Source organism: Hippocampus guttulatus, chromosome 12, assembly GCF_054856545.1.
Source record: "Hippocampus guttulatus isolate MCC_2025c chromosome 12, RoL_Hgut_1.0, whole genome shotgun sequence".
In the NCBI taxonomy this organism is placed as follows: domain Eukaryota; kingdom Metazoa; phylum Chordata; class Actinopteri; order Syngnathiformes; family Syngnathidae; genus Hippocampus; species Hippocampus guttulatus.
The window spans coordinates 5422771-5532498 of NC_141272.1; the positions used below are offsets into that span (position 1 = coordinate 5422771).

The following is a 109728-nucleotide window of genomic DNA, read 5'->3' on the forward strand; positions in this document are numbered from 1 at the left end:
GCGCTTCACAAAACAGTTAACATAAAGTAAAATAATAAACACAACACATAACATAAAACACGGACAGTCGTGCAGTCCTAACCACTTTTCCGTCACACGCTTTGTTGTTTGAAGCAGTTTCAGATGAAAGAGGAGAGAATCATGGGCATGTTACTCAAAATATATGCTGATTTATATAGCGCTTTCACAACAGCGACAGCTGTAACAAAGCGCTTCACAAAACAGTTAACATAAAGTAAAATAATAAACACAACACATAACATAAAACACGGACAGTCGTGCAGTCCTAACCACTTTTCCGTCACACGCTTTGTTGTTTGAAGCAGTTTCAGATGAAAGAGGAAAGAATCATGGGCATGTTACTCAAAACTCATGTATGCAGCTCCTATCAAACTCAAGACTAATGCACATCACTTAATCCGGAGTTGCTCATTTCGATCGGCAACTTTAGGCTACAAAAGTGAAGATAAATGTATTCATTATCATAATCTTTTACATGAACACAGCAGACAGACACTATTTTTCACACTGGCAGACAAATAGGTTGTAGCAGTAGTTCAGTCCTTAAGGAAATTTTGGACCAGAGGGTTGAATATTTGGGGAAAAAAACGACAATATGTACATTCGGATATGTTATTTGACAGAAAATCAGGCACACTAGCAGTTTGCTTCTTGGTCACCGTGTAGACAAAAAGGTAATCTGAGACTATGGGTATCCTATTTCTTGCCATATCATGTGGAAATGTGCATTGGGACGACAATAAAAATTCATTTCAGAATCCTTGAAAACTCAACTTTAAATATATATACTGTATATAAATATATGTATGTGTGTGTGTATATATATATATATATATATATATATACACACACACACACACACACACACACATCTAAGAACAACCAGAAAATAAGTTAACCAAAAGAAAAATTAAAAAAAAATTATTTTCCAAAGAATTGAAACTGAAACTTGAATGATGTGATTTTCTTTTTTTCTAGAAGAGACCAGCATGAGAACAGGATCCAAATAGGCTGCGGTGGTGGGATCGTAACCACTGTGGAATTCAGAACAGTTGTGATTGATTTATTATTTGATAGTGTGACAATGAAACTAACAGGTTCCATATTTTCAAAGCCTCGTTGGCTGTAGGATAAACAACACTTGGAATCCAGTAACTATGCATATCTTTGTTTTAAATTCAAAAACATCAATCATAGTATTTTCTCTGTGAAAGATTTTTGAAACACCAATGGCAAATTGCAGACTTGTCTGGGAATTCCAAGTATGATCATACATTGTTTGGGGGGGGGGTTGCTATGTTTTTTCTATCACAGTAATTTGTGACATACAGGAACATCAACTTTACCTTGCGTTTCAGGAGTTTAAATATCATATAAAAGGATCCCTTGTTGCACTTATTTACTGTGGTATGTCATTAGTTGCACCTCACAAAAGACCACAAACACAGCAGAGCACTCAGAAACTCTCTGTTAATTTGAATGGCCTGATCGGTGCGCACTTGGGTGTGGAAACTTTCACAAGGGGGCTTATATTAGTCATGGGAAAAGTGACACAAAGAGCTCCTAAAGTACCCGACCGACATTTACTGTGCAACATAGCCGGTCCTGTTATGCATAATGCAGGACAAACTTCAACCATTCCCGAGACTTCCGTGTTGCATCATAGTCGGTGAATTTGCTCATTTGTTGAGATAGTTTAATGTTTAATGACGTTATATATGTTGGTGTGTATTTTAGCAAGTGAAATCCTTCAGGTCCAACAGTAAGGGTTCTCACATTCGAGCCGAAGCTTTCTTAGCTACAGCTATTGATAAAAAAATCATGTGACACATTTTTAAGCCCTGTAGAGGTTTCAACAAGTTTAAAATGAGCATGTACATTTCTTATGACCTATACAAAGTCATACTGTAAAATATTGTATATTTTTACGGATACGATAGTGAACATTATTGTAGTTGGAAGTAGCGCTGAATGGATATAGAATATACAGGAATCAACACTCTTATAATGAGCCCATCAGTGCCTGGGGATTGTTTGCAAATTGTTGAAAATTAATACGAAGAACAAGGTCAAAGAATGCTCACAGGCTCCTTGGCCTTGGCACTCAGATATGGGTTTCCGTAATTAGGTTTATTTTATCACAGGTATCCTATTCCTCTGTTGAAATTGCATCTTTGAGCACTTTACTATGCGGTATTGGATACATATTTAGCAAATTTTTGGCATGTTGAAAATATCATGGTTGTACTGGTAGTGTGCTTCCATGTGACTCTAAAGTCGCTTCAAATATTCTCAGATTTCATTGTTGGACACAATAATTTCCTATGAAGCAGGCTCAAAGAAGAGCAGCTGTGAAAACAAAAGACATGAATCCTCCACTAATGCTCCCCAAAACCGCAAATGCCATTTATCAGTTTAGGACCCATGAGGATAAATCCTTCACCCAAGCCTCTCAAACTCCAATGTTAAATCTCATGCCAAATGACTCAAGCTGTGCAGACATCTTGAGTTTATGTTCACATGGAAATTCAAAATATCACCCTATTAAACAAGAGTTGTGGCTACAAATTGAGATTGAACACTGAAAAATCGGTGACATTTAAAGCGGTACCCATATTATCCTTATTGATAAAAGTACAACAGAATCTATTCGACTGTTGAGTAGGTCAAAATAGGCTGGTGGAAATTCTTCTTTTGTTACTATGGACACCCTTATCAGCAAACCTAGCAGTCACCCTGAGCTTTCGCTTATTAACTTTGGCTTTCCTGTGTATGTGGGATTTCAGAGCTCTCCAAGAAACACCGTTGAACTTGTGAGAAAACACTGCGTATTGTGTTATGAGTGTTGTGAGTCTCCACTCCCTAGTTTGTCTGGGCACCAGAGCGAGGAAATGCAGCACTGGTGCATAAAGTGGCACGAAAACATTTGTTTTAGTTGATAGAGCAGACTGAAATCCTGGAAACATTTCTGTTTATACTCGGATATAATAGTATAGATAAGAAATCGCTAATTACAGGAGCATGGCTGGGATTATGTTTTTTTTTAAGGGGGCGTGGGTTCATAGGAATGTGTCAATTGACAGATCGTCTGACTCTAATGGGGTGTAATGACAGTGAACACCACATCATTTAAAATCTGTAGTCCTTCGCTTGTTCTATTAATGGGACATTACCTCATGTTATTCGTAGCGTAGGGTTCCCGAGCTGACTTTTTGCAGTTCTGACGTCAGACCATGTACAGTGAATTCAGAGATTTATTTTCATATACATATATATACATATATACGCACAGTACAGTATATATATATACATATATATATATATATAAAAGGGCGGCCCGGTAGTCCAGTGGTTAAAATTTCTTGAGATTCAATGAAAAGAAGACAGAGGTGATATTGTTTGGTCCCAGTGGCCCTTGTACATTCCATCCTGTAGACTTGGGCCCCCTGTCTCCTTATCTTAAGTCAACAGTCTCAAACTTGGGCCTTAAACTGGACAGTGATTTCAAACTCGATCGGCAAATTGGTGCCGTTGTTAAATCCAGCTTCTTTCACCTTAGACAGCTGGCCAAAATAAAACCTCTCCTCTCACATGAACACTTTGAGATGGTAATTCATGCCTTTGTCACATCCCGGCTCGATTACTGCAATGCCCTTTTACTTTGGAGTCAGCCAGTCCTCCATTAAGCGCCTTCAGCTGGTCCAGAATGCCGCCGCTCGCCTCTTGACTGGTACTCGTAAGAGGGAGCACATAACTCTTACTCTGGCATCCCTTCACTGGCTCCCCATTCATTTTAGAGTTATTTTCAAGATCCTCTTATTTGTTTTCAAATCTCTGAATAATCTCGCGCCACCTTACCTCTCTGAGCTCATCCGCCCCTACACACCTGCCCGGCGCCTCAGGTCTGTGGACCAGACCTTATTAGAAGTACCAAGAACTAAACTGAGGCTCAGAGGGGATCGAGCCTTTTCTGTTGCTGGTCCCTCTCTCTGGAATGACCTCCCACTAAACATTCGGCAAGCCTCCTCGCTGCCCATCTTCAAAACCCTCCTCAAAACTCACTTGTATTCTTTGGCATTCGACTCAGCATGACTTAGATTTGTTCTTGGTTTTACTGTTTGGTGCTTTCTACCGCCTTTATTACCGATTTGTCTTACTGTTTATTGTGCATGTTAAATTGCTCCATGTACAGCACTTTGTATGCGGCGATGGCTGTTTGAAAGTGCTCTATAAATACTGTTGACTTGACTTGACTTGACTTAGCACGTCGGCTTCACAGTGCAGAGGCGTTTTTTGGTTTTGAACTGTCTTCAAGATTTGGATGGGCACATGCCTGGGCCCCAAATTGTCACCTACTAGGGGTGAGGCAAATCAAACAAGCATGCCCTTTATGTGGTTGCTGGCTTCCTCAAAATGCACTTGATTTAGAAATATCATGAAGAATGTACTGTGTGTGTGTGTGTGTGTGTGTGTGTATATATATATATATATATATATATATATATATATAGTATATACTGTATATATATAGCGGCCCGGTAGTCCAGTGGTTAGCACGTCGGCTTCACAGTGCAGAGGTACCGGGTTCGATTCCAGCTCCGGCCTCCCTGTGTGGAGTTTGCATGATCTCCCCGGGCCTGCGTGGGTTTTCTCCGGGTGCTCCGGTTTCCTCCCACATTCCAAAAACATGCATGGCAGGCTGATTGGACGCTCTAAATTGTCCCTAGGTGTGAGTGTGGGCGTGAATGGTTCGTCTCTGTGTGCCCTGCGATTGGCTGGCAACTGATTCAGGGTGTCCCCGCCTACTGCCCGAAGACAGCTGGGATAGGCTCCAGCACCCCCCGCGACCCTAGTGAGGATCAAGCGGTTCGGAAAATGGATGGATGGATATATATATATATATATATATATATATATATATATATATATATATATATATATATATATATATATATATATATATATATATATATATATATATATATATGATAAAAGACTGCAATTTAAAACCAACGTACTGCTGCAACAATAAATCTTAAAAACTCCAACAAAATCCTACTTTACAAGTTAGTAATAGTTATGGGGTAAGATAATTACACCTGCAACAGGTGTCTGCAACAGCTGCCTTTGGTTTTGTCCAAAAGAAAAAAAGCACAAATGGCCTTTAGGCAAAGTGTGAATTTTTCCCAGTGTTTCTTGTCGTTAATGCTTGAAAATATGAGTATATCTCACCATCTGTGATGCTGTAATGGAATAATTCATGGAATCTGTGGAATCTCAGCCCTGAGTTGAACATATGTTCCTGTATCAGGAGAAATGATTATTCTCCGCTCCGTGGATCTTCATGCAAAATCCCTGCAAATGAAATACGTCTATAAAGTTAATCACAGGAATATTAGCCAGAAATCTGCTGCTATATCTGCTGCCATAAAAGGAGAGCCATTCAGTGACTTGTCGTAAATAAACACCTTCTTTGCATTGTCTCTATGAGTTATAAAGACTTACTGTGGTGGTGTCAGCTGGGATATGTTCTAAGAACTAGTTGTTCAGGGTCACATGGACCTCGAGCCTATTCCAGCTGGTATAAAATGAACGGTTGGATTCCGCAGTGATGTCTTATCCCAAAATGCTGGATTGCAGTTACATATGGGAGCCAATAGGAGCCAAGCCCGCATGGAATTCATCAATCTGGTTGGTCTTTTTTTAATGAAAGATATGTCGATTTTTCTCATGTATTAAAAAATATTTGTCATATTAATGACACATATAAGAAATGCACTATTCACTTGAAGATGACATTTTGCAGCACTCCACCACCAAGACAGCAATGGATAAATGTACCCTGCCAGTGGTTCTTATTAGGCTCTTTGCATTTTGCTCAGAACATTTATTTTGAAAAATGAAAATGTACCTGTGTTCTTTAGCTCCATAGTGATTTAAATTGCTCCATTGATCGAGGCTGTCATAGTTGTTATTTGTAATAATTTGATCCCAGCCGAATTCAAGCAACACATTTTTGGAAGACCAACACAAACCAAATGGTGAAAGACAAAATTCAACTCAGTCATGGACATTCCACAAGAATGGTTCCAATCTCCAAGGATTTTTCGAATACTCATACTAACTAAAACATTATTAACAAAACATGTGCCTATCATTACAGCATATGTATAACAGTGTTTCTCTTTGCTTGTTCTGTATGTGTGTGGTATTTCTGGAAAAAAAAAATCATGGAATTGTAACCATAGCTGACACCTCAACTGTTGATACAACTCTAACTTCCTGTTCCATGTGGTTACTTGCAGTTGTAAAAATTAAAAAAGGAAAACAAGGGAATACATTGAAAAATTAGATGAACAAATATGAGTAAAATTGTTCATTGGATGGCTGCTATCAGTGCTGTGCCTTTTTAGGATAGACCTGTTACATTGTTCGACAGCCCACGCAATCTCATACTGATTCAAAATTATTTTGTCACAAACAACTGTGACTTCAGACTATCTATCTATCTAGTTGATAGGTGTCAAACTCCGGTCCTGGAGGTGCCACTGTCCTGCATGTTTTCTCCAAGTCTCCCTGTTGCAACACACCTGATTCAAGTGATCAGCTCATCAGCAACCTCTGCGCAAGCCTGACATTGGACTTGTTCATTCGAATCAGGTGTGTTGCATGTTTTCCAAGTCTCCCTGTTGCAACACACCTGATTCAAATGATCAGATCATCAGCAAGCGCTGCGCAAGCCTGACATTGAACCTGTTCATTTGAATCAGGTGTGTTGCAACAGGGAGACTTGGAAAACATGCAGAACAGCGGCCCTCCGGGACCTGAGTTTGACACCCCTGATCTAGTTAGTTCGTTAGTTCTTGAGTTAGTTCGTTAGCTCGCCATCCATCATTATTGCACCTAGATTCATTCACTGTGAAGTAAATATCTAATGGATATAACAAATGAGTACTACTTTGCAAAATGTGAGTCATTTAGTAGTCAACCATTACTTAAGAAGACCTCATTGGATGGCCTGTCGACATATTTAAGACACCATGTTATCTTTCTGTCGCCTGATTGTTTGCAGCAGTACTGTAAGTATGCTTTTCCTTAACACGGCCGCAAGACATCTGAATGTGATTACCTAGAAACACCGGTTCCATGAATGAAATTAAGATGTATAGGGAGGTTGCTCCGTTACAGACCTTTTGAATCCGCCAGCTTCAGCGAGTTGACTGATACGTCTGATGTCGTGACATGAAACACGAGGGTTTTTTTTGGGGTGGGGGAAAAAAAGGATTGATCCAATAGGCGCCACTGGGGAGCCTCATGCGCTCATGCAGTGTCAATCTGTGCGTCATGTTTTCTCCCAGTCGGCCCACATGTACTTTTCTTGAAACTTTCAAAACCTCGGCAAATGCCACCAGGTTCTTATGGCTGATTTGACTTTGGAGCCAGGTTGAAAAAGACCATCTTGATCTCTACAGTGATTGATTAGGGATAATGACATTTCCTTCTCCTGTGGAATTTAGCAGAGTGAAAGGATGGAACTGACTATCGCTGGAAGCATAATGTAATGAGTAGGTTGCACGTCAAACGTTCCATTACTGCTACACAGAATGGAGGAATGTGACAGCGTCCGTCTTTCTTTTGCTTTATTGATACCCCCCACCACAGTGCAGAATCTATCAACAAGACTATGAAGGCATTCTGGAGAAAAATGTGCACTCAGCCACAAGTCAAGGGTTGTCCAAAAGGCGGTAAAGCCAAATCACAAAGCTAAGTTTCATTAGATTTTCTTTTTAACATATGATTTAGATTGACCACACATTTCCAATTTAAAAAAAAAATAAAATGATTTTTACTTTTGTTGGTTTGAAATTATTTTGTGACCTATTGTGTTTTAAACAAAAGGGTCCAGTTTAGCCAACGTGCTGTGTGCATTCCGTAAATGAAGCAAAATAGAACGCCTCTCAGCACAACAAAATGAAGACTTTCAAGTTGTTAAGGTATCAATAATGCTCAAGAACGAGGGATGCTGTCACAGTTCTCCATTCCGTGTATCAGATAAAAAACAGATGGCTTTACTTGAAGAGGAAATCCCATCAGATTTATTTTTCTATGGCTTGTGCTTGTTCGATAAACTTCTCATGTTGCGTCATGTTTATTGTGCAGATACACGCATCTTTAGACCAACAAGGTTTTCCAATAAGGATGTGAAAGGTTCCTCCAACTGAGAAGATTGTGTCAATATCATGGCGGGGGAAAAAAAAATTCATCTGACAGACTGTGGCAAGTATCGCCACCATATGATAGTGATTTTCTTCTCAAGTCAGCAGCATCACAAATGGGGAAAGAGCTCAAATTGCACTAATTCATATTTTCTGTGTCTTTGCGTTTGAATGTAGATACACTCCATACAGTATGTCAAATAATTCCTGTACATCTGCCTGCAGGCGGCAATATAAACACTTTTTTTTTTTTTTTTTTTACATGAAATCTGAATAGTGAGTCAAACTTAGTGTTTCATGACTCTGCTCGCTGTATGTGTCCTGTTTTGTGTCGACCGTTTGTTCAAGAGCCTTGAACAGTGCAGGTCACAGTATCTTATGAAACTGTTCTAATTATTATCTGCAGTTGAACTACTTCCAACCTTTTCTTTTGATAATCTTAGGAGGCCGGTTTTCCCATTTGCAATTGTCAACCAATATTTTTGTGATTTAATCTTCCAGGTTAGTGTCGTCTCACAAAGCAAAAGCACTTAGAATGATATGCAGCATGTGCGTAATGGCTTCATCCGATTACGTGCTATATAAATCTGCAAAACTATTTCTTTGATGGTGATGATGTTGATGTCTGTTTTAAACTCTAGGGCTAAATATTGGGAATGAGACTGTCCTGGAACCCGTACCAATTTAATTTGTACCGGTAGTTGTTGTTCTATCTGAGCAGTTCTTGGGCAGAGAATTAAACAGCAAAGTTTTGTCTGTGAAGCCATTCCCAAAGTACACGGAATTGTGGCAGCTGCCGGATGATGTCTTTGTTTACCAAAATGGTCTCAGTGCTCAACTTTATAGTGTACAGTTTGTTTTCAGTCTAACTTGTAAAAAAAAAAAAAAAAAAAAAGCGTGGAACCTTTGATCATGGGACATGAGTCATCTTCAGATTTGTTTGCATTTTGATCAAAATGTTCACTTTTCTGTAACTTTCGTAGCAACAGTAAATGTGGTGAATTTTCAATGTGCGCCAATTTAACGAAAATAGTTTTTCCTCCTCTCATTCGTCTCTCATCAGCCAATGTTGAGACAAGTTCTTCATTTGAAATCGCGTTGTCAAAAAGAAAAGGCAACACGCAAATTAATACTTTGGTGGTTGTTGAAGTGAATTTTCATGAGATAAGTGGACAATAAAAGACCTGGAGTCTTGGGGAGTCATATTCCCCTCCATAAATTTGGTTGAATTCCAAATTTGACGAACTCAAGGATGATGACTGTTGGCAGCAAGGAGCAGTCATTTTACAAAACACTTGCCAGAGAATGTATGCTTAGACATTCTGTTTTCACTTGAGCGCCCATTAGAGTATCTAATTGGCATGTGCGATTTAATTGTACGCTCCTATTTATTTTGAACTGAAATGTTGAGCCATTGGACTCAAGTTTGTGAAAACATTCTTCAGGGATACAATTTCTGGATGTTTTCTGACCGTGAGGTGGGCATTTGTCTCTGCCAGCCTGCAATTGTAACATGGAAAAAGCCAAACGTTGAGTCAAATTCGGCGCTCTGTGGTCTACAACAACCATGAAATAAAAGAGCGAGTCTTCATTGTGACGCTACACAGATGGTGATCGTTTCTTTGTGTGTCTGTATTCCTATTTTCGCTGTTTTCTCTTGTAAATATTTACCATCATCAAGTTAGATGACGCATTAATGTCAGTGTTTATTTTCATTACATTTGACACGGACCTTTTATTCAGCTCATTTAACGAATGTAAATATTTTGTAAGGTATGCGCATATATTTATTCATTCCACCTTTAGCCTTGTAGCCAAACAACGGTAATATTACCGTAGGTATTGAATGTCGCGTTGTTTGGTAGATTGACTGCTGATTTGCAAACAATAAACAAAACAAATATATATATATACTGTATATTTTACATCACGATATACCGAATGCTGGATTTTGGCTTCATCATTTCATCTAATGAGTGATTAAAAACATAACCATAGCATGTAGTATGTGATGACAGCATGAGTCAACATTCCACTTGAGGAAGTCAGTCCAGAGAACATTTCTTTGCGCCATTGCAGTCAAATTGATAAAAATCATCCGACCATTTGGTGACATCATTCATCAGACAGTCGATCCTGTGCTTTTTTTTTTGTCCTTCAAATGAATTCTAATTAAGTAAGCAAATGATGTCAAGATACAAGCAATGAACTGCATATTCCAAAAGCGTATTTCTTTCATGTGTGTGTTTGGATTGTTTATTGGTATCCTCCCTGACATAAAAAAAAAAATTATAATGATAAAATAACAGCACTTGAGGTGTTTTGTGCCACTTGCTACGCCAATACTGGCCCTGCTGTGTGATGATTTAAGAGCGGAGGCATGAGCGGACACCAAGAGGTTTCCAAGTGATGATGTCAAGACAGGAAACAGGGGCCTTAAATTTGGCCACAAGCTTTCCACTGTTGTTTTGCACCTTGTTCACTGAGGTGACAGAACTCTGACAGTTTTTGCTTGTGCTAGCCAGGGACCTCCTTAGTCTGGCATTGGATTGCCAAAAGTAAACAGAGCACACATTTTGTGTCACGGTGGCTGGCAAAACATTTTAGCACCTCTGAACTTTGAAAAGACGGCTACGAACGCAAAACAGAATCGCAAATTTGTAACCCCCGTTATCAGTGCCCAGCATATGTCTTGAAGTCAATAGGCTAAAGACATGTTTTTCCTCCCTGTCAAATTTCATTTTCATTTTACTGACCAAGCTCATGATCAACAGGAGTTTCCAGAACAACAATTTAAATATCAATTCATTAATAAGAATTACATTAACCCGAGTGGACGAGTGGTTCGCTCACAGGCCTCACAGTTCCGAGCATGGGGGCTCTAGCGTTATGGTGTGGCATATGCAAGTTCTCCCCATGCTTGCGTGGGTTTTCTCTAGGGACTCTGGCATCGCCCCACATTCCAAACACATATTTCCGAGGCTAAATGACGATTCAAAGTTCTCTGTAGGCTTGAATATGAGTGTTAATGTTTTTTTTTGTTTTGCCTGTATGTACCCTGCTGGTGACCAGTCCAGGGTGTATCCCAAAGTCAGTTATAACTGGTCATTTGCTGAAATTTTAGCATGCGATGGTGATACAATGAAGCTAATTAGATCGTGTTAGTTCTATACATATACAGAGGAGAAAAAAACAGCATAAAATCTTTACAATTGTAGATTGATTGTCATTTCCACTGGATAATTTATTCATTTTGTCGATAGGTTTTTTCCGTTTTTTTAGTTTATATTTATTTTCTCTTAACTTGGCTTGTCTGCTCATATTTCCCTCTTTGTTGGAGCTGTAAAGCGTTTGAATAATGAAGCTATCTTTATTTTGAACATTTTTGCGTGTCATCATGACGAAAAATCTTTTTTGCAACATTTTCAAGTCCTGTATATCTCTCCTGCAATAGTTATTATTCTTTTATTTTTATCTCTTGTTGACAACTGCTTGAAAGAAAATGACGAAATGTGATCCAGATGAAACTCGGCCCACACTTTTCACAAGATTTATTTGGGTTACAAAACAGAAAAGTCCCTTTTCTGCTATAAAGATGAAAGCTGTTTTCTGAGTTCGACCTACTGAAACTAAGAAAACATCTTTTCGATGAAAGTTGATTCTTTTTGTTCCGAACATCCGTTTTCTAAACAAATGTCCCTCTTTAAATTGGCCAAAACTATCTCAAACTTTAACTTATTTATAGGATGGTCCCTATATGTGAAACATTAAATGAAACCCCTCAATACCTATAAAATTAAAGGGTGGACATCTGATTATACTCAATGTTTGGACATGCTGAGCAGACCAAAAAGAGCTGCGGAACGAGCGCTGTGTTGGGAAAACTGCGGTGTTTTCATTTCTCCAGTCACAACAATCTCACTTACATTAGACGTATTCGAGAACAATGATGCCAAACCCTTCCTGAACACTTTCATAGGACCGTTCACATACATGATGCAGTGGTTGTGTCTCATTCAACAGCCATATCTCCGTGCCAACATCCACATTCAGAAATGAACATGCCAACCCAAAGTTATCTGAATGTGTGAAAACAATGTAGCTAATAAAAGGTCCGGAAAGGCCTGCACAGCTGAGAAGTCCATGTATTTCATTGCCTTAAAAGTCACGCAAAATTTTGATGTATCGAGCACACAAGATGACAGGAGATGACTGATTTTGCTTTTTGCGATGCTTTTCCACTCCCCCCCCCCCCCCAAAAAAAAGGGACCAGCAGATCACCATTTTTGGGCTCAGCCTGGCATTAAGACAAATCCACCTTTCCTACCTAGTAATATTAATGTTACAATGCTTAACTTCTACCACAGTTGGGGATAATAATAACATTTTTAGGACGACAACGGTTTCAACCTGGAATCTTTGAGTTTGGATGATTTCCATCGGCGGCAGGCCGGCATCCAGCAACTGACCTGAGAGGTTCCGTGATATTCATACAATGCCATTACTTCATTTCTCACACTGAAAGCTAGGGCATTGGTTGTGTGATAAATTCCTCCTTCTATCGGCCCTAATAATTCCGTTCAGGGGCGGCATAAGGAAGTTTGAACAATGTCAAGGAAGTGTGTTTGTCTGCATGAGGGAAATGAGTGTAATGCTGCTCAAGCTTTGCCAAGAAGTGGATTCCACACTGCAGTCGAATGCTACACTGTCGTTTCCATATATATATATATATACCGGTATCCCCAATTGTGGTGGCTCAGGAAATTATACTAGTGTCCTCTGATGATAATGTCACTGTTTTAGAGGGGAAGTTTTCCCATGCCTTAAGTTACCCCACGATGCCTTGTCACCATCTCACTTAACGATTATGATATCTTTAGTGTGTCTTTCAGTGGACATCAAGTGACATGATGAAAAGCCACGTCGCCAGTGTCTACACTGCCTGAGAGTTCCTTTTCTCTCTCTCTCGCAGACGATCTTTGCAGTGTATCAAACATTCCTCCATGTGATTGCTGAACCAAAAGCCTGAGAACTGCGATAAGGCCAAAATTAAACCTTCGACAATTATAAAAACATCAGATGCCTATGGTATCACTGCCATTGCCTTTACAGTCTGCTTCATAGAGTCCAGTACATTTCAGCCATTTACTGTGCTGCATATTATTGCGGAGGGGAAACGGCAATGCTATAGTTAACAATTGGGAGCACTATGCACGAAGCAAGATGGCAATACATTTAAAAGGGCATATTTCAAACAAACACTCAGCCAATTAAACGCGAGTGAGAAAACATGCCTTTGTGATTACATTTAAAGGAAGATATTGTTGGATGTGACCAGAGCTCCAATGGCAAAAAGTTCCACAGTGTTGGACCATAATAATTAATAACTAAAAGCAACTTCAGCTTAATTTTGGGCGTATAAGAGGTATATTGAGGAGAGATTTAAAGGTGGATCTAAGGCACATGTGTCAAACTCAAGGCCCGGGGGCCAGATCTGGCCCCCCACATCATTTTATGTGGCCCGCGAAAGCAAATCAAAGAGGTCAACTTTCATGATGCTTCCTAAAATCGCTACCCAAATTTTAAATTCTCATTTGTAATAAATAAGAGTGATACCGTAAGCATTTTCTTGTTACCAAACCCCTCTTTACGGTAACTTAAATAGGTGATTCTTGACTTCATATTTTGGTGAAATTCTGAATTGAACTTAGACATTTGATTGTCCATCCGTCGATCCATTATGTGTTGCACGTATCGTGGTTGGTTAAGGAGGAGCTGGAGTCTATCTCGGATAATTCAGAGCATCAGGCAGATACAGAAAAGTTCTGTACAGTTAGTCACAAGGTGAATAGGGCAACAGATAACCACCCTCTCACATTTGCGCCAGCACTGAGTGGGACCTAAATCCAAGCTGCTCTGTCTGAAGTTAGGCGAATGTTCCACTACACTGTCACAGACGGGTTCCATTGTATGCAATCCAAACAATTTTGTATTTGCCATGAAAGCCCACATCACTTTTTACATACATATACAGTAGATATAATTACATTTATTTTATTATTATTATTTTTTTACATATCTCAAATATTCTAAACTTAACAGGACCGGTGACCAGCCAACAGCACCGCAAAAAGAAAAAAAAATCAAACAGCTTTTGTGGAGCTCAAAGTAGCAACTTCCAGGTTTGTACTTCAGTCATTTTAATCCTTATGTTTAATTTTCATGTGAGTAAACCCAAATATTTTGAAGTCCCCTTTTTGAAACCCATTTGTGAGTCATTAAATAATTAATAATAACCATTATGACGTGTGCACACATTCCTTGATTCCCTAAGTTCGTTTCTTTGGACACATATTAAATATAATCACATTCATTAAACAAGTTGAACCCTTAGAAACTTGGATGTTCTGCTCAATTGCACGCATGCCTTTCTTGCAGGTTGTTCTCGAAAATGTTAATGCCAAAATGAGTCACTCTATGGCCAAGTCTGGCCCTAACTGGGGCTCATCTGTTTTCCCCTGGCGCTTGATGTTCACGACCCCATCTGGAGCCTTGTTTGGGTGAGAATATCTCACTTTGAAAATGAGCCAGTCTGCTTGTCTGCAACTTCACCGGTCGTTAAAAGAAAGTCTCTTTGTATTGTGGTACCGCACTTGTCACGTGGAAGTATGCGCTTTTCCCAGCAAAGGTGTCTACCTGTTAAAGACCATGTCACTGCCTTATAAGTTTTGGACGAATGAAAGCAGCTTATAGGAATCGTTTTCACTCGATCAAAACACTGTATGGCTATGTGGGGATGCATATGTCCTTTTTCCAGAAAGTGGCACAATTTGATCTCCTTCATGGAGTTGTTGGTTTAAGTGTTAAACAGTAACGGTAGCAAAACGAGAGAGGTCAACGCAGATAGAGCTCATTCCATGGAATTGTCCACACCCAACTATCACAGTGGTATACCACATACTGTATGTACTGACTAACCGCTTGCCATATGCTTATAGTGTTGCCAATATAGTGGTACGTCTACTTACGAAATTAATTGGTTATGGAAGAAATTTCTTAACAAGAAAATGTTGTAAGTAGAGATGCGTTTTCCATGTAAATGCCCTAATTCGTTCCAAGCCCCCCCAAAATTCAGACATAAATGTTTTCTAAAGCATAAAAATGAATCAAAATATGTAAGAAATACATATTACAATTAGATTATTGCACAATAAATGAGTGTTGTGCATATTGTAAAAAACAAAGAATATAGAGTACCGGTCAAGAATAAAAATTATGATCATTTAACTCTTAACTGCGTCCTCGTTGTTTTTTGCCCTCTTTAATTCATGTTCTCTCTCAGAAGGGGATGTTGCCTGCCGTTTTGTCGAGAACTGATCCAAGGACGTTTGCTTTTGTCGGCTTTTAACAACCCTTCGAAAATGTCCAAGGTAAACATCAGCATAGTGAGCGATCGCCGGACTGGTGAACCCTTTTTCTGGGTGATACACATTGACGTAAAACTATCGGAACGTCTCATAGCCCTCTTAGCCAATGGGATGCCAGGAAGATGCCAGGTAATAGCCAATGGCAGAGCAGCTATAAGCTATAACTATGTTGCGTTCAGCAAACTCGGAGCTGCGAGTAGCAGACCAAGCTATATTCTTACCTTTCGTATCTTGAAATTTATTTCATAACAAGAGCCAATATTTTCCTGTTGAGGCGTTTCGTAACTTGAAAATTTCATATGAAGAGACGTTCGTCAGTAGACGTACCACTGCACCATCCAACCTGCACACCCTTTGGTAGAAAAGCAAGCCAGATCAGGGTTTACCATTCCAAACAGTATCATGGTGAACCAAATTCAAATGTACCACTTGGTGGAAACGTGACCAGGTTTAACTTTGGAGCTGTACAGCAGAGTGGGGCTAATGTCACTCTCTGATCATCAGCATGAAAGTTATCCAGTACAGCATTCAACAGGAAAATGCAAACACTCTACCAGTGAACAAGGGCTCATTGTATCACTAGTAACCCACATGTGAGTGTTCCACAACAATTTCCGACTAATGCTACAAGAAGTACACGGCACAAAGAAAGGAAACAAGACCAAAACAACACCATCTGTACAAGTGCACTTGTCATTCGAACATAGAACCAACACCAGCATGGAATTTTGATGTCTGTCGATGCTACCAATAAAGATAATGTGTTTCTGTTCAAGGAGCAGATGTTGGCTTCATCCCATATGACCTCATGTTCATGCATTATGCTTGTGTCAGAAAGAGAGAGTCTATTGAATGAAGAATGTTGTTTCGTGCTTGAAACACACGCAAAATAATGCATGGTCAATGTAAATACCGATATTCCATTACATCACATTACAGCAACACGATGGCCAGAAAGAAGGCCTAATTTACAGTGCCAAAAATTCCACTGTGACCTCCCCCCAATCCTTCGGTGTTCCGTTTAATCGGAGCCTTTTTGACAAAAAACAACATTCAAGTTTGCCTAACGGAAGGGGACCAGACTGAGCTTAAATAGGGAGCGAATGAAAGAGGACAAACACTTTTCTCGTCCAGAATACACTTGTGCTTCAACTCAGCTGGTGCAACTTGTCACAAATCAAACATGGAAAGAATGGTCACATGCAGACTACAACATTTGGTCAATGGCCTCCCTGTGTTTTCGTTTCTAATTCATGATTTAATGCAATCCTCTGAGCGTGTTATTTTATGCAATGTTTGTGTTCGGAATATCGTGCGGCACAAGTTGTGATTGGCTAAAAATGTGGTAACCTGCTGCAGTGGGACTTTGTGAGTAAAATGAGTTGAATTGTTTGATTAAATGTCATAAATTCTGTGAAGGTATATAACACTTCTGCAAAGTTAACAACCAAGTCTGCGCACGCTATTTTTATGTATTCACACAGCCACCTTATTTGCTTTTCATACAATTATGTCATGTGTAGTATGTTTAAGTGAGGTGTCATTTATGAATGTCTCACTTAAAAAAAGAAATTCTAACTGAAACAAATTACAGGGGGAAAATGCATGTATACATGTATTTATACTCAATACAATGACTGGATAGTGTTGAGGTAATATGTAATTATTTTACATCAAAATAGCATTTTCAGGCTACAGTGGCTTGTAATTAATGGAAGAATTTGCACGCTCTTGGAAAGTGACCCTGAATCACATTGATTAGGGGTTTGAAATACACGTGGACTTACCTGGAAAAACCTCGTAAGTTGCTTAAAGCACTCGTAATAGTAACAATGTGTAAATGCTTGGTGAAGCAACGATCCCGTTTCTGGCTTGGGAGTGACATACTTTCATTAACTTGTTCATCAGTCAGATCTCAGTGCTGTTGATGGAGATAACTCAAACATGGTGTAATACACAGGGTGAGTTTGAAACGAGCTCGTTTATTCTGAGAACAACCTTTCAAGGAAAAACAGTTGGGTCAAAGCAACACATAAAGTACAAGGGTATTGCAGCTTCATGTACCGATAATATTTCTGGATTCTGATTCAAAACAAAATCATCAAACAAGGTCATTGAAGTGAGCTTGGATAGATTTGGTTTCTTGTGGAGAGGAACGACATGAGTTCTCAACTCATAAAGAAGTACAACATACTGTGTATTTAGTCTGAACAGCAACCTTTTGGCCCAACGTTACATGAATCAGCATGAGGAAGTATGAACACGAACGGCGACAACTATGAGGAATGGTGTGTGTTTTGGAAAGCACATCCCATTCGATTTTGGACAACACGCAACGATTTGTGTCAGTTGGAGTCATGACACTGTCTGCAGCATTCACCAGAAAAAAAAAAGTACCTCTACTCTGTCTTTTCTATTTTAAGTCCCAAAACGATAACAAAAAGATGAACCGTGACAGTCTTGTCAGCACCGAGGTATTTCTTGACTAACGCAAGGACTTTGAATCTGTCATTGTGGTGTTCGGAGAGGATGTGCCAATGTTCTACTGTGACGCAACGGTGATGTATCAAGTGCAAATGGCATCTCAATCTTGGAGTGCACTGTACAATTTTAAAAATGTCATTTTAAAAATCCGCTTTACATGACTCTAGTTAATCGTCTATCACATGAAAATTCATTTATGTTTGGTTTCACTTCAATTTTATAGATGAGTAGAATGTAAATGTCATCCATTTTCCGATCCGCTTATCTTCACAAGGGCCGCGGGGCGTGCTAGAGCCTATCCCAGCCGTCTTCGGGCAGTAGGCGGGGGACACCCCGAACTGGTTGCTAGCCAATCGCAGGGCCCACAGAGACATACAACCATTTGCGCTCACACTCACAGCTCAGGGCAATTCAGGGCATCCATGTTTTTGGAATGTGGGAGGAAGCCGCAGTAGCCGGAGAAAACCCACATAGGCACAGGAAGAACATGCAAACTCCCCCCAGGAAGGCCAGAGCAAATCGAACCCTGCATCTCTGCACTGTGACTAACCAGTCGTCCACCGGGCCGCAATGTAAATTGCTACTGCAAGACGTGATATGGGCATGTGGTTCATTCAGCAATCAAGACCCATACACAAAAAAACCTCCAAAGAACATTAAAAAAAACAAAAAAAACCAGACACTTGTGGACTCGGCTATATGGAAGTTGGAATACTTGTTGGAAGATGCCGTATACCTTTCCAAATACTAAGTTCCCTTGAGAATCAAAAGCAAATTTATTGTCATTGCACATGTACCAGTGCAAATTCACAAGTTACAAACTGTCCAAGAGACAATGACCAACAGAGGGAGCCAGAATGAAGAATCCTTATAATTTGCCAAAACCTCCATTCATCCATTATCTAACCGCATTATCCTCACCAGGGTCGCAGGCGTGCTGGAGCCAATCCCAGCTGACTCTGGGCCGTAGGCGCAATCCACCCCGAACTGGCCGTCAGCCAATCGCAGGGCACACATAGACAAACGACTATTCACACACACAATTACATCTGCGGACAATTTAGAGTGTTCAATTCATCGACCGGCGATGTTTTTGGAATGTCGGAGCAAACTGGAGTATCCAGAGAAAATCCACACAGGCACGGAGTGAACATGCAAACTCCACAGAGGATGGTCAAGGCCCGGAATCGAACCCATGACCTCTGCACTGTGAGGCGGACTTAATAACCAGTTGTCCACCGTGCTGCTCATTGCCAAAACGGTTCCCCGGTTTTCCTAAATGAAAAAGAAAAACATGGCGAAGGGGGAATGTGGAGAAAAAAAAGGTACAACTTTTGCTCTTATGAGGGAGGGGCATAGTATGGGATTAGAAAAAAAAATTGTTGTATGAACAGCAGACATAAACAACAGCGATTCAAAAACGTGGGAGGGGATACTCAGGCGGGGGCAGACGTAACCGCCCAGACACACCGGGCAGTGACTGCACCCTTTCACAGCATGACACACCTTCGCAGCGCACCTGGACTATCAATGAGGGAAGTCGAGGGGTTCAGGAAAGCCGACGGAAGGCACTGAAAATGGGGTTGTGTTCAACATTGTGTGATCATGTGTGTGTGTGTGTGTGTGTAAATCTGTGTCCTTGGTCACCAGCTGACATGCCAAAACACATTGTCTAGTTGCCATGGAGATGACCTCACTGAGTCCCGAACAGCGACACGAAGTACAGGGGAATGAGGAGACGAGGGAGATAGAGAAGGCTCCAGCATCTTGCGGCATTGACATTCAGGAGATAAGGGTCCACGATTTGTTTTGGGAACAGGATGACAATAATTTTAATCAGACTTTCGCCCTTCACTGGAAATCTCATTTGGACGAATTGGCGATCCATTGTTCGAGGCGAGCTATAACCTTCTCCACGTTGGTATCTAATTTGTGCTCCACAGAAAGAATGGAAAGGCATCACATTTTCCACCTGCTCCAGGAATCCAAATTACATCCGGCCACAAACAATCCATCTGAACAAACAGCTTCCCCCTGGGAGTCAGTCTGAATGGGAGCAAGGCAGGAGTGGGAGTCATTTTTATCGGGAGCGAGACGGGACAGCATTTTTTTATTTTTATTTTTTATCATCTGGCACTGGGATGCCAAATGATTTTTTTTTTTTCTGTGGGAGTGGGATGAGATGGGAGATAAAATCAACTCCCGTGACACCCTCTAATGTACTGTACACTGTGATATGATTTTTTTTTAAATAAAGGTTTTGGAGAACATAAGGTGAAGATTAAGTGCACTCCATTTTTCATGACGATCAAATTGGACTTGTCATTTTGTAGATGTACGAGTCCAGGCACTTCTTAATAGGATTAATATTCTCATGGTAACAACCAAACGTGTGACAAGCAAACACAAAGCAGCCCCAGAGAGCGTGGCGACCAAGCCAATTGGAATTTCTTGCTAGCGCCAAGGCGAACAGTGTGACAGCTAGTTAGCTCGCTAATATCCAAAACGACAGGTTTTCCTTAGACACTTTTCAAGGGTTGTCTTGTTCCAAATCCATTTGCAAGAGCCTTGGAGGAACAGAATATTCACAATTAAAAACACAGAACGTCTTCCATCCGCAAGTTCAGCACTGATAATGCAGAGAAGACTATGTCGATGAGCCCCAATCCAATTTCCGTAAATTTCCCAACCACAATCTGAGAGACACCGCCCTCTGGTGTCCAGATGTAATGAGTGTGACAACGGAGTGAGATCCGAACAAACCACATTTTCCCCTACAGAAAGCAAGAGCGTAAAATATGGGGATCATTTGTAGACTATTGTTTTTTTCCTAATAGGGATTTAACTGTCCAACTCATTCACTTGTTTGGTCTCGTTGATACTGGAGGCTCCTGATCCTCACGCAGGTCATCATGTTCTGGCACCGCATTGCGCACTGTGCTTGAGAAATGATTCACAGGCACAATGTGTTTATGCTCTGCTCGGTTGTCAGACAGTCTCTCGAATCCTTTAAAATATCACAAAGCTCTGCTGCCTCATCTTACGATGCTTGTTATCAGATTGACAGTTGCCATTACTTTAACAAGATGACTCAGGATTACAGCATAAAATAGGCAGGTTGGGGTTTCATTCATTTTGGCATTCTTATCTGAATTTGATGCCAATAGTGTCCTCACCACCTCCAGGAAGGCTTTTCACATACGCACTGCCAGCCACTGTGTCCCTCTGATTGCTGCTTCTTCGTGCCGAATGTGACTTCATAAGGTCTTGTATTCAGTTACTTTTCCCTAGTAACAAACGTTATTGCGACAAATCAAAGCAGCTGAACACGTGAAGCCATTTCGAGAGGTACTTGTCAGGCTATGCGGCTCGCTGCTCCTCGGTCTGACTAGGTGACGCTCTCAGATAAGTATGCTTTGTATCTAAGAAGTGTTTGGCAAATAGTTCAATTCCTTCTTGATGGGGGACTTTCTCTCTCCTACAATATGTGTCTCTTGACCCCCACCCAGCCTTTCCCCCCCACCACCCCCCACCCCCCTGTCCTTGCTGGCAACAGCACTAGAACTCCTGGCAAGAGTGACCAGAATAAAAACAGCAACAACAGACAGGGTGGAGGGAAAAAGCAAAGTGAAGCATTGAAACTGGGCTTTTGTCGTCTCCTAATACCATATCGTTCTCCTTTCCCCCCCCCCCCTCACCACTCCTCAACTTGTGTTAATTAGGTAGCAGAGAATAAAACCAGCTCCTCTGGAGAGGGGTGGTGCATTTGGGAGCGAGATGGCTAACGGAAAGGTTCGGCTGCTCCTCCACGGACTCTTCCTCGTAGCAGCGATTCAGCCCACTCTGCAAGGAGGTAAGCATGTGTCACAGGTCAACGCAACTCTTAGCTGCACGTGGCTGTGTAAGAGCAGGTGCAAAGCTTATGATGTTTGCCCTCTTTAATATCAGAAAACAAGTTTTAATTGTTTTTAGGAGGGAAAAACTTTTGGGAGACATTTTCAATGACATTCCTAAATGGTATTCTCGTTTCGTAATTCGAACACAAATGCAAATAATTATGATCATATTCAGCACTTAAGCATATTGATGATTATTATTTTGGTCTTCCGTATCCTTGAAGGATCCCTGGATTGTTGTGAAACCGAACCTCATTTAAAAAACACATTCTTGTTAATACTTTCCTTCTTGGCAGCGTATCTTTATACACATCGCTAATAAGTCGAAGATGAAGGACAGAGGTTTCTTGGCCCACTTTTTTTGCTTTAATAGGTGTGCCGATTGATTTCCAAGCAAAGAAACGTTGACAAAAATCCAGAACTCTGCCTCGCTCTCACAAAGAGTTATCTCTGCATGCTTGCAAAGTGTGTCACACTGTTGACTTCAAGCGTGCTAGGTGAATTACAGCCGGATCCAGACGAAGAAGTCGCGGAAGACCCCCCCCCCCCCCCCCCATATCTTGTATAAAACATTTTTTTTGTCTCACTCACAACGAAAGTAAGTCAAAATCCAAACCCTTCTTATTCTATGTAAGGTGTCTCTCGAGTGAATAATTTCCCGCTTGACTTTTGGGGCATTACAGGTTAATGCTCCTCTGACTGGACATCCACTTTAACTACACCTGTACCCGAGCACAATATTCGATATACTTGCACAGGCAAATGAGTTGTATCAGAAGTACTGCCTTAGAACAAGTGAGGAATGCTTTTTTTTGACCGACAGTATTCGAGCGGTATTAATTTAACAGTGTGTTTATAGGTTGATGTTCACAGTCATACAGAGAGGTGTTTTTTTGTGGGGATGGGGCGGGGGGGGGGTTAAATTTTTAACGGTCGACGACAAAATTGGACTATTCTCCCACATTAACAAAAAACATTGTCGACAGTGTTCATCAAAATTCACATGCGCACTCACACCGCCACGGTCTTGTGTCGGATCTCATTTGATTGTGCAGGTGTACCAAAAAGGCTAATGTCCAAAGCAAATTTCACACCATGGTTCAAAAGAAAAAGGCCTCGGGCTGCTATATCTTATTTCTCTTGGTGCTCCCTCTATCACAACTACCAGCTGTCTCATTGACTGTTTTATCACCCATTTGATGTTAAACAGAAGCAACAGATGCTGTACATGCTGTTTTATGTGCAGTACTTTCTCCAGCAGTTACCGATAGTCTTGTTAAAATCCACGCTTTTCGCTGTAACCCAACGTCATTGTAGGTATTCACCTCAGACATACACACATGCAGTGTATGTCGGCCATGTGTGTCGCAAACACGTGGGTGAGACAACGTGGCCTTGGTGGGCTTCCAGCCAGATGCGCGCAGGTAGAATATCAGTTTGCTCATTGACAACTTGAATTCGCCAGGTCTACCCAGAATTAAAAATCGAAAATGAAACGTACACCTTTTTTAAAGGGCTCATTTCAAGAGCCGCTTATCTATTTCAGACGGAGAAAGGCATTGTGTATGCATGCCTTTCCTCCCACTCACACTCAGTCTGTGAGTTGACTTTTTCATCTCTTTTTACGCTACTTTAGTTTAGTTGAGCTTTCTTGTCTGTGTCAGCCCAGCACAAAAAAGCAGTCACATCAAAACTCCTTTTCTTAATATGAACACAAATGTTGTTGTATCTCAGCACTCTTTTTTTATTTTTTTTAAGCTGGATGTTTTTTTTCTCTCATCTCTGTGGAGGTATGAAACATGTGCCAAGAAAGGAACCATTACATTTGGAGCTCATCAATCATCAGGCATTTTTCACACAGAATTATGATGGTCCCTCCCTTTCCCAACAGAATTGTAAGGATTATGTGGAAACATAGCTTCCCAGGTTTGCGCTCTCTGAATGTTTGTTGTTTTTTTTTGGGGGGGGGGGCGCAAGTGGCAGCTCAGATGTAGAGAGATCAAATTGTTAGACTCGAAAAGAAAATGATTCATCCATATAAAGTCTCTTTTCCTGCAAGCTGGCTGCCTTGAATCCAGCGCAGGTTTCTCATCACATTATGTGTCAGGTTAAAGGGCAATAATGATCAGCATTGGCTGAACTCCGTTCAAAATCCTTATTACTCCACACATAACATCCGATGCTTCTCAAACCAACTCTATCTGTGTGTGCACTAAAACAAAAGTGGTGGTGGTGGGGGGTGGGGGGGGGGGGTGATCACTGAGCCTAGTTCTAGGGTCAAGTCTCTATGAATAACTTGAACATTATTAGCACTCCAATGGACTCGTTTCATGTGCTCAGAACACTTGCACTTGCTTGAATTATGATCGAGTCTGAATGTTTTCCATTGACAGGTGTAAATGATTTATGGACTCCGGGGAAACAACTGGGAAAGGGTTTGTTAATAAATATGTCCACTGTCTTGTTAGAAAACCATATGGTGGGACTGAGTGCAATATTTGTTTGGATCACAAATACAAAGTATCAGGTGGATTTGGAAGGACAATTACAAAAACAAATCTGCCAACATTTTTTTTAACATGTATAATTATTCCAGTCCAGATTTCAACAGAAAGTTGAACTATTGACATGGATGCCAAGAAACTGAGTTGCCTTATTGAAAAGTAAGCAACTCGCAATGTGTTATGCATTTGTAAAGAAAAACCATTAGAAGTCATTTTAAACTGCAGAGGCAAAAGTTATATTTGCTTTCAAATTGCTGCAACCTCTTGATTTAGTATGTGTCTACAGTGACATGGAATATTATTAATATTTCTACATTAATCATGACAATTTTAATAACTAATCAGTAGACTTATGCAAGCATCATGATCTCCATCTTTATCTTTAGAGCAGAGGTGCCAAACTCTTTCTTTGTCATTGCCATTCTGTTTTCCTTCAGAGCGCCGTTATTACCGTGAATCCAAATAAATTTATGATTACCTCATATTACATAGCACATAGAAATCGGTGAATAACTAGTTTTGGGTTCAGAAAACTGTTCAAATACTATTGCATTTATTTTAAAAAAAAACAGGAGATTGCTAAATGAAAAGAAAATGAAAACAATAAAAATGCTCACAATATTTCAACATTTTCAAATTGAAATGATGGTGTTAAAACATTGACCACGAGTTCACTGTTTGTGAATCTTGATCTGCAATATTAATTATTGCATTAATTATTGCCCCCTCTCCCTCCCTTGTGGAAGAAGTGTCCTTGGGTGTCTTGAAAGGCGCTTATAAATAAAATGTATTATTATTATTATATATACTCACATTCATATACATATACTGTACCGGTAAATATTTACATACATATACCTGTATACCAACAGTATATAGATATGTACATTTTTTTTTTGTAATATTTTCATTTCATTGAATAAATTATGGGCGGCCCGGTAGTCCAGTGGTTAGCACGTCGGCTTCACAGTGCAGAGGCACCGGGTTCGATTCCGGCTCCGGCCTCCCTGTGTGGAGTTTGCATGTTCTCCCCGGGCCTGCGTGGGTTTTCTCCGGGTGCTCCGGTTTCCTCCCACAAAAACATGCATGTCAGGCTGATTGGACGCTCTAAATTGTCCCTAGGTGTGAGTGTGGGCGTGGATGGTTGTTCGTCTCTGTGTGCCCTGCGATTGGCTGGCAACTGATTCAGGGTGTCCCCCGCCTACTGCCCGAAGACGGCTGGGATAGGCTCCAGCACCCCCCGCGACCCTAGTGAGGATAAAGCGCGACAGAAAATGGGTGGATGGATGGATGAATAAATTATTTTCATAATTCTATTGCTCTAGCATTTTTTTGCGTAGCTGTATATGTAGTAGATGGGTTTTTTTTCCATATTTGTGTACTTAAGTTTAATACATTCAGTTATACTAAATTTCGCATGTCAACATACATGTTACATATTTAGGCTTCAAGAAATCACATTTTGGACAATTTGGAACTGATTGAAGTTACAACATTAATGTCAAAACAATGAATCCCTTTTTGACTTAAGACTGCAACAAGTGAAACTAATTAGGGAGCTCTTGACCAGAATCTCATGACTTGTGCCTCGGTACATTGTCACTCCTCCACACAGATTTGCAGAATTCACTTGTGGCTTTTACCTCATCCAGCGGAATAATACACAAATGAACACACGCAAAATCGTTTCATAATGGATATGCTTGCCACAATTCAGTGGACAAAAGGGAAAATGAGAGTTTTGTGACTTCACCATCCTAATTGCAATTGGGCTCATTTCACACTACTGGAAGTTACTTCGGCTCATTTAAACCAATCAATGGAGATCGTACGGCATATCCTTGCGGTCCAAAAAAATGTGAGGGATTCCAACATTAGCTCAGGACTTCTGGTTGATTCCCAAATCTTGATTCCCAAAGTCAGCAGTGCTTCAGGCTTTATTGATAGAGACTTGTGCATCCAAGTCTCCATCCAATTTTGGATCGCGTGAGAGGCGACCACAATTTATTGGATTCGAGTGATGCACTGGGATCACAGTGCTCATCAGGTCAACTCTGCAATCAGAGAAACCTTCATCAGAAGTCATGATACGGGGTTTTCTCCGGTCTTCTAGTACCGCATTTACAAAGTCATTTCAGTTTGATGACACTTTCTGTGATTTCACTCCTCTGGCCGAGAGCTTGCTTAAAAGCCTTGAATGGTGAAAGAACGGTTATGAACATTTATGTCTGTCTGGCCCTAGTTCTGTGCTTCGTAAATCCTCGTAGATTTCACCATTTTATCCAAAGCATTCACTTTTACATTGAAGCTAATGTCCTCTGGCTGAAGTCTCGACAGCGGTAGCCAGAAGTCGTTAACATTTTGGCAAATAGTTTTTCCTACCGCCATGACTACTGTGAAAGGTGGCGCGGCGTTCAGACCGATGATTTGGACTGAGCTTCTTTTATAGTGCTTTACAGTTTGTAGTTGCACGGATCTATTTTCAGAGACAATGCACGTGTGCTCGGTGAAAAACCTGATGATACCGGTAAACATGTTGGACATGACCATTTGGCAACAGAAAGTAGGCTAGACTGTCGAGCATCGCGGACAAGTTGTGCAAGTTGCAGGTGGTGCAATACGGTTTCGGCGGATTTGATCGAGGCGCAGGCAGACGCACTGCGGTGGCGTGTTTGTTGCATGTCATCGTATTTCATTCAGAGATATGACAACAGCTTGCATTGAGCCCTCTGAATAATTGTAGAAATCATTTTCCTGAGCGCTTCATTGTCATCGTCATTTTTATATGTATTAAACCAGCCCCACGCAGCACTGCACACATAAACACGAAAGATCGGGGTGGAAAGTGGTCTCAAGTGTCTACTCCACAGCGGTGATCTATGATCAACTTCTTGGCCAACAAAGCGGAGGTTCCTTGTAAGCATTTTTGCATGCTTCGTTCTTCTGTCTGGACTCCAGCGAGTCAATTTCTGCTTTTACAATGTCCACGCTCAAAGACTGTGTGCGCTTTTATTGCGCTGACTTTAAAGGGAATCGGTGGAGCCGTTTTCATTGGCCGGAAAGTAAGTAGGCTGTGTTGAATCCCACAACGACGCACACGCCTCTTTCTTCCTGCGCCCATCTACGAAAATACCAAAAGAAAGAAATCTCTAACCGTGCGCACAGTCAAACTGCTTTTTGTGCTGGATTTGCACTGGGCATGAAAGTAGGGCCCAAATTGTCTCTTACCTTTGAAAATGGACTGCTTCTTTAAATGTTTGTTTTTTTTCATTCACATATACCGTATATACCACCAAAAAAAAAAGCATTCCCACACGATAGAACCATCTTCTAAAATCCTTATAGGTTTGTCACAAAGCCTTGGAGATTAAGAGCAATTCTGACCTTTTTTTTATATGGCACCAAATCATCACCATTCCCTAATAGCACAGAAAAAAAAGCATCTGTGTAGCTCTCATTCAAGATGGTGTTAAAAGCCCGATCTCTACAGATGTACAAAATTGCTTGCATTCTTTCATCAGCAGATGCCAAAATAAATGGAACAGTCTGATATTCTGCGGAACATTATAATCTGTAAATAAACACTCGTCCAAAAGTGTTCCAAATCACACAAACCGATATAATTTGTACAATCCACTTGGTTCAATGAATTTTACATGCTTGGTTCTAATCAATTGAACCATGTCTTATTCTCTTGCCATGTCCAACTAAACACAACAGTAATGATTAAATTCCCCACATTTAGTTTTCGGCTGCATTACATCAAGGTTCAAGTGAGACGGTTCCGATATGGCCCAGTTCAGATATGAGTAATGGCATTATGCGTTTGTAAATTCAACGCATGAAATTGTGTATCCTCAGATCCTAATTAGGTCTCGGTTGTATCAGATAAAAAACATTTGATATCTGCCAATGTGACCGCAGTGTAAGCAAAGAGATCAGATATACCTGCTGAACGTCATTGAAATGACATACGCGCAAGTCTCCCCAAAGATTACAGCAATGGGGAAAAAAGAAAAAATACAACAAAACTCTGCGGTGCATAGAGCATTAAATAGGGTGGACATCTGCATCCATTTGCAATGTTATGTTTTGTACTATTGTTGCTCAATGTTCCCCTTGTTTTCTGGACAAGTGTGTCGTTGCTTACTTGCTCATTGACCGCATATATGCATGCAGGATGTTTCTGCTTTTCAGGAAACATATAATGACTTACAAAACGTAGATGCGGTGATGGGAAATAACCAAGCACAAATACTCGACTGTACTTTTTACTTAAAAAAAAAAAAATCCTACAAAATAAATATTTCTTTCTTCTCAGTCCAAAAAGTTAATAAAACAGAAAATATTTTTTCTTTCTTCACATTATTGAAACAGGTGTTGTACAAAGTACATCATTGACAGTAAACATTTATTTTTACTTTTGTATTTTAATACATTTCAGATTTTATACTTTTTTTCAACCTAAATGTAATAGTAATTTCATTTTTGTCAGGCTTTTTTTTTTTTAACACACATGCACACATTCAAGTATATGTACTCCAAATTAAATTTAGAGTGCAAATGCTTTTGTCACCTCTGCATAGAAAGTCAAAGACAACAGGACACACAGTGGAATCCCAAAAGTAGGTTAAAATCCTTACATGTTTGCTGGTCAATCATTTGCATTTAGACAGTATTTCATTTCTCAAATGGTGGTCAACTCCAAAAGGGTAATAATACCTTTGGGACCTTTGAATGTGTAACATTGGTGCACTGTAGTCACTAAATTGGAATTGGATAATAAAGACCTACAGTGTAAACGAAGCCTTAAAAGTGTCCCCTTTCCGGTTCAATTAGGACAGAGTCAGCCAACACACATAATCACCTCAACACCACGATGACGTTTGTTTTTCCAGTGCATAGCTCACACCAATGCGCTGTCAGAATTTAGGGTCAGATCAGAGTGTCACGATAAGATGAGTGCGTACATTTTTTAAACATTACGTGTCCCCCATGCCATCGCTAGTCCTCTTTCAGCGGGCCTTGGAAGGAGTGACAAGATAGTAGGACAACTGGACAACTGTCACATGCTTGATATCATGAGGGTGCTCTGCTAAGAGAGATTTACCAAACATACTATCACCATTACGGGGCTGAGGTTCTGGATTTGTGTGAATATTGTTCTAAATCTGTACTTTTGTGGGTTAAACATTTTATTTTGAATCTTTAAACAGGCGGGATTGAGTAAGTGTCAGGTGTTACTTTTCCTAATGACGTGGACCTGAGGCTTAGTGATTAAGCATGGTTTGGCCGAAACAAATATTGTACAGAGAACGCTGTTATTAACTAGCGTGAGATCGCCCACGTGAGCAATGTGCATGTGTTTTGTGTGTGTGTGCAAACTGTTCCGTCAGCTCTTGAGCGATTTTAATACATGAGCGGTTATTGCACAACCGCCGCATTGGGTGGCAGAAATGGCCCATTAGTCACGAGTTTGTTTTTTAAATGAAGCAAAAACTGCACTCTTAAAGGTCACAGAGTGCAATTGTGAAAACTTTCATTAACATGGGAGGTACTGCGGGAAGTCTCCCCCCCCCCCCCAAAAAAAACCATCATCGCTATGACTTGATTTGGAAACAAAGCAGGTTGTGACTGAAATTTTCCGAACCCCTTTGCTCCTTAGTCCTCGTGCAGTATGTGGGTCCAATATGTACCTTATGTACCCATACCTGTCAACTTTTCGGAGCGCCAACCTGTATAAACTACCAAAAAAATCCTTATAAACAGCAAAAAATCCTTATAACATACCAAAGCATTTTATATGTCAAAATAACGGCAGAAAAAAACCCACGAAATTTTCAATGATATTTATTGTAGATCTCCATAATACACGTGATTTACTGGAAAGTTACCGGAAATGAAAGCATTCGAGTAGACTAGCACCATTCTGGACAAAAGCAAACGGAACTACCTGTTAGGGGGAAAAATTACCCCGGAAATGTTCACAATCCGTATGATTTGTGCGATACGGCCACATACGTAAGATTCACCACAAAATCCGTATGAACTATGGCTAAACCGTATGAGTTGACAGGTATGTGTACCTGCCACATCAAGTAAAACAATGTTTTCTCAATTAGTTATTCTCGCCTCATGTCAACTGTGATCGATACAAGCGCACCCAAATGAGGATAAGCATTATAGAAAATAGAATAGATACGCTGATGCCCGGATAGTAAATGTATGATACAGTTTGCAAAATGTTTGTTCATCTATCCATTCATTTTCTACAGCTGGAGCACTTTAAGCAGAGACCTGGGGTACACCTTAGATTGGTCGTGAGTCGTTGCAGGGCATACAGTCTATAGACAACCACCATCCACACTCACAATTTAGCGTCTTAACTTAGCATGTCTATTACAGTCGTACATAAGCAAACTCCTCACAAAGAGGTCTGAACAAGTATTCAAACCCAAAATTAGAGTTAGCAGACTATCTAAACACACTTTAAATAAGAACCATTAATTTTGTTGTTGTTATTGCACGTGTCATACAGTACATTGACAAGCAGTGAGGCTCGTTACTGGTGAGGCACCACGACCACTACAATATTATTAGGTTGAAAAAGAAATTACATCTAAAGCACGGACCAGAGAATTTAAAATATTTTAATGTAATCATAATTAGGTTATTGTTGTTGTTTTTTAACTCTTCACATTGCCTGCAAGCATTTTTTTTAACTATTCACATGTGTATGACCCAAAAGCACATTGGTAATACACATGGCCCTTACAACTCTAAAATAACATCCAGATAAGATCACTCGTTAGAATTTTGGCTTAAGTGGCTAAGTTATTTTCCCCCCAACATTATTCGGATAAGGATCCAAGTCAAGTGTTGAATAAATTCGTTGTGATGAAATTGATCTAATACATTCTGATGCAGATTAGGCTTGGTTGTAGACGGTGGACTTGATAACCTCTGTTAAAATGGTCCAGTAGCCCACAACCGGAGGAAAAGTGGGGCATATGCATTCCTTCTTGCCTCGCGAGCAAAGCCCAGACAGGAAATCCTTCTGATTGTGTGACGACGGAACAACTTCTCCACCCTGTCCGGGTGGTACCTGCACCTGACACATCTGTCACGGTGGCAGTGGCACTGACAAACTATAGACTAAGATTGGAACGCCTTAGATTGCAAAGGTGTGCCTGTAACCGTGTGTGATTGTTCAAATAAGTTCATTTTATCAAATTGGTCATAAAAGTACGAAACAATACAACAACAGTAATTTGAACTGAAGAAATATATTTCTCACTCATGCCAGGATCAAGTGTGTCCAAATATTTGTGGGCGTGCACTCAATTTGGTTCCTAGACAAAAATATAACGTCATTAAGTGTAACAAAAATATTGTTTTTAGCTTTGTAACAATGTCCAGTGTATATTGTGGTTTCTTCACGCCATAAACTTCTCACTCTGCTTTTAAGTTTGCCACTTCAATAGTTGCCTGCTTAAGTGTTGACATACATATTCATACTAACCTCAAACTGTGACAATAAAAATAATAATGCCGTTATTTGTGGCAGAAACATCAGATACTCCACAACTTATGAGTGAAAGCCCTCTGTAGTACCTTGGATCATGTTTACATTTTTGGGATTTCTCTTCTGGCACTTTTCAGTGGCTTATGTCATACATTTTCATTTTGCAGGTTCAGACACTAATGCCTTGTAATGTTCTTGCACTGCCCCCGGTGTCCATGCAGACAGAGCACAAAGCGCGGCGTTCACCAAGTATGCGTTAATAAACACACAAGCACCTTTGACATGTGCTTTTAATTCATTGGCCTCCTTGCGCATGTAAAAGACCAGTTAACAAAATCACTGTGTTTCCCTCGGCACAATTCTCTCCATTGTGGTGTGTTTGGGGAGATACAAACCAGCTTTCTTCCCGCAACATAGAATGTTGTAACATGGGTCTGAAGTCATGCACCAGTCACTTTGAATGTCATCCCTTGTTGTCCCATAACAAAGTCAATTTTTAAAAAAAGCATTTCCCCCATTCATTTATTCCTGTTGTTGTTCCCTGACGCCCTTAGGAATCGGATAAGATTGGAGACCAGGGGTGCTGCGGGAGGGGTGGGTTGAGAGGGTCCAGTGTGGAACTTTCTGAAATGACTCTTCCAAATTCAATACCTCATCTAAATGAAAGCTAAAACATTCTTTTCAACTTTGTCTCATTTTGAAGCAAACCTTTTTATCTTGATCCTCACAGGAGCTGTTCATTTTCAATGTAAGCCCGTCGCAGTCATGACCTGAGATAAACTTCATTTCTAATGTCCGGGTCAAAAAAGATAAATGGATTTGGGAATGTGTGTATAATAGATGGGGGTCATTGAATGGTCATCCGATATATTGTTCCCGGCTTTGTAATCAAATCTTTCAATCATTGCTCTCTAACTTTTGGGGGAATACATGCGGGTGACCAAGAATGACCTTTTGTTCTCCTACTGTGTGTTGCAGGCGTGTATGTACCACCTGGTGCGGGGATAGGCACTGGACCAGGAACTGGATTTTTTCCAGGTAACAAAGGCTTCTAGGTCCGCTGGGATAGTTTGGAATAATAAACTACCCAAGCCGCAACTCATTGCAGCTAAGCCATGCCGCTGTAGATCAGACATTTTACTATGCTGACGCATACACATTAAAAAAGAACTTAATAAAGCCTAAAAGTGAACCAGAACTTAAATTAAATGTAATGTAGAATTATAGTTTAATGGAAATGATTTGGCAATCGTAGCTATGGTCCTGCAAAGCCACAAAAACTCATTTTCCCCTTTCATGATCTACGGCGTACAATCAAACTATATACCAGCACACTTTCCAGGACTGATAACTGCATTGGCCACACATTGTGACATCTGTTTGCACTTGACATTCTCGCGCTACCCAACAGTAAAAGTTATATAGATGTACAAGTTTTGAAAGCCCCCCCAACGTGCAATCAGCAGTGTATGTTCTGACCAAAACCAGGCATTAGAAGACAATGAATCGCGACTTTATCGGGTGACTCAACAATTTTTTTCAAAGGATATTGTGATAGAACTGAACAATGGCACAACTACTACTCAATCTTAATTAATGAAGCCATACTGGATGTACAATTTTCTCAAAACTACAACTTAAGAATGACATGATGACAAACAATAATATTGTCTGCAATATGGATGATCACATATTGGTCGGTGTCTGTCCTTGTCATTAGGTGGTTATGGAGGTGGAGGCCAAGGCGGTGGACCAGGAGGTCTGGTGCCAGGAGGCGTTGGCCAGACTGGATTTGGTATTGGAGGCCTTGGAGCAGGTAGGAAAACTGTTCCTTAATCAGCGACAATTTACTACCAATGCGCATGAAAGTCAGTGTCAATACTATAAATCTTGAAGGCCAAACATGAAGTGAACTTGGCCAACCATCTTTATAGTCATACTTAGGGCTAAAACTATTTCAAGCATTCGTTAGTTGTTTTTTTTTTAACGCAACCCACCCAGGTTCATAGTTAGACCCATAGCAACGCGCCTAACAACGAAAATGATTTGTTCAGCAATCTTCGGTCAGCCATTGTAATGCATTATTGATTGACCTGTTAACTGCTCTTTGCCAAAGTTAGCGAGTTATTCGGCGAAATGCCTCTGCTTAGTTAATGTATTTTAATGAATTACTTTATTGTGACACAAAAATATTTCGTTTGGGATATTTTAAAATTACTTCACTCTTGACCTTTGAACTAATCTCATCGTTCGTGAGTTGTATTGTAAACCATAATGTAGGCCAAAATATAACCTTAAGGTTTGTTTTTTTAACTCACGCTAGGACAAGGAGGGAAAGGACCAAAGCCAGGTAAGATTATACAATTATAATTTGTTGAAACGGCCACAATAAGACTCAATACATTCTTACTGTGTTAAGAAATCTGACGTTTCTTCCTCCATCCATTTTCTGATCCGCTTATCCCCACAAGGGGCACTGGGAGCTTTCTTCCTACTTGTGATATTGTTTGATTTTCCCTTTCTTAGATTTTGTCTACCTCATTTATCTCCATGATGGATGTCAAACTATTAACATTTCCCTCATCATAAATAAAGATCTTTCCAAGAGTATCCATCAAAACTGAGCATTACTATCTGAACTCATTAAAATATGGTCGTACAGCTCATGTGTTTGGCTTTCATTAGATCATGCGGTGGTATTTATGTTGTTACTGGTTTATTTCAAAAGAACCTTGTCGTGGAATTTTAATATTTTTGGGCAATGACTGATCTGCATGTGGTGTTCTTCACTGACCATATAGCCGAGTCTAAAAGCTTTGTACTGATACGGTATTTTAGTTGGGTGGGAATTCCTGACCATTTACAGTGAATGCATCTATTGGATGGATAAAGCTGTATACCCTGATTTATGTTCTCACACTCATTTCCCAGCCACTAGACAAAAGTAAACATCCTTTCAAGGAGTTGTCACCAAGCTGCCCTTATCACCGTCTTGCCGCTTTACATTAGCTTGACCACTATATACATCTTGATTGCGTGAGCCTTTAGATAGCTTGTACTGCTCTACATCACTGTTGCATTAGTGTGTGATGATTAGTCAAGTTTAAGCGAACATCTACGCCTGCTGAACAATGGTGCCGGTGGACTGATGGTGTTTTTTTACCGTCGGACCCTCACAATATCTGGAAGCCTCCAAGTCGGGCCCTTTTCTCCAGCACTGTACAATAAATATTTTCCATTGCCGTATTTTTTTGGTCTACACTTCACCAGTAGCTTGAGCGACTTTTGTCGTTTAATTTCCGCAAGCACTTACTGATACAATCTGAGCATATGTGTTCGGATAGATAAGGAAGCAAACAAATGTCGTACCGACTCGATAACAGAATGGTCCCTCTGGAGTGCCACACCCCTGCCCTCAACCGAGATTGGCAGGGCAGCCACTTTTTGTAAATGAGTTCATGTCCAATGCTGTGTTCAGTGGAAGTTGATTTTGGCAATGATTAATTGTAAGGTGTTGACCGAGACTTTTCTCATACATGTAGGTCATGCTACTGTCGCTACAATGTGCATGACAATTCAAATGCAAATTCTCCTTATAAATTAAATTACCTTTCCAGCTTTTTTGGAACACTGTTGCCAGTGCTGTTCCATATTAGGAAGCATTTTGCTTTCTCGGGTTACCTCCTTCATTCCAAAAACAGCAGCGTCATCGAACACTCTAAATTGTCCATAGGCGTGAATGCTTGTTGACCTCTCTGTGCCTTGTGAAGGACTGGCAACTACCCCGAAGTTAGTTGGGAAAGGCTCCAGCTCATGTGTGACCCAAATGAGGATTACCGGTAAAGCAAATGGGTGGGTCATGGATGGAAACCGTCAGCACTGCAAATGCTTGCCATGGCAGGGTCGTAGTTGCTCTTAGTGTTTGGCAAGCAAAAGCAATTTTTCAACTCTGGCAATCCAAGTGGGGATCGTTATTTCTGGTTCTTTCATGAGTTGCCGGCTTCGTAGAAACATTTGCAATCAGTGATGATGCACTGACATACTGTACCTGTGCACACGGAGAAGCCCTCCAATCGTTCTTTTGTTGAAGCCCAGTAGTGACGCCGCATTCCTCTGGCAAGCTCCTTGTTTGACCTGGACTATTATGCAGGGCAACAGCTGGTGAAGTGAGTAGCGTGACTACAGTGAATTTTACCACAGCTCGTGCTAAACCTTGAAAATATCACGCTAATTGTGAAGTATCCAGTTTTTACAACGTACTGAACGCAGGAAAAAATCTTCTTTCGATGAGCGGCAACTGCAGGCCGTCATCTATTCTGTGTTCCTTCAAAGGTTGATTAATTCCTTAATGCTGTAATTGGCCAAAGTGTGGCATTTCCTACTCGCTGACAAGGCACGAGTCGAAGTAATAGGATTAACTTTTTGTGACCCTTATTCTGAAAGAAGGACTTTCAACAAGACATGCTCAGAGATGATTGAGAAAGGAGAAGAATATGCATCGGACATTGTGTGACGTAATCAGACTCACTTTCAATTCATTGTGCGTGCCCTGTGATTGGCTGGCAACCAGTTCAGGGTGCACCCCGCCTACTGTCCGAAGACAGCTGGGATAGGCTCCAGCACCCCCCACGACCCTTGTGAGGATAAAGCAGATTGGAGAATGGGTGGATGGATGGATGGATGGATGGATGGATGTACTAGGTTCATTGAAGATTCAATCATGTCAAATGTATCGACATTGTCCATGTCTGTAATTCCTGCAGGCAAATGCTCCAAGTCTACACCACCTAAACATGTGAAATGTTTTATTTAAAACTGTTTGCAACAGTGTGTAATGGCTAAATCATAAAGCTAGTCCCTATCCAAACCTTTGTGTAGATTCGCCATTTGTTAGCTCTCCAAAATCTGCACACAGTCAGCACACATACACAACAGCTTTTCCTTCTCACTGCAAAAATTGTTTCCTAAAAGGTTTTCTTGAATGATGTAAGCAGATTTTTTTTTCGCATCTCCATAATCTTAGCCAATATTCCCACGAAGTATTGTAATTGAAAAGCAATCAAAGTTAAGTTGTGGCTTTTATTAGTTTTTGTTTGTGTCTAATCAGTTTTGCATGCTACATGCCTGGGTCTCAGCCTGACATATTCTCTGTGTGAGTTGATGAGCCGTCCCTTGGCAAAGTCAAGCGAATCTTCCAGCTTTTGTTTTCCAGTAAGTCTGGAGTATGAACCGCTGTCCTTGTCCATCTGGCAGTATTGTCCCTGGGTTGTTTAGACACAGATGGAGTTTTCTCTCTCTCTTTCTCTCTCTCTCTCTCTCTCTCTCTCTCTCTCTCTCTCTCTCTCTCTCTCTCTCTCTCTCACTGTTGTTTCTTAAACTGAAAATTAAATCCCACAACCAGCTGAACCCCCCCCCCCCAGTCAAAACTATTGGACCTTTTGATTTTTGAATGAGTGTTGTGAACTACAACGGCAAAATGCACATTAACACAAATATTTGCCGTCAACAAAAACATACACAAATTCATCCGATTCTGGCCGAGGTTTACATTTTAGTGGAAATTTCCATTGTCCATAACAACACATAAAATAACGTAGTTGCATGGGCTTTGTTGGCCATGTTATTGCAACAGCTAAAACATGAATCCTATTACCGGTACTATAATTTGTAATTTGCACCAAAGTAATTTTTCAAATTGAGCAATTAGAATACCTGTTTGAACCTCTGGGCTATTATTTTATTCTTCTGCGAAGCAGAAGTGAGCCAAACGAGGCTAAGTACAGTTGAATGTTGTCCAATGTACATGCACAGGTTGGAAAAAAAAAACTTTCGACCACTATGATATAAATCAATATGTCCATTCTCTCACGTACTCACACGTGCACACAATTATATGGCCATGACGAGGACCATGGTTGTCATTTGTTTCTAAATTGCGCTCACCTTTCGCAGCCCCATCCCTTTGCTCACAGGAGGTTCTGGGCGGATAAAATGGCTACTCTCATACCTTCTCTCAGATTTTGACCTGAAACTCCCAGTGCCCACAATGGCCAATCAGATGTCTCCATAGATTCCTCAGATTGCGTGAAGGTCCACAATTAAACAGGCTGACAGGTTTAGGATCGTTTAACCTTCTGCATCCTATCAAGGTGTCCTGGTCTTTCAACACAAGAAGCCACTATTCTTCAGGGTTCCACTTGCTTGTTCTTTTATTTATTTTTGTTCTCCTTCCATAACATAATGTATGTTTTTTTAAATTCTTTCACTTTATATTCTCGTCCTAACGATTGGAGCGGTGACATGCAACAGATGGCTGCACTGTGTTTGCAACCATTCCTATGACGGAAGAACTTGGAAAACGCTATGGAGCCTTTGCGCCCAGCGTCACTGTTTCAATGTGCATGTTCGCAGCTGACCTGTCCAACATTGGTCTACTTCCTCAACCTTGACTCGTCAGAAAAGTATTCGGTGCAATGGCAGTCAGATGCACATGTGGACCATCTGGGAGAGGAAACACACTTGGCCCAAGTGTACATACCATGCCTCCGGGCTTCGCATTTTGACATGAGTTCTAACCCGATTCATAGTTTGAACAATTGATCTTTTCTGGGCTGGCTGCTCAGATCTGTGATCTTTTCTCCTCACATGTTCCATAATCTAATGCTTGCAACGTGTTTCTGCCTTGTCTGACTGCCTTTGTTGAACATGCTGCACGGTTGTGTGCCAAGCTCAAATGGTTGATGAGCACTGAATTGTCGATACTGCTCAGACATGTTCAGGGGCTGAGAGTTGGCAGAGCAGCTGGGACATTCCTTCAAAGTGGATAAAGAGTAGCAGATCCTCTCAATTCTAACAAAAACCAGGAAAGGGCCGAACTCTCTGGTGTGGTTGAAAGGCTTCGGTCTGCCGCTGTCGGCTTCATATGACTTGAAGTGTAAACAATGACATCACTGACTCAACGGATAATGGTGTAATGCGAGGTTTACAAATTAGTACAGTTTCAAATCCAAACAGGAACAACAACTGTCACCACAGCTGGAACGACAACACTGCTGAGTGGAAAAGTTCCTGTTCTGTAGACCGGTTTATGGACCCCGGACACCCATTTTATATTTGAAAAATCTCATAGCACACCACCAAAAATGTCACTCAAAGTATGAATACTGATAACGATGATCTCAATGGTCTCAATTTATTCCAAAATGGACTTCCTCGGTGTGTCATCTTGGCCTGCTTATTTCAATAAAAAACTATTCTGTTGTATGAATGCCAACAGGTGGATGCACATACTTTCCGCCATCTAATAGAAGCAGATTTACTTGCTCTTGCTCCTTCCGGCAGGATATGCCCAGAACAGCTCACCAGAGAGAGGTCGTGGAGTGCACCTTAGTCAAATACCCGAGCCACCTCATCTGGCTCCTCTCAATGAGGAGGAGTAGCTGATCAACTCTAAGTCCCTCCCAGATGACCGAGCTTCTCACTGTATTTCTAAGGGAGAAACCGGAAACCCTGTGGAGGAAGCTCATTTCGGCCACTTATATCCGGGATCTTGTTCAACCCACAGCTCGTGACCATAGGTGAGGGTAGGAACATACTGTAGATTGGCCTGTTAATCGAGAGATTCGTTTTTCTGGCTCAGCCCCTTCGCCCCAGCAGACTGAAGCAAAATCGTCATCACAGCTAATGATGCACTAATCCGCCTGCCCTTCTTCCGCTCTATTCGTCTTGAACAATAACCCAACATACTTGACCTCCTCCGCTTGGAGCACGATCTCATCCTTGACCCGGGGATGGCACTCCACTCCTTTCCAACTGAGGAACATGGTCTCAGATTTGGAGTTGCTGATATTCATCCCAATCGCTTCACACTTGGCCCCAGTGAGAGTTGGAGATCGCGGCTTGGTGAAGCCAACAGTACCACATTATCTCCAAAAAGCAGACCTACTGAGGCTCTTTTATCATGCCTTGCCAAACATGCTTTGAATGAATCATACACATTATTCCTGAATGAGTTATTGCTCAATTCACGTGTGTATGCGCAGTGTATGTGGCTCAGTCAAAGTGCGGATGTTTGTTGTGGGAAGTGAGTCTTTCCCAGTGTATGTGAGAAGTAGCAGCACTTAGCAATGACATCAAGTGTATTAGTCATATTATTCCCCCAGTTTGAATGTTTTGGCATGCGGGCCAACAGTTACCTTTGGAAGAGAACCGTTACCTTTGGAAGGTCTGCAGACAGAAGGACTAACAAACAACTCCACAGAATAAACCATTTAGCGGAGGTAATTAAAGCAGAGCAGGAATAGTTTTACATAAAGCTGTTTGCAGACTTATTACTCAGGCGAGGTCACACAACGGCGCAGTAGTACGGCGTGCAACTTGAAACTTTCACACTTACTGTTCATATAAAGCCATTGGAAAGTTTTGCTAAATCCCTGTATGAGTGAGATGCTCTTACTCACAGCCGGGTGATTTTTCTTTGTTTTACATGCATGTATGTGAATTATTGTCACACGTAGATGCTTGTCAATTCCATGACAGAAGAAGAGCTGAAAAAATGTTCATTGAATAGCAGTTGGAAGAGGAGTTCAATTACATTTATTCACTACCAGCGAACTTTGAGGAGAACTTTGCAGCATCAGAACCATTTCTCTCAGGAGGAACTCACTCAGGGCAACAAATCGTTTGACTGAGCACTTTTGGAAACCGTCACTGCTAGTGTCATGACTCGACGGAAAATTTTAATGAAAAACAATAGGAGGCATTCTGCCCAAGTCAGCAAGCTCACACCAGTGAGTTAAGAAGAGAAGTTATGTGCAGTAGAGTGTGAACATATAATTAATCCAACATGTACGCAACTTTGCATCTCACACTTGGATGCAGATAAGTGACAGCACAAGGAACCTGGAATTGACAAGGACAATTGGAGTTCACAGGAGAAGGGAGGAGAGGGAACGCAAGGAAAGCGTCAGTGTGTCCGCTTGTGTCTCACGCAATGTGGAATTACTACAGCACCTCACATTAGACTGCTTTTATCCAACTCACCCTGCATCACCTCACAAAAATGCTATCGATCCACCAACTTGGAAGTTGTACAGCGTGATAATTTGATACTGATAAAAATCGTGTGGGATGACTACAAAGGACATAATGAGGGGCTTAGCTTATAAAGTGAAAATGTATTTGGGACCACAGCCGAAGAATCGAACCCACTTGTCAATCAAAGGAAAATTGGCCAATTCTTTGAAGCTGAAGTTAGTGAGAAGATTTTCCATCACATTTCAGAAAAGGCAGCACTGTGCATTGCCAAAGCACGGCTCTGCATTCTGCACACCTTTTGGTGTGAATGATGTCATGGTTAGCAAGATACAGTATATGTCATTCTTCTCACATTTGTGCTTTAACACCGGACAGAATGAAAGGGGCATGAGTTGAAATGGTCTCCAGCTGCATTTCTGTAAGCTAACAGAAAAGAAAAAAAAAAAGAAGGGAAAAAAATGCAGCTAAAATATCTAGGAGACACTTCAGGGATCTGTCCTCCGCTCCGCTACCTTCAGTGGTTTTGAATGAAAGCCCAAAGTCGAGAGGCAAGAAGTGGTGAACGGAAGAGATGAGAAGCAGTGAATGAATTCATCCGTCACTCATGTTTGGCTCCCTCCTACTAATTAACGCCTTGTGTGTGCGCCGCGTAAGCTTGTAGGAAGTGTTGGAGGGGAGGGGGCATGAACAAGAATGGAGAAAAGCAAAGAACAAGTGAAGGGGGGGGGGGACAGTGAGAAGCGAAGACAGTCTTTTGATTAATGACTTTTGTATCCCTCGGTTCTCAAACGAGATTGTCTGACCAAGCCCCAATGGAGAATGAGCGAGGTGTTTGAGGGGTGAGATTGAAGCCAGATATTTCTGTTCACACTGGCTCATATCCATCACTTGGGCTGAGAACATGACCAGTGACTGAGACTCTCAGTCACATTGTCTGGCCAGTGTTAGTCTCATATCCCTGACAAAGATTTACATTTTCGTCTTACATGTGTTCATCTCAAATACTTCATTGTAACTTTTAGGGTGGAACAATGGCTTGTCCCAGCCATGGTACGCGTAAAGGCACTTTTCGACTTTTGTGACTCGGTAACGTGTGTCGACCTTGTAGGCTCTGTAAAAACTCTTGATCAAAAGTGTATTATTAATGATCTACTTTACATATATTCCGTAAGAGATTGGATTAGAAATTGATTCTAGCACTGGAAGGCATTTGTCTCCACTGGTTTGTTGTTTGTGTCCAAAATATAGTTTTCGCATAAATAAGCAGCCGAAACATGATGCATGTTTTCACTTCGCATTTCTCTGTCTCCCTGTTCACTCCCTGGTGTAGTATTAAATGTCCAGCCCTTCCATTTTGGATTGGAATTTATGTTGAGATGTTCTGTCTTTTTTTTTTTTTAAATACAGCAGCGTTACAGAGGTAGTCACATGGGATTCCTGATTTGCAAGAGCACATAGAAATGTATCAACAATTTACAGCAGTTATGCAGAAATCCTTCAACTTGTCAGAAAGTAAATACATCCCGGGAAAAGCACCACAGGAAATCCACGATTTGATTTGATATCAGGGCTATTGTGTGTCATTTCCGGCGGGGTGTTCATTGACAACAAACCAAAGTGACGTACAGTATAATCTGCAAGTTATGAGAGCCCAATTTATTTGTCTGAGTTGAGGTCCTGCCATAATATGTGTCCAACGAAAATATGGCTGCCAACATGTAAATATGAGCTCTTGTTCAAATCTAAATGCCGTCGTACAACAAATACACTATAAAGCATTTCATACATGTTAGGCATTCAAACATCTTTTTTTTTCCACATGACAGCAGTGTCCTCTGTGACCCCTAAAATGAATTGCATCCAGGTTAACAAATGTAGCATCCCCCATGATGCTCGCAGATGAGAGAGAGGATATTATTGATGTAATCTGGTCATTCCTTAGCATTCACATGCAGTTTCTGAGGGGATATGTCGAGTTTCATTTTGGCTTACTGTATTTCCTCACTGCCAAGTAAAGTCAGAACATTGTCTGAAACCGGTTCATGCTGACAGTCTGGACTCAGGGTCAGTCACATCAACTTGGACTCACTTCTTTGTGTCTGCATCTCATCTCAAACCAGAGGGAAGTCTCTGATGCAGGTGCGGGCTGACCCTGAGCGCCATCGCTGGAGACAGACTAACGCTTGCACATGTGAAAACAAGTGCTCCGCATAATGATTTGCTTTCTGCGAAATGAAAAACAACACCCCTGGTTTATCCCTCTTTGCCATAACTCAGTTGTAAAGCTGCGGCAGCCTTGTTTCAGGCCACCATGGAGAAAACAAGATTGTAATGGTAATTCAGGACAGTATAAACTAATATTTACTTACAGAATGTAAACGTTCATCTATTTGGTGATGGAACGCTGTAAAAGCCTAATTGCCTCACCTGGAACCCTATCCGCATCCTCAGGACGTAGGTGAAGCTCACAAGCATCTTTGCATGCCCTGTGATTGGCTGGCAACCAGTTCAGGGTGTACCTACTGCCCGCATCCCCGTGACCCCAGTGAGGACACGCGGTTTAGATAATGGATGGTTGTTTGAAGGGTATATCCCCCCTTATCCTGAGGACCTCTTCTGAGCTGAGTGGAGCAGCAAAGGCTGAGTTAGTCCTCATTTGCAGAAGGTTTATAGCTGCTGTGCCTTTACCGTGACACTCACCTGGATCTGGTCTCGGGTGCTGGTGCTATCTCCTCAGTGGTCTTTCTTAGATGTTTTGAATCCATCCTGGTCTCTTGCAAGAAATCGTGCATCGATGTTGCCGGGATGCCTCAAGAGCCAACCTCTATTCCAAGCTAGGCTGCTTGCCATTCTTTGATGCCAGCCTCATCAATCAGATGCTGGTTTTTCACCTCATTGAACTGGTGGGTGATTGCTTGTCTGTCCTCTCAGTATACTGTAAATTCAATGGTGACAATGATTTTTAACTCCTTGAGAAAATAATAATGTCCTGCAGGAAGACAGTTGCCATGACCTCCTGCGGAAAGATGAGCTTTTTTTTTCAAGGTCATGCACACCTCTCGGTCAGATGTGTGTTGGCCCCTGTTTAGTACATTCGAATCTCGGTTGTTTGTTAGCATTGACTCTGCAGACACTATGAGGACTTTGACATGCAGCTTACATGTGGTTCAGGGAGCAGAGACTAGCTCCACAGTGGCTGCAGGAGAACCCCTTTTTCTTTTACTAAAATTTCAAGTATTTTCGTGTAGGTGAAGTTGGTCAGTACTCCAGAGCTCCTTCCACAAAACTGCGACATCTTGAGTGCCTCATCCCACAGCATCCGGCGGGCATTGGGCGCTTGACACTCCGCTTTAATACTTTGTACAACGGTTCTCGTCTGTTGTCCCCCAGACCGTTTGCATCCCAAGTTGTCTTCTTTCTCTGGCATTGGCCTTGTGCCAAGTCTTGTTAAGGATAATTTTCAAGGCCTCGGTGCCCTTGGCACATGGTGCCGACACTTTCCTGGGACTGCCAGTAAGCTTCCGCTTTCCTCACTGCACTGTGTTTTTCTATTTTCTGCCACACTTGACGGCATTACTGGTGTGCTGTACTGTCTCATCCTTAGATGGTAGCAGCGTGCATTTGGCCTTTGCCTTGCTGGCCTTGAATTTGTTTCCAACAAAGGAAAATGGTTAAATGGAGCTTTGAAGACTTGCTACAGCGTTGGACAGAACTGAAGATTTGGGGGAGCCCCAGCCATTTTCGAATAAATCTGCTAAACACTTTCGCCATTACTACGACCTTGGTTAGTGGAAAGTTGTACAAATGGAATGGCTACAAAAGTCTTTGTTTGATGCGGTACTGGAGGCACCAAACCTTAACCCTCAACAACTTGAAATAATCCACAATACACATTGCTGGCAGTAATATTGGATTTATATTATGATGTGATGGCAGTGAATGAGTGTAATGTGGGAGTTTTGTTTTTTCCAACTATTAAGTATCTAATTTTATCATTTTCATGAGTCCAGATACACAGCTAACTGTTGTCAAGAGTACTTTTTGCAATATTTGTGCCCCCTGTCAATGTCCCATCGGACAGTGGAGAAAATGTAAATCAGAGCACTGTATTAAGTGCAGTCAAACATACATATTTGAAAGGAAAATCAAAACACCGCCCTTTGCAAAGTTACAACTGAGCCTTAGGTCGCTCGTCGTCACTGTCAAAGTTATTAGGCTAAATTGTCCTTTTTTCAGCTTCTAAAAGTCTGACGAGTCAAAGTTGGATTTGAAGCTAACTTTGAGGTGTGCCTGAATGTACACTTCATGTCTAAGAAGGAGATTACCGAGGAACTCTTAGCTCAGCGCGGAGGCTTGCGTTGCATGCCTTGTGTGTTTGTCAAGCCTTTGGCAGCGTTCATCGAGCACTGCTGCTTTCCTCACACATTCCTCGTCATCATCACTTATCAATGTTATTACCTTCACTCTGAGCATGACTGGGTGCTTTCCAAGGTCTCATCCTGTCTGTCTCGCTGCCTTATTCGACTCGCTTCCCTTGTTCGCTTGGCCTCATACCCGAGGCTCACCCTTTTCAAGTGTTAGTGTGACAGTGTTGTGGCTTGTTCCAAAAACATTAATCGTTCCATCATGCTGGTCTCAGCTCAGCTTGTTTAAATATAATACCTGCATGGTTATGGTATTCTCCCAAAACTGTACTCTGCAAATGATCGTGACTAGTTGTAAGAACAGGCCAAAGCTGTTATTGGACTCTTTATGCAACAAGTTCAGTAAAAAGCTTAACTCATTCACTCCCAAAGACGTTTTTAAACGTCTTTTCAGACTTGGTCCAGAATTGGCTGGTACTGAATGAGTTTTAAGGGTCTCGATGCTAGAAAGTGTTTAGAATCCCACATAAGCGTGTTCTATGTCTGTCGAGCAACAACAACAAATGTTCTCTCCTGGATTCGACGATAGACTCTAGTTCAAATAATTGGAAGCTAGGTTGATTGATGCATGTTTGTGATAAAAATGAACAAACCTGCCTGTGTGTGCCTCCGATGACTTAGTTTAAGATATGAATAGCATTGCGAGAGGTGTCCTGGCTGGTTTCCGCAAAATTAGTCCGAGAGTCTTCTAAATGGGGAAGCAACAAGACATCGTCATGAGGATATTATTAGACTTTAAGATAAAATTGTTATGCTCATGTTCTGTTATGTTGTGGTTGTTTATCTGTTGCTTCTTTTTCAAACTCGGATATATCTCTTTTTAGGTTACGGCAATCTAGGAGCCGGTGGCAGTTATGGAACTGGAGACCTCGGCGGCGGTGAGTTCGACAGTGTCTTCGGAAGTTGTCAGTTATATTCTCAGTAACAAGGGCCAATGTGAAACCGACCGTTTATAGCTCTTGTTCAGTTTCAGACAAAATTTAACCAGCAAATGTTTTATCTTCACACAAGGTGGTTATGGAGGATATGGTGGAGTCCCTGGTGGAATCTTCCCAGGAGCTGGACAGAAGGCTGGTAAAAGAGGTACAGTCGTGACTCAGGAGTAGTCTAAATATACAAGATGAAATCGAAGAGACAATGTCGAAGAGGTATTCATGTGATACTGTTTATCATTGTGGTGACAGCAGTGGTGAACGACTCCATGTTGGTTTTTCCTTTGGCTTCAATGTATATTCCCCTTAATTTGGTCTGTTTTGGAGCAAAAACATCCAGTCAAAGATGGCCTAAAATTTAGGTCCTCAATAAAAAGGAGAGCAGGTCAGAAGATTTTAGAATCTTAGTGCAGAACTGGCAGACAGTATGAGCATGTATTGCAGCATAACTGGCTGGTACTGACTGCTAATTTGACTCAAGATGCAATTCTATAGTATTCCAACAATAGTTTATGTAAAATTAATGTGTTTTAAAATACTAAAAGTACAATTCTATGGTATCCTACCATAATTTTATCAATTTAAATGTGTTTTTTAACAAACTATCCCAAAGTGCCAGAAAATCTAAACTACCGCTAATCTAAACAATAAAACAGTGAATAATAGGTAGGTTCACACTTTTTCTTGCTCGAAAGCACGACATTATCTATTTAACTTGCATCGTCATTCTCGGACTTCTCTCCTCACCATTTGCATGCCTCAGCACACACCCAACTGCTCCAGTTGCAAAGCTGCTCTGGTTAAGTAATTGATTAGCTCAGCCTCGTGGGAGAAGTTACAGCGCACACGATTGGGCTGTATTTTTCCTCTCATCTCAATCTCAGAGCTGCCAGAATCACTACCTTAACTCCCGTAAAAGTGATCTAGCTGAATCACAAATGTTTGCCAAAATGATCAAATATTAGTAAATGTAGTAAGGAACCAACGGAATATGAGGTCTTGCTGTGGTTCCAAATGAAACTCTGTAAAAACAATAGACTAGTACCTTAACTTTGCTGACTAGTACGGTAGCCATGTGTTCACGTGGTTTTGAAGTAGTACTTTGAGTGTTTGCCTACTTATTTGGGATGTCAACAATGTAGCTTTGTATATTTTGCAGATTGTATCCAAATTTTTGGTGAGGATAAAAAAGATGCAGCATATAATGTTTGTTACATTTTAACAGATATTTCTCCCATCACAGGTGCCGGCGGCCATCTGCTCCCATTTGGAGGTAAAATGTCGGCTGGTACACTGATGAATTACTATACACACACTGACACAATTATTTTAATGGTCTGCATTCTTATCTATTAATAACGGAAAGCCAAAATAAATGTATCACATTAATAGTAAATCAGCATGAAAAATAAGGTTTTGGACAGAAACATACTCCCGCAGAGCCTACAGTGACCTCACTGTCTGTGCTGTTTATGTCCGTATGATTTACTTTAAATTAGGCAGCTTGATGAGGCATAGACTCCTGGGTCCACTCATGACGAGGGCTTTGGCAAACAGCTTACTCCTAAATATTGGTTGGCAGGAAGGAAAAAAAAAACCTTTCCTCGAATAAGTCTGGGCTTTTTTCCCCCGCAATACTCAGAATAACATCTCATTCCCCTGAAAGAGCAAAGATAAAATAGTATTCTTTCGCCAAAATTTTCTTCAACAAATCGCCAGAGGCCACATACCTGCAGGTAGTGCGCAATGTCTATTCAGGCAAAGTATGTGGGATATCAGAATTTAAAAATGAAAATAGGAGTTGAACAAATAAACGCTGGTGTCTTTGCTGCGGCCAAACTCCCCTACTTGTGAGGCTGACAGCTCATTTCTTACATGAGCGGTTAGCCAATGAAATGAGGCATTTGATGAGCACAGCTAATGACATCTGTAGTTGCTGCCTCCCGTAATTATATTAAAAATCAGCCATGTCACTTTTGATCATGAAGTTGTTTGACTTGACATTTGACAGATAGAAATGCAGTTTTTGTAATAAATGACACCACTGACTTGACTCCATTTTATTATACTGCAGGAGCAGGAACGGGAACTGGAACTCTTCCTGCTGGAGGCAAGACACACAACTTTGGATATTGTTGCCTTTGGTTCCATGAGTGTTTTATTCCTACCTCTTGTGACATTGTGTCCTTGTTTCCAGGCCCTGTTATCCCCCAGACGGGCTTGCCAGGAGGGGGTGGTGCTGGATCAGGAAAAACAGCTTCCAAAGTACCAGGTATTGTATAATCAAATCGTAACCTACTCGTCATGCTCATGGGCAGACCGGATATTATTTCTAGGTAGTCTATCAGCTGGATTCAGATACATTTCTTAATTAGGCTACACATCTACTTCAAAAATGGATCTGAATCCAGATGACTCGATTGTGTGCAGCCACTTGACAAAATAAAATGGAGTAAATTCAACACACCATTTTTTTGGAGTTGCATGCAGATAAAATCACGGCAAATTGGTCTTCTCTCGTAAGGGAGATGTGTTGTAGTTTGTCAAATGTTGATTCACATACGCGCCAGTGCACGTAACAGTGGACAATCAAAACTGAAAACCATTCCATGCGGTTGGTTGACCCTTGATTTCTTTGGATTTCTCCCCAAAGAAATAATAAAAGTAGAGGGTCTTCAATAATTCCGAGTATTGAGGAATATGATCACCTATTCAATCAGCCGGACTTGTGCCGTGTTTTCAGACGCGTAAACATTGTACCATTGGTTCTGGCAGGTGTGGGTGTACCTGGGCTTTATCAAGGTGGATTGGTACCAGTGAATGGTATGTCACTTTCATTGATTAATTATTGGCAGATAAAGGCACTGTCCTGCAATCTAATACAACTGCTTTCTGATTGGTGCCTTCAGGATTTGGTAACCGTGGAGTTCTTCCAGGAGTTGCCACTGGCAATGGCCTCAGTCAAAAATCACGTGAGTATTTTCTTGTTCTTCAAGACTGCACAACAGGAAGAATATGGACCCTAGGGACTCCTAGGGTGGACAGAAATGATGATACTTACACTTGTTTAACAACTACGGCACTATTCAGTACATTTGTATGTTTCCCTAGCAGGCGAATCAACAGAATTGCTTATTCTTTTCCTTGGTCTTATTATGTCACACATTAATGTGGCCTTTTGGCTGCTTGGCAGAATTGCGAAAGTAGTACTTTCATTTAAAATAAATTATTTTCCACAATCAATACATGTGACTGGATGATGTGATGTTTCTTCTATAGTTGGAGCAGGCGGACAGGGTGTGCTGGGAGCAGGTCAGTTATTTATGCATTTCACATTCATGTACACTACGTCTCTTTCAAATACATTTCAAATGTATACTTTATACAGGCTACGGAGGGCAGATGCAGCCCGGAGTGTTCCGTGGATACCCTCTGAAATCACCCAAAACTCAAGGTGTGAATATAATTTATGGGGGTGACTCCTTCCTATTGATGTAGTATTGTATGAGGTTTGTTTCATAATGGGCTACACTGTTATATAGACAGCTGCGTTGCTTTGATCGATCAACAGTATTTAAGTTACTGCCTGTTACAATGTTATGTACTGGCATCTCTCCTCCCTCTTCTTGTCCAGGAAATACCTCCTGTCACGCTTGCGGCAAACAATTGCAACCAATAAGAATGAGATGATTTGTTGTACACTTGTTGTTCTTCCTCCAATGTTCCAGTATCCAATGTATCCTGTATCTCTCGTCAATGATTGCACATTTGTCCTCAGGTGTCTTCGGAGCAAAGCCCGGAGGCGGAAAACTTCCCTTTGGTACAAATGCTCATATTTTATTGGCACAAAGGTTTGCCGTAATCATGACATCAGCCAGTTGTCAATGATATGTCATGTTGTAATGTTTCAGGCTACGGGGGGTTTGGTAATCAAGGAGCTGGTCTTCCAGGAGGTAAAGGTGGACCTGGGTCAAAGCCTGGATTTCCAATTGGAACTGGTTAGTATTCCCAAGTCTTGTTTGTTAACCTTTCACACTAAAACAGAAAAAAATCATGCCTCACACTTAGCTTTTTGCGTGTGTGTGTGTGTGTGTGCGTGCGTGTGTGTGTGTGGGGGGGGGGTGCAGGAGTGGGCACCAGTGGCATCTCACCTGCACAGGCTAAATCTGCCAAATATGGTAATCTGTACCATTTAATACCCAAGAAAGTGTTGTGAGTCACCTTTCACCAATGTATTTACTGTTCTATATTCATAATTGTCTTTAATTTCCTGTAGGTTTGGGTGGAGCTGGTGGTTTTGGTGCTGTTGCTGCCGGCGCTGTTGGTTTTGGTCCCGGTGCAGGTGGTTTGGGTGTCGGTGGCACAGGTGGACTATATCCAGGGCAGAGTCCAGGAGGTAGCGAGTCTTGAACGCAATCACAACATTATTTTGAAATGATATTGGTCTCATCAGATGTGTATGTAGATGGCATGAAATCAATGTATACATTGAATTTGTCCCTATTTCACAGCGGGCTATGGACCTGGGTCCAAAGCTGCTAAATATGGTAACTATTTTTCCAGCTTCTATTGTTATTATGAAAGCATTTAAACAAACAACAGACTGCTACTCCAAAAGGTGCTAATCTATATATTTTTCTAAAAAAACTATATCCATCCGGTCAGGTGGTGTGCCAGGTGGCGTGCCAGGTGGCATACCAGCTGGTGTTCCTGGTGGTATACCAGGTGGTGTGCCAGGGGGTGTACCAGGAGGTATACCAGGGGGTATACCAGGAGGTGTTCCAGGTGGTGGATATTTACCATCAGCCAAAGCAGCTAAATATGGTAGGCGCAAAGCTGACGGTTTTGGTAGTGCTGGTGGCAAAGGTGGCCTCTACTCGTGGACATTATGATGTATCTTGACTTATTTTAATGAACAACCTCTGTCCTGATTCTCTGTGACAGGTGGTGTACCAGGTGGTGTGCCAGGGGGTGTACCAGGTGGTGTACCAGGGGGTGTGCCAGGTGGTGTACCAGGAGGTGTTCCAGGTGGTGGGTATTTACCATCAGCCAAAGCAGCTAAATATGGTAGGCACAAAGCTGACGGTTTTGGTAGTGCTCGTGGCAAAGGTGGCCTCTACTCGTGGACATTATGATGTATCTTGACTTCTTTTAATGAACAACCTCTGTCCTGATTCTCTGTGACAGGTGGTGTACCTGGTGGTGTGCCAGGGGGTGTACCAGGTGGTGTACCAGGTGGTGTGCCAGGGGGTGTACCAGGTGGTGTACCAGGAGGTATACCAGGAGGTGTTCCAGGTGGTGGATATTTACCATCAGCCAAAGCAGCTAAATATGGTAGGCACAAAGCTGACGGTTTTGGTCGTGCTGGTGGCAAAGGTGGCCTCTACTCGTGGACATTATGATGTATCTTGACTTATTTTAATGAACAACCTCTGTCCTGATTCTCTGTGACAGGTGGTGTACCAGGTGGTGTACCTGGTGGTGTGCCAGGGGGTGTACCAGGTGGTGTACCAGGAGGTATACCAGGGGGTATACCAGGAGGCGTACCAGGTGGTGGATATTTACCATCAGCCAAAGCAGCCAAATATGGTAGGCGCAAAGCTGGCGGTTTTGGTAGCGCTGGTGGCAAAGGTGGCCTCTACTCGTGGACACTATGATGTATCTTGACTTATTTGAATGAACAACCTCTGTCCTGATTGTCTTTGACAGGTGGTGTACCAGGTGGTGTACCAGGGGGTGTGCCAGGTGGTGTACCAGGCGGTGTGCCAGGTGGTGTACCAGGATTTGGTGGATATCAACCAGCAGCTAAATATGGTATGAACATTCCTCTGCTTCTAACAATTTTGTCTATTTGGCATTACTTGGTAGTGGGCCGATGGCACAGATGGACTATATCCAGAGCAGGCCATGCATTTATCCAATCAGCATTATCTACAAACCCATTAACTTGCAACATATTCCAAAAAAGCTGGGGCAGAGTGTATATATAAACAAAGTGTATATATAAACAAAATGTTGGTCTCCTTGACAGGTGCTGTGCCAGGGGGCGTGCCAGGGGGTGTACCAGGGGGCATACCAGGGGGTGTACTAGGAGGTGGTGGATATCTCCCATCGGCAAAAGCAGCTAAATATGGTATGGGCACCATGCTGATGGTTGTAATTCTGGAAGTTTGTGTCCCAGGTGGACTAAATCCACCACGCATAACATAATATATCATATGAAAAGTCATGACATTTTGTAGTCAAAAGCATCTTACTTCGGTCTCTTTGAAATGTGTGCCAGGTGGTGTACCTGGTGGTATACCCGGTGGTGTATCTGGTGGTGTACCTGGTGGCGCACTGGGCGGCGTACCAGGTGGTGTGCCAGGGGGCGTACCAGGTGGTGTACCAGGTGGCATACCAGGAGGTGGTGGATATGTACCATCAGCCAAAGCAGCTAAATACGGTATGCTCCTCGCAGGTCTGAAGATTGATGGCATATGTGGCTTGTATTCAGGGCTTCTGCCATCACTGTATTGCGTAAAAGTCATACATTTCAACACACTTTTTGTTTTTTCTCCTTAATGGGTGGCATACCAGGGGGTGTGCCAGGTGGAGTACCAGGAGGTGTGCCAGGTGGAGTACCAGGAGGTGTCCCAGGTGGAATACCAGGAGGTGTACCAGGGGGTCTACCAATCGGTGTGCCTCGTGGTGTACCAGGATTTGGTGGATATCAACCAGCAGCCAAAGCAGCGAAATACGGTCTGGACGCCGCTCTGCTTATAACAATTTTGTCTACTTGGCATTGCTGATGGTATTATGATAGCACTGCTGGACTATTTCTCGAACACACCATGCGTTTATATATCAATATTATTTCATCAAAGCAACTAAATATGTTATGCAAACATCTCCGGTGGTTGCTGTTTGATTTGGTATGGACACATCTAATTTCCTCACAATTGTATTTAGTTTTCATTGTTAGTGGTGTACAGGTCATACAGGTGAATATATATGCTGAGCAGGCCATGCATTCATCCAATCAATCAAATTGCTGGCCATGATTCTCAATGTTGGTACTTTGATTTTTTGCCAGAGGTGGACTGCAGCCAGGGCAGACACCATGATGTATCCATTATTATGTGTTTATTCATGATAGGTGCAGTACCAGGTGGTGTATCCGGGGGGGTGTCTGGGGTTGGTGGATATCAACCAGCAGCTAAATATGGTATGGGAGCCATTCTACTGGTCACAATTTGCAGTGTTGGTTGTATTCCTAGTTGGACTGTATCTACAGAAGATATCATAATGTATCATGTCTTAAAAACAAACACACACACACACATTATCAATGCTAATTTTCTTTGGACTTATTTCTAGGGAGTGTACCAGCTGGAGTACCAGGAGGTGTGGCTGGGGGTATACCAGGCGGAGTACCAGGTGGAGTACCTGGTGGAGTACCAGGATTTGGTGGATATCAACCAGGAGCCAGTGCAGCGAAATATGGTATGGACAATACTGTAATGGTTCCAATTAAAGTTTATGTTGCTGGTCGCACATGTGTACTGTACCTGATGCATCACATACGCAATCATTTCAGTCTTCATAGATTTAACACCGTATTTCTTGGGTCTCCTTTTCAGGTCCTTTTCCTGGTGGCGTACCTGGTGGCGTTCCAGGTAATGCATATTTACCATAAGCCAAAACAGCTAAATATGGTGGGACTCTGTTGGTCCCTGTCAGTCCTTGCTGGCACATCACAATTTCTGGCACAGGTTCACTGTTTCCAGGGTCGTTGTATCCATGTTTCATGTGTTAAATCATGTCAACCTGCAGACAATCAAAAGCATTTTACTTGGGTCATCTTAACAGGTGGTGTACCGGGTGGTGTACCTGGTGGCGTACCTGGTGGTGTACCTGGTGGTGTACCAGGTGGTGGATATTTACCATCAGCCAAAGCAGCAAAATATGGTATGGATCTGTTCTACTGTCACAATTCTCACTTTAGTTGTGTTATTAGTGGTTGTGGTAGATATCCAGGGCAAACACCATGAGATATCGTAACATAAATTCAAATAAGTTTGAGTCAGGCTTTGTTTATTCCCCAAATAAATAAATGAATAAATACTCAACAGGAGGTGTACCAGGTGGTGTCCCAGGAGGAGTGCCAGGGGGTGTGCCAGGTGGGGCACCATTTGCCCTACCAGGAGGAGGTCAGAGATTTCCAGGCACTGGTCCATATTCACCAGCAGCGAAAGCAGCAAACTATGGTACGGCAGTTCTCAGAAGTTGCACTTAGCAGTCAATATTCTATAAACCTGCTAGAATGATTTGTGAAAGCAAAAATTCAATCAAAGTGTAAACATCATGTCTGTTTTTTCTCAATTGGGAGTTACAGGGGCAGCAGGAGCAGGGTTCGTAACAGGAGGACTGGGAGGAGCTGGAGTAGGAGGACTACCTGGTTTGGTATCAGGAGGAGTTGGAGGTGGACAATACTCTGCTGCTGCAAAAGCTGCTAAATATGGTACAAGAAATGAATAAATGTATACATCTGCTTGTACAATTGATATACCAGTTAACTGAAACTTGGCTTACAGGAGGAGCAAGGGCAGGTTTAGGAACAGGAGAACTTGGAGGAGCAGGAACAGGGGTAGGCAGAGTGCCTGGCTTTGTTCCTGGAGGAGTTGGAGGCGGACAATATGCTGGTGCTGCTGCAAAGGCTGCCAAATATGGTACAGGAAATAAAACATTGCACATTCAGAAGAATGTGTGTTATACTTATTTAATTTCCCATGATTATGAGTTGCAGCTGGAGCAGGAGCAGGGTTAGGAACGGGAGGACTAGGAGGAACAGGAGTAGGAGGAGTACCTGGATTGGTACCAGGAGGAGTTGGAGGTGGACAATACTCTGCTGCTGCAGCTGCAAAAGCTGCCAAATATGGTAAACTGAACACTTGCAAAGATCCAATACACCGTTAAAATCTTGTTTCTCATTGTACTGTAGCTATTATTCTCATTTTAAGTTTAGATTTTAGGAAACAACATGCTATGTTTGCCTTGATTAGGAGGAGCAGGAGCAGGGTTGGGGGCAGGAGGCCTGGGGAGACTCGGAGCAACGTTAGGAGGAGTGCCTGGTTTGGTACCAGGAGGAGTTGGGGGTGGACCATACGCTGCTGCTGCTGCAAAAGCTGCTAAATACGGTCTCTACAAACATATACAGTGCCATGAAAAAGTATTTTTTGGCTTCCTGTTTTCAGATTTATTCATTTTTTCATCACTTGTAGTTTTTGATCATCAAAGCAATTTTGCAATCTTACTAAGACATCCCAAATAAATATAAAATGACATTTTTAATTTTAGAATTTATCTATTTTATGGGAAAAATCCAAACTTTTGCCATGTTAATTTTTATCTTTTTTTTTTTTTTATTAAATCTTGAGTCACCTGTGATGAATCATAGTTTTGAGTTCAATTTAACTGACCACACCCCGGCATGTTTACTGTCAGATTAGAAATCATCTGTCAGTACCTGTCAGACAAAATGAAATTAAAAAATGTTACAAGACCTCAAAAAGAAATGAATTATGCCACCATTCAAATTTAATTCAAGAACAAATGAGAAACACAGTAATTTCAATCAGTATCAGTCTGGAAATGATTACAAAGTCATTTTCAAGGCTCGAAAAACTCCAGCGAACCACGGTCACAGCCATTGTCCATAAATGGAGACAATTTGTCAGAACAGAGTGAAACCTTTCCATGAGTGGCCGGCCAACTAAAATTAATTCAAGAGCGCAAAAATGACTCATCAAGAGACTCCAAAACAACATCCAAAGAACTCTAGGCCTTGTTAGCCCCAGTTAACGTCAGTGTTCATGACTCAAATTTAACAGAGAAACTGGTCAAAATGCAATTGATTGGCGAGTCTCATCTCATATTTTCCAAGAAAAATCTTTGATGTCCAAGACTTTGGAGCAAATGCTCTGTGGATTGATGAGACAAAAAAATTCGAAGCTGTGTAACTTGTTACATCTGGCATAAAAATAATCTCATAAAAATAAAACATTTAATCGAAAGAACATAATGCCAGCAGTGTGATGGTCTGGGGCTGCTTTGTGACTTGTGGACCTGGACCACCTGCTGTGAATAACACAACAATAAATTCAGCTGTCCAACATAAAATATGTTGAGCCATCAGTTCACACCTTCAACCTCATTTGGGTTATTCAGCAGGACAACAACTACAAACAACAGAAAGGAAAAAAATAAGTTTTACTGAAGAGTGGCCTCATCAACATCTGTGCTTAAATCCACTTGAACAGGCATTAATATTCGAAAGCCCTCCAATATCATTGAGTTAAAACTATACTGTGAAGAACGGAAACATATTTCTTCCACAGTGATGCAAATTATTCTCCCTCTCATTTTAAGTGTGGTAAGTATGCCCAAAAATATAAAAAGTTGCAAATAACTTGTTCATGGTACAGTTTATAATCTTGTTTGTGTTTACAATTTGTCAAAAATGGACAGTACTCACTTTCTGCAAAGATTATCAAATATGGTACAGTCAAAATAAGTGACATACCTATGCTATCAGGCATGCACAGAATTGTTCACCAACGTTTGAACAATATTCTTAAATCAGTTATAAATTTTGTTTTAAAGGAGGAGCAGGTGCAGGTTTGGGTGCAGGAGGACTGGGAGGAACAGGTGGACAAGTACCCGGCTTCGTACCAGGAGTTGGGGGTGGACAGTATTCTCCTGCTGCAAACGCTGCCAAATATGGTACAGTAAATAAATGAAGTCATATGCATCCCTTCAAATGTCTGTAGAAGTGTTAGTCTGGTTTTTAAGTTTAAACATTACGCATGAATCAATTTTAATCATTTTGACTGGAGCAGGAGCAGGGATAGGACCCGGAGGACTGGGAGGTACAGGTGGACAAGTACCTGGTTTTGTTCCCGGAGGAGTTGGAGGTGGACAATACTCAGCTGCTGCAAAAGCTGCCAAATATGGTAAAGTCCAAAAAATGATGTGCTACATGATCCAAATCATCAGACGGACGTGGAAAGGTAAGTCTAGTTTTAAGATGAAATTGAATCCGTTTTATTTGTTTTGGTTTGCAGGAGGGGCAGGCGCTGGGTTAGGAACAGGTGGATTGGGAGGAGCAGGTGGGCAAGTACCCGGTTTTGTTCCCGGAGGAGTTGGAGGTGGTCAATACTCTGCTGCTGCAAAAGCTGCCAAATACGGTAAGGGAATAAAACACGTCTTCAGAGAAATCTACACTTTACACACAATCTGAAAACGATGTTGTTCCATTTTAAATGGTGGAAATAGGTTCCATTTCCTTTAATTGTGAATTACAGGGGGAGCCGGAAGAGGGTTCGGAACAGGAGGCCTGGGGGGAACAGGAGTACTGGGAGGAACAGGAGTAGGAGGAGTACCTGGTTTGGTACCAGGAGGAGTTGGAGGTGGACAATACTCTGCTGCTGCTGCAAAAGCTGCTAAATATGGTACGGGAGATAAAACACAAATTTTATGAAGACATCTAGATACATCATGCACTAAGATGTATCTCATTATAAACAGATTTCAAGTTATTTAGCGACATTTCTCTCCCGTACCTAGTCCCAATAGACTGATTTTCTTGAATGATATATAATTCGGTCGGATTATTTGCATTGGGGGTTTCAACAGGAGGTGGAGCAGGAGTTGGAGCAGCAGCGGGAGGAGGAGGAGGAGGAGTAGGACCAGGAGCAGTTGGAGGTGATCAGTACTCCGGTGCTGCAAAAGATGCAAAATATGCTACATTTGATTCAAGAAGAAAAATCAACATTAAAATTGACATTGGGGTTATCGTTTTATTTTGTGACCTTCTCCTAGGCGCCGTTTCCGGAGTAGGTCTTGCCTTGCCGGGAGCGACACCACACACTGGGATCAGCGGCCTCCCTGATGGTTCTGCTCTTGCTGTACCAGGTGGCCCGGGCGATACCATTGCTGGAAAGCCACGTACGGCGCAGAGGACAGACACTTATTATCTTAAGCTTCTTTGCACATGTTTTCTCTCATCTTTTTGTTATTGTTTCTACAGCAAAGAATGCAGGTCCTTCTGGAACTCCTGTTCCAGGTACTGTGAAATTACATGTCCTTCTCATAGACGTATACAGCGATAGCTTGACATATGAGTGTCCCAATTTACAAGTTTCTATAATCAGCCCTGCTAAAAAAATATATATAAAATTTCAAAAAGAATAAAAATAGACCATCATAGGTGCTCACCAGCATATGCTGGGTTTTGTTATGATTTCATGCTGGTCTCACTGGTGTCAACAGCTACCCGCAGGCCAACAGCAGCCGTACAATTTTGCGACAGTACAGTATTTTATTTATATACTGTACATTCAACACAGTCGTGTACTTTAAATCATGTTTTCACACATGCAAAACACAGCCACCTTGTATCGCTTGTTCTCACAGCTATTTACCACCTTTAGGTTAAAGCCTCCCTGCAGCATTAGCTTTCTAAGTTTTCTGGTCAAACCACCTGTGCTCCCTTTCTTTTGGCAGGCCTCACCTCTATTGCCACAAATGGCAAGGCCACAGAGCTCCCACTGCCCAGTAAGACCATCCTTATGCTTGCAATCTTGACTGATGCATCTGTTCATCATCTGCATTGTGCTTGGGCAGGGGTGCTAGTGGAAGGGCTAGAAAGATGCTGTTCCTGCAGAGTTGTAGTAGACCAGGCAGTTACTCGAGCTCAATAATTACTGACAGTCACACCCACTCAGATGCTGAAGTGACATGCAGTTAAGTGGCTGACATTGTTGGAACACATGTGCAGGGAAATTAACCAAAGGGTAACAGGGATGGAGGTGATCCAGTGGTTAGCGCGTCAACCTCACAGTGGAGAGGTACCGGGTTTGATTCCAGCTTTGGAATCAAAGCTGGAATCTCTGTGTGGAGTTTGCATGCCTGTGTAGGTTTTCTCCGGGTACTCCGGTTTCCTCCCACATTCCAAAAACATGCATGGCAGGCTGATTGAACTCTCTAAATTGTCCCTAGATGTGAGTGTGTGCGCGGATGGTTGTTCCTCTCTGTGTGCCCTGCGATCGGCTGGCAATCGGTTCAGGTGTCCCCCCCCCCCTCCCCCCCGCTTACTGCCCCGAAGACATCTGTGATAGGCTCCAGCATGCCCCTCAACCCTTGTAAAGCGAATCAGAAAATGGATGGATGGATTGTATCAGTGATGATTAGAAAGGAAAAGGTCTACGATCCCAAAAATTACAAACAGAAACATAATATCCATCCAACATCCGGTTGACTTTGTTGTTGTGCTGGTCTGTTTTCGTAACACTGTATGTTGTTGTTGTTGTTTTTTGGTACTTTTGGTAAACTCAAGCATATTTGAGTTTAACTTTCAATTTTTGTCTATATTTCAGCTGGTACAAAAGGTCAAAGTCCAACCGGTAAGTCTGAAAAGTCTCTCGTTTTTATTATTATTATTTTCTTCCCCCAAGAGGATATAACATAATGCTATGCAACACAATAAAATACACCACCACATAACACAACACAATTCCAGTCTCTTCTGTCCTTTTTCGACATAGGGCCCAGTACGTGCATGTTTAGGAGATGTAATACATAATTTCGCCACACGGTAGAGACATAGACCAAAAAAAGCAGCTCTGTCCTCTGTCCGAGTCTAAATTGACTGAGCTGATCTGTTCCTACTATTGGCAGGTGTTGGTGATGGTGTTGGCACAGCGAGCAAGGCACCAAAACCAATTCCACAAGGTACAAAAGATCCATATATCGATTTTTACATCATGTCTACAAATACATTACACATCACTGTATTCTTTTATATCTATCATAACCATGTTTGACAAATATAAACAAGATGCACATATTAAACTAGGAAAAATAAAATCAATACACTTAATTTCTGATGATTGCATTTTATGGGGGAGAAAAAACCGTTGAACGCAATAATAAATCAGACACACAGACTTCAGTAAAATGCTAATTCTAAAATATCTACAGATTAAAGTGACTTGAACACTTCTTACTGGTCTTCTGCTCCACAGGCACTGGAACAGATATTGGTCCAGGCGGAGTAGGTTACCCTTACGGAGGCAAGTTATCCATTTTGAATCTGACTTAAAATGTATCTCATTCATGTTTTAGGATACAGTGACCAACATCCTTAACACTCCATTGCCTTCTCGTCACTCTTCACATTCATGTGCAATAGTACGTGTGTATGCTCAGAGCAGGTTCCTGCCATCGAAACAGACACTTTGCATCTCGCTATATCGTTTTGCTGCAGCAGTTCTTATCTACAGTCTACTGTTTGGTGTGACGTAACTGACCATTTTTGTAACACAGGATGTCATGAATACCTATTTTATTATTTTCTATTCTGTAGCTCCTTATGGGGTTGGAACTGGTATTGGAACCGGAACAGGGGCTGCAGTGCTGCCTGGTGCAAAGCCCTTGAAACCTCCCGGTGTGTCTAAAATAAATGCAAAACGTATTTAGTATTTTTACAGCATTGTAGAAGGATGTACTGTATCTCTATGTCCTGCTTACTTGTCTCCCTTTTCCTCTCATAGTCGTAGGGGGAGCAGGTGCTGGAGCAGGAATCCCACTGGGAGCAGGAGGCTATCAAGGTTAGACATCACTTTTACTGTTAAAAACACACACACACACACAGCTTCTATAGTCATTTAAGTTGGGGAAGACTTTCAAATATAAAATGTGACATTTATGGACACAATTTTAGTTAGCGCAACAAAGCAAGCAAGTCGTTTGTGCCCAAACTATTTGCTGGGTTATTTCCACTTCTATCTTTAAATTGGGGACAATACAAGGAGCAGTTAGTTCTGGAAACATCTTTGTTGTGAAATGCGGGAAAGCCAATTTTCAAAACGGCAAAATTTGCCCAACTTAAAATGTTATTATGGTTTGTAGCCTTGAAATGTTGAGTTCACCCTTTTTTTTTTTACAGTGTACATTTGTGTTCTAAAACACGAGTTGTTCTGAAATTCAGCATCACATCTGATTATTTTGTTGCGTGCTTGAGAAACACATGGGCTCAAATGAATTGCGCTGATTTGAAAATCTGAACAGGAAAAACTGCCTTTGTTGTTCATATGCAACAGACTCACACATATTAAGTACATGCCATCGGACGTCGGTTAACCTGACAGAAAATAATGCCCGTTTCAATGTAGGTATGGACCGGGTATGTATGAATAAACATGTGCAAATAAACATAAAAACAAACAACGTTCTGCCCAGTGACTGAAATGGCAGTTGGTCAGGAAGAGGCCATCGCTTTGGCATTTCCTGCACATCCTGAACTGATAAGCTTTTTTAGGGGGTATGAAGCCATTAGGACGAGGAGTGTACAGTAATTGGCATAGCAGACGTTTGATACACTTTCTTATCTGAAGCAAGTTTCCTTTTGAGCAGGTGGTTTGCCGTATCCTTCCGCAGTCGGACTGGGCGGTGCCGGTGGAGGAGCCAAAGCCCCCAAACCAGGTAGCTTTTATACTTGCGCCTTATACCCAAAAAGTTTGTTTCTGACTGAAAGGCAGCAAGCACCGGCGTTACATAAGACACTTTTGTATTTAATACTCTTATTGACGTTTTTATTCATTTTTAAATGGGACAGTTCAAAAAAACAGGTTAGCACATTTGCATCACAGTTGTGAGGTTCAGTGTTTAAATCTCCCCTTGGTGGGCTTGCTCCTTTTGCAACATCAAAAAAAAAAGGGGGCGGGGGCGTTGATGCTCACTGAAATGAGCTCACAATGATTCCAGTAATTTACAGTTTTGACAAAGAGCACGGCATCATTTCCCATGGGCCTGTGATTACTGTTGCACCGTGCAAGCTGCACAACATCAAAGTGTGACTCTTTGAAGATATCGCCAAGCCCAGGAGACTCCTGACGTAATTTAGACACGTAGACCAGAACAAACTCGACTGCGGTTATTGAATTAATTCAGTTGAGGTAACGAGACGATCAACGGGTCACAAAAATGTTATTTATGTACAACAATGGATTATTCACTGTTTTCAAATATGAACAGGTTACGGAAATCTTGGTGGCGGCGGTGGTGGTGGTGGTGGTGGTGGATATCAGCCCCAGCCAGGTGAGGACCACCTCAATTTGTGGAATGTTGATCCTCCTCCCAATATGACGCAGATGTCGTCAACTAGCTGTATGTCACCTGTGCACGTTTACTGTACTCTATGTAGCATGGTGGGATTACAATCCCATCACATGCACGTGCTGTGTCAGGAAATCCAAAAAGACATACACACTGGGCAGCACAAGCACAAAAAGATCAAGGTCAAAGGTTACTCTGCCGTGTGTTTGTTTTTCGGGTAGTTAGTTGATTCGTTAGAGCTGAGTAACAGCCAACTTTGGTGCAAATCCAGGGAACGGTCCGGTGTCATTTATGTTTCCAATTTTCATTGTTACTGTCTGCATGCATTGGGGTCAACCCGCCGGTTCCGACACATGAAGCCGCAGCGGAAAAAGATGCTCTCCTTTTGTAATGCTCTTTAGCACCGCCAAATAGGAAGGAAAGTCTACATTATCACTAGCTAGTGTTGGGTGAAACACATCATGGATCCTCGTCAAAATGTCAAAGTATATGCGGTCTAAGAAGAAAGACACTTAAATGGTGAACGGGCTCTTTCTTCTTCCCTATCTAAAGGGCCATCCGTATTTGTTGAATCCTGCTCATTACCTAACAAGCAGAAATCAAACCCTAACCTCCTTTAACATGAGGTTCATTTACCATCCATTTTTTTTCCTCCCTGCCCGTACACAGGTGGATACGTGCCAGCACCACTGACTCCTCAACAAGGTACCTGACAGCCATTTATGATGATGATGATAATTATATTATAGCGATATCTTGTCAGCACCTCAGTTCTTTTTCCAATTTCCCCTCTGTGTTAAATACTAGAGTATCTGAATGAAATAGGAAGTCCATGCAGTGTGTGTGTGTGCGTGTGTGTGTGTGCGCGTGCGCAAACAAGGTGTCTTGACACAACCGGTGTGTGAATTTATGATAATCCGCATTTTCCTGAACATTGGAGATTATTGCTGGTGGGATTAGTTGAGGGAGAGCACGTCTGCTTTCTTCGTTTGCTGGATTGATGTTTGACAGCGTTGGGCGCATTTGCAACCAACCATAATTTCACTGTTCGGTTGGTGGTGCCAAGGCCTATAATATCATTCTGTATTTTGATTGCTCTCATAAAAATACCAAAAGGACAACTGCCAACTGCTCATCTTGACTGGTGGTCTTTAGCCAGTCATTAGCATGGGGATTTTTTTCTGTCAGTCTTGCCATCATCAACTTGGCTTACAAAAAAAAAAAATCAAGATCCAAACTGCTCCCAAGCAACCTAGTTGTGCTGTCAAATCAATTGCATTTCCACGGTTTATTGTTCTTTATTCCAGTATGTTTCTTTTTGCAGCTAAAGCAGCCAAGTACATTGGGAATCCATTGCAAGGCTTTCTGGGTGGTGCAGGAGCAGGAGGAGCCTACAGAGGTAACGGACCTGCATTTCACAAATAACGTCTTGAGTCTACATGTGGATAATACATGTGGCATGGCGACCGTGTGGTCAGCACATCCCGCTCTCGGTTCGTCGGAAGTTCAAAGTGGCCGTTGTATTTTCTTCCCCCCCCCCCCCCCCCCCGCCTGTGTGGGGTTTTCCCTGGATAATCAATACACATTCCAAAAACATGAATTTAGGTTAATTGAAGATTCTAAATTATCAAAAGGTGTGACGTTTGCAATGTGAGTCCGAGGGTACTTTGATGTCAATTTCAGTGGCCAGCAGAGGGCAGTAGAATGTCAAAATGGCAGCCCCTTGAGATGGATTACAATGGGTGGATCAATCAGAATCATTCTTATTCCAACGCATCTTAATCATGAAAAAAAAGTTTGATCGTTTAAAATCTGAAAAGGTGAATAACTCCATATCCTATACTGCGATAAAAATGCTGTTGTGTCAATAATGCTAACATGTCGCTATTTGCGCGCTGATTGTTTCCTACAGGCGGAGCAGCAGGCGCACCGTGTCAGGGCAAATACTGTGGCAGGAGGAAGTAAATCCGTTCCTGAGGTGTGACGTGGCCTGAAGAAAAACATGGTGCTACTGCATGAACTAGAATGTACATTTTAAAACACAAATGTTTTTACTGACTTGACTTCAATGTCTGCTCTTATGCAAACCCACCGACCAAGAGTTGTGTACTTTCCCCCCCCCCCCTCGTGTGACATGTATTGCTGACAGTGCCTTCAGTCGTAAATGTGTGAATGTCAGTACGCTCTTAGACCCCCCCCCCCCCCCTTATGTAGCCTTCTACTTCAAATACTGTATAATGTGCGTCAGCCCGTGCTCATTCCGATGCAGACTTGTACAACCGTGTGTTGTTCATGTGGTTCGGACATTTGGGGACACAGCGAAAGACTGCTTGAAAAGGGTGCCTGCCAATGTGACCTGTGCAGGATGTTCCAGCGCGCCCTTTTCAATCTTGAACCAATCAAACTGAAATGTTGCAGCACACCACCTCTGTAACTCATGAGAAGGCGACTTTTGGTGGCCAAATCGCAGCATCGTCTCCAGGCCCTCCTTCCTCGCTGCTATTTTTAGCCCCGTTGGTTATAAAGTAGTGGGAAATGGGACTCCAGCCAGCCCATCTGTTCTCATTTGCCCTTTTTTCCCCCTAATTTTATTTGCCTGAGCATTTTTAATTTTGACAAATGCTTTATTGAGATCAGTCTCTAAAATGGAGTTGCCTTATACTGTTATTCTTCCAGTGTATTTCTAGAAAGTTTGCATTTTTGCGCGTGATGCTTTTTCCTCAAGTGTCATTTCAGGAGTTATTTTCAGTTATGTAATAATGTGCATTCAAGCTTATAACTCATATCCTATTATTACAATTGTGTGAACATGCAGTCAGACCAAGCCTTGATTCATGAATCGTAGTACAGAATAACACTTTTGTGTAATGGGTGCATCCGTGCCCCATTGTTCATTTACTTGAACTGCTTTAGAGGAAAAAAAAAAAAAGAGGAAAAAGCTTAAATGATCAAAGGTTCATGGGTGCTGTTGCTGTTCTTTCTGTAATTGTGTACTGTATTTTGTACTAATATGAAAGTTGTTGGCATTGGTTCATCCACTCGGAGCACTTTGAGCCTCACTGGGTCAGATGTGCCGTGGGATACACAACACCATTATTTAAAACTATTTCCAAAAGAAGGAACATTGTGGTTTTGCACTTTAAAAAAAAAAAAAAAAAAAAAAAAAAAGAATGTTTCCACACACACGTGCACAGACTCACATGAGTTAATATATCCTGCCGTTGTATTAGCATCATCAAATAACAAAAATAAAATGTGTTTAAAAACTACAAAAACATGTCCTGTTTCAATTACTGATGTTGCATAAAATACATGAACCATTAGTTGGCAACTTTTTGGGGGAGTCAAAAAATTACGATGTCCCTTTGCCTCATCTGGGTAACTACTACTTTTTGCGGCTTATGGAAAAAAATGAAGCACTGAGTCATGATGCAGACGTTACATATGCAAGTGCAAGTAAATATGAAAGCATTTTCAGTCATGGAAGGAGCACGTCATGCATTGCGCTAAAACCCAGAGGCCTTTCGTAAGTAGATGTAAGAAAGAAAGAAAGCTGCCATAAATGTCATCCTTTCGCATAGATTTCATGTTCAAAAACGAGTAGGAGAAGGTAAAAAAATAATAACAATGGGACCACTTGTTCTCTATAGTCTTGACAAATAATATATCCATCCATCCATTTTCCGAACCGCTTGATCCTCACTAGGGTCGCGGGGGGTGCTGGAGCCTATCCCAGCCATCTCCGGGCAGTAGGCGGGGGACACCCTGAATCAGTTGCCAGCCAATCGCAGGGCACACAGAGACGAACAACCATCCACGCCCACACTCACACCTAGGGACGATTTAGAGCGTCCAATCAGCCTGACATGCATAGTTTTGGAATGTGGGAGGAAACCGGAGCACCCGGAGAAAACCCACGCAGGCCCGGGGAGAACATGCAAACTCCACACAGGGAGGCCGGAGCTGGAATCGAACCCGGTACCTCTGCACTGTGAAGCCGACGTGCTAACCACTGGACTACCGGGCCGCACAAATAATATATGAATACAATTATTGGTTAGTCATACAAATACTCTTATGCAAACTATACAATAATAGCATCCTGTTAGAAAGCTCACCAGCATCCCTTATACATATACAGTATATGAAGTGTATGAAGAAACACAAATTTCAGCAAGACAACCTTCAATAAGACCGATTCAGTATAATGTTGAGCATCTCAGTATTTTATATGAGAGCTATTTATTGTGTGAGAGAGGATTTCAGTATTTTATATGATGAACATTTTAGAGGACATTTCATCATCATGTGTGCAAACATGCCAGTCCATTTTTTTTGGTGACTACTGCAGCTTGATGTGTGAGATGATTTCAGGATTTTTAGTAAGAAGTGTGAGCATTTTAATTGCATGTGTGGGAGCGTATCAGTTTCCTCTCCGTTTTCTTCAGCGTTGTGCTGGCGTTTCAGTTGTATAATCGTGAAAAAAAGACATTCTGACATAATCTATTTTAACATTGCCTCATAAATTGAAGGAATGCGTATGTTTAACCAATGCTTCTATTGATCAGTTGGTAGGAAGTTTAAATATTAAACCCACAATATGTTCCCTGTACAGTAGTCGGATCCCGACTTTCCACCCACCAGTGCACCCCCCGCTGTGAGAAGAAAGGGAGGGGCCAACCACGTTCGACCAATCGGCGTCGTCCTGTGGTCGGCAGAGCAACCTCATTGGTTTGCTGCCCTCTTGAATGAAGCCCCGCAGAGGCGCAGACCCGAAGCGGGCAGCAGGAAGAGGAAAAAAAACAGAGCCCGCCGCTGCCAACGCACCGCCGGTCTGAGGTGGTTGGGCATCGGTTATTCGTCGAACAGAGTCTCCTGGCTCTCTGTCGGAGAGTGAATGCGGTTGATGCTGTTCTGCTGCACCTGGAAGGACGAACGCATGGGAGAGGAGGAAGGTAAGGAAATAAAATCAAAAGGGGGCTTACAATGTTTAACCGAGTACACCGGCCGGGCGGGATTCGCTCGTTGAGATGCTGGTGGGCAAAAGATTTCTCTTCTGTAGTTTGCTTTTCTTCTGATTTGTGTTGTATTTACAAAGAGTGTCAGGCTGCACGTGCAGATGGTTGTCTAAATGAGGCCGTGCTGCCTTCTTCGTCATGCTTGCGTGCAAGTGTTCAGCTCCAGGTCATGCAAACTCTTATTCTAGAGTACATTTGACAAGCATATTTTTCTTGTCACTGTGCTGACTACATGACTTGCTTCCAAAAGTGCTGCTATTTCTTATACACGTTTTTCACACTTAAATATTTCACAACTCAAATGTTAACATCAAGTGAAAATGAAATGCATTTTTGTAATTGAACATTTTATTTAGTAAGTGTACAAAAAGAAGGAAAAAAAGTCCAATTCTATCTGGCCCTATTTGAAAAAGTGCCCCTGAATCTATGACCTTTTTGTGCCACCTTTGGTAGCAGTAACAGAAGCATTTGCGATATAACTGCCGACGAGTCTTTTGCATCGACGTAGAGGAATTTTGCTCCACACTTCTTCGCAGAATTGTTCGAACAAAGCCATATTGGAGGAATTCCGAGCATTTACTCTCCGCCATACCATAGCCCCTCGATTGGGTTTAAGTCTGAACTTTGATTTAGACACTCGAAAAACGTTTGGTGGATGTGATGACTCGGGTAATGTTTCAGTGGACCGCTATTCGTGACTGTGCATTTGCGTGTGTAGATATGAGTCAGAACGTGTTTTGCGCTATTTTCTGTTGTGTCTTTGTTTGTCTTTCAGCTGAGCTATTTGAGTGTTTGTTGCAGACACCAGAGTTTGCAAGAATGAGCAAGCGAAAGTGCTCTATAGTAAAGAGACAAGGTGATAAACATGAATTCATGAAGAGCTGAAGTGGAAGGAGAGACATTAGTGGCCATCTTCGGCACTGTGGGGTCCAGCAGTAATTACTCTGTTGTTTGTTTCTGTACTAGTGACACTACATTTTTTTAAAGCGTACACTCAGTAATAATGACTATATTGTTTTATTAGCACTCTGTAGTCATTACTGTGTTGTTACAAGTGCCCGGTGCTCCTGTTGAATTCATTCCAAGTGTGTTGTAATGCCATGTAAAGCTTAAGACTCTTATGGCCCGCGCTATCCATTACCAAGCATATTGACTGATAGAGATACAGTATGCTAACATCTCTTACTCAGCCTCTCAATGCATTTATGTCTTCACGGCCTCAGATGTAAAAGGGTGCGTGATGTGCGTTGAGAAAGATTCACTTTAAAAGCTGGCCCAAGTGAGCTGTGATGCCTTGCTATCTGTCACTCCTTCTCCTGCCTCATCCTCCTGAAGTTTTCCTTCATGAAGACGCTTTCCTAACGCAGCTAATGTGGTTCTTTGGGGTCAATAGTCAACTACTTTTTGAAATGACAGGATGCTAATGCTCGCCGTTGATTGAAAAAATTTGAGAGATATGAATTTATCTTTGCGGTTGTTGTTTGCAATGCAGTCGTGTCTGACCGCACGGCGTCGGACTTACTCCGCTTCTACTGTGTCAATCTGGTTGCAGCTGGAGGAAGTTTGCCCGTGTGTGCGGGGTGCAAACAAAGGATCTATGATGAGCAGTATCTTCAGGCTCTCAACACCGACTGGCACACCGTCTGCTTCAGGTACACTGCATGGACCGCATTCAGCTGTGCAGTCCATTTGGCTACACTGCTTTGGTGTGTACTCAACATTGATATTGTAAGTGCACTTTAGCAGTGATTCTCAAAGTCTCGCTAATGGTACGTGGATTCTCCGGTGCACAGGTGTCAAAGCCTGGTCCTCGAGGGCCGATTTCCTGCATGCTTTCCGTCTTTCCAAACTGCAGCACACATGATTCAAATGATCAGCTGATCAGCAAGCTCCGCAGGGGCCGGATAACGATGCTGATGATTTGAATCAGGTTTGTTGCAGTAGACAGACATGGAAAAACATGCAGCATAGCGGCCCTCGAGGATCGCAGTTTGACACCAGCGCTCGAGTGGTACCCGAAAGAATCATTGTCCCGAATACAGTTCGGTTGTGTTTAACTTTTTAACTTTCATACATTGGTATTTCATCTTTAAAGAAGTGTTTGTTTTGAAACCATTTTTATAGTTTAATATTAAATGTAAGTGCCGTTGTTTTTCCTCTATTTAAGCGGCGTTCGAACTACGCATTGTGTTACAATGGTTTACAGTAATACTACATAGCAATACAACCTGTGTCTTGTTTTGAGGAACACGAAGGCCTTCCATGTTCCCACATTTGATTGTCAATCATGATTGTGGTACATGGGGAGCTACTGTAAATGGAATTTTTCTAAAAAGTTTGAGAACCACTGCACGATCACAATCTCATTTCAGTTTCTTGGATTTTCTTGCATACATGTGTTAAATTTGATGGGTTTCTTATTTTGAAGAGACAAATGGGATTATGCATTTATCCAAAGCACTTTAGGATGTCTCTGCCACTCACATAGTGAGCTAATGGCCAGTCCGGCAAGGTGCCCAAGCGTGCTCGCAACGAGCCATTTTGAGACTCGGATTGTGGCGGATGCTGTCGGGAACTTGTACAGTACGTGCTGAGCGCATGGAGCGCATGTGCACGGGTGGGTGGTGTTGAATGCATGTATGACTTTGTGTGGAAGAAAGCTATTCACGCTTTCTGAACCGTGGAATATGAACATAGAAATACACATTATTCTATTCTTTAAGACCGGAGTGGAGAAATGCATCAATCATTCAGGTGATACCCTGATTTATGAGTTGAATTCATCCTGTAGCCAAGCTCCTAAGTCAATTTACTTGCATATCAAATCAGTATTCCCCATTAAAATGAATAGAAATGTCATTATGCCATTCCGGGTTCCAACAACTACCACACTACACTTTGTGACGTGTTTTTAATTTAGAAAATATAGGCTGCGTTGTAAAAGAATATAATAAACACCAACAAAGGCCTTCACTTGAAAACTTGTAACGGACTCTTGCACGTCAAGGTTGTAGTTTATATTGCTTCCCCAGCTTCTGTTCAGCTTCGGCCTCCCACACTACTTTCCCTTCTCCTTTCACACGGAGTTCAACTGAGACGCTCAGCAAATTGACTCTCGCTTTGTGGAAAACTCAGCACTCAGTACGTCACTAGTGATTTCCATCGGCGTGGTGGTCTGAATGGGTAACATGAGGAGGATATCTGGGCACGTGGCGGCAAATCTTTTGTGCCTGTGTGTGTGTGTGTGTGTTCACAATGATACAATGATGCTCATTAATGGTGCTCTGCACCGCTTTGTGTCCCTTTTAAAGCAGGCGTGTGTCACCTATTCAGCCCTGAGTGTTGTCAGCTCCTTTACAATCATTTGCGGTGTCTTGTATCACTCATGAGCATCCTTCCACTCTGCTCTAATAAATATCAACACATGGAATGAATCAATTCGGTAAAAGCGAGAAGTGCGCTCATCATGGGCAAGAATGTCATTAATTTGGTGTTTTTAAGGATTTATATATAATCTTACACTGTCATTTTTTTTTTTTTTTGTCAGAGGAGGAATGACTCTCGGTGGTACAGTGGTCGAGTGGTTAGCATGTCAGCCTTACAGTGCAAAGGTGCAGTGTTCGATTCCGGCCCTGGCCTTCCTGTGTGGAGTTTTCCGTGCGTGGGTTTTCTCCGGGTAGGTCTCTCAAAAAGAACAAAATGGGATTTTTTTTTTCATTTGGAAATACGTTTTACAGATAAGTTAGATCGACTACGTTAAAAATTTATTTCGCTTTGGTGATTTTTATTTTTGCAGATTTTCAGTGTCGTCAGTACATAGTTTTACCATCAGAGGGCACACTGCTACTCCCCATTTGGAACACAGCAGGCAGGTCAGCACAGTAGCATACTCCTGTACAAACGTTAAGTGCAAAAAAAAAATTGGGCATTCTCTTCATCTTCAAGCCAGAAATGTTTGAAACAAACAACACTTCTTAAAAAAAGGACGACCAATAAGGTTTAATTGAAGAAGCAATTTTCCTGTATGTATTTTGAAAACATATTTGGTTGTGGTGCAGTACTTTAATGCGTCATACCCAGTGGCGGTTCTGGGGGGGGGGGGGGGGGCCAACGGAGGCCAGTGCCCCTGTAGCACCGATTCTGGCCCCTCCTGTGGCCCCCCCTCCAAGCGCAGATTACGCAGTCGTGCCGAGTCGCCGACGCGAAAGGTGGAACCAAAGTGCGTGATTTAACATTCTAGTCGGACCCTTTAGTGCGCTGCGCCACTTAAAAATGAGCGGGAAAATGAGAAGCAGTCCGCAGAGAAGGAAATTACCATGACACGAGTGCTATTTGCGTGTGTGTGCGCGCGTGTGTGTGCGCGCGTGTGTGTGTGTAACTTTTTTAGTCTCCCTTTTTATTTGAATTTTTATTTAACAGGATCAATATATAAGACATTTCCTTTTAAAATTTGGATAATTATATGCCTGTAAAACATCTAGCTTCAGTGTATTTGCAATTTTTGTCCCCGGCAGGCTGGTACCATATCATCCCCTGGCTTGAATATTCTCAACAGATGGACACGGCGTATTGTTACGCTTGCAGACATTTTAGCCTTCCTGATACTGTTTTTTTCTCATCACTGTAATGTTATGACTACAATTTCAAAGTCTGAAGAAATAAAAAGTCAAATAAGATTTCGAATCCGTCTTTTTAGCCCTGGGTTGAATGTGCCCCCCCATCAAAACCCCTGGCCCCAGCCCGGCCCCCTCAGTGAAATTGATCCAGAACCGCCCCTGGTCATACCGAGACGTGTTTCTAATCGGCTCTTTATTCGACTTCCATTCGGTGAGAGCATGTGCTCCATGCTGCAGTGATACTGCATTAAAGTGCAGCAGCGTCCGGCTGCAGTAAAACTAACTCAGCTTGACACTCGCGACTTTGACAGTTATCCCAAAGGACTGCAAAAGCTTGTGCTTGGCACTTTTCTCCTCGCCCGCGTGGTTACGGACTGTGCAGGGAGGGTGGAATGTGTGTCTTCTGGATCATGAAAGCAAGTCGCGCTTTGAGGCCGGCACATTTCTGACTCCATCAGAAAATGTCAAAAAATGATGTTGCTATGGTAACAGTGAGAATCGCCTCGGCAAGTGAGAGCAGAAAAGGCTGCAGTGACTCAGCTGCTTCTGCTTGCAAACCAACTCTGCCAGGCAACGCAAGCTGCAGTACATGAACACAAACTGAGTGAAGAAAATGAGACAATGAAACCGCTAAGTGGCTTGCGCACTGAGCTCTTGGTGCGACAAAACTCTCGGCTTCTGTCAGTATTGGCTGTGAAAAGTGAATGTCACTAAACTGATGTCGTTTTCTAGATTGTTGTAGTTTTTTCACTTTTGCTGAGCTAACTGTGCTGCTTGGTGTTAGCTAGATATCATATGTCGGAGTTCCTCGCAGCTTTCTTCCTCAACCATTTGCTATCTTTTGCCTCCACACATCCCAATTTACTTTTACATGCAACATGATATTCGTCCGTATTTTTTAAAATTGGAGATCATGTATGGGGGGCAAAAATAACTTGCTATGTTTGTAAAAATATGTTACAGATTCCACAAGTCACAGATTCCAAAGGTGCAGGCTGAAATCTGTAATAAGGTTCAATACCTGTGAGGCTAATTGACTTGTCTATTTCAACAGCTTGGTGATGGCATACCAACCGCATGACTGAACATATAAAATGAGCTTCTACTGTCTCTATGGCTTAAAAAATGTCCATGTAGTGCTTCTGAAAGTCCTCAAAGCGCTTTTTCATACAGACCCTGGTCTGCCACTTTTGTAATTAAAAGCCTCTTGCCGCGGTCAACCCTCGATTCGGCTTCATCTCTGGTCATTTTTAGCCTGATCCCCGCAATAGAGGTGAACTGTGGCTCATTTAGGACCGCCCCCTCAAAACAGGCTGATTTCACAGGACTGATTTTTTTTTTTTTCAAATCCGAAATTCTAAAAATGTAAACATTTTACTGATGTGATTTTAGTGTGTTTATAGGACTATAGGCCAAAAATGTGTTTCACTGGTTGACCCCCCCCCTCACCCCCCCATGATGTCAATTACATTCCCAAAGGAGAGACCAACAACAGGAAGTAGTTGAGGCCAAAAAGACAGCTGCACTGTGGGAGGAAACAAAGGAAGGGAGAAGGGGAGTAGAGAGAGTCACTGATGACAGTCACTGCCGGGCTGTGAGGCGAGTGACGCTTTGCGACTTCAGCATCAACGCAGCAGACATGAGTGTGGCTTTTAAGTGTCAAAACGACACCTTCAGTCCTGTGGGGGAAATGTCAGGAAAGAATCAGCACAGCAAGAGACGGCTTCAACACACCAAGTAAGTTGAATGGTTGAAGTGATGTGCCGGATTCAACTTTCACATTTGATGAGCTGTGAAGTGTAATTCCTGATGAGCTCTGTCTACTCATGTCCTTTTGCACTTGATTCTATCATTTAAGGAACATTAACAGCAGTCCATTAATGTATGTTAGTCTATTAATTCAGATTTGTATCTGGATAATAAGGAAATATGTAAAATAAATGGAGGATCTTCTCAATTCCTTCAGTCCAAGACCCAAAAACGACTTCCTGGGACTCTTAATTTAAAAAAAAAAAATCATTACTTTGGCATAAAGTACTTTAAAAAACGGACTTGAAAAGATTAAAACAAAGATGACCGAGCCATTTGTCCCTCTCTCTTGAGTGGAAGTTTTCTAACTGCAAAGTGAGGACCAAGTTCATAAGATTGTGCATGTACCTCAAAGGTAAAACATTAACGTTACCTTAGATCTACTAGTTGTAATATAAATGTTCATTATGATATACAAGGCACAAACAGAAGCGATTCAAATTGTCCATAATCTTACAAGGGGAATTAAGATACAAGAAAAATATGAATCTCTATAGGAGATGCAGCGAGGCACAAAGTTACGTTTTTATTATTATTATGAATTTCTTCATGAAATCTACCATATTCCAAAGATTGATCTGTGGTGACCTGTTAGTCAGGTGATGCTTTTGACTTTGCTGTTTCAATTCCCTCTGTGGGTTTATATGCAAGTCATTTTCACTGATATGAGTGTGATGGTTAGGGAATATGTGCTTCAAAGTGTAAAATAAATTGACTGAAGAATCTTAAAAGTGTGGCTTTCTTTCAGATGGATGTCGCTTCTGAAATGTGTCATTGTGAAGAGCACATTGGCAACTTACTTCCTAAAATTAGGCTAGACTCTTAACCACTTCCAACTTCTGCCTGGATGCGAATATACAACATGGTTATTGACTTCCTCTTGTCTATCACAAGTATCAAAGCTCATTTTAATAATTCTACAACATTTCATGATTAGTTAAGATTAGTCTGAGAGTCCATAGGATTTTTCATAAACAATCTCCATGACCAAAATACTGGCCTCTCATTTGTCTGTTGCTGTTGAGTCATGTAACGTAATGCGTAATAATTACATATATATGCCTACGCAGCATTTGCCATTTTTCTCAGAGCAGATATAATATATGCTTGTAAGTACAGTACTGTTATATTGTCTGTCCATATGTGTTGCTGCACCATTTACGTTCAAATGGCTGTTGCTAATAGGGTTATACACAGGGGTGCAAATAAGCATTCGTAAATGTACCAGGTTCAAGCCTGCTGGACACTGAAAGAAATGCAAGTTGAACATGCTTTACAATACAAAACGATACCATACGTCTTTATTGATATGGTGCTTTCACAACAGCTTCAGCAGAAACAAAGCGCTTTACAAAACGGTTACCATAAAATATCAAAATATAACACAACATAACATAAGACATGGACAGTCATGCAATGATAACCACTATTCCTGCTTACACCTTGTTGTTTGAAGCAGTCTTTCATTTACTTCACCTTCCGGATGAGAATGTGATGCTCAGCTATTTCTTTTCTATTGTCTAAAGAACAAATGAACACAGGTTATTTGCAACAGTTTCTTCCAAGCTTGTTTGTAGTTTACGACCCTTTTTCACCAAATAGCCTTTATTGTAAATATTGAATAGGAACAACATACTGTATAGTGTTTAGGATTCTTCATTCTGCCATTGACAAACAAGCCTGACGGTGACTTTTTATCCTAAATGCTGATGACCAGACACTCCTCTGTCTCCCTGGAATCTCGCTGAACCACAATCAGCTTCCAGAGCTTTCCGTTATTCTGTTATTGTTCCCCAGCCAGTGAAACAAGTGAGAAGTTCCCAGATTGAGCTCGCAGCTTAACTCGCACAAAGCAAAACGCTGCCGTCCACAGTCTTTACTCACAGGCTCCCCAGACTCCTGTTTACCAGCTGCATAGTACAGACGGACATTGTCACCCCAAAGCATCTGTTCGTTTCCCAGCGTAAAACCAGTGCTGTTTAAAATGCATTGCCTATGTTCCTCCCCTTGGTGCGAATTCTTCAAATCGAGTAAATGTTCAACCATGAACACAGATTTTCCCTCGATATTGCCAAGGTCACAGTTGTCCTATAACCAAAGGGATATCCTGGTTTAGAGCTGCCCTGTAGAGAGAAGGTGGAAGGTCAACATGGTGTGCTAATGTCTGTTCTCACACAGAACGGTGACATCATTGCTGTGGCATTCCTGGTTACCATGGAGAGAGAAAAGGCAAAGAAGATGAGATTCAAAAAGGGGGCACGGTGTTTTGGGACGGATCCTTGGGCTTGTTGTGAGAGCTGAGCGACATTAAAACCTGAATTCATTGGGTAAAATGATGTCCCGTCGGGAGTATTATTGTCTGTGTTAAGGAATCCTGCTGGTATTTTCCTTTATGCAAATGTGAACGTTTTGGCACGGATGCCGTAATGCCCCCAATTTGCATGATCCTATGGGCGGGAACAAAGATGTCTTCCCCAGGCTGTGTGGGTGTGGGTGTCTGTGTGTGTGTGTGTGCGTCTTTCAGTGGGATTTCAGCTTTAAGAAAAGAAAAAAAAAAAGGCACTCAATACTAAACTCTCCGCCGCAGACACATTTGGCTTCATCACCATCAGTCAGATCAGTTGTAAAAGCCTTGGTAATGTTATGTTGTCTTGTTTTCGCTCTTGTCCTTCACATATTGATCAGATCTCAGCAGCACTCCTGCATGCCTCGCGGATCGAGGTGATGGACGTCCCTCTGAGCTTTATGGATGATGGAAGCTTTAATAATTCACAAGCAGCTACATTTCTGTGTGTGCGGTTGTTTGTGCATGTCTTCATGATGCATTCATTCAACCTTCATTTTGCCAAGGCACATCTTTGACATTAGAAAAAAAGATCATTCATGATGTGCCTTCTTCCATTTAGTGAACGTTCTCCTCCTGCCACCACACACCACAAATTTTCAGACAAATAATTGCGTTGGATCATTTCCCACCGCATATCTGATGATCGCTCAAAGCACACTGGCTGGGAATCTCTGCTGTAGGTACAAAAACATTCTGTGACACACATTGAGAAACGTTTTTTTTTTTTTTTACTATCTGTTCAAATTAGGAAGGTGCAGGATGTTAACTGAGTCTGAAGTCAAGGGCGTGGGTATGTGTGTGGGTGTGCGTCCTCGTAAATGTTTCAGGTTTCATCTGTCAGCTGATGGTGATCCTTGACTCGCATGAAACAAGTCCATTTGGTTCCATCCACTTCCTGCACCGGTGCCAATGTGCACGTCGTATAATGGCCCAGGGCAACACCTGTACACACACATTGCTTCAGCTTGAGCTTCCTCATGACACTTGTGCCGTATGTCAAATAGCCAAAAAAAACATTGTATGAATACCGGGAAACACAAACTCCTATTTGGATTTGACACACAAATGTGAATAATACACTTTGTGCAGACGGAATGTTCTTTTGTATTGTTATTGCACCATTATGTCATCCAGCTATGTTCAATTCAAAACATTCATCCAGCACGCGTTCATTGCCTACATCACATTTCTCTCATCCAACCGTCAATCACTCTCCTATGAACACGGACAAATGAATCATGTTCACTTTTGACCGGCGTCTGGCCCCCCCCACTTAATAGGATGCACAGATGTTCCAAACTATATTACATCCTGAAACTGTCTCTTACCTCAGGGGTCTGATAAATATGAATGAATGAACAGGCCGATAATGAGCATATGGAGGGCATTATCCATCCATTTTCTGATCCGCTTTATCGTCACAAGGGTCGCGGGGCGTGCTGGAGCCTATCCCAGCTGTCTTTTGGCAGTAGGCGGGGGACACCCTGAACAGGTTGCCAGCCAATCGCAGGGCACACAGAGACGAACAACCATCCGCGCTCACAATCACACCTGGGAACAATTTTGAGTGTTCATTCAGCCTGCCATGCAATTTTTGGGAGAATGTGGGAGGAAACCGGAGTACCCGGAGAAAAGCCACACCGGCCCGGGGAGAGCATGCAAACTCCACACAGGGAGGCCGGAGCTGGAATTGAACCGGGTACCTCCGCACTGTGAGGTCGATGCGCTGAGGCGGACATTATGTGCTCAGAAATTATTTTAACTAGTTTAGCGTTCTGGGAAGAGACAGTATGTCATTAAAATCTTCTAATAACCGCTTTGTGGTATAAAAGTAAAGCAAGGCGGGGCAGCTTTATTGACTATTTTTCAGACCATGAGGCGTACTGAAAATCACAAAATGTTCTCAAAAATTCACAGTGTGCCTTGGAATGCAGTGCGCCCAATGAATCGATGAATGTCGGCTTTCTTGGTTTGTCGGCTTTTATTCAAATTCCTTCCTATTACGTTTGCATCGTCATTCTCATTTCATCGCTAGCAAGCATCTGTAGATTTTCATCACACCGGAACCCGGAGTACTTTCTGCTTCTGTGTGGAAGGAACATGGGTAATGTAGTTCCACTAGCCTCACATGAGCTCTTGCTGGCGGGACATTTCCAGTAACTCAATGTGGGACAATATCAAGACTCTCTGTGGGACCAAGAGGTCAACAGAAAGTTAAAATCCTTCCTATTTACTTTCACATTCATGTTTGCATTCTCATTCTCAGAAGTCCTTCCTGCTTTCGTTTCATCGATTAGATAATGTGGAAGCTGAGCTTTTCTGGTGGCATATTTCCAATGTTACAATATGCTGGGTTTCTCCCAGAAAAGTTACCTAAGCCTGGTGGTTGAGAAGTTGACCAGCTTCATCATGGATGTTTCATTTTAGTCAGTGTTCTGTATTTACCTTACTTTTTGGAAGGCCTTTCACAATAAACTTTTTTTTTCTGGACGATATACAGCATTTACCAAGAAACTATCGCGATAAAGGATAGTATTGTTTGTTGCTATTTGTTTTAAATGCCACTGATATACCTGTGATGTTTGAGCAAAAGTAATTAAAAATTATCTTTCAGTTCTCAAGGACACCGAACGTTTGCGTAGAAATGAACAAAAGATAGCGGATAAATAAATATAAATATTTAATGTTCAAACTGATCAACTTCATTGTTTTTAGCAAATAATTATTATCTTTGAATATTTTGGGCTCACTGAAAGACAGACATGTTTTGATTACCAAATCACGGTCTCAGGGTCCGAAAAGAACAACTGTCATATCCAAGTCAGGCCGAGAAGCAGTAGTTGGTGCAGACAAAAATGACAGCCTTTTACTTTGGACCAAACTATTTCACTCCAGTGCACATAAGGAGTAAAAGGAAATGGGAAAAGGAATTTATTGCTCTGTCAGACACTTAAGTTAATTCCATTGAGGATTTGAGTAGGAGGGAGCCGACAGTTTTAGATTTACGGACTTGACTCCTCCATTTCTATCCCCACCGCTTGTGCCTGCTTTCAGGCCCCTGGGTGTCTCAAATCAGTTCAGATTCCTTTTTCATTTTTCTCTGGTCATTAATTACTCCTTATGATACTTGTTTGTCTGTCACGAGTCATGTGCAATGAGTTAAAAAAAAAAAAGAAAATCACCCGAGCTCATACTGATTTTCACATTCAGTATATGTGCCGGTGTGTGCACATGCCTAAAATCAAGACTCACTGGGTATGTCATGTTGATAATCCTCTTATAGTCTGTGCAACTGCAAATGCAGTCACGCAAAAAAAATACCCAAATGTGAGCTTTGGGATCCCTGCATAAATTACCGCAATACTGACTATAACGACTCCCCACCACCACCACCAAGTAGTGAAATATTTGATCATATCCTGTATTGAGATGCATATCTTGAGGGCATCAAATTCTGGTTGCCACAAGTGCAGTCACCAATATATTTCATTCTGCCACTCCCGGATACATAGTTTTGCATGGAAAATGAATACAATCGCAGCCGTGAAGGTGTGAATTTGTCTCGGCATAGGTTTGTAAGGGTGTGTGTGTACCGCTATGTGTCTCAAGGGAAGTTATTGAAGGGTGCAGGGCAAGGGCAATAACGTAGCTGCTGTCTGGATGCTGCTGACATCTTAAAGCCTTGACCCACTTCCAAGTCTCCTCCCACCCAAGCGTGCCGCGTACTGAAGCAACTCTCTCAAATGCGCCGCAAAGCATTGCATGCAGATGCTCAAGAGAGAGGGCGTGCCAGCGATGAATAAATTGTGTCTCCGGGCACTGCAAAGTGAGTGCAAATCAGCAGAGCTGGCCAGCGGACGACCTTAACCAAAGTCAAAGCTGGAAAATTGCTGCACCTGCAAAGTTTCTCAACACCTGCACTGGTTTACAGCTGTACACACGAGGAACCAAGCTGAGGAATGCCAGTAAACTGAGGAATGTGACCGTGTGTGTTCGAAACTGGGGATTGGATGTTCAGACGGACACTTGATAAGGAAGAAGTGGGGGGGGGGCTCACTTAGTCACAGCTGGTAGACTCACAGATTTAGACGGATTACAACAAAAAAAAGACAACACTTTTTTTTTCACATGCACACATTAGTGTATCATAGAAAATGAGGATGAGCACACTTTTCACTTTTGGGCAGAATAAATACTCTGATCTGAGAGTATTTTAAGGCAATGTCATCCTGCATACTTTGAATGCATCTATTATGTCATATTAAAATGACAAAACTTGTTGGCTAACAGAATTAGCATTAATCAGGAGTACCCAACCAGTTGATCGCGGCCTACTGGTAGACCGCACAATGATCATAAGTGTGTGTGCGTGCGTGTGTGTGTCTTTTTTTGTTGTCCATTCTCTTTCAAAGCGAGTTTGTTTGATCTGCTATGCAACAATGGCAATAGCACAAAAAAAAGGGGAATCTAGAGCAGCATTTCAAAACGGTACAAGGAAGCTACTATAAGGATGTTGTAGAATCTGAGTATTTTGATTATGTAAATCCCTGAACTCGCGTGACCTTGTTATGGACGAAACATCGCATTGCAGATATTGGGGGGGATCACGGGTCACATGTAGGTCCACACAGTAAGATAAGAAAACCTTTATTTGACTCACAATGGCAAAATTCCCAATTTACAGCAGCAAAATATGAAAGGGAGATGAAGAAGAAGAAGGAGTATATAAATAAATGTAATATAATACAGTATAGCATAATATAATATAATATAATATAATATAATATAATACCTGTACTGTATAATATAATATAATGTAAAAGCAGGAAGCATTGCCCAAAATGTGGGTTGGAGCTTTAATCCTAGATTCATTCTTGAAGACTTCCTGTCACTTGAAGGGTCTATCCAAACCTTCCAAAAAAAATAACTCTGGCGTAGTTCAATCATGTTTTACACGATGTCTGACTCTTGACATTGGGCTTGGTGATGTAGCTGCGCAGCCCATGCCCGCTCAGGTTAATAACAGGAGAGGGCTGGAATTCAGAAAATTTTAGTGAACAAATTGTTGGCATTCAGCAACTCAGCGGGGTGAAATTTAAATGACCAATACTATGGACAACTCAGTTTTTGTTCAAATAAATGCCAAGGCGCTTTTGAGTATCAACGTAACGTTGGACAGGATGGCGCTCGAGTCGTTATGATGTTGCGGATGACAGCATTGCCTTTGTCTTTGAAAAACAGTCACACAAACACACAAACAGACACACAAGGGCACAAAGGGCCCAGTCATAGCTGTATGTTATTTTTATTTTTTTTATGTGATCTCATATGTCTCGTCCTGCCCACCTCATTAGTGGTGCTTGTGATAGACCTTACAAAGGTGCTCATTATCACCACCGGGACTACCTTTTGGGTTTGCCTAAAATGTAAAGGTCACGGACACCCACACAACAGATTCTTTTGGCCAGTGTTTTGATTCAGATGTTGAAAAGTGATGCAGTGAGGCAAGTTTTCAGTCAGATAATTGTTTAGCTAGAAACATCCGGTCATTCTGTCATGTAAATGTTCATATTTGAGAAAGTAACCGATTCTTTGTTCAAAACAACATCGAGTGGTCATTCTTCTTTGAATACAATGTTTTGAGAGGGTGTTGCATAGCACATAAAAGAACCAAAATGAGAAGGTCCGCTAATTATGATACAAAGGTTGATGTGTTCCTTTTTGTATTTCCTTGGTTAGATGCTGTGAGTGCAGCAGCTCGCTGTCCCACTGGTACTATGAAAAAGATGGACGGCTCTTCTGCAAAAATGACTACTGGGCCAAGTTCGGGGAGCTGTGCCACGGCTGCAATGACCTTATCACCACTGGCCTCATTATGGTAAGAGGATTTGACCGCTAACAACTCATCTTTCCTCAGCTCTGCGGCCTCGGCTTGTACAGTCCTTTTTATTTTTGCGGCTGTAGTGTTTTACATTACATTTGCATTGTACTGTCAATCTCCTCTCGACTTGAAACATGAAGTACAATAAAAATTGTTGACATTTTTAGAGAAGACACTGAATAATTAAGCAAATGAAAAATATGCTGTGTGCAGTTTTCCTTAAGCTAATTCATGACTAGCATTTATGTGCAAGTGCATTTGTGTGCGTTGTCCGACACGTAGGAAATGGCTGCCTCAAAATAAAAACTGGCTCGATTCGCGACACATGATGAAATACACACATGATGAAATGCAGTACCTTCCTTGATGCGTGCGTGCGTGTTTTGATCCTTTGCTGTTGCAGTTTCAGTAATGTAACGTTGCAGAGTCACCCTAAAAGTGTTTAAGTGAGCAGTAGTTTATGACCCTGGACATTATCCTCGGGCTAGTGTTTCCACCTTCGTCACTACTGTTTAGTTATTTGGTGCTATCGAGGCTGTTGCATTTAAGCTATTGTGGGACTTTCTTGGGGATCTTTTGTTTTGTTTGTTTTGCTTTTCATCCCAAGAAATTCCCAAAGTGCGGAGTGTGAAATCTAAAGTCACAAGATTTTTTTTTCAGCGAGTGAAAACCCAAATCACATGCAGCGCCAGTCACAACATGTACTTCCCACTTGTTGTTTTCTGTTTTGTTCCGAGATGAACTTGTGTGTGTCATCCCATCATTGAAGCACAAATTCAAAAAAAGAAATTCAAAATCATTTCAATGACATCAACAACATGAGATAAGTCACTGCCTACATTTGAATGTGTTTCCATGACTCCCCAGATGTAAAAGATGTGAATTTAAAGGACAACTAACCAACATACTGTAGATTGGGGAAATTGTGTAGTAGCAAACACTCTTTCCAGTTTTTCTTAATATAATCGTTACAACATGCTCATAAATCAATTTTAAGCCATCAAATATTTGGTAGACAAAACAAGAGCAATCTGTTGTGCTGAAGTGCTTTGTACTTTTAATTTCACTTGGCTTGATTGTGGGTGGTACACCCACACAAACTGTACGTGATCTTAGAAATTGGACACACTGACGTCACACTTTAGCAATGGAAAGTGCCAGAGTGAAAGGTAACGACTTAGTTAACCTTCTGTGGGTGTGAGGTGGGTTTGTGTTGCATGGAACGTGTATGCGATGCCCGACGACATGGAGACAGACGGTGTCTGGTTTTCATTGTTCAGAAATAGTAGCTGAGGAAATGTGGTGATGTGATGAACGTCGTGGCCAATATGCAAAATCGGACCTGCAAGTTCACCTAATTGTTGTCCTTCTGGGTAAAACTGGAGTTGGAAATAACGATATTTGATACGTGAATGAAAACTTGGGTAAGTAATGTGCTTTGGTGACGTGCATAGTAAATGCACACTTTCATTCAAGTTCTGAACACAGAATGCAGTTACGGTACCGCACTGTTTCGCCATTGTTGACCTTCTCACGCATGGCCCAAACACTTGAAGTATTAGATGGGAGCACTGATTAAACTTGTTTTAAAAAAAAAAAAACATTCATCTCGGCAAAACTGCTCAGAGAGGTGATTAATGTATGACAGAAACTTTGTAACAACATCGTGCTAGGCACAAAAAAAATCACCTAATGTCTTGCCAATAAAATTGTGCGGTCATTTTAGCGTGCAGCAAAGTTTATACAAACAACTCCAAACAATACAGATGCTAATTTGAATACATCCTGAAAGGCTTTTTCACATTTATATATTTATTTATTTCACGGCTTTTTCGCATTTTATTATGAACCTCTAAAGTGATCCAAGTTTAAAACGCACTACTTTCCTCATTTCCAAGCCAGTAGAGCATCGCCATCAAAAATATTGCTAAAATTAGTCCATGACTCAGATGGTTTTGAAGCAGTTCCCCTTTCCGTAAGAATTTGTGACAATCATCTGCAGACTAAAATCCCCTATTTTGGCACATTGGTTCACTTGTGAAATGTCATTTAGTTCCCACCCTAGACACACATTTAAAAGTAATAATTACAATATGTTGTTTACACAATAGTGTATGTATTTTATTTAGAATTGTGTTCCTGAACATCCTCTTTTAAAACGGGCCCATGACTGAGCTGTTTGTCAGAAATAATAAGCCACGCCCTTCTGTCGTCATCGTTGTCATAGGCATTTGTTCCCCGACACATTTACTTGTTTGAAATATGCTTAAAGTATATCTCAAAACATCCCAAGGATATAGAACTGGAGAGCACTTGGCACGCTTGTTTCTTGTCTTGTTGACGTGAGCCCGTTTTTAGGGGCCCCCCAATATACTGCAGAGCCTATGGCAAGTCCGTCCTTTGTTACCTGATAATTGGTGGCTGAGCCTTTTGACTCTACCTACGGAAGCGTACAGAGTCCAGAGCGTGGAGTAACGAGAGCGCTCGTACAGACCATGGCTTATTTTCTTTTTCCTCGTACGAGAAGCACTTACACACTCAATAGTGTGTACACTCTGTGGCGCGTGGGCACATCAACAAACATCAATCATCTCCACCGCCGCTGCATCGACAACTTCACCGAGGAAACAAGTGTGTGCCAGTTATCAGTGGAGCCAACAAACCTCTATGCACGTGTGCTCGCCGATTCACTTTGAGATGTGAGCCGTGTGAGAGTTTCTGCATGAGTTTTTTTTAGACGGCGCCTGTCCATTGCTTGAAAGTGACTCTGGATATTTGTCCAACCTAGCAAATCATGTCACGGAAGAAGAAAGGGAATGTGGGTGCGTTTTTTTTAAAATGGGGTGTGGGGGTGGGGGCATGGTTGGGCAGCAAATGACACCCACATTATACAAAGTAGACAAATTTTCAGAAGTTACCAGTCAACAAAGATTCACTTATTAAATTTCACACAAGACTGGCCAGGCACACGAGAAAACCAGTTTTTGATATAAAACACTAAAAGTAAAATATTCTGTAAAATACCCATTGAAAGCTTTTTTGAATACCGGGTTCTAGAATTCCGATTATCATGGCGCAGCCTCAAAAGCCATCGCCAGAGCATCCCCAGCAACTTATTCATGAATCCCCAGCAGCTACGCGTCTCAGCAGAAGCGGCGTGCAGTGTGTCTGGCCGCCTATTAATACCTCACCATTGAGATGGCCTTGAGCTCACGCCTGTAACAAGCGGGCGGGGTCAGCATACTGAGTAGACAAGGACAAGTGAGACGCTGCTCTGGTGTGGAAGTGACACAGCAGTGTGATAGAGATTGGACGAGAGAGGAAGGACAGTGATAACGAGATTAACGGATCCCGCATGCGTGGTGGTGTCACATGCCCGATGACAGCATGGGTACAGTCCAGTCCGTCAACAATGTGACTTACTGTTTGTGTCTTTGTTTACTCATTTGGTGAATTCCTTCAAGAGCCCTGTTTGAGGGGGGCTGGGGGGGGTTGGTGGGTAGAGGCGAGTTTTCTTTATTGCAATGTGAAGATCTGTATCAGAAACTGCCTTTAGAGCAATATTAATTCAAAATCTATATTTGGGTATTTGTATGTAACTTCTTCATGAGAGCTGTTTTTTTAAAATGTCGCTCCTTTTTGGACCTAATAAGATACCCCTTTCAGAATTATCAATCACTACTGCCTTTTAACTTTTTAAAGGCTGAAATTGTATTGCACAGAAACTACAGGATAAAACAAGGCATAACAACTATTGGCATCGCATAGCCGGCAGCAAAATGACATTGGAATGGCTTAGTACAATGTTGAGAACTGTATCTAAGAGTAAGCGTTGGGCATTTGATTACATTAACGTGGATGACGATCAATTTACCATTCATCCATTACCTGAGCCGCGAATACTCACTTAGGTTGCAGTTGAACTCATCAATGAATGGTATATATATTTTTTGACTATCATTTGATCTCTGAAAGATATGAACCTCATAGTTCAATGTGGAGGTCTGTTTGGATGTAGCTTCCCATAGCTCACATCATGTTGTATATATTTACGTAAAAAAAAATAAAATAAAAAAATCAGACTGTGCGGCTATGGCCAGCTTGTCTGTTGCACTTGATTTACCTCAATTTGCTTCAAAACCTGAATACTTAATCGATAATTCGATGACAATGCCAATCTCTTGTCAGGAGTTATCAGTGACCAAATTAAAATTGAAGGGGAACGAATAAATATTCAGGTGTAAACAGTATTGTACAATTGATTTGTGTGTTTATGTGTATGTGTGCGAAGTTCAACTAAAATGCAGACAGTTTCATTATCAGGATTTGCTTGTCATGATAGTGTATAAAGTAAGACTAGGTTGTAATAAAAAGAATCTGTAATTTCCCACAGCAAATGCCACATGATTTTTGTTTTTACATTTCAACATGAGTCACTCTGTTGTGGTCACGATGTTCCGAAGTGGGCGATCGAAAGTGAGAATAGCATTTGCTGATGACACAAGTGTGTGTGGGGGGGGGGGGGGGGGGGAAGTTAGCCGGCCGGCGTGCATGCAAGAGGGGGCGGGGCCAAACAGGAAGTGATGAGGTCATAGCTAAAGTAGGGGGGGGGGGGGGGTTTGGTGTAGGAGGGCAGACAGGAGGGATGAGCTCAGCTGCAGAGGCGTCGCTTTGCTCTGCTCTCACCCTCCCAGTGCAGCTTCAGTTTTCTGCCGCTGCGACCGCTGCCTGCTCGTGTGTATTTTTTGGTGTACTGAGGCCGCCTGTTCTCTTTAGAATGCACTAGAACAGAACAGAGACGCCGGCTATTGGTGGCTGACATGGTGGGAGACTTGTTTTTCTGGAGCTTCTGCTGTCTTAGGCTGTGGAAAAGGGACAAGAAGGTGAGTGGGAGTTCGGATACTGATGATGTATGCTGTGAGTACGCATGAGCCAGGAGAAGGCAAGTGGTTGACATGGTTTGCCGGCCGCTGCGTGGACTTCACTCCATTTTTCCTCCCCTTTTAAATTTGAAGCCGATAACCGCGTAGCTGCAGAATATGTGTCATTTCAATCTGGGTCACTTGGATGCTGTGTAATTCCAGAGGTCTCCTCTTTTCTGAGAGGCGCTCAAAGGCTTTTTCTTCATGTCAAACTGATGAGCCATAAGCACTATTTTTAGAGAGAATGGATGACCCGGTTGTATGATAATTTATTAATCTTGAACCAGTACTTCTGCCTTTCCAGGCCATAATTCCTGAGTTCCACAGTGGGTGTGATTTCTACAGATAGACGCAAAGGGCGAACTACATTACCAGGGTCTGTAAAGGCCTGGACAAATCTGTGTGCTGTGCTGCTGTACTGTTCGCGGTTTCCATTCTGAGCATCAATGTAGCCCACTGTCTTCTCTGTGGCTCTTTAAACTCCTTGTATTTTCCGAAATAATGTCAAGTTCCGGTAGTCCAGTGGTTAGCACGTCGGCTTCACAGTGCAGAGGTACCGGGTTCGATTCCAGCTCCGGCCTCCCTGTGTGGAGTTTGCATGTTCTCCCCGGGCTTGCGTGGGTTTTCTCCGGGTGCTCCGGTTTCCTCCCACATTCCAAAAAGTGATTGAAAGCTCTAAATTGTCCCAAGGTGTGAGTGTGGGTGTGGATGGTTGTTCGTCTCTGTGTGCCCTGCGATTGGCTGGCAACTGATTCAGGGTGTCCCCCGCCTACTGCCCGAAGACGGCTGGGATAGGCTCCAGCACCCCCCGCGACCCTAGTGAGGATCAAGCGGTTCGGAAAATGGATGGATGGATGTCAAGTTCATTACAGTGAGTTAAAGCAGAGCCAGACCCACCTTTAATTTGTTGAGCCCACCGAGAAACATTGCGTCCGCTGCCGATACGAGATCATTGTCCTCCATACCTAGCCAGACTGTCTGACTGGTGCTAATGGAGGGCCACGTTCATTTCTTCTTATAATCTTATTTAGTGTTGTCCAGAAGCATATTGTCCAGGCAGGCAGTCACTCAATGAATATCAGCACTGGTGACGGAATTGTAAGAAGGAAATGTCAAGCACCTCGTGACATAGTTGTACTCGCGTGTTTTTCACGATTCGGAGTAGGACATTAGACAGACTGGCAGAAAAGTGTCACTGCACATTCCACAGAAACGGTCAAGTCAGTAAAAAAAAAAAAAAAAAAGTAATGCACATTAAGCCCACCTGATCTCTGTTTGCTCATTTTAAAGTGATGTCACAGTGAATGTAGTTGTGTGAACCAATTTAGACATTAATCAAAGAAATGAGCTTTGAGCACAGGCATGTCAAGAGATGAGTGAACTTTCACAGACTTCCTGCAGTCATTGTTTCTGAATATAATCTGTTATGAAAGCCCTTACTGCCAAAATTTAGAATAAACATTTCCTTGAGTAAATCATGCCGATAGAAATAATCTGTTTCCTGCTCCAAGTATTGCCCATGATAAAACCTATTAGTTGTTGACAAGACAATGCATCTTTATTTATATCGCGCTTTCCAGAACATTTAGCACAAAATAATAATACAACAGAAACATTGACAATTATACAATCAAGTCAAGTCAAGTCAAGTCAACAGTATTTATAGAGCACTTTCAAACAGCCATCGCTGCATACAAAGTGCTGTACATGGAGCAATTTAACATGCACAATAAACAGTAAGACAAATCGGTCATAAAGGCGGTAGAAAGCACCAAACAGTAAAACCAAGAACAAATCTAAGTCATGCTGAGTCGAATGCCAAAGAATACAAGTGAGTTTTGAGGAGGGTTTTGAAGATGGGCAGCGAGGAGGCTTGCCGAATGTTCAGTGGGAGGTCATTCCAGAGAGAGGGACCAGCAACAGAAAAGGCTCGATCCCCTCTGAGCCTCAGTTTAGTTCTTGGTAATTCTAGTAATGTCTGGTCCACAGACCTGAGGCGCCGGGCAGGTGTGTAGGGGCGGATGAGCTCAGAGAAGTAAGGTGGCGCGAGATTATTCAGAGATTTGAAAACAAATAAGAGGATCTTGAAAATAACTCTAAAATGAATGGGGAGCCAGTGAAGGGATGCCAGAGTAAGAGTTATGTGCTCCCTCTTACGAGTACCAGTCAAGAGGCGAGCAGCGGCATTCTGGACCAGCTGAAGGCGCTTAATGGAGGACTGGCTGACTCCAAAGTAAAAGGGCATTGCAGTAATCGAGCCGGGATGTGACAAAGGCATGAATTACTGTCTCAAAGTGTTCATGTGACAGGAGAGGTTTTATTTTGGCCAGCTGTCTCAGGTGAAAGAAGCTGGATTTAACAACGGCACCAATTTGCCGATCGAGTTTGAAATCACTGTCCAGTTTAAGGCCCAAGTTTGAGACTGTTGACTTAAGATAAGGAGACACGGGGCCCAAGTCTACAGGATGGAATGTACAAGGGTCACTGGGACCAAACAATATCACCTCTGTCTTCAATCGTAACAACTATTCCAACATACCCCTTGTTGTTCGAAACGGATAGATGAAAGACTAATTAAACTGTTATTTAGAATTTGAAAACAATTTTGAGTTACTTGAACAATTGATGCCTTGATTTACGGGTCGGAATCCTTCTGCGACAACGCTTGAAATGCAACACTCGTATCTCAAATTATCTTTTCCTATTTAAAAGAATGAAAAAGCCATTATTCTGTTCCAGCCCCCCCCCCAAAAAAAACGTCAACAAATAAAACAAACAAAAAAAGTGAAAAAAAGCAATAGAAAGTATAGCATGTTTTTTAGAACGTTGCATGATTTCATAGAATGTTGATTTCACACTTCAACCTGGCCACTAGGAGGCATAATATTCCATCTAAACATCCATTCATCCATTTTCCGATTTTGGATGCGAGTCTCTTTGAATAAAGACTAAAAACATGGCTCTCTTTCCAATGCACATTCCATTATTCTTTCATTATTATTGTCACTTGATTGTTACTTTAACCATTTTGCAATAAGCAGAAAGCAGGGTGCCTGTGTACCGCTGACTTACAGTTCAATCGCTGACATTTTTTTCCAACAGAGAGAAATATGATAAAAGGTACACAAACCACCAAGTCAGACATGCTGGCTTTTGAGGGCTGGCAGACGTTGAAACTGGAAGAAGCAAAACAACGAAATCATCATGTCCCGTGACCTGAAACCCCGCAGCCATAGAAATAGAAGTCTGTGTTGCGAAATAAGCTTTCCCTTGAATGCACCAAACAGTTGGGCCTTCTCCCGTGACGGGAGACATTTGGTCAGAGTTTGCCAAACCGCGATGAGCTCATACGCAGTTGATAGACTACAGCAGCCTGAACACAGACCGCATGCTATCTCATTTAGTAAAAATGTGATGCCATGGTTTATACATGTGAGTTGTTTGGTCAACAGTCACATGGTCACCACACCACATGAGCAGTAGTGGCTTCCATTTGGACGTGTTACAACAGCTTCATTCTCCTCGTATTTTTCTCTAGCATTAATATCTTCCACCTTTATAATTGCCACCTTGGGGTGGATGTGTTTCCTTATCGTAATGACCCCAGCTGTCGTCTGTCATATGTGGTTTGAGTGTGTGTGCGGGCTCGTGCTTTCGTGTGTGTGTGTGTGTGTGTGTGTGTTTAAGCAAATAGCAGCTGCGGTGTCATATTGTACAGAGCCACACACCCTTTTCATCCCTGTCCAGCTGTCCTCTCTTCTTCCTGTTTCCTATTTGCCGTTGTATACACACACACACACACACACACACACACACAAACGCGCGTGCAGGTCAGGTTTCCATCACAACAGAGAGATTGACGTTACGTTCACTTTCTGAAGCCCTCACTTGATTAGTTATCCAGTAATAAATTACCTCAACGGGTCACGTAATAGTAAATTTCCTGTGCATTACATGCGTCAGTTATACTGCTTCTTCTTTCTTTCAAAATATCTTCATTGTGTGAGATGGTGCTTGTACATCCAATAAATGGACCGACGGTATCATAAATGAACTGTTTATGGCTCCCATGTTAAAATGTAGATTTTTCCCAAGAGGTCTTAATTCTTTTATTCAAAGTCAGCTATGACTGATATGCTTGAGCAGAGTATTGCTCCTGCCATCTCTTCCTGTGTGTTTCTGTTGTCAGTGCTGCTCTCCCAAGAGGGTGGGGCAGGAGGCATGTGGCCGTGGACACTGATTTAATTGATTCGACTTGGACTGATGCTGTCCATGTTTCCCCCTCTTTGTCTAGGGTTTCTCCCTTCTCGTTCTGTGTCAGTTGGTCTTTTTAAAAAGTGACTCTTTAGCGATGCTTTTTAGATGTTTTGCACACCTTACAGAGTACTTTCCTCGGATCACGCGTAGCCGCATCTCTAGGTACGTGTGCACAATTGTTAAGTATTGCTGCCGGACCTTCATTAAAAAAAAAAAAAAAAAAAAAAAGGAAAAAGGGATGAGCAGCTGGGATACCAGCCTTATTTCAAGGTATCCGATACTCCTGAATTTTGATGATACCAGTGAATAATGTACTGAGCAAAAGCGATATCGAACATTCGTAGTATCGGCTGTTACTGATTGTGCGGTTAATTAACCTCAAGGTCAATCAAGAAGTGGCCTGCCCTTTAAGAGAATAACAATCCAATGTTAATCATATCTCATGAAATGAATTTGAGACTTAATTCAAGTTTGTCTCTGACACTGGGAGTAAATGAAAGCCACCATCATGTTTAATCATGGCATGTGCTATCTATTGAACACTTTTGCATGAAAAGGACAACATTTTTAAAAAAAAAAAAAGTCAAGATGCATTGATGTCCAGTAAATCACTATCAGCGTAACATGTGAGTTTTATACATATGTGTGTTATGTTATTTATCTGTTATGAGTGAGGTAATTTCATTTCTGTCAACAAATGAAATCTGCAGAAGTTGATTAATGTGCTCATCACCGCCTCTGTTTTTGGCCCTAACTCAATTCTCTTGCTTTTTGCGCAACCGCTTGAAGCCCAAGAGGCGATCTGGCAGCAGTAAACCTAATCTACCAGCTCTTGCCCGACTTCCCACCCGAGTCCCAGACCTTATGTTGCTTCCTGGGTGCGGGAGAAGGCTTTACTCGCCTAACATTGCATTTTGTTTTTCTCTCACAGGTCGCAGGGGAGCAAAAGTATCACCCCGAATGCTTCACCTGTCTCAATTGCAGGACGTTCATCGGTGATGGTGACACATACGCTCTGGTGGAGCGATCCAAACTCTACTGGTGAGCTCTGACTTTTGAAAAGTGCTGCGGGGTGGAATCATTTTCAGGACTTCTGCATCACAGTTCAGGAAATAAGGGTTCAAATGATGGCTCCGGTGTAAAAGTGAAAGGAAGGGGCTTTGCGATAAATGCCACGACATGCATACTAACTCGATTAAACACAAATTTGACTGTCTATTAGATTTGTAGATTACTTACAATGCAACTCAAGGTGTAGATAGTGGCTGTCTTCCTAGTTGATTTTGGCTTCTGCCATTACAAACTAAAATCTAATAAAATGACAACAACAAAAAATCTCTGAGCCGTTTGAAGTGCACTAAAAAACACACACACACACACACAAATAATGAGCAGTAGACCAAAGAGAAAATAAATTCAATTTTTTTATGAGCTGCAAAATTACAGCTTGAGCAAAATCTTGTTAATCACGCTCAAAGCAGGAACAGTTCCAAAAGACTTTCTTTTGAAGCCACAGAAAGTCTTGAAAATGCTATTTCAAGTGTTTTGGGCTGATTAGTGGTGTTTGAAAACACTAAACCAATCTGCATGAGTCATCTGGACACAATTTAGATGTGGCAGCAATTAGTCTTGCAGTTTGACCAAATCTTTAATATGCCTCGGAGGCTTTCGGTATGCGTGTCAAACAGTGTTGACTGTAAGTATGGCTGTCGTCATTCTTTGGTTTTAAAAAACAAAACCATTCACACAGTGGTTTCAATGAGAAACTATAAATCGTTTTTGGTCTTCAGAGGAAGTGATGTGAAAGAAGCAGCACAATAGATGTGCATTCAAAATTAAACAGCGAGTCAATCATGATTAAGAATTCAATCTCTCGCCATGTTTCTCCGCCCTCCCTCCAGTGGTCACTGTTACTACGAGACCATCGTCACTCCCGTGTCGCTGCCGGACTCGCCATGCTCACGGATCCCTCACACGGTCACGCTGGTGTCGATCCCCGCCTCCGCCGAGGGCGCCAACGGGCGCCGGGGGAGGGGCTTCTCAGTGGCTATCGACCAGTCGCTCAGCCCGAATGAAGACTGCAGTCCGGAACTCGGACGCACCGTCAGGGTCTCTCAGTGAGTCTCCAAGGCCATGGTTTTGAGAAAGCGAAGGGCGAGCAATGCATGATGACGGAATTAAGAAAAGATATTTAACAGTGCCAGAAATATGAGAGAAGAGATCAAAGAGTGAGTAATTCCCCTTTGTGTTTTGTCCCGGATCCTTTTCCCCAGGGTGGATACTGACTGCATTAGTCCAGATGTAAAGAATTCCATCCATGTGGGAGACAGGATCCTCGAAATCAATGGGACGCCAATCCACAATGTTCCTCTGGATGAGGTATTTACTTCACAGCCTGCAAAACATTTATTTCACTGAATGCCACTTAGGGATTCATGGTTGTTCGTCTGCCACATTTGTTACATAATTTTGTGAGCAAAACAGCTGATTTTTGCATTTGATGTGCTTCTTGGGTTCTCAACATTGGCTCAATAAGTAATCATGTCATCTACTTTGATTTATTGCATTTCTGGCAAATCATGGTAAAACTTAAAAACTATGAAACCTAAAAATGATGACAGTGGTACCTCGACTGACGCCTCAACAGCAAAATCATTTCTTTTCTTTACTCTTTTTTTTTAACATTATGCCCAACTCTCATTTATTGTGCAATAATCTAATTGTAACAAGTATTGGTTACATATTTTGATGCATTTTATGCTTTAGGAAACATTTATGACTGAATTTTGGGGGGGCTTGGAACGGATTAGGGCATTTACATGGTAAAAGCGTCTCTACTTACAAATTTTTAAAGAAATTTCTTCCAGAACCAATTAATTTTGTAAGTAGACTGTACTTGCGGTCAATACATAACACCACAATAGAAGTCAGCGGACATATACCAAGGACTCAATGTGAACATATTCCATGACCATTTCTTCACCTATCCGCAATTGCTTGTACCGTCATGTTCAACTGACCTTTCAGTGTGCGCTTTCTCAGATCGACCTGCTCATTCAGGAGACGAGTCGCTTGCTCCAGCTCACCATCGAACACGACCCTCACAGTCAGGTGCAAGAGGGGAGCACTTCAGAGCAGGTGGATGGCCCGTTGTCCCCTCCGCTGCCTGCGCTGCCCAGCCCCGTCTTGCCCATCCTGCCTGTCACCCAATCTCCAATCCCTGACGTGAGCAGCCTGAAATCACGCCTTGTCACGTAAGATGCTTTCTTTTCTTATTTGTAGATAGATGACTAATGGGCAACGTTGGTGTAAAAACTATTGGACTAGATTTCCAGTTTTGTTTGTTTACACCAGTCACTTAAATGCTAAGGGACTCTTTATTCATTATACAATGCCGTATCATTAGTTCTTACTTTAAAAAAGATTTACTACAATGCTTTGTGTTAGTTGAAATTAAAAAAAAGAATAAATCTAGAAAAAATCTAGAACCGAATACTAAAACCATAATAAACACACTGAAAAACTGTCTTTTGTACATTATTTGTGACAGAATACATCTTTAATGTTAACTCTCATTACTCGGGCTTCATGCTGTTTCTGCTTAGTGAACAAGTAACCATCCCAAAATGTTTTCTGAATGAATTTCTCCAGGCGGAGCTACAGCATTGATAAGTCGCCAGGCTCCAGCAAAGCTGCGTCCCCCATCTCGCCGAGGAAAGACATCAACCGCTCGGAGTCGCTTCGAGTCGTCTCCAACCGGACACACCGCATCTTCCGTCCATCTGACCTCATCCACGGAGAAGTGCTTGGGAAGGGCTGCTTCGGACAGGCCATCAAGGTACATTCAATGCTATTACATTTAAATGGAGTACGCCTTATCCTGTTTTTGAGAGATGGTGCGTTTTGTACTCATATCCTCAAATTCCAGAAGCGATGTAGAAAATGGAAGCATTGCCCTATGCCGAGGATTAACTCCAGTTGCTCTTAACTAGTGAAGGGCCAAAAAAAATTTTAAATAACAGCGCTTCAAAGCTTGTGTCGAGTAAAAGTGGGCGTGGAAAATGAAGTCTCGTTTCGAGACGCGTGTCAACCTGACCAGGGGAAACTGACGTCTCGTTTGGAGCTGTGTGGAGAGAAAACGTCCATATATCGTCAGTCACACAGTTGAGATTCATTCTGTTTAGTTGCAGCGAAGTGTGTACAGAGTTGGTTCATGGTTGGTTCATGAGGCTTCACTTGGCCCATCTCTACTCTTGTAGGTGACCCACAGGGAGACCGGAGAGGTGATGGTCATGAAAGAGCTGATTCGCTTCGATGATGAAACGCAAAGAACATTCCTGAAAGAGGTGAGCCGATGTTTACGCCCTCTTTAGTTCACCATGTGGACTACGTGTGATGACGTTTGTCTTCGCCTCTGGGTGTAAAAGGAACGCCTTTGTGCAAAATTGTCATCAGCGTATAAAGGCGGGTCAAGTGAATTGGGTTTTTCTAGGCGAGAATGACCTCAAAGGTGCTTGGCGATTCGGCCCAGCCGCCGTGATGACAGTAGGTGGCGTCCACAGTGATGCTTCAGTGCCAAACAGAGGAGTGAACTTCCTCGAATAACGTCCAGAAGTGGTTGACGTGGCGGAAGTAGGCTGCTCAATGCTGCAATGTCAGCGCAATGCTTCATTGGCGACAGACCAAAGATACTAGTGCCACCTAGAGGCTAACAAGCGACTTACAGACACTGATGTTGACCTTCATAAATAAGATAAGAAAAACCTTTATTAGTCTCGCAATGGAGAAATTCCCAATTCACAGCAGCAAAGTTACGTAAGGAAGAAGTAGAACAACAAAATATAGGAGCTGCTGGAAAGGCAGCCACTCTCGCGGCACCATTTTGAAGTCAAAAATAACACAACACAACACAAAGGGGGACAGACAGTCGTGCAATCTTCACCACTTTTCTGCATACATTTGGAACCAGATCTTTTATGCGTCCTCTATGCAGTCATGTTGTGATTATTCATGTGCAGCTATAAATGTGAAGGAGTTAAATGTGTTTGAAGAAATGAAAAAAAGCGTAATACTGATTTAAAAGACACAAAAATTGCTCCATTTTTCAGCCTCTATAAAGCTGCCCCATTCACTCCCTTTCAGGCTCCACACGTTCAATCCCAGGCAAGCTGTAGAGGTGGTGCAGATAGATGCGATTCTGGCAAGCTTCTCTCATTATGACACACAACAAGAAGTTTCTATTTAATTCTTGTAACAGTTTAGGAAGCACCCGTGAAGTCGAAAACTGACCGCGGAAAATTTACACCTTACTTTAATCTGGCCAGCTGTTGACGTTAAAAGTCACAAACTTGTCATGTGAATGTCTCATCAGGTGAAGGTCATGCGTTGCTTGGAGCACCCCAATGTGCTTAAATTCATTGGCGTCCTCTACAAAGACAAGCGACTGAACTTCATCGCAGAGTACATCAAGGGCGGCACCTTGAGGGAAATCATCAAGAAAATGGTGAGAGGAATTCCTGTGTTTGGAGAGGGAAATGTCCAAATCGTTTTTCAGGATCGAGGTTCATCTGTATCATCTGACAGTGAATTTCTTCTCCCAGGATAGCAACTACCCTTGGAACCAGAGGGTCGGTTTTGCCAAGGACATCGCCGCTGGGATGGTGAGTTGAACCAACCGGATGAGTTCATTGTTTGTCTTGTATTTGGCTTCCCATGAGCGCAATGATCAAAGTCACGCATGACTCTGAATTTCTGCTGTCACAATGTTGGCCCCTCGAAATGAAACAAGGCACTTTTGTTCCCTTGCTATTCTTATTTCTCAAATTATTTTTACTAACACTGCAAACGTTTGTTTTCTTGTCTGTCGTTGTAGTCATATCTGCATTCCATGAACATCATCCACCGAGACCTGAACTCTCACAACTGTCTTGTCCGGGAGGTACGAACTCTTTGTTTTCAAGGACGTGTTTTCTTTGCGCAACACGGTGGATCTGCCACTTGCAAAAACAAGACTAAGTTTTCACTCAAGCTGCGCTGCACTTCCTAGAATGCACTGTTCAGGTTTAGCGCCGTCTCAGAAAAGTTAACTCAAGTGAAGAAGTGAAATCTCAAGCAGCAGATTGCGCTTTAATGTGCTGCGCTCTCCGAAATATTCCTTGATTTTATTCTAAACCTCCAACGGCAACGAATATTGAATAGCGGACATCTTGTGTGTGTTTGTGAAGAACAACACAGTGGTGGTGGCAGACTTTGGATTGGCGCGCCTCATGGTGGACGATAAACACGAGGAGAAGTTTTCGCAGGGGAAACTGTCGGGTCTGAAGAGACCCGATCGGAGGAAGAGGTACACGGTGGTGGGGAACCCTTACTGGATGGCTCCTGAAATGATCCATGGTATGAATGAGGAGAAACTTGTATGCATCTTATTGAGGCAGACCTCTTGATTATTGACTTCTTTTTGTGTCAAAATCCATGTCGGATAATCACTTTCAACTTCAATCTGTTTTTTGTTCTTCCCAGGAAAGAGTTATGATGAGAGGGTGGACATCTTCTCATTCGGTATCATGCTCTGCGAGGTGAGTCATCATCCAAGACGTCATTGTTGTATTGTGGGGAACACTCTGCATGAAGAGCAGGGCTTGTGATTCTTACATGCGTTTCGTTTTCATACAGGTCGGGGATACGATTTCGAAATAGAAATGTTCTTATATAAAGGCACAAACAATTGTCCAACCATCTATTTTTTTTCCGAGCTGTTCAGGCTCACACAGAAGTTGTTGTCCACAAATTCTGTCCAACAACATGTAGGACAAGCAAACGTGATAGTCACGGTGCCATATCGAAATTCGCCAAACCTTGGCTTTTTTTGTTTTTTTTTTTTGTTTTGTTTTTTTGCCTCACTCCACTCATAGTTCCAGTGTGTCATACACATTTAACTCATTCAGTACCAGCCAATTCTGGACCAAGTCTGAAAAGACGTTTAAAAACGTCTTTGGGAGTGAATGAGTTAAATAGCCACGTCAAACAATGAGTGCAAAATGCTGTCCCAATAATTTGAGCAACCTCATGAAATGTAGCCACAGCTTATTTGTTCACTCGTAAGTCATGCTTGAGGAAACCAAAAGTTCCGAAGAACTGAAAACTATCCGCTGGTGATGCAACTGGTGGTTTTTATCCCTGGCCACACTCCCATTATCCTAATTTGTTCAAAAAGGCCAGAAAATGACTTTTCCAGAGGGGACACTATTGCATGGAGAATGGAGCAGGCTAAAAGTCGACTCCTGCGGTTACTGCCAGAAATGCAAAATGCAACTGGAGTCTGCAGCTTTGGTCTGGAGGTTTTATTTGATCTCGGTTGCAAAAGGGCAGAATTCCTTCTTTTCTGCTCACTCTTGTTTTTTGGTGTGTGTTCTTTCAGATCATCGGCAGGGTCAATGCTGACCCAGACTACCTCCCCAGGGCGGTGGACTTTGGACTGAACGTGTCGGGCTTCCTAGAGCACTACTGTCCCCCCGATTGTCCCACGGCCTTCTTCCCCATTGCCGCTGTGTGCTGTGACCTTGATGCTGATAAACGGTCAGATATCACATGCAATAAGGACAATCCACGCAAAATGAGATGCCTTCCTCACTTGATGCGTCACATTCGGGTTAGCTGACCGGCACAAGTTGGAACTCAATACACCTCCCTTAAGTCGGTCGATAATACAATTGTGTTCTTGTTTAGTGCCGCCAATGTTTTATCAAACGACCGAGTATAATGACACTCAGTAGAGCAGGGGTGGGAAAAATTAGGCTCGTAATGAGACGCAGTCATTTACTTTAGGGAACTCGCTTGAACAGACAGATTCGTTTTGGGTCCGGTGTCCTTTTTTTACGAGATATGTCTTTTGAGTTTGAAAGCTGACTGTCTCTTCTACATCTGTAGCCCGGCTTTCTCCAAACTGGAGGGATGGTTGGAGAACCTGAAGATGCACTTGGACATGGGCCTGCCACTCGTGTCTGAAGTGGAACAGCTGCACAAGGCCTTCTGGGAGAAAAACAACATCACTCGGCCCGAAAACGGCCTGCACGTTCACCCCGAACAGCAGGAATAAGACTGGACCGGACAGGAGGAAGGGTCCAAGGGACCCAATCATGCAATGTAACTCTCTCTATGCCCCCCCCCCCCCCCCCCCCCAGCGGATGCAAAACATGCGGCTTGGCTCAGGCCTAGCAAGTAGACTCAGGAGGACGAACGTGCATCTGAAAAGCCACTTTTTTTCAAATGGAGTGCACATCGTCTTATGTCCAGTCTCGAGACTGTCACTCTTGACAGACGGATTCTCTGCTGCACCTGATGCTTAAGGCAGAGCATGACGTACGCCGTCAGCATCCACATTCAGATCAGTATGCCACTCCCGTATAAGGTAGATTTTACCTTTGCCGTTACTCCAAAATATGTTTATGTGGCTGAAACAGCTAAACGATAAGTCATAGAACAGCTTCTGTTTGGAACTCGATAGAAAACATTGTGCACGTGTTTTGCAAGTGCTGCCGTGACTTAGCAGAGTGTCCCGGTTGTCACAAAACGTGTACGAATCGAGCTGCGTTTCACATGTTCTCTATCGTCGACTAGAGAGTGCAAGCCGAAACGGTTTGGTTTCATTCTTACTCATCATGTCCCAAAACTGTTAATGCTCATTGTGTAGCACTGATTCAACTGTGAGGTGATCGCACACACACCCACACAAGGCTGTGGCGAAATTGTGTTCGCATCTCCTCCTCCCGGCTGACGTGGCATCTTCAATATTCCAATGTGCACTAGTGTACATAAGTGGCGACATTGTAAATGTGTTAAATATTGTAAATGTAAAGACATATTTTCTATACGTATTTGCATCAATGCTCTATTTTTATTGGCTGGCTTGACTCAAAACGACGGAGATTGAACGGTTTTGACTGGAGTTTATGGGGATCACCATTTGATAGGTCATTAGTTTGTTACTGCATCTCCCTCCATTTGATCTCATGCGGTGCTAAATGTGTCATCCGGTTTCTGTTCCGATAGTTCCGTGCATTGAAGCTTTTCCCTTCCTATTTGGAAGTGGATTAAAACACCCTTCAAATTCTGAAACGCTAAAGTAGCCATGTAGGCCGATACGGTTGACGGTATATCTTCGTATTGTTCATCTTAATAGTACCACATTCTGGCTCCTACTCTGTGTCCACCTGCTGTATGTTTACACGTCCAATCTGTCTGTAGATATCACTTTATACCGCGTTTTCATCCGTTTGTCTGTGTCCATGGCCGAAATGTATACGGTGGCACCCGCCTTGGAAATGATTGTTTCCACAAAATGTCTAACTTGCACCTTTTCAAATCTCTTGGCTGTAAACTTAAAAAAAAAAAAAAAAAGAAAGTTGATTTTTTTCCGGCTTCTGTTCACACAAGCTGCATGGTACAATTGCTGTAGTTGGTTTGCCTTTGAAGCCTGAATATTGTGATGTTAAATAACATTTTTAAATAAGATAGTAAACAAAACAGCATCTGTTTTACATACGAAAACCACTGAAATCTTTTGTATAGATTTTCATTTGCACTATATTAACCAAAATGGCTAGTTTAAGCCATGTTTCTTTTTATCTCCTTCTTTTGGGCTACTTGTGATATTAAGGAAATAATGTTGGTTCAGGTTGATTTCATGATGCAAGACACTGGTTGAGCCTTTCAAAATATGACATTTGGGAAAATCCATCCTCTCGTAATCAAACTGGTCTCGATTCGTAAAATGATGTCATATTTTACGCGTTCCATGCTCCTCTTGGATTGAACATCAACTATGGGGACAATTTAGTTTACAATTTGGGTTTCAGAGCATGTCCAGTTTGAAAGCTCCTGAGGATCGAGTTTTCCTGTGTTAGCTTCTCTGAGGATGTGGTGTCCCCACTCTGCTTGCTGCCTTGCTCAGTGGTCCTTTTGTCAACCATGTTGTGTGTAATGTCTGATGGCTTGGCTGCAAACACTGACCACTAGTCTTTTGCCCAAAGCAAAACTGAACTTCCGCCTCTTCATTACTCCCCTTTGGCTCAGGGCTGTTGTTTCCTGGTTTTCCTTCACCGTGAAGTCAATGCAGAACACAGTAACAGTCTACGTAAAGAGCATGTCATCACTATCGAGCCTGCTAATCAAAATTGCTTCTTCAGAGCAGACCTCTGCGGTGATGTGTTTCAAGTGTACATGTTCCTATCTGTATTTCCTGTGTGAGCCATGTGAGCATGTTGATGATGTCTCATTGGGGACGATGTGATGATCAATTAGAATGTTGCCGCAGCACTTCTTTGCAAAGATCAATACCTCTGATCAATGCTGTGCCTTTGTTGTAAGCTAGCCTTGCCAACGACTTGAAAAATGATCTGATTTCCTGATTTTTTTTTTTTTGGGGTATCGTACACGCAAGCATGATTTCAGTGTACTGAATATCATTGCTTGTACTGTTTGTATAAGATTTTCTTCTCATCCTTGCTGATATTTGTATTTTCCTGAGCTTCGCTCTTTGTTTTCATATTTTAATATTCTAGTTATTTTGTTGTCTTATTTAAGTTTTACACAAGCTGTGAAAACAATTCTGCACTTTAAATCCTAAACGTGAACATTCGTACTCATGAGGAGACGACGAGTGTTTTTTTTTCTTTTTACTTTTTTTTTTTTTTTTGTCTGGGCTGAAAATAAAACTGTTGCTCCATAAACCAGTCAGTGTTCATTTATAATTGACATCAAAGATGCCTACGTTACACAGTATAATCTAATGGTTAACAATGGCCGTCTGTTAATGTTTTATGCCACTTTTCCAATCGGGGCCCAATTGACTTTGGGCAGGTCAACACATTGTGCAGTTAAATTAGTGTAGAGAAGCTGAAGCCAAGTCGGGGAAGAAAAACACCACAGAACGGTCGTACTTCACTTCAACCTCAAGGTGTCACTATCTAAAAGCCTAATTTCTTGCTCTTAAGTCATGAATTGTGTTGTTTTATTATCGACAGTGGGTGCTCTTGACGGTACCATTTGTCCTTGGACTAGAGGTTAACAGCTTCTTGGAGTCCCTTGATTGAAATGTATCAAGGTTATAGGCATTTAATCGAACGAAATCATCCTTTTGTAAACTTGTGCTTAACGGCCACGATTGATTTTTTGTCTCCCCCGATGGGCGAGGTCTTTTACAGATGAGGTAAACCCCTTACCAATGTTATAATTAATTGTATCATAAACAATAATGAGTGATAATCAGCGGTGTCGACGGTGAGGATGTAATCTTAATATGAATCTACAATGTTGTAATCAGCGTTTCAGAAAGCCAACCAACCAAAGAAAATCTTTGCAGATTCAGTATACCAGTTATTCGTGTATACAGTGCGCGCGTGCGTGTCCGCGTGTGTGTGTGTCTCTGTCTCTATATGCACTTGACTCTTCACCCATCGCGTGCACGTGCGATTGTTTTCATTCCGACGCAGCTGAGGCGAGCGCCTGCGCCCGGTGACGTCACGAGCCCGGCAGAAGGCAAGCGAGCAAGTCAGTCGCGATTTCACGCACGCACAAACACGGAGACACGGAAAGGACGGGTTTGTCTGGTCGGGCACGACAAGTGTCAAGCTCTTAACGGTTTGTGTTGGGACCGAGGGAGAAGGCCGACGAAGAGAGAGACGAAAAAAAGAGTAAAAAAGCGGGAGAGAAGCAGGTTGAAGTGAAAGTTGACGCGATGGAGTACTCGTCCGGCCGCAACCGCCTTCGCTCGGCGATGTTCAACCACGGTGAGTGCTTGCCGTCTCCTGTCACTGCAAGGTCCCTTTGAAATGGCGTCAATGCTGCTGAGTCAACTCTCACTAGGTATCGTTGACTGTCAACATTATTCAGGTGTTTCGGTCTGCCCTCAACCCACGTCCGCTAAACCCAAGATACTTTCGCCCTGTAATCCCCTCTGCAGTTATGCAAGAGCAGGAGCAACGTTGACCGCACTAAACTACTACTAGAGCAAAGCATGCTATACTGCAACACATTCAGGGCTGCAGTGGGATGCGCACAAGTGTGCACAAAGACTCTGCTTGTTTACTCTGAAACACGAAGGATGTGTTCGTTGGCGACTCAGAAGCATCACTCGGCACAAGAAGATCTGTGCTCGGTTGGAGCCCGTTTTGTTTGCTCTGAATGAGATATTTGTGGTCAGACCGATGAATTGACTTGGAAGACAAACCTTTCCCCCATGTACAGGACTGCTATGTAGCGCATTTTAAGCCATGGGTTTTTTAAACAAGTTTGTTTGTGTGTATGTAAATGAACAGTGTGATGCACAATGCAACAAAATGTTGACTATCATTGCATTAACTCATTCAGTACCAGCCAATTCTGGACCAAGTCTGAAAAGACGTTTAAAAACGTCTTTGGGAGTGAATGAGAGGTATGATGGCCCCAAAACAGACTTTCCCAAATGTAAGGCGAGGACCCCAAATGGGTCGTCAAAATAACATTCTGTAGATTTAGGGGGCGCAAATATTGAACTTCAATCCATCACATATACTGCTGGCTTAATTCATTTTCTAATTCAGGTGGTGACTTTTTTTCAACACAATGTTTTGCATTGCTACTCCTGCAGAAGCAACAATGGAGCCATCCAAACGTTTGGATGGCTCCAAATCTCATTGGCTCGGATTTTGTCACATTAGAGAACGGTTAGCGCTCAGCCCGGTCTCATGAGCTTTCCATCTGACCAACCAAAGTTGTTTGAAGAGAAATCTTGTGATACAGAGGTGGCCGGGGTCGCACCGAAACGTACTGTGTTGTCCCAATTCAAAGGATGTAGGCGAGTGCTGGATGGAGGATAATGTGGGAGATGAACAGAGTTCTAACTCAGAGTGTGGGCTGAGGTTTCTGTAGATTTTTATCAGGTTCGTCATGGAGATGTAGCCAATAAAATAGATTCTTTTACAAAGATAACCATGCCCTGTTAATATTGGCGCACGAAGAGGTCTCACTTCAACAGCGTTTATGATGTTGTTTCCTGTCGTGCAGGCGTTTTAATACCATGGATTTAGTTACATGAGCGAGGTTAATATGATGGTGCGATTATGTCAAACAAATCCCTCGTGAAAGTGATTTCACGTTCGATTTCCAGTTCACGTATCCGCACCTTCCCGCTCTGCCAATTCGTTTTTGTGGGCCCTTGAGATTTGACATCTTAGTGGGATGTTCAAATGTTTGTTTTCATATGTCTAGCTGTTGGGTGTGTTAAGAGGGCCCGGGACTACTCCAGAAAACTCGATGTTTTGATGAGGATTAAATGTGACATTTAGTCCCACAGTTGGGACGTAGATCTTTCTTTCTACCTGCCAGGAGACACTTGCAATCAAGAAAGTGGTCTTGAAATCCAAAAAAGAAGCCATAACCCTTCTACATAAATAAAGCAACGCATTCGCTTCTATCTTGAATCTTAAATAAAAAAATTTAAAAAATAGAATTGCGTCTGGAATACACAGCAATTGTGGATTGGTGGCACAGTTGAGCAGCGGCATTCCGAGATGGGATCCTCCTTGCATGCCGTCTGTGGCTGCCTGACGGAATCGCTGGTGGAGGATTTGGGCATGAAGGTCAAGGGAGGGACCGCCGGAGAAGGGAACAAGCGAAGCAAATTGCCACTGCAGCACAACAGCTCAGGAATGTCATGTGGACCGCATGTATTGTGTGCTGCTGATCAAATGTCGTTTTGTTTCGCAAGGGTGGTGGTATGTTGAACGTGGCTGTACATTTACAGACGCATCCATCCATTTTTTCTAACCTGCTTATCCTCACGAGGGTCGCGGCTATGCTGGAGCCGATCCCAGCTGTCTTTGGGCAGTAGGCTGGGGCCAACCTGAACTTGTTGCCAATCATTCATTCATCTTCCGTACCGCTTGATCCTCACGAGGGTCGCGGGGCGTGCTGGAGCCTATCCCAGCTGTCTCCGGGCAGTAGGCGGGGGACACCCTGAATCGGTTGCCAGCCAATCGCAGACATTTCCATGTATCTTACTAAAATCCGTTTCTTCCAAAATTGAAGGAAATCAACATTTCTGCATCAAACTAAAACAACGTCTGTCAGCTATTACAAAGTGGCATTTGGGTGGTGATTTTTTTTTCTTTTCTTTAGGGCCTATTCTTTCAAACAATGAAGCAGTACTTGAGAGGTGCAGCCGTATATACAGCGAGCAGGATCAAGATGATGACAACTTTGTTGCACATACAGTATTTTCCCAATGTTTTGACTAGGATCAAAATCCTCAAAACTGTCCATCTTCACAGATGAACCACCTACTGCCATGCCCCCAAAAACATTTTCAAAATGTTATTGGATCAGCTTTAATCAATTTCTTGGTCCATAACACACTTCTAAATGTTATCATTTTGATTAGTAGACATAGACCAATGGGGATATATCTCGCCTTGCTTCCGTTTTCTTTCAGTGTATTTGTTTGTGCCTTTGAAATCAACCAAAAAATGATGTCCCCATAGTTCGGGTCAAATGAAAGTGTCAAGACTCGTCTTAAGTATCGTCTTAAATGACTTGGAACTCTCTGAAACTATTTCAAAAGGTTCTTTGTGCTTGTCAGATTGCGTTTTAACTTGTTGCCGTTATTGTTTCTGCTCTCCCCTCATGTTCCTGAACTCTTTGGATGTGGATCCCCCAAATCGATGCTCCAACCCCTGACCAGACGAAGAGGTAAGAAGCGCGACTCCGGCCACCTCATCCTGCCTCTTGATGGCAAGAAAAAAAAAAAAGAAGGAAAAAATGTACTCTTGGCATTCCTGAATGCGGAATGACCACGGTGCCCACTGATCCCATTTCTGTAATCGCTCCGCAAGCAATTTTGCGTGTGTGCTGCGGGGTGCTCAGTTGACTCCACCTAGAAAAGGTGTATTGTCAAAGCCCAGATTTTCTTGTTCCTCATTAGACAAGGTGACATTCTGTTTATGGGCGCGTCTGCTTGGTGTGTCTTCCTGCTGACTGTATTATTTGGTTCGAGTTGCAACCAGCACTTCTCAGGTACGCTATATTGCAGTTTGGTGGTCAACTTTCGAGTGGGTAACAGCTCACTGTCAAGTGTGCCCTCCCCATCCGCTTCCTCATTCGTCCTCGCCATGATGCCAAAGCTCGGCAGCTGTGTTTGGGCCCGCGATTGGGTCGGAAAGGGCTGTGTGTTTGTTTTCCTAAGACGTAGGAGTTTCACAGGCGGGTGGAGAGGAGTGGATCTATACGGCTATGACAAACGCACTCTGTGCTCAACTTCATAGTTTTGCGACGAAGCTGTCGTGTCTGAGGAAGAACACGGATAAGGAAAAAAAATGTATATATATAAAAAATAAGGCGGCCCGGAAGTCCAGTGGTTAGCGCGTCGACCTCACAGTGCAGAGGTCGTGGGTTCGATCCCGGCTCTGGCCTTCCTGTGTGGAGTTTGCATGTTCTCCCCGGGCCTGCGTGGGTTTTCTCCGGGTACTCCGGTTTCCTCCCACATCCCAAAAACATGCATGACAGGCTGATTGAACATTCTAAATTGTCCTTAGATGTGATATTGAGCGCAAATGGTTGTTCGTCTCTGTGTGCCCTGCAATTGGCTGGCAACCGGTTCAGGGTGTCCCCCGCCTACTGCCCGAAGACGGCTGGGATAGGCTCCCGCATCCCCCGCAACCCTTGTGAGGATAAAGCGGATCGGAAAATGAATGAATGAATATAAAATAAGGAAATAAAAAAACCTTTATTTGTCTCAATGGATAAATTCCCACAGGGGATTTTTGGATAGCGGAATTTCATGCATTTTACAGGATCTGTTGCATTTAATTTCATCAGATCGCTCACCCACACATTCGCAGCGATGTGTTCCGCTGTGGCTTTTGCTCAACCAGCCATTAACTTCCTTTTGCCTTCATCTGCTGCTGTCCACAGAATCCAAACTGCAGTGCAACATGCCAGACGATACTTGGACTTGATTAGCCTATTAACTTGCTCACAGTCGTTGCCGACGAAGCTTCTCGTTGCAGTCCAGTTTTTCTTTATTTGTAATTGCCAACCAGCAGTCATCCTTCAAACTGGAATAACAGAATTTACAAATGTGTGACGCCCCGCCCAATCAACGTGACTGCCGTCGCATTGCTGAACCAACACTTACCAGCCACCGATGATTATGAGGAAAACACCACCTATGATTACACCAAGGAAATTATCATGTACACACCACGCTCCTGCAATGGCTCAGAGTTTTTTGAATGAGAACTTGCAAGTTCCTCCATACGTCAAATCATATTCATTGACAAGTCCGGACTCAACTCCAGTGACACAGTTAGCGATGCAGACAGTGTTGGCAGAGGAGTTTTTGGCCTGCGGGATTGCTTCTGACAGGCGACCCCGTGGGCTTTTGCAGTTTGATGAAAGGACAAACAATCGGTTTAGGGAGCAGGCACGCTATACACTTCGATGCGCACGCAGCCGCTGTCACAACAAAGACTTGCTGAAAGACACGTGTGTCAGGAGGGGCCATCCTTGTGTGTTCAGTGTTCAGTTTTTTAAGGACAAGACATCTGCCAAAGCAGTTGCACGATCCTTTCTGTGTTCTGGTAATCTACCAAATATCATCCAGAACATTCTATCCCTAAACACCTTTATTGTTGTTTAAAAGTAGTTATAAGGAAAAACAGACCTCTAATTTTAGAAATTACACAAATAGAAACATGCCTTTTTAGGGTTGATGATATCATGAAAGCCTTTACCAACGGGACCTGTCCACTTATCCTCACCAGGGTCGTGGCGGGTGCTGGAGCCTCTCCCAGCTGTCTTCGGGCAGTAGGCAGGGACACCCTGAACCGGTTGCCAGTCAATCGCAGGGCACACACAGCCGAACAACCATCGCTGCTCACACTCACACCTAGGGACGATTTGGAGTGTTCAATCAGCCTGCCATGTATGCTTTTGGAATGTGGGAGGAAACCGGAGTACCCGGAGAAAACCCACGCAGGCCCGGGGAGAACATGCAAACTCCACACAGGGAGGCCGGAGCTGGAATTGAACCCAATACCTTTGCACTGTGAGGTCGACGCGCTAACCACTGGTCCACCGGGCCGCCCTTGCTCGTCATTCTCTCAAGCTAATTGTCCTCATCAATCGCGATGCCCCACTTCAGCTCGAGCTATTCCAGCCTCAGCACTCAGTAAAAATTCTGGTCAAAGGACAACCTTGGAATTCCTCTTAAGCCTCATACAGTCGATGTAGGTCTTGCCAAGCCCCCCTCCTGCTATAAATAATCCCGGCCCAGTTCCCATGGTCCCCCAATTGGTTCCTGCTGCTCAGCTAGCAAAGCACAAATGCTCGACCTGCATCAGGAAAAAAGCAGATCATCTTTTCTCCCAAAGACAATTTGCAGTATAAATGAAAGCAATAAACCGCATGAGGTCATGATTGAAAGTTCTTAACTTGTCCACCCACCCAGTCTGAAAGAACAATGCAGTCCTCATACATCCCTCAAGGCAAAAAGATCCAAAAATCTGTCATTTTCTGTCATGATGGAAATGACTTCACATTGAAATTTACACTTCTAGTATTTTTTTTTTTCCCCCTCACACCTGGAGTCCATGTCCACAATGTTCAAGTATTTTTAGAATATGTTTATACTGGAATTCCATTCCTAACCTCTAACTACTTTGGGATTACGCTCACTTTTAAATCTTTCAGTCCGGATTGCATTGCGTAAAATCGGATACATATCCGATCTAGGACCACACATGAAAGTGACCTAGGGTGGATTGAAAAAATTGGAATTGAGCGGTTCAGACTGGTATAAAATTTTTTTAGATATAGTTAGATAATAGATTTGGGTCACATCCGTTGTGCAGTCTGAACGGAGTTTGAGACTACACAGGCTATTTTATTACTGAGTGGTATTAAAGCAACACCGACATTCTGTTTTTAAAAAATGTCCCCGAACATTTAATATTGGTCAATTTGCACTGTACGAGTTTGCTCCGATGCAAAATGATGAAATGACGATTGTGAGTGTTCGGACTCTGCGGTCGTCAACTGCAGCTCCTTTCACTCCCTTAAGAAAATGTGTCCAGATGCTCCCATGATGCCTCAGGATGGTCAGAGGAAATACCAAGCAAGCCAAGAGGAGGAGCAGGAAGAGATGGCGGAGATGTAGTGGAAGATGTTTATGTCCCCGGACAAATCATCTCATACTCTTCTCTCCCAGTTGATAAGATGGAA

At 42.2% G+C, this 109728-nt stretch overlaps 2 protein-coding genes across 7 annotated transcripts; both read left to right on the forward strand.

The window, feature by feature from the left end:
• Window positions 1-21785: 21785 nt before the first annotated feature.
• elna (elastin a) lies at window positions 21786-65882 on the forward strand. Of its 5 annotated transcripts, none has more exons than XM_086125948.1 (53): window positions 21786-22001; window positions 33052-33111; window positions 33794-33889; window positions 34397-34423; window positions 46358-46411; window positions 46545-46616; window positions 47709-47738; window positions 48540-48575; window positions 48663-48737; window positions 49241-49288; window positions 49375-49437; window positions 49745-49777; window positions 49854-49919; window positions 50244-50285; window positions 50377-50463; window positions 50593-50643; window positions 50742-50861; window positions 50977-51012; window positions 51131-51289; window positions 51410-51532; window positions 51653-51799; window positions 51920-52054; window positions 52175-52279; window positions 52497-52598; window positions 52749-52910; window positions 53045-53206; window positions 53604-53672; window positions 53825-53950; window positions 54088-54123; window positions 54317-54415; window positions 54580-54714; window positions 54843-54968; window positions 55042-55176; window positions 55254-55385; window positions 55510-55644; window positions 57110-57229; window positions 57346-57459; window positions 57571-57693; window positions 57811-57957; window positions 58142-58210; window positions 58328-58453; window positions 58536-58571; window positions 59012-59062; window positions 59884-59910; window positions 60185-60238; window positions 60532-60579; window positions 60873-60953; window positions 61060-61116; window positions 61922-61990; window positions 62543-62605; window positions 63293-63328; window positions 63948-64022; window positions 64536-65882. In XM_086125948.1, exons 1-53 carry the CDS (start codon window positions 21926-21928, stop codon window positions 64586-64588), a joined length of 4509 nt encoding a protein of 1502 aa, XP_085982074.1. In that variant the 5' UTR covers window positions 21786-21925; the 3' UTR covers window positions 64589-65882. The 5 variants fall into 5 exon arrangements, with proteins under 5 accessions (XP_085982074.1, XP_085982077.1, XP_085982078.1 ...); XM_086125951.1 differs by having other exon boundaries at window positions 52187-52279; XM_086125952.1 differs by having other exon boundaries at window positions 51410-51496.
• Window positions 65883-67432: 1550 nt separating this feature from the next.
• On the forward strand, window positions 67433-99645 carry limk1a (LIM domain kinase 1a). 2 transcript variants are annotated; one of them, XM_086124639.1, is made up of 16 exons: window positions 67433-67578; window positions 69194-69293; window positions 82153-82291; window positions 92405-92514; window positions 93375-93590; window positions 93747-93852; window positions 94516-94727; window positions 95125-95311; window positions 95733-95819; window positions 96845-96976; window positions 97074-97133; window positions 97346-97411; window positions 97698-97866; window positions 97993-98048; window positions 98891-99048; window positions 99400-99645. In XM_086124639.1, exons 1-16 carry the CDS (start codon window positions 67521-67523, stop codon window positions 99566-99568), a joined length of 2025 nt encoding a protein of 674 aa, XP_085980765.1. In that variant the 5' UTR covers window positions 67433-67520; the 3' UTR covers window positions 99569-99645. The 2 variants fall into 2 exon arrangements, with proteins under 2 accessions (XP_085980765.1, XP_085980766.1); XM_086124640.1 differs by lacking the exons at window positions 67433-67578; window positions 69194-69293; window positions 82153-82291 and adding an exon at window positions 86944-87177.
• The last annotated feature ends 10083 nt before the right edge of the window (window positions 99646-109728 follow it).

Coding starts and splice junctions, on each gene's coding strand:
- limk1a (XM_086124639.1), top strand. CDS start 67,521: ATGCGGTTGATGCTGTTCTGCTGCACCTGGAAGGACGAACGCATGGGA. Junction 69,294..82,152: donor TGGCACACCGTCTGCTTCAG/GTACACTGCATG, acceptor TTCCTTGGTTAG/ATGCTGTGAGTGCAGCAGCT. Junction 92,515..93,374: donor GAGCGATCCAAACTCTACTG/GTGAGCTCTGAC, acceptor CCCTCCCTCCAG/TGGTCACTGTTACTACGAGA.
- elna (XM_086125948.1), top strand. CDS start 21,926: ATGGCTAACGGAAAGGTTCGGCTGCTCCTCCACGGACTCTTCCTCGTA. Junction 54,416..54,579: donor AGCCAAAGCAGCAAAATATG/GTATGGATCTGT, acceptor AATACTCAACAG/GAGGTGTACCAGGTGGTGTC. Junction 63,329..63,947: donor ACCACTGACTCCTCAACAAG/GTACCTGACAGC, acceptor TTCTTTTTGCAG/CTAAAGCAGCCAAGTACATT.